We start from the raw sequence: 103,462 nt of genomic DNA, 5'->3' as shown, positions 1-103,462 counted from the left end.
ATGGTGAATCAACTATACTTTAATTAAAATAAATAAATAAATAAGTAGATCTTAGCAGTACCTATACCGCAGAGGTTTATTATAGGGAATAAATGAAACAATGCAAGTGAAGAATTTAAAGCAGTGCTTAGCCCAAATATAACATTCAATAAGTGTTGTTATGATTATGGATAAAACAATGAACAAGGGGTCCTGAATCTGCTATTAATTTGCAATGAACTCAGAAAGTTCCTGAGTTTTCCCCATCTGTGAAATGAGGTTAGACTAAGTCAGTGTTCAAGTTGTGCTGTAGAGGACTGCTAAGGTTTTCCTGAAGGACTGCAGGGGAGAGGATGGAAGACCAGCTGGCAGACATTCAACACTCACCCTCCTTCAACCAAAACTGTTTAGCTTTCATCTTACTTCTTATATTTTTGTTTTAATAAAAGAGTTCTGCTTAAAAAAAATGAATAACTACTTAATGAGATCATCTTTAAGGTTGTTTCAGCTCAAGATTCTATGACTTGGCAACAATCTCATTGTGTTCCCCTGTCATTCTGGTTTCAAAATAAAGACAAGGGTTTTAAAGTTTTGAGGATAAGATCAACATATGACTATAGCACAGAGCCAGGACAGAACTCTAGGTTTCCTGACAGTAAGGAAGAGACATGATAATCTCTTGAGGTTGATGTGAAGGAGATACTCAAATGATTAATGCTCAGTAATGGTTATGGACATTCTTGTATCTTGCTTATGGGGAAACAAACTCTTCATTTTTCCTTCTTAGTTTCTTCTTGAATTGTTCAAGGGATACATATTCTTTTGAACAGTGCTGATGACTATCTACTCTATGATTACCACATTTATTACCCAATCCTTTTCTGGACAACTAAAGATTCAAGTTTGCTGAATTAAACTTTACTGAAGGGCTTCCCTGGTGGCACGGTGGTTAAAAATCCACCTGCCAATGTAAGGGACACGGGTTCGAGCCCTGGTCCAGGAAGATCGCACATGCCACGGAGCAACTAAGCCCGTGCACCACAACTGCTGAGCCTGCGCTCTAGAACCTGTGTGCCACAACTACTGAGCCCGTGTGCCACAACTTCTGAGCCCACATGCCACAACTACTGAAGCTCGAGCACCTAGAGCCTGTGCTCTGCAACAAGAGAAGCCACTGCAATGAGAAGCCCATGCGCCGCAACTAGAGAAAGCCAGCATGCAGCAATGAAGACCCAACGCAGTCAAAAATAAATAAAATAAATTTAAAAAAATTAAAAACTTTACTGAAAAAGAGAAACTTAAGGAGAGATTTCACTATCACTTTTTTTATTTTAAATTTTTATTGGGGTATAGTTTATTTACAATGTTATGTTAGTTTCAGGTGTACAGCAAAGTGACTCTGCTATACATATACGTATATCCACTCTTTTTTAGATTCTTTTCCCATACAGGCCATTACAGAGTGTTAAGTAGAGCTCCCTGTGCTATACAGTACGTTCTTATTAGTTATCTATTTTATATATAGTGGTGTGTATTCACCATCACTTCTATTCAGATTTATTTTTTTTAAAGCTTATTGAGTAGTTATTGCTGTACTATTGAAACATCCAGGTGAGGATTTATACATTTCAGTTGCAATTCTCTGATAGAGTTCTAACTTTCAAAGACCCTCACCCCAATTTCAAAGGTCTAAGCAAAAAAGAGGTTGTAGGTGTATCAAAATATTAAATAAATGAAATTTGTTGGTGTACAATAAGCTTATGATATATTTTCTATTGGATTAACTATTACAATAGTCTTGTTTTCAGACTTTTTCCGGATAAAAAGTGTTTAGATTTACATATACTGACTGTATCAGATTCCAGTATAAAAATTCCATACTGTTCTTTCTATTTTGCCTTTTCAAGGGTCTTTGAACTAATGTTTCCATTGTATAAAAAAGTTCAAGGGCATTGATTTTCATCAGATGAGAAATGTAACTCCACCCCAATGTTCATAGCAGCACTATTTACAATAATTGAGTGCCCATCAACCCAACTGCCCATCAATAGATTATTGGCTTAAGAAGATGTGGTATATATATATATATATATATAATGGAATATTAGTCATAAAAGAGTGAAATATTGCCATGTACAGCAACATGGACCTAGAGAATATTATGCTTAGTGAAATAAGTCAGACAGAGAAAGATAAATATTATATGATATCACTTAAATGTGGAATCTAAAAAATAATACGAATGAATTTATTTACAAAACAGAAACAGGGGCTTCCCTGGTGGCGTAGTGGTTAAGAATCCGCCTGCCAATGCAGGGGACATGGGTTCGAGCCATGGTCCGGGAAGATCCCACATGCCGCGGAGCAACTAAGTCACAACTACTGAGCCTGAACTCCAGAGCCTGCGAGCCACAACTCCTGAAGCCCGGGCGCCTAGAGCCCATGCTCCACAACAAGAGAAGCCACCGCAATGAGAAGCCTGCACACGGCAACAAAGAGTAGCCCCTGCTCACCGCAACTAGAGAAAGCCTGCGTGCAGCAACAAAGACCCAATGCAGCCAAAAATTTAAAAATTAAATAAATTAAAGAAGAAAAACAAACGGAAACAGACCCACAGACGCGGAAAACAAATTTATGGTTACCAAAGGGGAGGGGGGCAGATAAATTAGGAGTATGGGATTAACAGATACACACCACTATATATAAAATAGATAAACAATAGAACCTACTGTGTAGCACAGGGAACTATATTCAATATCTTGGAATAACCTTTAATGGAAAAAAATCTGAAAAAAAGTATAACTGAATCACTTTGCTGTATACGTGAATCTAACACAATACTGTAAATTAACTATACTTCAATTGAAAAAAAAAGAGAGAGAGAAAGAAATGTAACTCTAAAAGATATGCAGTTTTCTACTGTGTAATTTTTTTTAAATTTTTAATTAATTTATTTATTATTTTTTGGCTGCATGTGCGGCATGTGGGGATCTTAGTTCCCTGACCAGGGATCAAACCCGCATTCTCTGCATTGGAAGTGTGGAGTCTCAACCACTGAACCACCAGGGAAGTTCCTCTACTGTGTAATTTTTTTTTTTTTTTTTTTTTTGCGGTACGCGGGCCTCTCACTGTTGTGGCCTCTCCCGTTGCGGAGCACAGGCTCCGGATGCGCAGGCTCAGCGGCCATGGCTCATGGGCCTAGCCTCTCCGCAGCATGTGGGATCTTCCCGGACCAGGGCACGAACCCGCATCCCCTGCATCGGCAGGCGGACTCTCAACCACTGAGCCACCAGGGAAGCCCTCTACTGTGTAATTTTAATTCTCATGTAGAACACACCGAGTTCAGACTCTGTTACAAGGCATTGCAGTCAACACAACAGATCTGAATGTAAATGAAATAACATGCTTCTGAATTTTCATGAAGATTTTATTAAAGCCTAAATTTCATACCAATATTCTTACATATGCATTATTTTCATATGATGGAAAGTACTGTATATACAATGAAAAGGAAATCTTTTGCCTAGCCCTGACTCCTGTCTCTGGGTTCCCCTACCCAGGGATGACAATTAGTCCCAGTTTCTTATCTATACTTTCAGAGATATTTAATGCATTTTTCTGCTATAAGAAAGCAAAACTTCAATACACATTATTTTATTTGATCCTTACAAAAATTCTGTAAGGTAGACAGAAGAGGTTTTCTTCCCGATCACAGAAATGAAAATGCAGGCTCAGAGAAGTAAATCAATTATTATAACTCTGTTCTACAGCTAATAATTTGATCACATAGTCAGGTCTTTATTAGGCACCTCTTGAATCCAGGCACTGGGCTGAGGGATAGAGATAGGATGCCACGTTCAAATGCATTATACCTCAATGTTGTTTCTATTACTTGGAGTGGTTCTTGAATGCTTCAGTGCAAAAGACTGAACGTTTTAAAATTTGGGGGAGGTTTTCATACAATGTAAGCATGATTAATAGAGAAATCTTAATTCATGAGTATAATATACCCAGCACTATTCTGCAAGAGCTGAGGCCAGAGGAAAGAGAAAAGTAAATGCTGGCTTTTCTAACTATAGTATTTGCCTGCCTAGGCATCTGGGTTTTCATTTTAAAGATCTCTTAGGAAACCCCAACTGTTACAAGGAAGTGTTGCTTTTGGTTTAATGTTTATCCTGCTAGCGCACTCCACCCTTAAATGATCTTAGTGACTAATAGGACTGGAACCGGTTCTCATTTACCAGATGCAAATTCCACTTACCAGCTTGTTTTTTGTGCCTTCTGCTGATTTGCGGTCATAGGCAAAACTAGACTAAAGAACTTCTTAAGATAAATGAGAATGGGCAACGATGCAGTTGGTCTTTAATTTTGAAATTGGCCTGGCACAGTGGCCTCACCTAAAAGTCATAGGGTCAGTCGGTCTGTCGGTTGGTCTTCTGTTCCCTGACAGTTAGAGGGTCCTCCCTGGCCACCCGCAGTGACTCAGAAGGCAGCTGCAGAGAACAGGAAGGCCTGAGATTCATGTGACAAACCATCGGCCTTCACCAGGGCCAACAAAGCAGGTGGGTGTCGTCTACCCCACCCCCTGCCCCCCTCCCCTGCCCCTCAGCTTTATGTTGCATTTCTGGATTTTTTTTTTTTTCTGTCTCAAACAGCTCTGAATTTTCTCCTTGACCTAGTTTCATCTGTGGAAAAATTCTGTCCGAAAGGGACTGCTGAGATGTTGTCTGGGCCTGCATCCCTGAAGAAGGCCGACAATCTGTTTGCACACAAAGAATGGAAAAAATGTTTCCATGCTTTAAAGATTACTGAACACACTCTTTCCAAAATGAATCAATTCCTTCCAGCAGGGATCATTTTCACTAATCGGGAAAACAAAGCTGTCCATATTCAGTAGCCAACCTCTTGATTTCAAAAGAGACCACATGTCCTGATAGTTTTTTGCAGTTTTTCTTGGCCAGGTTTAAGTCATTGTTTCCCAAAGTGTGGCCTGAGGGCCACCTACATTAGAATCACGAAGGTTAAGGAATCATTATCACTAGAGAAGGATCCAGTAATCTATCATTTTTTAACAAGCACTGCAACTCATTTTTATGCATGAAATTAACTCAGCTAAATCAGAGTTCACAAGCCTTCACTGGTAACATCAAATGAGACAGTCCTGGGGAAGAGGGTTGTTAATACCTCCCCTGTTCTTACCTCTCTATTTCCCCCTATCCCTGCCAAAATGTCATTTCTGATAATATTGCATGGTCACTATAGAAGGAAATAGAGGAACGAAGAGCTAAGGAACCAGCAGTATTCTCACTCGATTGTGCTGGTGTAGGAATATTTCTGTCGACTTAAGAAAAACCTCATAATCTAAAAGTTGTGAGTTAAGTTTTATTCCAGGACCTTACTGAAGACTATAGCCTGGGAGACAACCTCTCAGATAGCTCTCAGGAATTGCTCTGAAGCGGTAAGAGAGGAGCCAGGATATTTAGGAGGTTTTTTTGCTGGGAAAAAAAAACCATGTAGTTGAACATCAAAAGATTACTGCTAATCACAAAGAACAGACATCTCAAGTTAATGATTTTAGTGCTTTTCTATGAGTCTATGTATGGGAAGATGCAAGCATCTGGGTTCATTGAAATTATTTCTTAGATATGCATCTTAACTAAGTCCAGTATCCAAAGCACAGAATGCTTCCTGTTTTTCTCTATCCTGAATTCCCCTCAGGGCGCACTGTCCTTGGTAGGTGGCTGAAGTGGCTGATGGCTTGATCCTTGTAGAACTGGGATGGTAAGCAACATTTTGTGTTTACTGGAATGGTAGACAACATTCCCTGTCCACAGTTCCCTGGCCTGCGCTGGGAATGTGAGAGGTCAGATTCCCAAGGTGGCCAAACAGGAGAAAAAGAAGACAAGCAGTACATCCAGCACTTTGTCTATGTTGTGCCCACCTTTGGCAAGAAGAAGGGCTCCAATGCCAGTTCAAGTCCTTTGTAATCCTGGTGTTCTCTAATAAAGCCCCTTAGTCCAGTCAAAGAAAATGAATGATTTCACAAATGCCTTAAAAATAGGCATTTTTAAAAGGACTAATTTTAGAAAGCAAAGGCTTGATCTGGGGGCACATTAGGATATCCCTTGTTTAATTTCCTGGAGCAAAAATAGACAGGAAAAGAAAGACATTTGCAGTGTCCACAGGAGATTTCATAGCTAGAACAGCAGTTTTCAAAGTGTGGTCTCAGACCCATGGAGTCTCTGAGAATTTTCAGGAAGTTTGAAAGATCAAAAATGTTTTTATAATAATACAAAGATTTTATTTGCCTTTTTCCTGTGTTGACTTTTGCACCCAGTGTCCAAAATCAATGTTGGGTAAAACTGATGGCCTAGGTAACCTAGTGAATTTACTGATAGAAAACATAGGAAGAATAGCCTAAGGGGAAGGGAAGACTTTGATGTTGGATGTATTGATTTTGAGGTGCCTATTGGACATCCAGATGGAGATGGTCTGTAGGCGTTTATGGATCTGGAGCTCAGCAGAGAGTTCTGAACTGGACATATATGCAATGGATAGTAATTACTCTTTACATACACCCTAAGTCTCCTGACTAGGTTAAATCTCCATGACATTCTCTTTTTGTCCAAGGATACACAGCCAGGGATACACTTATCTGTCTATGTAACCTTGGGCAAGTTAAAAAAAACTCTCTGTTTCTCAATTTTCTCATCTATAAAATGAGGATAAAGAACTTGTATTATAGGATTGCTGTGAGGATTAAAGAACTTAATAGTGTTAAATGCTAAGAATAGTGCATGGTACGCTTGAAAATAAAATACTGAAAATGCAGGCTGCTTTTTTCTATTTGACCATTAGATGTCGCTCAATATCCATGAAAGGTAAGAAACCAGCTGTGCATTATTAACTTCCTTCTTGGTCCTCCAGGGTCTGCCCCGTCTCACTGTCTGAATCTGCAGTTTGCTTAGTCATGTACTGGTGTCTGTGCGTCAGTTGTCTTGCTGTATATAGCCAGAAATCCCCTCAACCATCCAGAAAATGTGTTATGCAAATGTCCAATTTTGCCAATTAGGTCAGCATACAGTAGTTGAGCCTTTGGTTTATGACATACCAGGATGAAAGCACTCCGTGGCAGAATTCCCACTCATCTTTCAAGGTCCTGCTCAAATGCCACCTCCTCTGTGGAGCCTTATCTGACCCTCTTCCTTAACCCAGAGCACTGCAGGAAAATCTCTGTCACGATACTTTTGTATTGTGTTTGTTCACAAATGTCTCCCCAAATTCTAGAAAAGATTCCAAATCTCCTTCTTAATAAAAGAAGTGCACACTAAAACTACAAAGAAAAAGCCATTTTCACGTAGGAGATTGGCAGATATCCACAAATTTGATAATATATTTGGTTTAGGGTAACAGGCAATCCCATACATTCTTAGTGGAAGTGTACACTTGTTTATACTTTCTGGAAGACAATTTGGCAATCTGTCAAAATTTTAAACACAGCAATTCTTTTTCTAGACGTTTTTACTAAAGGTGTATAGTACTTGCACACATGCACAAATATCAGTGTAAGGAGATATTCACTGCACGATTGTTTGTGGTAGCAAAAGGCTAGAGGTGACCTAAATGTCCATCAACAGGCACTGGTTAACGTGTACATCTTACAGTGAATTACCAAGCAGCTGTTAAAAGAAGGGAGTATGTTTATAGGAACTGATACAAAATCATCTGCAAGATATATTATTAGAAAATTGCTAGGTGGGGAAAAGTGAAGAAGTTGTAACAGTTAACGTTTATCGAGCACTTTATTTGATTTTTTTTTTGGCCATGCAGCATGCAGGATCTTAGTTCCCTGACCAGGGATCAAACCCGTGCCCCCTGCACTGGGAGTGCAGAGTCTTAACCACTGGACCGCCAAGGAAATCCCTGTTGAGCACTTCAAAATGGAGTTTCTCATTTAATCTTCATAGAAACCCTCAGAGGTTGGAACTTATCACCACGTTACAGATGAGGAAACAGAGCGAAGTTAAATCATGTGTCCAAATCTGGCTATTGCTTGGAAGAATTGTTACTTAAACCCCAGTAGCCTGGATTTCAGGGCCCTTGCTCTTAATCAGTGTACCACATTTATGTGCAGGGGATATATATAGGTGCCATGTTTTCTAAAGGCAGGGTGTGTGTATGTGCCACGTGGATTCACAACAGCCTGTTGTGACTGCATCCGGCAGGAGAACTGAGTGCCAATGGATCAAGAGTGGAAGGGAGAGTTTTTTCCCATTCTACACAAGTGGTTCTCAGCCTTGGTTGCATATTAAAATCACCTGGAGAACTTTTAAAACTACTGTTCCCTTTGCCCACTTTAGGTCAATTAAGTGAGAAACTGGAAGAAGGGCCCTGTCACTGGCATTGTTTTCAAAGCTTCCCAGGAGATTCTAATGTGAAGTTGGCATTAAGAACCACTTTCTAAACCCTCTTGTACCATTTGAATTTTTTGTTAACAATCTTAATTGTTACTTTAAAAAGAATCTCAGGGCTTCCCGGTGGTGCAGTGGTTAAGAATCCGCCTGCCAATGCAGGGACACGGGTTCGAGCCCTGGTCCGGGAAGATCCCACATGCCGCAGAGCAACTAAGCCCGTGCGCCACAACTACTGAGTCTGTGCTCTAGAGCCCGTGAGCCACAACTACCGAAGCCCGCGCTCCTAGAGCCCGTGCTCCGCAACAAGAGAAGTCACCGCAATGAGAAGCCCAGGCACCGCAACGATGAGTAGTCCCTGCACGCCGCAACTAATGAAAGTGTGCGCACAGCAACAATAGAGCCAACATAGCCAAAAATAAATAAATAAATTTATAAAAAGAATCTCACAAGGGAGCATTGTGTCTTATGACACAGGTCTCAGGAGAACAGATCTCAGGTTGACACATTTCTATATTGTGCTAAAAATTCTCTCTCTAAAAGATGACATATGAGACTGGTTAATTTAGCAAAAACAAAACATAGTTTTTGGGAGTTCCCTAGCAGCCTAGTGGTTAGGATTCTGGGGTTTCACTGCTGTGGCCTGGATTCAATCCCTGGTCAGGGAACTGAGATCCCACAACCTATGTGACACAACCAAAAAAAAAATATATATATATATATATATAGTTTTTACCAAAATCCTTAATATGTATACTTCAGTTGACAGATTAGCTATGACCTGATATAATCTTTGAGTGTATTCTGTTTCCTTATAATAATATGAAAAGCTTTCTGGCCTCATATGACCTTAATACATTGTAGATTTGTCAGCTATATCTGTTTCTTGCTAAAAGAGTGGCCAATGAAATTATTTAAATATATTTCATTTTTATGTTCCTGACATTTTCATTCCTCCCTCCTTCATCATATCACTTCTCCGTGAAAGCATCTTTGTGACGTCATCGTGCAAAAGAGCTGATATTCCATAACTCTGAGAAGTTAGCAATTTTCACATAAAACACTTTCAGAAATGAGTTAAGTTCATCACTAACAATTGCGGTCTCTGTTTTATTGACATACAACAGCTAAAGATGGGCTTTCCAGAAAACTCCAGTGAAAGCTTTGCTAGGGGTAGAGTAGAACACACACCCTGATACCCAGGAGAAGAAAAGTTCATGCCTGGCCAATGATTAATAGGTCGTGGGTTAATAAACTGATAAGGCTTGGGATGAGGCGGAGTAACAGTGGCATATGATGCATTTTGGGCTGACTTGAGAAGGGGAAGGGAAACGTTGGCCTGAGGGAGGAGGGGTGGAGCTGAGTATGACAGCTGGCAGGTAGGTGATCAAAGGCCCACTTACACTGCCCCAGACGCGTGGGTGTTTCCCCCCAAACCGCACAGCAGGTGACTTCTTGAGCATTATATAGGCATCCTCTGTCATATTTCTTTCTCCCCTTGGGAAAAAAAAGTCCCGGCATTCACCAGCCCCTGTTCCCATCTTTCTTGAGAAGTGCTTTATTTTCTTTTTTGGCTTCGTAGCGCAGGTTTCGGGGATCTTAGTTCCCCACTAGGGATTGAACCTGGCCCCGGCAGCGAAAGCTGCGGAGTCCTAACCACCAGACCGCCAGGGAATTCCCAAGAAGTGCTTTAAAATCACTTTTCATTGGTTGTGTATTTCACAACCTGCGCAGGGGAACTGAGGCACAGTTAAGAGACTTTCCCACGCCGTAAGTGTTCTGGCTTAGCACCACAGTTCAGTATAGAACGTTGAGTGTAATCCTGGTTTCATAGTGAACTTTGGTTTCATCAGATGAAGACTGAATTTTATTTAGCCACAAGTGGATTACTTGACCCACTTAATATTTGTTCTCATTTTTACATATTAAAAAAGCCCTTTGGTGAAAGGCTCTCATTTGCCTCTCACATGGTCATTGCCGGAAAATGAGAAATTCAATTACATCCTGAAATTCCTTGCTGACTCAACAATAGACCTAAAACAATAGCACGCTAAAATAAAAATAGAATTATGAAAAAAATGCTATGTGAATTTAGCACAGAATACTTATAACCAATTTATTTGTATACATTGCCAGAGCGGCTAGACATTTATTTAAGAAACAGTTATTGAATACCTGGCCTTTCCTTTTTTTTGGCCACCCCTGGAGGCTTGCGGGATCTTAGTTCCCTGACCACCAGGGATCGAAGCCATGCTTCCTGCAGCGGAAGCGCAGACCTCCAGGGAATTCCCTCCTTTAATTTTCCTCTTGATTTATAGTTAATAAATATACTTGGATCCTATGCAACCTTTGCGCCAGGCACTGTTGTAGGCACTTATACATCACCCCATTTAAGCTTTCATTTAAGTGGCTTCCCACTCGGATTCCCCTCCTCCTGACTGCCTTTTTCCTTCTTGTAGCCCATGTTTTGCCTTTTCTCTATTATTTACTCTGCTGCCATTATTCTTCTCTCTGTTATCACACTCTGTCCTTGGAAAACCTGCTATTTTTTTCTGTGGCACTCCGATCTTTTTCCTTTTTGCCTGTCTTTCGTATATGTTGCTCATTGTGAAGAACATGCAGTGGGAACACACAAATAGGTTTCCTTAAAATACTTTAAAGTTCTAATTACCACTAACAACGTATGGATTTTTGGTGCTTCACATCCTCACCATTAGCTGTTCTGGTAGGTATGTGGTGGTATAACATTTGATTTGAGGTTGTATTTCCCTGATCACTAATGACGTTGAGCATCTTTTCCTGTGCTACTGGCCACTCACTTACCTTCTTTGGTGAAGTGTCCATTCAACTCTTTTGCCCATTATTTTTCAGAGAGTTGGGTTTTTGTTGTTGTTATTATTCCGTTGTAGGAATTCCTTATATACCCTAGATACCTGACCTTTATCTGATATATATTTTGTTAATATTTTCCCCCAGTGTGTGGCTTACCTCTTCATTTCCTTAAGGGTGACGTTTGACGACCAGAAGTTTTTAATATTGAGGAAGTCTACTTTATAAGTTTTTCTTTTGTGGTCATTGCTTTTTGTGTTTAATCTAAGAAATTTTGCCTAATCCCAAGTCATGAAGACATTTTCATGTTTTCCTCTAAAAGCTTTATGATTTTAGCTTTTACATTTAGGCTTGTGATCCATCTTAAGTTTTGCGTATGCTGCGACCTAAGGGTTAGGATTCATTTTTTTCCTTATGAATATTCAGTTATTTCAGCATAATATATTGAAATAACTTTACTTCTTGGATTGCTTTGGTGCCTTTCTTGAAAATCAAAGGCCATATAAGGATGGGTGACTTGTATTTTTAAGTTATCTTTTTGTTATTGATTTTTCATTTTATCATACTGTGATTTTTAAAATTAATTTATTTTATTTTATTTATTTTTGGTTGCATTGGGTCTTCATTGCTGTGTGGGCTTTCTCTAGTTGCGGTGAGCGGGGCTACTCTTCGTTGCGGTGCACGGGCTTCTCATTGTGGTGGCTTCTCTTGTTGCAGAGCACGGGCTCTAAGCATGCAAGCTTCAGTAGTTGTGGCACACAGGCTCAGTAGTTGTGGCTCTTGGGCTCTAAAGCGCAGGCTCAGTAGTTGCGGTGCACGGGCTTAGTTGCTCCATGGCATGTGGGATCTTTCCAGACCAGGGCTTGGACCCATGTCCCCTGCATTGGCAGGTGGATTCTTAACCACTGCACCACCAGGGAAGCCCTTATATTGTGATTTGAGGATCTGGTTTATATAATATAGTAAGTCCCCTACATATGAACAAGTTCCATTCTGAGAGTGCATTTGTAAGTCCAACAAAGTTAGCCTAGGTATCCACCTAACACAATTGGCTATATAGTACTGAACTGTAATAGGTTTATAATACTTTTCACACAAATAATACATTAAAACCAAACACAAAAAAATATAGAAAACATTTTTAATCTTACAGTACAGTACCTTGAAAAGTACAGTAGTACCAGCTATATCACCATTGCTTTTATGCTTGCTTCTGGACATCCTGGGCTTGAAATAAAGATACTGTACTCCTGTACTCTATACAGTACTGTACAGTAAAGTACACAAAAGCACAACCATTTGTAGAGGATGCAGGCAGGTGACAATGTACGCCAGACATGTGAAGTAACTTACATTATTGGACATGCGAACACATGTTCGCATCTTCGAAAGCTCTAAACTTGAAGGCTCATATGTAGAGGACTTACTGTATTGATTTTTTATTTTTGGACACTATCTTTGGCTTAGTACATTGTCAGTTTTATTAAATGATCCTCCTGTGCTTAAAACATACAATTTTTCTCTCATTGTTGGTTGCAGAGTTCTATATCAATCATTTGAATAAGTGTTTTTTGTTGTACAAATTTCATACTCTTGTGGGATGGCAAGAAGGCCAGTGTGTGGTTCAAACGGTAAGAAGAGTAGGAGTTAAGATCAAAGAAGCAGCAGGGCCAGATCATGTCTTAAAGTCTTGGGATTTTATTACAAGCGAGTTGAGTCTTTGAAGGGTTGTGAGCAGAGGATCACATTGATGCTGTAATGAGAATAGCCTAGGAGGGTGTGGAGATGGGGCTTCCATAAGGGACAGGTTAAGAGACTATTGTAGAAGGCCGGGCAAGATAAGCTGATGGCTTGGACCAGGGTAGTATGGAAGAAAGAGGTGACAAGGGTCTGGATTCTGGAAATATTTTGAAGATAATGCCAACAGATTTTGTTAATAGTTTAAATGTGGATTGTGAGAAAAAGAGAGGATACAAAGATGACTCCAAGGGGACTTCCCTGATGGTCCAGTGGTTAACACTCCATGCTTCCAATGCAGGGAGCCAAGATGTGATCCCTGGTCAGGGAAGTAGGTCCCACATGCTGCAACTAGGAGCCCACATACTGCAGCTAAAAGATCCCACATGCGGCAACGAAGATCCCTTGTACCACAACTAAGACCAAGTGCAGCTAAATAAATAAATAAATATTAAAAAAAAAAAGGATGACTGCAAGACTTTTGGCCTGAACTGTTGGAAAAATGGAGTTACTCGGGGGGGTAGTATGTATATATATATATATATATATTTTTTTTTTTGAGCTCCTTACAGGCATAGCCAGAGTCTTCTGTTTCTTTGCCATCTCTCAATAGTGACTTCATAAGCAGAGTCCCAACAAATATAATGTTAATAGCTAATATATACCTAGTACTTATGTGCCAGGCATGGTACCACTAAATGTAAATTTAATCATTTGATATACATTTATAATTAACCATTTAATCCTTATACAAACCTAGGTGATAGGATCTATTGTTATCCCCACTTATACACAGGGACATTGAGCTCTACAGAAGTTAAATAACTTGTTCAAGGTTGTATAACTAGTAAAAAGGAAAACTGGGATTCTTTTTTTCCTTTTTGTAAGTTTTCTCCAAATATATATAGTGCCTTACTCTTTGTATACAAACCATTGTTTTAATTTTTGAACATGTGACAGAATCACATAGTTTACAATTGAAAGAACAAGTTTCTCTTTCGACCTTTTTCTCAGCCATCCACTTGCCCTCCCATAGGCAATCAGTCTTATTACTTTCTTGAACATTCTTCCAGAGACATTTTACTTCATAAACAAACAGATATAAAGTAGGAAGTATTTTCCTTCTTTTAGTTTTTTCACAAAGGGTGCATACTTTATACACTGCTAAAATTTATATATTTTTCCATTTGGATAACTTTCTACATGGTTATTACCATAATTTATTTAATTAGTCTCCCAGTAGTGGACACTTAGTATATTTCTAGTCATTTGTTGTTATAAAGTGCTGAAATGAATTGCCAGGTTCATAGGCCATTTGCAGAGGAAGAAATTGACACTATAACTGAGGTCTGTCTGACTTTAAAACTACTTCTACATTGATCTGCCTCCCCATGCCATTGATTTGAGAAGATGATTCTCATTAAGCCCTCTCAATTTTATGAGAATACTTTAGGCCTTTGCCTCTGTGACTCCTGGCTCACAGCTCCAGGTGTAGCCACTCTTAACCTCTTAAGTTCATAAACACTCAATCTCCTCAGGGGATCTTCGCGGAGAACCTCATCTATACTCATATGACCCTGATTACAGACTCTAGAAAAAGGGAATAATAAACTCAGAGCACTTGAGACATTTTTTTTCTTTGCTTGTTGGTTTAAGGTAAATGTACTTTGGAAAGAACCCAGAAGGTAAAAGTGTCTAGGGCAAATGGAAAACTTTTCTAAAGTGAGAGGATGATCTGACTCTTGCAAAGACTGATTGCATAGAGTATCTTGAGCAGTGTATCAGCACATCCTGCGTGACACTTAACACTCATCATTTTTGCCTTGCACAACTTTTCATTGGGTACAGGATGAACTTTGCTCTAGATGTGAATAATTTCCTGTTGAGCGTCCACTTTGTGGTGCTAAAAGGTTCACTGGTAGCAGGATAAGATGAATGAAAACCTTAGCAACTCTAGCTCTGAACTTTGGCCTAGTTTGTGTTGCAATAACACATATTCTTCCGTGAACTTTCACCTAGATATGTGATTCCCTGAAACTATTAATAGTATTGCAGTGAGCCTAATAAATTTTTAATGTATTGATTTTTGAGATCTCTAAATACATCAGAAATATTAGCACATACATTTAAAGTTAAAACCGCTCTTCCATCTCAGCCATAGAAAACAGCACTTGCCTATCTTTTTCATCCTGTGGTAATAATGATAATTAATATGTATTTAACCCTTACTACATGTTAGGTATTATTGTCAGCCCTTTAGGGTTACTCACAAGAGGTGGGTTCTATTATGATTATCTCCATTTTATAAAAGCAAGAAAACTGAAGCACGGAGAGGTTAAGTAATTTGCTTAAGGTAATACTGGAGGGCTGTTTAATAGGAAAACTGGGATTTAGACCTCCTGCAGCCTGGCTTTGGAGCCCATACCGTTAACCACTATGCCATGAACTTGTTAGAACACAAAGCCCTCCATCTACAGTAAGTCCCCTACATATGAACATTCAAGTTGTGAGCTTTGAAAGATGCGAACGTGCATTCCATCAACGTCAGGCGTGAGTGAAATTGCAGCCTGCCCTCCGTCTCCTATTGCTGACGACCCTTCAGGTCTACCATCTCCCACCTCCTCTCCGTCCTCCAGTCAGCAGCTCTTCTTGCCTGTTCACTCGATGTGCCCCTGTATGCCAGCTGTTGTACCATAGTACTGTACTTTTCAAGGCACTGTACTGTAAGTTTAAAAATATTTTCTTTAGTTCTTGTTTGTTTTTTATGTATGATTTGTGTGAAAAGTATTATAAGCCTATTACAGTACAGTACTATATAGCCGACTGTGTTAGTCGGGTACCTAGGCTAACGTTGTTGGATTTACGAACAAATTGGACTTAAGAATGCGCTCTTGGAACGGAACTCGTTCCTATGTAGGGGACTTACCGTATCTTATTGCTACTGCCATTTCCTACCTGCCCTTCTCGTCTTTCTGTCCTACTTATCACCATCCCTACCCTCCACTGTCTTAGCCAAACACTGGCAAAGCTGAGTTGGAGAACCAGCTGTTAGAACACAGTAACCCAATTTAATGACTGTTGGGCTGCACCCCACAGGCCTACAAGGCCTGTGCTTGCCCAGCTTCAAGACTGAAGAAAGAGCCGGGAGTCAGCAACAGAGACATCAGTGGTTTAATGGTTGAGGGAGCTTACACGTCTGAAACAAGGTCCTGGAGTGACACCCCACCATGGGAGGCGCTGGGCAGGCAGGACATGGTGGCATGGTCTTCGCTGGGGGTGCGGGATGGGGAATTACCAGTTAAAGGGGAATTGACATCAGGTGGGCTCATTAGTTACCAGGGAAACCAGTAGAGGGGCACGCCCCTCACCGCCCCTCTGATAAGCTATCACCAGCTGGGGCCAGGGACAAGTACGTAGGAAGGTGGGTCATGTGAGTAGGTGTGGGTGAAGCGGGCACTGGTCAGGCAGGCGACGTACAGGGAGCAAGAGAGCAGCCATCTTGACCGCACACTCTACCCCTACATACCCTGCACAACCCTTACATCTTGGTCCTCCCCTCTTCTGCGGGGTCAGGTATGCAGGGGGCACTGCAACCAGATACCACAAATTCAGTACAGACAGCAGCAGTCAGAGTATCAAGAATAAGATACCTAGTATGTTCAGGACAGTCATTTGCCCGGATATGGGCAAATTTTGGAGCTTACCGAGTCAATGGAACGGGAGTCAACAGCAGCAGTGCCCTGTCCACTTATAAGGAAGGTAAGGCCACCTCTGTTTCTCACAAACCCATATCCACCCCCATGAGGAGGGGAAGGCCTGGCTTTGAAAGAAATATTCTGGTGGCCTAGCCACCAGACAGACTGTGTTGGTCACAGTACAGATCTGTCACCCCATGTAATGTGGAGTGCCATTAGGGGTGGACCCATTGCGGTACGCGGGCCTCTCACTGCTGTGGCCTCTCCCGTTGCGGAGCACAGGCTCCGGACGCGCAGGCTCAGTGGCCATGGCTCACGGGCCCAGCTGCTCTGCGGCATGTGGGATCTTCCTGGACCGGGGCACGAACCCGCGTCCCCTGCATCGGCAGGCGGACTGTCAACCACTGCGCCACCAGGGAAGCCCAGGGGTGGACCCATTAGGTCTTTCCAAACAAAACCCGGTTAATCCCACTAGTTGGACTTGTGTGTCCAGAAGCCAGCCTATTCCATTCCACACAGCATAGTCTGGGGGGACTCAAGGGCAGTCAGTTGTACAGTAACGTTTACCAGTGGGGGTCCTTCTGATGTACTGGCTTGTGGGACAGGAAGATGGTGAGAATCTTTCTCCCCCATGGTCAGTAGTCCCCACAGTCACAGTAGCCGGGTCAGTTTCTCGTGGAAGTCCAGAGGAGGACAGCAATGGCATCTCGCTGTAGACCCAGCAATTAGACTCATTCCACAGTGAGGCCCGTGTTGCTGCTCCGTCCTTGAATAGATTTCCTCCCTCAGGCTAGGGAGGGAATGTAAGACATATAACAGGCACAGCACAGGGAAAATTATGACAATTAAGCAACATACAAGCAGTAACCACATTCTGAGATAATACCACACCCACCTATGGTTTTTGTCCTCCTCTGCAATACAGTTCAGAAAACTCAAGTTTTCAGTAATACAGGAATGTGCCCCAAATCATGTACACAATGGCCACCTAGTTTTATCTTGGATGTCTGAACCACAGCTACTCCATTTTGACTTTCAAATCCATCCCCTTCCTCAATGGCCAAAGCAGATGTACAATGCATGTCTGAAAGGCCACAAAACAGGCTGCTCTGATCAGTAAAATTCAAGTTAAACCATGTATAAACCTTCTGACTTCCTCAGACCTCAACATGTGTAGATTTTTCCATCATTTCCCCCTTTTTTTTTTTTTTTTTTTTTTTTGTGATACGCGGGCCTCTCACTGTTGTGGCCTCTCCCATTGTGGAGCACAGGCTCCGGACGCGCAGGCTCAGCGGCCATGGCTCACGGGCCCAGCCGCTCCGCGGCATGTGGGGTCTTCCCGGACTGGGGCACGAACCCATGTCCCATGCATCGGCAGGCGGACTCTCAACCACTGTGCCACCAGGGAAGCCCTCATTTCCCCTTTTGACTGCAAATCTTTCAATAGAAAGCATTGATGATCAAAATATCCATCCCTCCGTGCTGATTCCTACCTCAGTGCTGATTCCTACCCTCGGTTCAGATCATGCCCCTCCACGCTAGGCCTCCTTTATATTTGCCTAGTCATTCACTTTGGGGGAAGACTAACCAGATCTCATGAACAGGCTCAGAGGTATGTTAATGGGGAAACACTTTATGGGCTATACATTTTATCACTTATACCTCATTGTGACGCAAGCATTGTACACGTGCTTTTAGCAGCAGACTTAAAACAAGCAGTGTCACAGTTCATGAGTAGTTATACTCTGTGACAATTTCACTAGATAATTTTTTTTCCATCCGGAGCATCAGGGCAAAAGTTTGGATAACATAATAACTTTCATAAATACAGACCTCAATGAACAGAACTAGAATTTAACATCCACTGAAAGAAACATAATATTGTTCTCTCTAAAATTACCCTCATCTCCACCAAATACAGCCAAATCAAGACTAATTTGTTTGCAGAACAAGTCTGGTCGGTTGATCATATAGGCTCCTCCAAACTGGCTGAGGTAGAACTCCCCAGGAGTCTCAGACTGAATTCCCAACAGGCTTCTCAAGGCCAGGAAAGTCAAGCCCAAGGCCTGACATCAGGCTCTGCCTCAGTGGATTTCTCAGTCCCCCAAATATTGAGATTCTTGCACATGCCAGAAAGACATGCCAGTCCTTCCCATTCACCTGATTAGGCTGCTCAGAACTGGAGTTCCCAATTTCTGGAGGGACCAGGCAAAGAGAAAAGAAAAACGTTTTAATTCTACCCACAAGAGTAATTTACCAAATTGCTATAAATCACAACCAACTTGAGGTGAAGGGCTTCCCTCTATCTGGAAAACACAGATAAAAACCAGTAACATTCCAGACAAAACCCATAAAAATTATAACCATATTTACCAGTCCACTCAATAACTAATCCTTTTGTTATCTCTTTATGAAGCCATAAGATTTTCTGTTAGGTTGCTTTAATTTCTTACCCTGTTCAGCGGTATAATCTGACATTTATCAGGGACGTGTTATTGTCAAAAGGTTCTTCCTATGGATCTTCTTGAAGATGAAGCACTTCTGCAAAAGCATCAGAATACAACAATAACTGTCTATAGATGACAAGACTTAAAAGGCACGGTTAAGCACCTGATTACAATGTAATCAATAAAGAACCTTGGTTACAATAACTAGAATTCTGACTGATAATAATCATAGCCCTTCAAAACCTTAATCTCTGGCAAAAACCAAGGAGCAAGTAACTGTGCATTTCCTAATTGGAAACTTATGCTTTAGTCTTCCTCTCCTAAGAAGGCGAGGGTAGGTAAACTCAGACCCGCCCAGCAATTAATGTTCCAGTATTTTATCCTATTTGAATTGACCCAGATAGTCGAATTCTCATTTAACTTTGTTTAGTTTCAAGTTACCAAAATCTGGAGAGACTGTTTTACATAGACATTCCCCAAACATAATTTATTTCTGTAGAGTTTACCTAAAAGCTCTCTTTTCTCCTTTACTCTTAGAGATCACATAAGATTAAAGTTCCAGGGACTTCCCTGGTGGCACAGTGGTTACGAATCCGCCTGCCAATGCAGGGGACATGGGTTCGAGCCCTGGTCTGGGAAGATCCCACATGCCGCAGAGCAACTAAGCCCGTGCGCCACAACTACTGAGCCTGTGCTCTAGAGCCCACGAGCCACAACTACGGAGCCCACGTGCCACAACTACTGAAGCTCCCATGCCTAGAGACCGTGCTCCACAACAAGAGAAGCCACCGCAATGAGAAGCCCGGGCACTGCATCGAAGAGTAGCCCCCACACTCGCCACAACTAGAGAAAGCCTGCGCACAGCAACGAAGACCCAACACAGCCTAAAATAAATACACTTAAATCTTAGAAAAAAAAGATGATTTGTCTTCTACCATTCTCCATCTCCACTATTCATTGCCCTTATTAACACTCTGGGGTTTATTTTACGCTGGCCAGCCTAGAGATTCTCGGAATTTACACAGGCCAGAAGAACTACCTACCATTTGCAGGATGCCCTTATGGTTTGGCAGGGAATATAATAAAACCACAGATGCTAGTCTAAAGGGGAAGCTGTTTAAGTCTGTGGAAATGGTGTCACCAGGAGAATGGCGACATTGTAAGCTGTGAGCAGGAGCCCATTTAACATGGGGGGTGGGTGAGGAGGCAGAGGAACCAGCAGGCGCTTACTTGGTTCTTCCTGGAGTTGGCTGGCAGCAAGCTGGCTGGCTGTTCGCACAGGTTTCCAGGACGCCATCAAGAGTTTATTCTGAATGCACAGAAAGTTTTGTCAGAATAATCAGGGCTTCCTTCAGTGTGTGCTTGACTGGGAAAGAAAGCAGGAACCCCTTAGTGGCCAATATTCTGGGAGTGGTTGACCCTGGAGTGATGCATAGAAGAAGGGCTACAAAGTAAGGATGATGGAGAGGAATTTGAAGCAACTCGAAAGAATAGAGTCTTGTGGAAGAAACCCCCAGAGGCAGCAGACTGGAACATTGTAATGCTCACCTGCTCACGTGGCCCTATGGAGACAGGAAGGGTGGCTGGAGAGTCGGAGGAGAGCCAAAGCCAGAAAGGCCAAAAGAAAGTGAGAACTCGAGCAGCAGTACTTGATTTGGTGAAGAAATGAAGAATGTTGTTAAGGAACTGTGTATGTATGTGAGCAGACTGGTGATTAGCAGGAATCAGTACCTTATGTGTGCAAGTGCGTGCACAGAGAGAGAGAGAGAATGAGAGAGAAGGAACGACGTTACCTTGCCTCTTTCCAATAGTCAGAATCCTCAGATTTTAACTATATTTAGGTCTCTTCGAGAGTAGGAGGCACGAATTTTCCTTCTGTTGCGTCTGTTACATGGCAGGGCCTCCTTGAATTCAGCGTATTGTACTTTGGGCATCATGGAAAATGGGTTCTTGGCTTCCTGGCAGTATGCACTGCTAAGAGCACCCAGAGCTCTTAGCACAAGAGCACGAAAGTTCCTCACCTCACTTCCAGCATGCTTCACCCACACATTTTGAGAGCTCTACCTAACAGTCCAGTTCTAACACATGTCTTTGACTAAGCATGAAGTTTGTTGTTGCCAAGAGTCCATTTAGATGAAACCCCTATGACCATTAGCCATTTTCTGAGTAGCCTGGGGAATCAAATGTAAACAAAAGGTGGGGGATGAAGAGTGGGGTGCGAGGACCTAAAGGGAAACTGCCCGTTCTGACAGGTGAAGACAGTGCCTGCAGACTCAAGAGAAGGAGTCACAGGAAGAGGAAGCCCAGGGGGCTTCTACTCTTTCCAAGATTTATATCTGCACAATTTCCTACCTAATCAGATGATTGGTAAGAAGCTGCCAGATCTTCTCACGGACTCCCACAGCTGCTTGGAGATTATATTAGGGCTTCTCAGTGACAGGCAGGACTGTCACAAGAAAGCATGAAGCTAGTGATGGTAATGTGTGATCCATCACTAAGGGATGTGCTGCTGCTTTTTGTATATTAGCCTTGTATCTTGCAATAATCTCAGCTATAATCACTTATTCGTTCCAGGAATTCTTTTAGATTTTCTACATAGACTATCATGTCATCTGTGAATAAAGATGGTTTTATTTCTTCCTTCCCAATCTGTATACCTTTTATCGTTTTACTGCATTGGTTAAAACTTCCAATACAAGTTGAGAAGGATTGGTGAGAGGGGACATCTTTGTCTTGTACCTGATCTTAGTGGGAAAGCTCAAGTTTCTCACACTACGTACGATGCTTTTTGTTTTTAAATTGTCTCTTATGCTTTCTGCTTACAAAGTTGGAACTACAGCTCATTAAACATTTTCAAATGTTGTAGTAAATATATATGAAAATAGAAGTTTTTTACAATCTCTGCATGCCTACCCCAAATTGCCATTGCCAATTATTTGATATGTCTCTCTCAAGATGATGTATTTTGTGATTTTGAAGTAGATCGTGTCTTTTATTTTTTCTTTTTCTATGTTCTAGTTTCTGTAACAGTTCTTTTTTTCTTTTTCATTCAATAATTCATTTTTCATTTTTTTATTGAAGTATAGTTGATGTACAATATTATATAAGTTACAGGTGTACAGTATAGTGATTCACAATTTTTAAAGGTTATACACCACTTACAGTTATTATAAAATATTGACTATATTCCTTGTGTTGTACAATATACCCTTAGAGTTTATTTTATTCATAATATAGTTTGTACCTCTTAATCCCCTACCCCTATATTGCTTCTCCCCTCTTCTCTCTCCCCACTAGTAATCACTAATTTGTTCTCTATATCTGTGAGTCTGTTTCTCTTTTCTTACATTCATTAGTCTGTTGTATTTTTTAGGTTCCACATATAAGTGATACCATACAGAATTTATCTTTCTCTGAAAGATTGTGCCTTAATATACAGTATCTCTGACCAAAAAAAAAAAAAATTGCACCCACTTCAAACTGACATTCCTTGACAGTTTGGGGTATACATAACCAGGCTGTGTGTATGTATGTAAAAGAGAGAGATGGCCAGCCAGAATGTGATGAAATTGCCCCTGCTCCATTTCTGGGAAATGCTCCTGATTTTTATCTTTTATAGGAAACAGTGTTATGAATTAGGTAGCCACATCATTTATTTAACGTGAATATGTTAAAATTTAGTTCAGTCACAGAATGCCCTAATCAGAATTAACCCAATGAATAAATGAATGAATGAATAAATGGAATGGTTATGAGCTATGAGCTCACCTGTTGGAGAGCTGTCAAGAACCTGGTGGCCTAGATGTGATTTCCACCCACGGATTCCTGAAGTTCTTATGAGCATGTGAGGGAAGGGGCCATGTCTTAGATCCCTAGCAAGGATATCCTGGAGTGATGGCTTGAGGAGAAGTCCTTTTGTAAATGGTTGTTTGGGAACCCACAGTTTTTTTGTTTGTTTGTTTGTTTGTTTGTTTTGCGGTACGCGGGCCTCTCACTGTTGCGGCCTCTCCCATTGCGGAGCACAGGCTCCGGACGCGCAGGCTCAGCAGCCATGGCTCACGGGCCCAGCCGCTCCGCGGCATGTGGGATCTTCCCAGACCGGGGCACGAACCCACGTCCCCTGCATCGGCAGGCGGACTCTCAACCACTGCGCCACCAGGGAAGCCCGGGAACCCACAGTTTTAACTAAGACACCCTCATGGACCTGAAACCATGGGCCTTTAGGGATGCACCACCCACCAAGCAGTTCCAGAGATTGGTGCTGGACAGTTGGGGATATATGTTGCTTGGAAAAGGTAGGTGTAGAGGCCTAAGAGTCCTCTAGGAATGGGTCCTGTGATACTGCGGCTGCCTCTGCTCAGTCTATGCTCCCACATCCACACCCACACTTTTCTAGAACATTTGAGAGAATATGTCTTAGTTTATGAATTAGACTTGTAATTTTGAAACTCCCTAACTGGCCATCTCCAAGGAGCTGTGGGAGTTCCTGACTCAGCTATGTGTGTAAATGCTCACAGTTGGATTTTCTAGAACAAGTAAGCCGTACTCAGTTACTGGCTTTCTGTAATCAAGTTGCTAGCTAAAATTTAGCAATCATTGGTGACTCCTCTGGCTAATCGTTTTGTTTTTGAGCATTAAGTATAACCTAATAAAAAACTTATTTATGAAAAGACCTTTTCTACCACAAATAATAGATATTCATTTTAGAGAATAGAGGTAAACACTAAAAAAACAATGAGCAGTAATCCTCCTACAAATGGTAACTATAACATTTTGGCATATTTTCTTCGAAAATCTTCTTGCTTTAATAAGCTTTCAATAAATAGATGTTATATAGTTGTATGAGAAAATTTTCCTTTCTCCTTTTATTTCAACTTAGGGATAACTATGATGTTTTTCTTTTTTCTTCACAGAAATGCTTTATCATCTGTATTTTTCAAAAACATTTGACCATGAATTATTTTTTTTCAATCCTGGTGGCAAGCTTGAGGGTTTTAGATATCTGTAATCCTTATCTTCTGTAGAAAGACACATAGAGCTGTGATGTTTCTTTATGAAGATATGAAAATACATTCTGTTAATACAGATTGTGAAGGAGATAATAAATTAGTTTGCTTTGCTTATTTAAATACACATTCTGTCAAATGGCATTCTTTTTTACTTACATTTTTTGAGGAAATTTGTTTTTTAAAAAGACCTTTATATTGATCCACAGAGCAAAGTCCTTGGACCTTGATTAGCACTGCTTTAGTTTGATCCTCAAATGGGCTACGACATTTCTAGCCTCCGAATTTCAAACCAAGTTGTTTCTGTATTTCCTCCTTGAGTGTTTGTAAGTATTTTGTCTTCAGAGATATATCCAATCTAAGTCATGTTGCTTAGATTGGAGTCATGTGGGTGACTGGGTCAACAGCCACCCTGTACACACAGTTGTAGAATATCTATTTATTTATTTTAGGCCGCGCAGTATGTGGGATCTTAGTTCCCTGACAAGGGATTGAACCCATGCCCCCTGCAGTGGAAGCGCAGAAGAGTCTTAACCACTGGACTGCCAGGGAAGTCCCCAGTTTCAGAATATTTAATGTTCGTGATATATTTAGTGAAAAAAGTAAGCTACAGAATAATATTAGTAATATAAACCCACTTTTATGAAAATGAAAGTTAGATAAATATACCTACATAGAAAAAATACAGATCTGTTAAAGTAATATCAGGACTACTCCTATCAGTATGGTCTTAAATTTTAGAAGATCAATTCTGAATGCTTGATGAATTTTATAACGTTTATAGTAGTGTGGCTGTGCATGCCTGCTGAACTTTGGATCCTGATATAACCCTGTCTTTACTTAGTGAAGCTTTTTGGATTTTTCTTTAATGAAACATTAAATCAAATGTGGCACTTTGGTTAATAGGCTCAGAAAAAAGGAATGACTCATACTTGGATGACAAAATGTATCCTGACCTTGAGGGTTTCATTCTGCAGCTCAGAGAGTGGGAGGATTCTCGAAATGGCAGTGACCTTTGTGGGTAAAGTCATGTTTCCCGCAATTTCCTCCTCAGTTTTTTGTTGAGTCATTGAGGACTGCTAGTATTGGCTCTGTCAGAAGCCAACCTAGAAAAAGCATCTTTGCCAAATCTAATTCCAGAGCTAGAATGTGGAGGTTGACAGTGAATATAATAGCTGTCATTCCCAAAACTTTTGGCTCAGTCATCTTTCCAAAATTAGCATACTTAAGCAAGAAACAAAAATCACTCCTCTCCTACCCCTACTTCTCACCTTGCCCTCGACCAGTAGAGAGCTCAGAGAAATGGAGGGATCAGGCATCTTTTCAAAGATGAAGCCAGGCCCAAAGGACCACTTTCCAAGGGTAGCTGGCCCACAGCTTTTGCCTCCAAGAAAACTGCTGAAGAAGCCATCCCAGGAGAAGGTGCTTGTTTGAAGATCTGTGCCCCAAACAATTTTCATCCACGAAGATGAACATAAAGACCCACTGGATTAGATAATCGGTAGAATCTCTTCCTGCTCTAAAATTCTAGGGTTATCATCTGGGCTTGGTGGCCCAAAGTTAAAATGACCTATGATACTTAATTCCTGAGAAAGAACAAAAAAGAAATAAACATTTTATCCACAGGCCTGATGTCTTTTGGGAACTGATCAAGCCTGGGGAATGACACATAGGTAGTGTATGGAAGGCAGTGTGCGCCTGTGTGTCTGTTTGGGGCAGGCTTGCGTAATTTCACAAAGCCTTCTTCCCCATCTACCAAGAACAATTCCTTTCTAGTCCCCTGAGGAAATGCCCCTGATCTTTTTTTTTTTTATCCTCTTCCTTTCTTACTACCTCATTCCCTCTTGCTCTTTATTTGAATATTCATTCAACAAACACTTACTGGGGACCTTTGACGTTTATTCTTCAGAGATAGCATGATATAGCTGAAAGGTTGTAGACAGGATCTGACTTAACTTTACTGCTTACAAACCTAATAAGTGGTTTGGACAAGTGACTTTGAGTCAGAGCACAGAATAGGCATAGCATATCCTTCCTACCTCACATGTGAATATATTTCATAAATTGTTAAAAAAAATAGATTTTTAGGGGCTTTTTAGTCTTGGGGCTGGCCAGTAAGCTCAGTTTAGAGTTTAAATCAATAAACATATGTTATAAAGGGCAATTCTTCATGCCAAGATGATTTCATAAAACGGTCTTATTGTTGAGTTGTATTTTTGTGTACATGGCGGAAAGGTTATGGAGTCGGACACCTCACCCGCTGCGGTGCCTTAGGCAGATCCCCCAGCCTCTTGGTCTCTCAGAAGAGTGTGGTTTGAATGCAGTTTTCTTTTTTAAAAAATTTATTTTATTGAAGTATAGCTGATGTACAATGTTGTGTTCATATTTATTGTACTTCAAAGTGATTCATTTATATATATATATATAGTCTTTTTCATATTCTTTTCCATTATGGTTTATCACAGGATACTGAATGTAGCTCCCTGTGCTATACAGTAGGATCTTGTTGTTTATCCCTTCTATATATAATACTGTAATTGAATGCAATTTTCTTTTTCTTTCTCTCTCTCTCTTTTTTTTTTTATTGGCCGCACGGAGAGGCATGCAGGATCTTAGTTCCCCGACCAGGGGTCAAACCCATGCACCTGCAGTGGAAGCACAGAGTCTTAACCACTGGACCACCAAGGAAGTCCCAAATGCAGTTTTCTTAAAGTATAGTTCTTGGATTACCTGCATCAGAATGACCCAGGCTACTTTTTAAACATTTCTGGACTATTTCCTGAATGAGGTGAATCAGAATCTCTGGGTATGAAACCGAGTTCCCCTCCCGAGTTTATGATGAACCTCTCTATCCAAAACTGTATTCCATTCCCTTCCTTGTCCTGCCTCTGTTCCCCTCAGGATTGAGGAGAATCAAAGAAGAGGGGGGATTGAAACGGAGCAGGACCCTGTGGGGCCCTCCCAGGTACTAAAGCCCCTCCCTTTCCCCCCGTTTCTTGTTGGTAACAAAAAAAAGGCTTTAGTCTCCTAGGCCTTCCGTGAGTTCCAGAGAGCAGGCAAAGCAGTTGCTAATTAGGGAAATGAGAGAATACAGAAACAAAGAAAAAGCAGCTAAGCAAGAAAAGTAATGACAATAGTTCAGCAATAAAACAGAGTCCTAGCTCCTCCTCAAGGGATACGACTAACCAGATTAAGATTCCTGGGCTTCCCTGGTGGCTCCGCCTGCCATTGCAGGGGACACGGGTTCGAGCCCTGGTCCAGGAAGATCCCACATGCTATGGAGCAACTAAGCCCATGCTCCACAACTACTGAGCCTGTGCTCTAGAGCCCTCGAGCCACAACTACTGAGCCTGTGCGCCACAGCTACTGAAGCCCGCCTGCCTAGAACACATGCTTCGTAACAAGTGAAGCCACCGCAATGAGAAGCCCGCACACCACAACGAAGAGTAGACCCTGCTCGCCGCAACTAGAGAAAGTCTGCGCAGAGCAACAAAGACCCAGTGCAGCCAAAAATAAATTTTTTAAAAAAAAGGACATTGTAAAGCTATACACAAGGTAAGGTATTGTTAATTTTTTGGGTTAACATAATACAGCTGGAAGGAACCCTAGATATCATCTAACTCCTTCATCTTACAGGCACTGAGGGTCAAGTGTATTTACTGCCTAAGAGCACACACCAAGTAATAATAAACAGTGTAGACTCTAGAGTCAAACATACCTGGTTGCAGGCCCAGTCCTACTACTCACTAGTGATCTGGGAGCCGAGGGCCTCACAGAAGTGGAGAGCTGAGTAGTACAGAGTGAGTAGAGTTTGCCAATTGGGCAGGCACTCCAGGCAGAGGCAACAAGGGTTTGTCCAGAGAGAGAGGTCTGTGAGGGAGTGAGCACTGCATGGAGGCAGGGATACAGAAGGATGTAGCTGGTGCATACAGTGCTCTTGTGGAAGGGAAGAAAAAAGGATAAGGGCTGGGGAAGGAGGCAATTGCCCTACCTCTGGAAGAGGAAACTTCAAGTCAGATTTCCTTTTTCTTGCTATTTTACTATTACTTTGTATCAATAATACACCCAGGTTGAGTTGCTACGAACTCTAAGAAATGTGTCTCTGTCAACAGAGTCTCTCATACTTTGTAGTCCAGGAAGGAAGATCAGGTGGGACCTGGGATATGGCCCGTTCCCTGGAGCCGCTTCTGCTTCCCCTGTGAGCAAGGCTCTCTTGGGCAAAAAGGCTCTGGGTGTGGTTAGAAAACATTAATAATAGCTACCATTTCCTTGGGTCATTTGTAGAGACGTGGATGGACCTAGAGACTGTCATACAGAGTGAAGTAAGTCAGAAAGAGAAAAACAAATATCGTTTATTAACGCATATATGTGGAACCTAGAAAAATGGTACAGATGAACCGGTTTGCAGGGCAGAAATAGAGACACAGATGTAGAGAACAAACGTTTGGACACCACAGGGGGAAAGTGGCGGGGTGGTGGTGGTGGTGGTGGGATGAATTGGGAGATTGGGATTGACATGTATACACTGATGTGTATAAAATAGATAACTAATAAGAACCTGCTGTATAAAAAATAAATAAAATAAAATTCAAAAGTTCAAAAAAACCCACGAATAATAGGTACCATTTCCATGTGCCTGGCATTATTCTGTTGAATGTATTGATTCATTTACTCCTCACAAAAACCTTATGAAGTAAGCACCGCTATTTTTTTCTCTTCTCAACTTTTCAAAACTTTTAAAAAGAGAAGTATAGCATGCATGTAAAAAATAAAGTGTACAGTTTAATGAACTTTCACAAGAAGAGCAGACACATGTAACTAGCACCCAGAATAAGAAAATTACTCGCACACAAAAGGCCCCTTGTGGCCCCAACCAGTTACTAGCCCTCCCCTCCCTCAAAAGCAACTACCAAGCCTTACTTCTGACAACAGAGCTTAGTTTGCTTGTTTTGTCCTGTACTATTTGTAGGCGGCTTCTTTCACTTACATGGCACGTAGTTATAGGTCTGTTCATTCTCTCTCATTGTTGGGTAGTATCCTCAACCTTTTATTATGAAACATTTAAAGCCCCAGAAAAGTTGAAAAACTAGTACATGCAATGAATAACCATATACCCTTTACCTAGAAGATAAAGGGCTGTCATTATTTCCAGTTTTTAAATGAAGGAACTAAGGCAAAGAGCAACTAGGTAACTAGCTCAGGTTATGTCCCCAGGATCTAGTCTCACCTAGCTTGCTACTTAGTCAGTCATGACTGTGGGCAGAATCACCTAATGCCTCTGAGACTGTTTCTCATTATTAAAATGGAAGTGATAATCCCTATTGCACTGAGTTCCCAGATTGTTGGGAGGCTCAAACAATGAGGAACATGTGAAAGTGCTTTGTGAAGAGTAAAGTGGTGTTACTAAAGAAAGTATTTTTAAAATTGTAGGCTCCTGGGCCTTACCCCCTGTAGCTCCTAACTCAGTAGGGCTTGGGTAGGAGACAGAATGTTTAACAAGCACCCTAGGTGATTCTGATGCACTGGTCCCAAGACCAACTACGAAAAATCACCTCTGTAAAACAAAGGTTCTCACACGTTAGAGACCAACAGAATCACCTGGAGGACTTGGGTGTTATTGTTGCCACTAGCTCCATGTTGCCCCAGACTCACGAAGATGAAAGAAAAGCAGGTGCAGAATATGGTGTGCTTTATCCTCTGGGGACTTGGAAAGTCTAGACCCCAACATTAGTCTCTGGAGCCCTCTCCTTCTCAGGTATAGAAAAACAGAAGGAAGCTTGCTTATCCTTAAAGAGGGCAAGTGACTCACAGGTTTAAAACAAGTAAAAGCATGGAGGCATTTACAGGTGAAAGGGCAAGAGCCTTCTGTTGCAAAATAAGAGGCCAGAACAGTGAGAAGTTTAAAAAAAACCCAAAAACCCTCACCATCATCACTCAAATTCCTGTCGTTTTAGATTAGGGTGGTGACATTAACAAGAGGCACACTAAACATCTGCTTAGAGCACCAACAAAGACAGAAGAGCAAAAAGAAGAGAAAAAAATAATTTGATTGCTTAAAGCATTGAAGATGTCAACATAGGAGAAAAAAACCCGTACATTTTTGGACTTCCTAACAGTTATTTTATGGAAGTACTGCATTTTGTTTTGAATGACCTGGTGTGTGTAGGCGGGGCGGGAAGACGCAATATTTGGTTTTTCTTGCTGGGGGCCTCCAGATGTCTTCCGTCGTGTATAAAGGATACATTTTTTAATGGGTCGGTTTGGAGCTCTAAATATGCACAGGATCTCTGTGCATGCAACACTAGTTACGTAATTAAGGTAAATGCCTTTGAGGGTTTCCCACAGTTCAAACTCTGTAGCTTGACAAAGCCCGCCGCCAGGTTCCTGCGTCCTCCCTGCCTCCGCTTGCTCCCAATTCCGGAGGCCGAGGACCCGGCGCCAGTTCCCCCTCGCACCTCCCGCCCGTGCTTTCTTGTTTACCTTCCCTGAGAGGGAGCAGGGAGGCCGAGGCCCTCGGCGATATCATCAGATCCCAGGCCACTCACTCAGGGAGCGGTCCACAGAGCTCCTACCCGGGATGGGGCAGTTGCACAATTTGTTTGCTCACATAATCTGGTTCAAATCCTGAATTTTACACAAGAAGAAACTGGGACTCAGACGTTGATTTGTTTCTTAAAAAAAAAAAATGCCATCTTGCATAGTAATCATAGGCAGCTATCATCCCGGAGTGATTTGGGTTTAAGTCTCGATGAAACAAACCAACAAACAAAACCAACAAACGGTATTCTCAAAAAAAATTCCCTGTTTTGGAAATTCCGATTCAACTTTAAATCAGACCGATGTTTGAGGAACTGACTTTAAAGTCAAAAGAACAGCAAAACAGCCATCTCTACACGTCCGTCATCATTTAGAATTTCACAAAACTTAAGAAGTTATTATAAATAACAGTCCAGACGTCACTGCTTCCATTTCTAAAGACAATTCTATTCTGAGGACTGGTGGAAATCAACAGGTTAGTTACTGTTCGTCTGTCCGCGCGACTCCTCCACTGCCTTTTGCAAAACTACAAATCCAGCGTGGGCGCCGGCCGCATTTTTGTCGGGGGAACCCCAGCACCCCTGACCCAGGCAGGGCCCCCCCCCGCCACGCCCACCCCGAAAGGGGCCCCCACCCTTGGAGGCGGCCCTGCAGTTGGGGGAGGTGGCGGGACTCGGCCCGGCTTCTGGGGGTCGGGTGTCAGGGAGCCGCCAGTCACGTGGCGCGGGGGCGGGGGCGGGGGCGGGGGCGGGGGGGGCGGGGTATATAGCCCGGCCCCGCGGGCCGGGCCTTGTGAACGCCACGCGGACTCGCTGGATCCTGGACTCTGGGCTGCTGCTAGCCGGTGGGTACGCGTCACCTCTGCGGTCCCGGTCCATCGCGGCTCGGCCCCCCGCGGGCTCCAGGCTGGACGCTGGCGGCCTCGTGGCGGTTTCCGGGCCCCGGCTGGGAAGGGGCTGTCTCCTGGGCCTGCGCTTTGCAACCTCGCTTTTGTTCCTTGATTCAGGCTGCTTTTCTGCCCGCTGCCTTAGTGCGGTTGTAGCTTCTTGGCTTGGTTGCGGGTAACAGTTTCCAGTCGTCCCCAAAGGACGTTATTTAAAAGGAAACGCGTGAGAAAATCGTCTTGAAACAGAATTTTGTGGGGGTACGCAGTGACAGACGGGCTATTGGTGCTGGCGTCTGATTTCCGCCTTTAGCGTGGTTTTCATTTCTTGTAAAAGTGGGACCCTTGGCCGGAGGGTGAACTGATTGGCTCCGAAGTGGTGGGTTCTTAACTTTCCAGCTATGCTGCTTAGCAGTGAGGCTGTTTTGTGTGGCTGTGGGTCGTTGGGGACACTAAATTGACATTTTAAAGCGTCCGGAAAAGTTTCTCACTTCCGCGGAGCACCTCCTTTCTCGTGTGTTTAGTGTCCCCTGAACTAGTTTAAGTTCTTTGACAAAGAAGGAGTAACCACCGCCCCCCACCAAAGTGCTCCGTCTTGATCGTCCTGACTGTACAAGATGTCTTCTACTTGGAATATCTCTTTAGTTTTACCATGGGTTTTAAGTTGATTAGCATTTTTGTGGACAGATATTTATCTTCAAAAGGCATCTCTAATGTTCTGGTGGGGAAAACGAATTGAACATTTTAAGTGGGTGACTTGTACACGTGAGCTTTAAAAACCTTCTTTCAGTTTGCCCAGAGGAGAGCTCTGAGAGCCAGAGGGTGGGAAGAAATGCAGACTAAACTTGAATTTTGCTCTACTTGAAATTAGCATTTGCTTCGGTTGGAGAATGAATCTGGGAGTCTTATTACAGTGTCCTGAACCAAGTTTCTCTTCTGCAGATTTCTTTCTCCAGAAGAAAAATGGCATCTGTTGCAGTTGAACCACAGCCGGTATGATTTATAAATAGCAGTTTCTTGATTCCTTTCCCTCCCCAGTGTGTTTTGGAAGTTAAGCTCTCCCTCCTCCTTGGTTGCAGAGTGTGGTGACAAGGGTGGCCAACCTACCCTTGGTGAGCTCCACATATGACCTCGTTGCCTCGGCTTACATCAATACGAAGGATCAGTATCCCTACTTGAAGTCTGTGTGTGAGATGGCAGAGAAGGGCGTGAAGACCATCACCTCGGTGGCCGTGACGAGTGCTCTGCCAATCATCCAAAAGCTAGAGCCACAAAGTGAGTTTTGATTTCCCCCTCAAAATTTAGTCCTATGTACTCATCAGGAGTGAGCCCGGAAGCTGGCTTGAATATGGTGAATGCCAGTGTTATGCCTTAAGCACGCATCAGGAATCCTCAGCCTTTCCTGAGACACATGCTGCCTTTCCCGAGAAACTGCCAGGTGACCCTCAATGTTATAGAAGGCCTGCTTCATAACAGTGGCAGATGTTATGATATTACAAAAAAAAAATCCCCCGGAGTTGCTTCTGTGTTGGCAAGTGAGGTCATACGGGGAAAGAGTGAGTGAACTGAAATAGCTGACTTCCTTGAGACTACACAGTATATGTGAACTGCTTTAAGAAAAATAAATAAATAACATCAGCGTACAATTCAGTGGCTTTTAATATATTCACAGAGTTGTGTAGGCATCACCATAATCAATTTTAGAACATTTTCATCACCCCAGAAAGAAACCTCATACCACTTTCTGTTTGGGGTGATGAAAAAGTCCTGAAAATGATAGTGGTAATGGTTGCACAATATTGTGAATGAACAGTATTGTGAATGCCTGTGAATTGTACACTTATACTCATTCACAGTCACTCCCCATCCCCCTCCCCCCACCTTAGGCAACTAGTAATCTACTTTCTGTCTTCATAGATTTGCACATCCTGGACGTGTAATGTAAATTGAATCATAAAATACGTGGTCTTTTGTGACTGGCTAGTTTTCACTTAGCATAATGTTTCCAAGGTTCATCCAAATTGTAGCGTCATATCAGTATTTCATTCCTTTTTAATATGGAATAATTTAATATTTTATTGCATGGATATATCATATTTTATTCATCAGTTGATGTTTGGGTTGCTTCTACTTTATGCCTATTATGAATAATGAATGCTACTGTGAACACTTGTGCCCACGTTTTTGTGTGCACATATGTTCTGAATTCTCTCGGGTATATACCTAGGAGTGGAATCTTCAGTTTCTCCATATTATGAACTACTTTTGAATAAGGGTTTAAATCATTCCCCCAAGTGGTTATGTCGTGGACTTTTAGGATTATAAGAAACCTTTTAGAGATCAGTTTTCCAACTCTGCTACTTCCCAAATGAGTATAGTAGTAGTTCTAGGCTTGGTCATTGCTGGGGGGTGGGGGGAGCTTGGACTAAAATCCAGGTCTTTTTAGGGAGATCCAGGGTGCTGTTAGCATACTGTTTCCTGGTGATAACCCAAAGTACACTGCCACCTACTGAATTAAGTGTAGGTGAGGATTAAACTAGCATGGAGATGCTAATTTTGAGAGTTTTCATATACCTCGTTCCCTGAATGAGGGTTCAGGTGAAGCCTGGCTTCTCCTGGCATTAACCTTAGGGGACAGTTGATGAGTAAGAGGCTTCTTGGCCAGCATCCTACTTGGCCTGTCACTGCCTCTGCTTGCTGCTCCCCCCACCCTTCCCACACCCATATCCTTATTTCCCTGTCAGTAGAAGGAAGTTGCCAGAAACCTGGCAAGAATCTTCTTTCTGAACTAGAGAAACCAGGCAAAGTATTGCATGGTAAATTAAAATGAACATTTTTGCTGTTTTTTTGTAGTAAGAATGAAGGCTCAAGATATATATTCACTCTTACCCAGACCGTTAACATTTTCATTGTTTGTGATTCTTCTAGTTGCCGTTGCCAATACCTATGCCTGTAAGGGGCTAGACAGGATTGAGGAGAAACTGCCTATTCTGAATCAGCCGACAAACCAGGTGAGCTTGGGACAAGCGTGCTGGGACTTGCCACCTGCCATTTTTAAGTTTTATCTGTTTAACACAGGCTGTGCAGACCATAAACAGGTAATACTTGTTTGTCCCCTCAACCTTGGATATATTTTTGAAAGAGTAATGATCACTCCGTTACCTCCTGAACTGTTGTCAGGTTGCCTTAAGAAGCAGAGATGAGCTATCCACCTTTGGGCTAGAATACCTGTAGTCTGATCTCTATTAAATTTGTGGCTTCATCTCTGTAGGTGAAATGGCTTTCTCAAATCACTGATTCCCATGTGGTACTGGATAAATGCAGAGGTGATAAATAGAGCCTCTTCTCACTTGGTACCTGAGAGCACATCTAGTAGGATGGAGAACTGACACCTCTACCTGTGTTTTGGCTTGGGGCTGTGCGCATAGGGCCAGGTGTGCATGATACCTATATCTATACTTATAGGCATGGATGAGGGGCTCAGTATAAGCATGTCAGTGTGGAAAATGCCATTTTCTCTAGAGTACTCCTTGTGCCTTAATTACTATAGGTTCATCTAGTGTAAAACAAAAACCAAAAAAACCTTGGGCTTCCCTGGTGGCACAGTGGTTAAGAATCCACCTGCCAATGCAGGGGACATGGGTTCAAGCCCTCGTCCGGGAAGATTCCACATGCTGTGGACCAACTAAGCCCGTGCGCCACAACTACTGAGCTCGTGCGCCACAACTACTGAAGCCCATGTGGCTAGAGCCCGTGCTCTGCAACAAGAGAAGCCACCGCAGTGAGAAGCCCGTGCACTGCAACGAAGAGTAGCCCCCATTTGCCGCAACTAGAGAAAGCCCGCGTGCAGCAACGAAGACCCAACGCAGCCAAAAATAAAATAAATTTTAAAAATAAATAAATAAATTAAGAAAAAAAACTTGACAAATTGACAGATTTTTTATCTGTTTCCCTCATTTGGTCCTCCAACAACCCTTGAGTGGTGGCAAGTAGGGTACTTATACCTGATAAGGAAATTGAGGCTCATCAACTCTCAGTGACTTGTCTAAGACCTACAACTAGAAAGTAAAAGGACCAGATTCATTCTTTAACTCTTCAACTATGCTATCTTAGTTAAGAACTTAACTAGGTTTTTATGCTTCTCACCAGCCAAATGATCTGCCTTTTTCCCTGTAGGTTGTGGCCAATGCCAAAGGAGCTATGACTGGGGCAAAAGATGCTGTGACGACTACTATGACTGGGGCCAAGGATTCTGTGGCCAACACAATCACTGGGGTGGTGGACAAGACCAAAGGAACAGTGACTGGCAGTGTGGAGAAGACCAAGTCCGTGGTCAGTGGCGGCATTAACATAGTCCTAGGAAGTCGGATGATGCAGCTGGTGAGCAGTGGAGTAGAAAATGCACTCACCAAATCAGAGCTGCTGGTAGACCAGTACCTCCCTCTCACCAAGGATGAACTAGGTAATTGGATTTTTTTCTTGAAATGTTTTATTTATTTATTTTTTTTTTGGTCTGTGCCATGCAGCTTGTGGGATCTCTGTTCCCCGACCAGGGATTGAGCCCGGGCCATGGCAGTGGAAGCCCAGAATCCTAACCACTAGGCCACCAGGGAACTCCCAATGTTTTATATCTTAAAGCAATCTTTCTAAACAGCTTTATTGAGATATACTTTTATATACCAAAAAAATTCACCTTTTTTTCATTCTAAATTTACAGTTACATAACCATCATCATCCAGTTATACAATTTCTATCACCCCCCAAAGATAAAAGATCCTTCATGCCTGTTGGCAGTCAGTCTCCATCCCCCCACCACCCCCACTGTCTGAGCAACCACTAATCTTTCTGTCCCCATAGTTTTCCTTCTTAAGGCACTCTTAAGTTTCACACTGAGTTGTACGTAGTAAGTCTTGAAACTTCGGGAGAAATTAGCCTAGAGAAATACTTTCTATAAATGGATTGTCCTTAATGGGCTGCTGTATAGAATCATTAAAGATTTAGTGCTCACTCTGTGCCAGGTAAGAAGCTCTAGTGGGAAGAGACCTGTGTAGGTGACATGTGTCACATATAGGGATGTGTTCTGGGCTGCTAAGCCCAGCAGCAGACATGAGGCATCTTGGGAAGAGGGGTGCATGATTGCTAGATGGGTGAGTGGAATCAACAAAGTCAAGATCCAGGTTAGATTCCAGGCCTTGTCACTTAGAGCTGTGATCCTGGACTCTTTTTTTTTTTTTTTTGGTGACTTCTATGTAACTTCAGAAAAAGAAGCCAAAAAAGTGGAAGGATTTGATCCTGTTCAGAAGCCAAGTTATTATATCAGACTGGGATCCCTGTCCACCAAGCTCCGCTCATGGGCCTACCAGCAGGCCCTCAGCAGGGTGAAAGAAGCTAAGCAGAAAAGCCAAGAGACCATTTCTCAGCTCCATGCCACTGTCAACCTGGTGAGTACAACTTCCTTTAAAGGCATCTGAAGTGAGTTCATTTATCTCGACGATTGGGAGTAGACATATCACGAAATGCAAGAATTTTAATCTTACCATATGAACAATCCAATAGAAAAATGGGCAAAGAGTATCCAGAAAACTCGCAGAAAAAAGAAAGTATAAATAGCTGAAATATCAATATATGAAGTGGCGTTAATCTTACTCTGAGGGGTCAAATGACTGATTCCGGTTTTGTCCGATGGCACTGGCAAAGTTAGACGCTGTGGGCGATGGTGTAGAGAAAGAGCAGTACTTGTGTTCTTGTACTTCCAGAGGATTCAAGGGGCTCTTATAGGAAAGTTACAGACACACCTATGCCTGGAGCAGCTTTCCTTCTAGAAACCTATCTCACAGATAAGTATATTTGTTCAGAATTGCAAAAGAGTATAAACAGTGCACATCAACTAATAGGGGACTGATTACATTGATACATCACAAAAGACTACTGTGTAGCCCTTAAGGATTGCCAAGTTACAGAACAGTATGTATTGTATGGCCATTAGAAACCAGTTTATTCTTGGAAGGGGAAGTAGGTGGCTGGCAACAGGGAAGAGGAAGTTCGAGTTCCTTTCTCTTTTGTAATTTTATATTTTACACGTATTAAATTTCAGTTGCCTTGCCTATGTTAAACTGGAGGTAAATTGGAGACAGTGGTTTAATAATTAAATAAGAGGCAATAAGTACTACGACTGCTTGGTTGACTTACACATATTGATAACAAATAACAATGCTATCAGGGATAGGTCTCCTTAAAAACCAAGAATTGCTGTAAGAGCTGATGTTGGCTGATTTACATCATGGATCTGAGAACAGGCTAACAAGAAGATCTGACTAGTTTGTTCCTTTGTCTTCTTTCAACGTGTTCTAGATTGAATTTGCCAGGAAGAATGTGCATAATGCCAACCAGAAAATTCAGGGTGCTCAGGATAAGCTCTATCTGTCCTGGCTGGAGTGGAAGAGAAGCATCGGCTATGATGATACAGATGAGTCCCACTGTGCTGAGGTGAGACAACTGGGACAGAGTCATCCACTACAGCTTCTGAAGACGTTCTTACTATTAAAACTTCTTACTAGAAACTTACTAATAAGTTTCTTATTATTCCTCTTAGAATACTCTATCAAAAGTTTGAACAATACAGTATACATAGGTTGCCTGTTATGTGACCAAAAAGCAAAAATGTGCAACTTTATCTAACAATTTAGAGATAGGCATGTTGTCCCTATCAGGATACAACTAATTGAGAAACACGAGCATTGCCCTTACAATGGCTATAGACTAAGTGAATATAGGCATCTTTACGGTCATAGTGGTTTTTTGATAGCATAAATATAGTTACTATGAGAATACTACATAGGAAGGGTACTAACTCAACCTGGGAGTGAGGATGGGTGAGTCAGATGGTTTGCTGGAAGAGATGAGTGGTAAGCTGAGACCTAAGGGGTGAATAAACTAGGTGAAAAGGCAATAAGGGGACGAATGTTCCAGACAGAAGAAATAGCATATTGTAGCCCTAGAACGTGGTCCTTTGCATTCCGAAAGCTAGTATGCATTTGCCCTTGAAATCAATATTAACTGTTTGTTCATATCATATCTCACTTGAGGAGAGAATATCTAAGTTGCCCTACTAATATGGAGTGTATTTTCCTTCTGTCCGGTCTCCCCTGTTAGGTTTCTTCAGCTTAAGACGATGAACTTTGAAGACTCAGGCACTAGTTCAAATCCACACTCCAGCTGTTAACTGGGGCATGTTATTTCAACTCTAAGCTTATGTTCATGTTTATGAAATGTGAAATAATACTGCTTCACTCAGGGTTGTTATGAGGATTTTAAAAAGTTAAAGAATCCACATGTGTGGTGGATGTATAACCAGCTGACTGTAAGTGAACTAATTCATACATAGGACTGTTGGATCCACTGCTAATTCTTAAACTTGTCTTATTTGCAGCACATAGAGTCACGTACTCTTGCTATTGCCCGAAACCTGACTCAGCAGCTCCAGACCACATGCCACACCCTCCTGTCCAACATCCAAGGGTTACCACAGAACATCCAAGATCAGGCCAACCACTTGGGGGTGATGGCTGGTGACATCTACTCAGTGTTTCGCAACGTTGCCTCCTTTAAGGAAGTGTCTGACGGCCTCCTCACTTCCAGCAAGGGGCAGCTGCAGAAAATGAAGGAGTCTTTAGATGATGTGATGGATTATCTTGTTAACAACACACCCCTCAACTGGCTGGTAGGTCCCTTTTATCCTCAGGTGGCTGAGTCTCAGCGTGCTCAGGCCCAAGGTACAGCCAGGAGGCCCGGCAGCCTGAGCGCAACACACATTACACCTGTCCCTGTCAGCAATGCACAGGGCAGCGAGCCAGATGAACCCTCCTCTTACGTTGAAACCTGCTAGACAACTCTGAAGTGGGGAAGCAGCTATCGAGAAAAAAAGGTCCTCTATTGTAGTCATTGCCAACTGGATTAAGAGCTTTAAAGTTTCTACTTTAACGGATGAGTTCTGTTGTTTACTTGGCTGGAAAGAAAAGAATGATAGACTGTTCAGAGCCTGTCCAGAACTCACAAAATGTCCCAGTGCATTTATGGCCTCATTCTGTTGCCACTGTTGCTGTCTGTTTGTATTGAATAAAAACACCTTCATGTGGGCTGTTGTATGAACTGGTGTCTGCTCTGGTTTGCTCTGAGCAGGCCTCGGCACTGGTTTGTCTCACAATGCATGCTTGTGCACCCTGAGTTTTTTATTTTTCATAAAGGAATGCCCCCTTTGAATTCAATAAAATTCACTGCAGAATAGATCACTTTTATGCTGTGTGTTACATGTGCTTTTAGTGTGGCTTTCTTGGAACTGCTTTGCCTGCATGACAGGGTTATTAATACACACGAATTCAAATGGGCTGTTGGGGAATTTGTAATAACATTGGAAGACTAATGTTAAAAATGGAATGTTTGATAACAGGTTTTAAACAAATTAAAAGCTAATGTTCCTATAAGAATTTTATTAGGTGGTGGTGGTTCCTTTCATTTGCCCATTTACTGGACCCCTGAGAACAGGTTTTTAAACTAGCAGCAGGAGCCACTTATGACTGACTGCCTTGCTGAAAAGAAATCAGAGCTGAGAGGAAGCAGTGACTCTGCAGCAGTCTCACGTAAAGATAGCAGTATTTCTTGCCAAGGGGCCATCTAACGTGTAAGGAATGAGATTGTTCAGTGTCCAGTCTCAGCTGGACTTAAGGTACCATGTTGTCACATTGGGAGAAATCACTAACCTCAGCTGTGGGGGAAATGCCTTTAGAAGACTACATGAGAATAATTAGAAAAAAAAGACTTTGGACCCCCTGTAGAAAAGGGTTCTTCCTACCTCCTACCTAGGGTGTCCAGACTTCTAATCCCCTTAATGTGGGTTAATTATTTAGGAAATATGGATCTCCTCATGACAAAGCTGCAGTATGCCAAACCTTTTCAAAAAAGCCAGTCTTAGAACTCGTGAAATAGAGCTGCCTGCTTCTACGTGTCCTGCCCTTCAGCAGAACTGAAGTCTAAGTCAAATTTGTCTCCTCTTTCTACCCTGCTTCACCCCTGTCTCCCCATGAAAACGAGGAAGCAGCGTATAACTTTACACGGACTTGTGTGAATAAACTTATCAAAGCTTACTAAGTTAGAGAAATGAATTTTTTCCCCTTGAGGTAGCTCCAGGAATCAGTAAACATGTGAGCTCAGTTGGAGGGACTCCCTGAGATACTTGAAGCTAAGGAACCTCTGGTTTCTGGGATGGTGGACTGTCAATGATTTATGGGCTTCCAGGGTGGAACCAATCCATGCACTGGCCTGCCCATCCCTAGTGACTGGTTTTTCTAGAGACTCTGCCTCTTAAAAAAATTTTTTTTTTAATTAGTCCTAATTGGATGTGATCCTGCTGTCATTTGCCTCAAAACTTCAAGGCTGGTATTTTGTGGTTGATTCTAAATGGTTGGAAAGTTTATATACTACAGCTGTACACAGACTTTCTTATACTGAACATAAACCTTTGTGTTTCCCCTTCATAAGAGTTGTAGTACCTACTGAATTGCTTAGGAAAAAGAGACTGTTCTCAAAGCTGTTCTTCATGAGCAAGACAGAATATAAAGAGACCTTAGTTTCTAGAAGAATACCACTGCCCTTGGTTTTGTCTGTCTGACTCTGTGTCTCAAGTTTGTGCCTACACGCATTTCATTTTGTTGTCAACATGTCTCAGAATTTGTGGTGTCCTCGTTTTATTGTTGCATAAACTGGCAGTTTTAGTTTAACAAACTTTCCCAAAGAGGACAATTATTTTGAGGGGAAAAAAGCTGACTAAGCCTAGCACAGTCTATAATTATGGCAGGTTCTTGAATATTTGGCTACATGAAGCCTGGCATAGTGTGCCTGAGTGTACAAACCTACTTCTTTCCTTTGCATGTAATTATAATGTGAACTTTCTAATTAGTTCTGGGCAAAAAAGGGAACATGGTATATTAGCCATTAATGTCTTAGCCTTAGTTTTATCATCTGTAAAGTAAAATTAGTGATGTTTTTCAACAGATGGAAGTGAAGTGTTTGAGGATGGGGTGTCTTTCTATTTTGCACTAGTCATGAGGATACCTTCTGTGGGACAGTGACACATAGTGTCTTTAACTGGCCAGTTCCAGAGTGAGTAGTGAGTATGTAATATCAGATCATGATTGGGAAAATATATCCACTTTGATAAGGCATGATAGATATTGAAGGAATAATGAAGTGAAACAGGAAAAACTGAAATTTGGTTTACCTGAGATATCCCTTTTAGAGTATCATTTAGCTCATGGAGATGACTGGTGAGGGAAGGAGGAATAAGGAGAAGGATAGATATTTGTGCACAGATCTAAGAAATGGCATCTAAATGATGCCTGGGGGAGCAGGTGGGGGATGGAAAGGAGGGCTCTTGCCAGCCTGACCTTCCTGGGCTCTCGTGGACTTGAGACTGGGCCAGCTGGGCCTCAGTCCTGATCCAGCTCCAGGAGTGACGTAGCACAGAGGCCTGCATGGGTGATGGTCTTGTGAGATGTCCCTGCCTTATAAACCAAGGTATTTGTTGCTTGTATCTCAAAGGGCAATACCTTCATGCTGTAAGTGTCCACCTTCCCCAAAGATATCCTATAATGTAGGATATCCTATCATATTTTCACAGTTGCTATTTAGTAAGGAAAAGATGCTGGATAATTCCACTGTTGGATGTCTAATTTCCCAGGCTATCCTGTAGCAGCCTACTTCATCTGAAAGATGGAGAAACTGGAAAGGAAATAGTATCGGACTATTCGCAGAGAAGGAGAAGAATAAGAAGTCATATCAGGCTTGAGGTCAACTTAGACCAAAGAAAGATGTTTTATGGTATCTTTCCTGTTCCCCTTGCTTACCTTTTGAGATTCTGATGCCATACCCTCATGTTTGAGAAGCTACCAATTGCTAGAAGAAATTGTGTCAACTGGACCCTTACTGGGATAGGTTCAGGTCATATTTTTAGGGCTGGTTGGGGTTGAGGCCTTCTTGTTCACTATCCAGGGGTTGCTGAGCAGAGGCTGGGTGCTCAAGTGGAAAAGGCAGACTAGGAATATCACACCCTCAATTGATGATAAGGTAGTAAGAGGCAGGCAGCCCATGGCCCTGTTGAATTTGACAGGTGAGATTGCTGATTAACACAACGCATCTTTAGTTGTTAAGATTGTCAGGAAGATGGCTAAGTGGAATGATAGGGTGGCAGTGTGAAAGCACAGTGTTTGGGGGAGGGGAGACAATTGCCTGGGATTTCTCCTCCATGCTTAACTTGGTTAAACTGGGCCTACAGATTAGAGAGAAATGGGATATAATATAATGAAAGGTTTTAAGTCTCACAGAGGAGCCTCGTCTTGTTGTAGAATAGACCTAGGTTGTTTAGTTTGGTACAGATTTTATGAAAGTGCTGTTTGAGAGAGCCATATTAACGACATGAGAGCCATATCATAATATCTATGTTTTTGGCTAACACTGAAAAAAATGTTTTCTAGAATTTAAGAAAGTGAGGAAGGTAGTAGATAGTGTTGTTAATTGATATTTTACAGGAGTAATGAATAGTTTAAATGGTGCTTTTGTGTAAACGTCAGTGATGAAGAAATGGTTACCATGTAAATTATTTTTTCATTTCTCTTGGGTATATACCTAGGAGTAGAATTACTAGTGGGTCATATGGTCACTCTATGTTTAATTGTTTGAGGAACTGCCAGACTGTTTTCCGAAGTGGCTGCACCATCTTACTTTCCCACCAGTAGTACATGAGGGTTTTGATTTCTCCATATCCTCGCCTATACCTGTTATCTGACTTTTTGATTCTAGCCGACCATTTTTTTTCTTTATTTTTTTTCTTTATTTTTTTCTAGCCAACCAGTTAAATTATAACTTAGCATTAATAGGAGTAGATGTTGAATAGTATGAATCAAGCACTTTTCCCTTTTCGTTGTCTACTCAGGTTAGAGCACAGGACAACTCAGTAAGGAGGTAGCTAATGTATCTATCAGACTGACTCCCTTGTATGAAATGGCCCTAGTGAGCTCTCAGCATGGATAAAACCATGCCGTCTGTCAGTGAGCATTCCTCTGCCCTCTTTATCTATGCCAGGGATTATCAACTGGGGACACTGATGAAATGCAGATTCCTGGGTTCCACCCCTACAGAATCTGGTTAGTAGGTCTGGAGGTAGTACCAGGCATCTGCACTTTAAAAAAGCATCGCTTAAAAAAAAAGAAAAAAAAGACATCCTAGGTGATTCTAATGCAGGTGGTCCAACGATCATACTTTCAGAAATGAAGGAAACAGGAAACAAATGATTTTAATCTGAAACAAAGATAGGGCTAGGGTTACCAACAGTCCTACTCTTTCCAAACAAGAAATCTGGTGTGGGCTCCATAAAATGTCTTACTTTAAAAAGAGCTGCACGACTTCCCTGGTGGCACAGTGGTTAAGACTCTGCACTCCCAAGGCAGGGGGCCTGGGTTTGATCCCTGGCCAGGGAACTAGATCCCACATGCATGGTGCAACTTGCATGCCACAACTAAGGATCCCACATGCTGCAACTAAGGAGCCCACGTGCTGCAACTAAGGAGCCCGCCTGCCACAACTAAGACCTGACGCAACCAAAATAAATAAATTAATTAATAAATTAAAAAAAAAGAGCTACTCTTAATTTACTTTAGTTAACAAGACCCTTGGGAATTCCCTGGTGGTCCAGTGGTTAGGACTCTGCACTTTCACTGCTGAGCCTGGTCGGGGAGCTAAGATCCCACAAGCCACGCAATGTGGCCCAAAAAAAATAATAATAAAAACAAAATTTAACAAGACCCTTGGTGTAGACTCCATAAAATGTCATTTTAGAAAGACCTACTCTAATTTACCTTAATTTTAAAAATTTTGTATTGAAGTATAGTTTACAATATTAGTTTCAGGTGTACAACATAGTGATTCGAAGTTTTTGTACATTACACACCATACAAAGTTATTATAAAACATTGACTATATTCCCTGTGATGTACATTATATCCCTGTGACTTATTTATTTTATAACTGCTAGTTTGTACCTCTTAATCCCCTTCATCCCTCTCCCCTCTGGCAACCACTGGTTTGTTCTCTTTATCTGTTTCTGTTTTGTTACATTTGTTCATTTATTTTATAGATTCTACATATAAGTGATATCATGCAGTATTTGTCTTTCTCTGTCTGACTTACTTCACTTAGCATAACACCCTCCAGGTCTATCCATGTTGTTGCAGATGGCAAGATTTCATACTTTTTTTTTATGGCTAATATTCCATTGTGTGTGTGTGTGTGTCTATCCATTCATCTGTTGATGGGCACTTAGGTCGCTTCCATATCTTGGCTATTGTAAATAATGCTGCTATGAACATTGGGATGCATATATATTTTCATTTTATTCAGATAAATACCCAGAGGTGGAATTTCAGGATGTATGGTAGTTCAATTGTTAATTAAAAAAAAAAATTTATTTATTTGGCCACGTTGGGTCTTAGTTGCGGCAGGCAGGATCTTCCTTGCAGCATGTGGGATCTTTTTAGTTGTGGCATGTAGGATCTAGTTCCCTGACTAGGGATCGAACCCAGGCCCCTGCATTGGGAGCAAGGAGTCTTAACCACTGGACCATGAGGAGAGTCCCTAATTGTTAATTTTTTGAGTAATCTCCATACTGTTTTCCATAGTGGCTGCACCAGTTTACATTCTCTTCAACAGGGCATGAGGGGTCCCTTTTCTTCACATCTTTGCCAACACTTGTTATTTTTTGTCTTTTTGATGATAACTATTCTGACAGGTGTGAAGTGATACCTCATTGTGGTTTTTCTTTTTAATAAATTTATTTCTTTTTAATTTATTTTATTTTTGGCTGCACTGGGCCTTCGTTGCTGCCAGCAGCCTTTCTCTAATTGCAGCGAGCAGGGGCTACTCTTCCCCTTGCGGTGTGCAGGCTTCTCATTGTGGTGGCTTCTCTTGTTGCAGAGCACAGGCTCCAGGCGTGCGGGCTTCAGTAGTTGTGGCATGCTGGCTCAGTAGTTGTGGCTCGTGGGCTCTAGAGCACAGGCTCAGTAGTTGTGGCGCACGGGCTTAGTTGCTCTGCGGCATGTGGGATCTTCCCAGACCAGGGCTCAAAGCCGTGTCCCCTGCATTGACAGGCAGATTCTTAACCACTGCGCCAGCAGGGAAGCTCTCTCATTGTGGTTTTGATTTGCATTTCTCTGATGGTTAATGATGTTGAGCACTTTTTCCTATACCTGTTGGCCATCTGTATGTCTTTGGGAAAATGCCAATTCAGGGCCTCTGCCCATTTCTTAATTGGATTTTTGGCTTTTTGATATTGAGTTACTGTCTGAGTTTTTCCTGTATTTTGGATATTAACCCCTATGGGACATATCATTTGTAAGTATCTTCTCCCATTCAGCAGGTTGCCTTTTCATTTTGTTGAAGGTTTCCTTCACTGTGCAGAAGCTTTTTAGTTTGATTTGGTCCCATTTGTTTATTTTTGCTTTTGTTGTCCTTGCCTGAGGAGACAGATAAAAATATATATATATTACTGAGACTAATGTCAAGGAGTGTGTATTGCCTATGTTTTCTTCTGGGAGTTTTATGCAAATTAGAAAATGGCACCTTATCCTCAACACTTGTAGTGCCACCTTCTGGAAAATTGTCATAATAAATACAGGAATCAGTGAAGTTTATGAATGAGTGGTGCCCCCTTATGGTTGTATGGTGAACAACCTGCAAAAATTATGCAACTCCCTGGAACCCTGGCATGGTCACTTGGTTTTCTTGAAAAGAGTGTCCTTGCAGGGAGGGACTATGGTTATTTCAGCAAGCATGTGATTCTGAGTTTGGCCTCAGAATGCCTGATGGGCATTCTCAGCAAGAGACTCCTTACACTCTTTCTTTGATGGTCCAAACTATTGTTGTTTATGTCAATGGAAAAGGAATTTATCTTACAAATCTGTGAAGTGATTTCTCTTGTGCCACATTTCTAAAAACCCTATGAAGATGGTCAGGCACAACCACTACATTTTAAATTAAACTCACCACGGAAACTTGATAGACTGTGGCTACTTCTTAGCTGCTCCACCCTCCCCTATTTCCTTCCCAGCCCCCCAAATAGGTTTTGGTGATGGTCCTGAATAATGAAAATTATATACTCTGATTCATTCTGGATATATGGAAGATGAATTATCCATATGGCTCTCCTAAATCATCTCAAGGACTAGAGCTACTGTTTTTGATGGTTGGTGAGGCTTTTTTCCTAAATCCTAAGTGTGGAATCTCCAATCTTCTGCAAAGAACTCTACTGTAGGCCAGTAGTTACCTGATCTATAGGCGATTTTGGAGGTTTGTGTGTGTAAGAGGGTGGTATTTAAGAAACTGAAGAGAATGAAATTTATTGAGCACCTTTTACAAGCTAGGCGTATACTATCTTTACTCCTCATTTGCAATGCAATCAATTTGGTATTTTCCTCACTTGACAGGTGAGGAAACGGAGGTTGAAAAGAGTTAAGTAGAAGAGTGGGGATTTAGTCCAATGTCTTACTGATGTCAAAGTGCTTATTTTTTCCATTCTAGCCACTGATAGGAGACAACTGCTGCTTGCTTCCTTATCTGGGATCCAGAAAATCCCTCTCTCTATATCTTCTTGTGTTATAGCTTCCTGTTCTATTTTACATTTATTAAAAACAGAGTGATAATGGATGTTAAAATATACATTTAATAGAAATAGATCCGAACAGAGAGCTAAGCAAGGTACATCTTTTAACTTAAAAAGGCTAAAATTGCAATAGTTGACTTGCCTGGGTAATGCCCTGAATCAATTTATATAAGCAGTGTTGGCTTTTGTGGATGTCAGATTGGGTATAATCTTTGAAAAGTGAACATTCATGAAGATCTAGAATGTAGGTTGATCTCCCCAAATAGAAAGCTCAGGAATAAATAGTGGAAGTGTTTACCTCAGACCAGACAGTCCTCTGAGCTCCTGAGTTCTTACGGAAAAGTGCAATAACGGCCACAAACAGCCAGGTAAGGGGCCCAAGAAAAAGCAAGATTCTCGCTTCGTGTTTTGTTTTGTTTTTTAACTGTTTTTAAAAATTGTGGTCAAATATACATACCATCAAGGGTACCATTTTAGCCATCTTCTTAAGCGTACATTTGTAGTGTTGTGCAGCCATCACCACTATCCATTTCCAGAACTTTATTAGCATCCCAAGCATAAACCCATTAGACAATAATTCCTCATTTTCCCTTCTGTCTATTTTTCGATGGATATTTTTTGTTGTTGTTACTGTTAGTTTTTTTGCCTCTATCAGGTAATCAGCTAATTTTTTCCTCTGCTATCAAGATTTAGCCTTCAGTAACTTGTTATACCTTACTAATTTTCTGCTTCTAATCTTCTGTTGGTTAAGAAATATTACTTGGCTTATCAAAATGGTATGCAAAGTAACGGTTAATAGAACTTCTTATCCCTAAAAGCCTTTCCTATGCAGAGAAGAGCTAGGGCTTTGTGATGGCTCTTTCAACTATTCAAAGACCTTTTTGCTTCCTTAGTTCCTAGACACTTCCCAAAGGGTTTATAGGATGGAAAATCAAACTTATGGAAAAGAGGAGTATTATTGGTTTTAAGAGAATAATAGATAAATAGACAGATGAATAACCAGAAATGCTTTATAGCTTGTAGTTTCAAAAGCTTTCATTTAATTCCTTCTACCACTAGTTGGTTTCCTTTTAAAGAGAAGTTTCCTTAGTGCTTTTATAATATGAGTGAATTGTGGAAATAAGACTATAAACATATCGAAGACAGCATAGTTATGGACAAAGTAAGGTTCATGCACATGCAGTAATTTATGTTTCTAAGAGCTCACCTGGACTTGACAACTCACTTCATTAGTGTTTGTTTTAATATCCGAGATTCTTCTTTTACAGGTACTAGATTTCAGTGTCACAGACTTGACATCTGAGGCTGACGAAATTCCAGATATTATAGCTTTGGAAGAGGAGGATGGACCAAGTCATTCACATGCCAATTGCCCTCAGCCTTCTCAGGGCAAAATGTTGAATAACTAATAAGAAAAATCTCCTTTTGCTGAATACACAGTTTGTGTCACATTAAATTTCATGTTTGCTCATGTGTTTATTCCTGTGGCTTTGGGGATTAATCTATTGGGAGTTAATCTGTTTTTTGGCTACTTGGTCTTAATTGGTAATGAAACTCTGATTGACCCAAACTTCTGTAAAAGAGTCTCGTTCTGCATCATATATTATTTTATATAATTCTTCAAAGTTTAATCTTTGAAATGCCTATAATAAAAATGGGCTTATAATCTTGAATCAGAGTTTTTTTTTTAAACACTGATATAGTGGACTTCTTTTTTCCTCCCAGGATTCATTCTTGTTTCTTCTGGTAACAGCACCTTTATGTTTTTTTGGGGGATGTGGTCTCAGTGCCTCTGCTAGTCAAGGTCTTTTTGCTTTCCCCTGGCCTAGGGGGTAGGCATATGACTAAAAAACAGGTCACTTGGGAGGAAGCATATCATGATGGGTAAAGGCTCAGACTCTGGATTCCAATCTTGGCTCTTCTACTTTCTAGTTATGTTACTTTAAACAAATAACTTAGTTTCTCTGTACCTCAATTTCCTCATCTGTAAAATAAGGATAATAGTAGGTTTGTTATGAAGAATAAATAAACATTTATAAAATCTTAGAGCCATGCCTGGCACAGAACAACATTAAATAAGTATTAGTTAAATAAATTGTAGAAACAATGGCCAAACCAGTATTGAGGAGCACCCCCAGTGTCCAGATTGTAATTCTTTTTCATTTGTCAGAAAGAGGTATTGTAATACCTTTTCCCACTAAAAGAAATCAGTGCTTCTTGGAGAAATGGCTGATTCCAGGTGTGAGGCAGGAAATGTACAAAATGAGCCTTGAACTTCTTGCTATTTCAGATAGAAAAGAAGCTGATTTATTGGGAGAGGTTCCATTAATTGGTTCCATTAATTGGAAGAGGTTCCAATTAACTAAGGATGGGACAATCTGAACTTCAATAGGGATAATAATTGCAATAGATTGAACCCCATCAAATATGAACCCCATCAAAATCTAAATATATCTCTATCTATCTATCTATATAAACAACCTAATTGGTCACTTTCAGGGGATGATAGCAAACCAATTATTATCTTGAAAACTGGTAAATAAAATGAAAGAATCGGGACTTCCCTGGTGGTGCAGTGGTTGAGACTCCGCACTCCCAATGCAGGGGGCCCGTGTTCATTCCTTGGTCCAGGAACTAGATCCCACATGCATGCCACAACTAAGAGTTTGCATGCTGCAACTAAGGGTTCGCATGCCACAACTAAGGGGCCCTCGAGCTGCAACTAAGGAGTCCACCTGCTGCAACTAAGACCTGATGCAACCAAATAAATAAATAAATAAATAAACAAATATATAAAAAAAGAAAAGATTAGGGCTGGAGGTACAGTTTAAAAAAAAATAAAATGAAAGAATCAAGAATTTATCCTTTTTGGGAATTCCCTGGCAGTCCAGTGGTTAGGACTCTGTACTTCCACTGCAGGGGGTGCAGGTTCCAGGAACTAGGATCCTGCAAGCCGCACATGGTGTGGCAAAAAAAATTAAAAAAGAATTTATCCTTCTTTATGTCTTCATCACTAGGTAAACAAATAGTAAATGAGGAAAAATCTCTCTCATAAAAGTATTCCTTCTGACAAATGAAAAAGACATGATATCTTAGTCAGTTAGGACTGCTATAACCAATTACCTTAGACTGAGTGGTTTAAACAACAAACATTTATTTCTCACAGTTCTGGAGGCTGGAAGTCTGAGATCAAGGTGCCGGCAGAGTCAGGATTTGGTGAGGGCCCCCTTCTGGGTTGCAGAGAGTTGACTTCTCTTTGTATCATCACATAGTGAAAAGAGCAGAGAGAGGAAGCAAACCCTCTTGTGACTCTTATAGTTCTATGCATGAGGGCTTCACCCTTATGACTGCATCTAATCCTAATTACCTCCCAAAGACCCAACCTTCTAATACCATCACACTGAGCAATAGGGTTTCAACATATGAATTTGGCGGGGGGGGGGGACACAAACATTCAGCCCATAACAAATGACAAATGAGAATTTCAACATTTTGCAATCACCTGTGAATAATGGATCTAAGCACTTAGCATTATTGCTTGCCAATGGCATAAACAGAGATATTACATATTTCCTGATGAAAAAGCATATACCAACCATCATCTAATCTTGCCAAAGTGATCATACATGAGTCCAATCAATCCTCTGGATCCAGGTGCCAATTTGAACAAAGTACAGAGGACAGGGACAGTGGAACATGTTGAACTGTACCATGAGGATGCAATCAGTGAAACCCAGACTAGGGGATATTATTCAGGTCAAATAGCCCTGGTTCTTCAACAGATTAATTGTAAGAAAAAGGGGAGGGGGAATGAGAAAAATGTGTAATTAAATTATATTATTAAAAACAAACAAAAAGATACATGCACTCCAATGTTTATTGCAACACTATTTACAGTAGCCAGGACATGGAAGCAACCTAAATGTCCATCAACAGAGGAATGGATAAAGAAAATATGGTACTTGGGGCTTCCCTGGTGGCGCAGTGGTTGGGAGTCCGCCTGCCAATGCAAGGGACACGGGTTCGAGCCCTGGTCTGGGAGGATCCCACATGCTGCAGAGCGGCTGGGCCTATGTGCCACGTCTACTGAGCCTGTGCTCTAGAGCCTGCGTGCCCCAACTGCTGAGGCCCACGCACCTGGAGCCTGTGCTCCACAATGGGAGAAGCCACCGCAGTGAGAAGCCCGCACACTGCAACAGAGAGTAGCCCCCGCTCATCACAACTAAAGAATAGACCACGTGCAGGAATTAGGACCCAAAATAACCAAAAATAAATAAATAAATTTTTTTAAAAAATAAGATATGGTACATATATACAATGGAATATTACTCAGCCATAAAAAAGAACAAAATAATGCCTTTTGCAGCAACATGGATGGACCTAGAGATTGTCATACTGAGTGAAGTAAGTCAGACACAGAAAGACAAATATCATATGATATCGCTTATATGTGGTATCTAAAAAGAAGGGTACAAATGCACTTATTTACAAAACAGAAGTAGAATCACGGATGTAGAAAACTTATGGTTACCAGGGGTCGTGGGGAGGGCTAAATTGGGGGATTGGGATTGACATATAGACACTACTATATATAAAATAGATAACTAATAAGAACCTGTTGTACAGCACAGGGAACCCTATTCAATACTCTGTAATGGACTAAATGAGAAAAGAGTTTAAAAAAAAGTGGCTACATGTATGTGTATAACGGAATCATTTTGCTGTACACCTGAAACTAACACAACATTGTAAATCAACTATACCCCAATAAAAACTTAAAACAAACAAACAAACCCAGGAAAGACTAAAAAAAAAAAAAGAGGCAAGACCAAAAAAAAAAAAAAAAGCAAGACTAAACTATAGTGTCTAGGGAAGCATACTTGGGTGGTCAAACTACAAGACAATGCAAGGAAGTTGTTATTATTATCTTTTAAATATAAATTTATTTATTTATTTATTTATTTTTGGCTGTGTTGGGTCTTCATTGCTGTGCATGGGCTTTCTCTAGCTGCAGTGAGTAAGGGCTACACTTCATTGCAGTGTGCGGGCTTCTCATTGCGGTGACTTCATTTGTTGCGGAGCATGAGCTCTAGGCGCATGGGCTTCAGTAGTTGTGGCACGTGGGCTCAGTAGTTGTGGCTTGCGGGCTCTAGAGCTCAGGCTCAGTAGTTGTGGCGCACGGGCTTCGTTGCTCTGCGGCATGTGGGATCTTCCTGGACAAGGGATCAAACCCGTGTTCCCTTCATTGACAGGCAGATTCTTAACCACTGTGCCACCAGGGAAGTCCCGGAAGTTATTATTATAAAAGTGAGGATGGTGGTTATCTTTCGGGAAAAGAGAGGTTTCTGGAATGGATGGAGAACTTTTATTTCTTGTTCTGGGTGATAGTTATGATGATGTTCATTTATAATGATACATTAAGCTATTTTTAAAAAGTAAATTGGAGTGCCTGGGGTATAAATCTTGAGTCGAGTGGCACATGGGCCTGCTGTTTCCTGAGCCTTATTATCTGGCCTTTCCGTTCTTTATTGATGCTATTCAGGACCATCCGATAAAACTCCTTCAGAGTCAGTTTTGCTGCTTGCAATCAAAGAATGCTAATTGATTCAAGTGGCTTTGGAAAGTTACCACTAGCAGTAAGGTGGATATAGACAACTTTTTGGAGAAGTTTTGCTATGAAGAGAAATGGACTGATAGCTAGAAAGGCATTGGGGTCAAAGGATTTTTTTTTTAATGATGGAAGATATTACATCATGTTTATATACTGATGGTAAGAACTGATGATGCTGCAGGAGAGAGTAGAGGACAAATGCTGGAGCAAACTCCTTGTGTGTGAGAAAGGGAATACAGTCCATCGAATGTGTGAGAGGACTGGTCTTAGGTAGGCACACCCTGATTCACCCCGATTAACGAAAGACAAGGAAGACTATATGGGCAAAGATATAGGCAGGTTGGTAAACTGTTGGTGGAGGTTCTTTTTTGGAAGCATCTATCAATTAAGAACAAAGGACATCATTGAGAGTGAGGAGGAAGAAGTGGGTATTGGAAGTTTAAAGGAGGGAAGAATATACATGTAATTGTAAGGAGAGTGAGATTTGGGGGAAATAGTAGGGTGGAGAGGGCAGGCCTAAGAGTCTACTTCAGTTGTCATGAATTTTGGGTAATGCCAGGCATCATAATTGCATTTAGCTGCTAAGCTGCAGGTACGGAGTAGGCAGAGAATTGATATAATAGCCATTTGGATTCTGCCAGATAAATCTGGCAAAGACAGAAAGCGGCCAGGGTGCTGAGAAGAGTTCGAGGAACTGAGAGGCCAGGGCATTGGAAAGATTACCTACATGGATACTGAAATCATCAAAAATTATTCCAGGAGTAATGTTGGGAGAGACAGAGAATTAAGGGCTAAATCTCAGAATGAGGTCCAGCAACCTGGAGATCTTACACTTGACCTCCACAAGGAAGACTTGTGGGTGATAGCATACTTATCAAATGAGCTGGTGGTTTTAGTGTGGCAATAATTGCGTAAAGTGTTAATGAGAAATAAGTAGGCTATCCACCCCATTTCCAGGTTCTGCTGTATATGGCATGTGGAGGAGAAAGTAGTCATCAATTGACAGGGTTGCAGGGGAAAGGTGTATGCGTAGGGGAGAGCCAGATTTCTTAGAGCAAGGAGATGAAAGGAACATTCATCACTTGAGGGCAAACAAGATTTTACTAATAATAGATCCCAGGCTCAGAAGTTACGCGACTTGCTCAGGGTTACACATGTAGTGAGAACAGCTGAGGAAATCCAATGCTTTTCTACTACAGTGAACAGCTTATGGTTTTTATCTGACGCAATAGGCATATACGAGAAAAGGAACTACAAAGATAAGAAAAAAAGGATCAGAAAACGCGAAGCCGCAAGACGCCAGCAAAACCCCAAGACGCCAGCAAAACCCAGCAATCACGAGGAACTTCGCCAGCCCCGCAATGCCTTGTGGGTCTTGTATGCTCTCGGCTGGTCTTAACCGGAAAAGACCGAGGCAAGGGTGCATTGCATGGCGGGAGACGGTCCTCTAAAGAAGCCCCTCCTCCTCCGGAAGCCGGGTAGCGCCGGCGCAAACCGTTCTTCTGGAGGCGCGGGACGCTTCTTTTGTGGTGACTTCGCTTAGGCCGCTGTGCCGTACAACCGGTAGAGGCTCTGTTTCCCTGAAACTTTAGAGTCTCAGGCCATTTGAGGCATTTGAGGCCATTTGAGGCGAAATGGTTCCGGACGAGAGAGGATCAGGCGGTGGCAATACAGGGGCCGCCGCCATCTCAGGCTGCCCGTAGGGAAAAAGCCTGAGGGGCCCTCGCAGTCGTTGGAGCCTGCGCTTTCTTCCTTTGCTGGGCCCTGCCTACTGCGAAGATGAGTTCGGCCTGGGTCCCTTCTTTCGAGAAGGAGCATCTCTGGATGTATCTGCAGGCGCTCGGCTTCGAGCCGGGCTCGGCGACCGTAGCCGGTGGAAAGATCGTGTCGCACACGCACCTCGGAGTGTAAGGAGGCCGGGGCCGACGGGGCGGGGGAGTCTGAGCCTGGCCGTGCTGGCGTGACCCGCCTTGTTGCGGACCTCGTAGGTTGATGAATTAAGTAGTCGGTTACTGGGGCCCGGCACTGGCTGCAGAGTTCCTGCTTCCAGTGGCAGCCAGCCTGGTGGCAGGAGACTGTCTGTTATGGGACCTTGCCGGGAGCGCCTTGTAGGGGAGTAGAGTCTGCAGTTGGGGCGAAACTGAAGGGGCGGCTTATTCCTGCTTTGGTAGTGAAGCTGGGTGGTCTGTGAAGTCGAGGGAGAGGTGGCGGTTTGGTAACGGAGGGACTTGGGAACGCCTTCCGTTAGGTGCAAACGCCTTTAGGACTCGAGGGAGACTTTCAAGGTAGTTGATCTTTAGTTTATAATTTTCACTAACTGAAATAGCAGGCTGAAGCCTGCCACAGTTAGCAAAAAACTAGTAGAGAGTGGTATTAAGATGAAAAGTGAAAAAAAGCCCCTTCCTGCTTTGCTACAGATGTTACAGATCTCATCATAAAACTTAATGCTTGGGCTTCCCTGGTGGCGCAGTGGTTGAGAGTCCGCCTGCCGATGCAGGGGATGTGGGTTCGTGCCCCGGTCCGGTCCGGGAAGATCCCACATGCCGCGGAGCGGCTGGGCCCGTGAGCCATGGCCGCTGAGCCTGCGCGTCCGGAGCCTGTGCTCCGCAACGGGAGAGGCCACAACAGTGAGAGGCCCGCGTACCGGAAAAAAACAAAAAACTTAATGCTTTGTTTATATTTCTATGTCTTAATTTATCAACTTTAGACAGTCTCTATTATCTTGGCCACTATAGGCCAAGGAAAATTTGGGATACATAGGCTATCTCCTGTTCTCAATCTTCTTGACTTTTGTAATTACGTTATTTCCGTTTTTCTTGTGGCAGTATTTAAATGATGTGTTTAGACCTCTGTTTCTTGGTGTATCAATCTCAAAAGTATCTCTGGATTCCCCACGATGTAATTTCACAGTGAAGGCTGCTATTTATACGATAATTAGCGCACCTACACTTACCTACCCTCTGCCTTCTCCCTCTTGACTTTTTTCAGCTGTATTAGAACTGTTTTACTGTCAAGGTTTAGAGCTGTAATTAAGTTTTGTTTGGTAACTGTTTGGAAGTTACTACTATTTATATGTAGAAAGGTTTTGTCTAGAAGTCTAGTCTAAAAATTGACAACCAGTGGGTAGCATTTTTCAGGTTATGATTATATATTAATAAATGTGCCACCTATCTCACATGATTTGATGCCCCACCATATGGCAGAAAAACTTAAAGCTTCTCCCAGGCCTCCACTGAGGATGGTTCCCATTGCCACTGCATCCTCTCTATTGTTTTGGCAATCTTAGTTTTCTCTGCTCTGGCTTATTCAATTGCAGTCTTCTTTCTGCCTTTGAAAATTAAATAAAATCTGCCAAGTTCTGGTTCAGTGATGATAGTTTTTTTTTTAAACATTGTTATAGATTCACTGCCCCCCTCCCATGTCTTTAGAGTTGTCTCAGTTGGTTAGTGGGAGGGATATACTAAAACAGATGTCCCCTTTAAAATGCTTTAAGCAAGAATGTGGCATCAAATTTACTTCAAAATTAAAACATTTTTTTGATTCACTTATGTTTACATATGTTAGAATTCATTCTTTTTGGTGTGCAGTTGTATGTGTTTCTAGTTTCTGTGAGCATGTAATTGTGTAGCCACTTTTCTTATAAAGTTAAATGTACATTTAACATATGATCCAGCAATTCCATTCCTAGGCATCTGCCCAAAAGATTTGCATTTTGGAAAAATCCTTCTGGTTGCATTACAGAGAATGGATTAGAGGGGGAATCAGGGCTTTGCAGTTAGGTAGACGTAAACTAAGGAGTCAGTGGGAATGGAAAGGAAAGGTGATTCATTCATTTGTAGGTTTTTTTTTTTTTGCTTGGAAGGTGATTCGCTTTTATTTATTTTGCCAGTGAATGTGTAAGAGCAACATATACATTCTTTTGTCATCTATTTAGGAAAAATTTTGAAAGCTGAAGGATAATGTCGAGCCATATTCACTATGAGATATAAGCCTAAACAAAGTTTCTATTCCAAGGAAGAAGAAAAAATCCAGTTTTCCCAAAGGAAAACTTTGTCTGCTTTCCTTACATTGAAATGCAAGTATTGCTGAAAACCAGTTTTTAATCCTCCACCTGACACACAGCCTGAAGTGTAATGAGCTAAGTTTGCAAGAGGGGGTTATTTTGTTAGGGTCCAAGATGTGTCTTTATCACACATCATTGTGTTTGTTTGTTTATTTATTTATTTTGGCTGCGTTGGGTCTTTGTTGCTGCGCGCAGGCTTTCTCTAGTTGTGGTGTGCGGGTATCTCATTGCAGCGACCTCTCTTGTTGCAGAGCCTGGGCTCTAGGCACGCGGGCTTCAGTAGTTGTGGCACACGGGCTCAGTAGTTGTGGCTCGTGGGCTCTAGAGCGCAGGCTCAGTAGTTGTGATGCACGGGCTTAGTTGCTCTGCGGCATGTGGGATCTTCCTGGACCAGGGCTCGAACCCATGTCCCCTGCATTGGCAGGCGGATTCTTAACCACTGTGCCACCAGGGAAGTCCCGCAATGTGCTTTTTACAAGCAGACTTGTGGACCATGACTAAAGGACATGTACAGATTCCAGTTCAATACATGACAAGGCATTTAAGGGGCTGCCAATAGAGCTGACTTTTTGATTATTCTAGAAAGTAGAGACTCATCAACGAACACAGTAATCCCACTCTGCAAAGCTAGAGGCTGGCTAAAAGGAGCATTCCCACCAGACTTTCTGTGCCATAGCAAAGGAGATGCAGAGTCTGTAGCTGGGTACACTAAGACATTGTTAGACCTACTGTACAACTGTGCACTTCATAAGAGGGTAAAATTGCAGTAGTAAATTGTCTAACATTTTTCTGAGGTTATATTCCATAAGCTTAAAATTCAGATGTACTTATTTAAAGCATTCAAAACATTGGGTTCTAAGAATGTTTATGCATAAGGTTAATATCTGCCCTATAGAGATTTATATATTTCTGCACAAATACCTCCAGTTTATCTGAATGCATCGGTTTTGGACCAGCAGCTCCTGGCATTGGGAGAGCTGGGTTTCCAGAAATCAGCACAGGTACATTTGGTAAAAGTTTGGCAGGGACCAGGCCCATCCCAGGATGAGGTAAGTAGGGATTGAAAGCCATGGCAGGATTAGCTTCCAGGGATGGAGTCACAGGAAAAGAAGTAAGTGATGACATTTGAGCATTTTGGAGCATAAACTGCATCTGCTGGGTGAACATGGCTGCAGCAGTCTTTTGTTGAATCAGATTGTTCCGTCCATTAATTTCCAGCTGCATTTTTAAATGTGGAGGAGGGTGAAGGTACTTGCAGTTCTCTCTAGCACACCGACCCTTAAGGTCATAAGCAGCCCCTTCCATGGAATCAGCCCAGGCTCTACTAGGCCTTCAGTTGCCCGAAGCAAAGCAGAAGGCACTCTCAGCCCCCCATTCATTTGTTTATTCAACAGATATTAATTGAACACAGTATTGGACCTGGGTATACAGTGGTGAACAGAGCAAACGTGAACTTTTCCCTTATAAAATTTCAGTCCAGTGGGTGAGCAAACCTTTAACAAATATCTTTTTAAAAATTAGAAGTGTTGAAGAGAACAGGATACTCTATGAAAAAAATAGCAGGTTTGAGAGATGATAAGGAGGTAGGAACTTCATTTGTATTTGTTGAGGAATAGAAACATTCCAAGGATAAAACAGTTGTTTGACAAAAGGATAAGCATGGGAATTTTAATGTTAACTCTTTTTTCCAACTCAAAGCTTATTTCAGGAAAATAGCTTTATGTGTTCACGGGAGTACTCAGATCTATTTGTCATGTCATCTGTATTATGCAGATAATCCAACTGCTTTCTAATGTTGTTGGGATTAGATAAAATACTTCATGTTAAAGCTGCAAGCACAGCTATTAACTTCATATGATTGCAGTGAAGATTAGATGAGTTGCTGCTTGTAAAAGGCTTAATTAAAATAATATCTGATAAATAATAAACTCAATAAATATTTAGCTGTTTTTATTGTCAGAAAATGTTGGTGGGTATCATCATTTTCACCATATTTTAGACCATGGTTTTCTCTCTACCTAATTAGTCTTTCCTTTTCTTTTTGTAGAATGTTTTCATTGCAGTAAAGCCAATTCTTCTAGTTTTCTTCTAATCGATCTACATTTTCAGAATGAAAACAAAAACTTGTATGTGTTTAATTGAATGAATGAATTAGAAAAATGAATTTGCCTTGACCTCTTGAACAGAATGAAAAATATTAATAGGCCAGACTCTTAAACAGCTTTTGATGATGCTTAGTTTTATTAACCTTTCTCTTTTTTCTTTTTCTTTTTCCTACTTCTATTTCTTTTTAAACCATTAGGAACATGTTTGACAAGTTGAACCGTGATGCCTTTCAGATAGTTTCTTATTTTTTGTTTCAAACGCTTGACCAGTCTCTCACTAAAGAAGTTTTCAAGTGAGTAAAAGTTATTTCATTTTCTTTTTGTAGGGGATTTAAAAAGGGATTAAGACTTTATATAAGCCAGAATTTCAACTTTGGACTTCAACTATTATTTTGAATGGATGTTATAAAAATTAGGCTTGAGTCTTACAAATTTAGTACTTAACCTTTATAAATCTGAGTGATTTTTTTTGTAAAATTATTGTAAATTAAAATAAAAATATAAAAATGTGAATATTCACTAGCCTTGGTTCTAAGTTATTTTGCATGTGATTTGGGTTTCATCTATAAGAAAAAGTGTTCAAATTTGTTTTAATATTTATATTGTGCCCTCATCCTCTTATATAGTAAGTCCATTGTTTAGGGCATTGTTTTTATTTGTGATAATTTATTTTTAATATTTTGCCTTCAGTTAAAGTTATGAGTGACTAGGAGAACAAGTGTATTTGAAACATATTTTCGAAATCCCTATCATTAAGGTATAGGGCTTCCTCTGTTCAAATAAAAATAGATTTTTTGATTTTTTTTTCTAGATTATAAACAAAATACAGCTTACTTTAACCAGTTCAGCAAATACAGAAAACGTTAAAGAAGGAAGTAAAAATTATTCCTAAACCCAACTAGAGAATATCACTGTTGACATTCCAGCTTTTTAGTCTTTTTTTCTTTGCATACTTAATTTTTTTCTATGAATATAGCATGTAAGTTATGCTACAGAAATACAAAAAAAAATGGAGCCCTAATCAAATAATTGCCTCATAATAAAAATTTAGACAAAACATTATAAGGAGAAAGCAATAGGCAAATTTTAAAGTTCATTATTTTTGACTAAAACTGAATTTTTAATAATTTCATATCTTGTTTGTCCACAAAACAGTAGCACCCCTGACTGTAATATAGGTTATCTCTAGGGGTCATGATCTCTTATGCCATTCTTTCTGTGCTTTTCATGTGTAACCATGTGTTTTTCTCTTTTTCCCCAGGCATTAATTATTATCCTAATTTATTTATACCATCTTTATGCATTAGTCCAGTGAATTCATTGAGAGTGTTGTCTTCTTTAGCTGATTTTCAGTAATTTTAATAGTGATTCTCCCTATATTTAACTTATATATTCATTGATAATTTGCACTAAACTGAATTCAACTCTATAGATATTCATAAAGAAAAAGACCTAATTTCTTACAGGTTGGTGTTTCTCTTTAGTTGAAATTTATGAATGTTAGCCTTGATTTAGCATTAATATTTCTAGTATAGGAGATAATTTTGATGTTTTAAAGTTTTGCTGAGTTTGCTTTTTTATTCATAATTCTAATTTTTATTTTTGTTTTAAAGACTTTGTTGGCCTCCATTTGACCAAAAAAGTGATACTGAATTCCGAAAACATTGCTGTGAATGGTTAAAAAAGATTTCTGTAAGTATTTTCTTTCTGAAAGGTGCAAACGTTTAAGAGGTAATTTTTTTTCAGGCTTTATTGAGGTACATTAATTTTTTTAGAGGTGAAATCTTTTTAGTGCTTTTATGCTAACAGTATAAGCAAGAAATACTAATCAGGATAATACTTTCTGGTGGTTTTTGGTTGGGATTCTGTATTTCTGGGAAGCCAGCTTTGTTGGCTAAGTGCATTAGAAATAGGTTTTTGAGTTCCTGGGAATTTATATCACAGTTTTTGTTTAAAGAAAATTTTTTTTTACCATAGATTATTTTAGCTTATGTCCCCAAATAGTATCAATAATTGTGGCTTTAAATTTTAATTGCTTTTTGTGACTGAGTCCACCAAGAGTTTAGAAGGATTCAAAAATTCAACTTGTGGTTCAAATGGAATAATTCTGGTAAACCTGTTATGCTTCAAAACAGTGTGATGTAAATATAAAGGTTGTTGTTGTTAAGGTCTTCAAATCATCTTGTTTCTTTTTTCCATAGGCTGAATGTGGAAGTAGCTTCCCTCAAGTTGTTGGTTCACTATTTCTTTCTCCTGGTGGTCCTAAGTTTATTCATCTGATGTATCACTTTGCAAGATTTGTTGCAATAAATTATATAAAAACCCATTCTAAAAGTAAGTTAAGCTCACAGTAGGAGTTTTTTTTGTTTTGATTCTTAAGTTTTTATTATTTTTTATAATTTGTAAATCATTAAGAGATTTTAATAAAATAAAGTAAGATAAAAATATTACTTTACCTCAAAAGGCAAATGGTTAATATTTTATTGGAACTGTAGTTTGAAATCCTCTTGTAATGAACATAGGTAGCAATACAGATTATTTTCTTATGTTCTAATACAGGGGTTGGGAAACATTTTCTGTGTAAGGCCTGACAGTAAATATTTTATACTTTGTGAACCACATAAGAGTGTCTGTCACATATACCTGTTTGTGAGGGTTGTTAAATTTTTATTTTTTGTAATATAACCCCTTAAAATGTAGAAAGCAGTTCTAGCTTTCTGATCTCAGAAAAACAGCCAGTGGGCCAGGTTAGACCTGCAGGTTATAGTTTGCCTATAATTCATTGTATTAAATGTTGTATTGAATTTGTTAGAGATTTATTTTGGCTACTGGCAATGTGTTGGAATATTTTGGTTCACAATTGCTGTTTTAAAGGGATTTGATCTATTTGCTAAATTATAGAAACAAAATATTGGATTTTTCACCTAAGACTTAAAAGAATGCTATTTGTAGCTTACTAAGTATGCTGCTCAGTTTAATTGAGTTATGCTCATAAAACATGGGAGGTAAAAGCTGGAAAAGTTGATGCAATAATAGCCCATCTTCCAATTTCTAGAGACAACCATTGCTTATATTTTCGTTTGTTTTCTTTTAGGTGTTTTTGTTGTTGTTGTTTTTTTAAATGCACATATTATATGTTTTAATTATTTTGAATAAATGATAGATTCTCATGATTCAAAAATCAGGAAGTGAAAAGTGTGTCTTCCATCTCTAACTACCTAGTTTCCCTTCCCAGAAGCAACCATTGTAATGAATAATACTAGCAAATGTGTATATATTCTGTTTTTTAAACCCTAAATGGTGACATACATCTGGGTTTGAATCTTGTGTTTTTTATGCAGCAGTGTCTATTGGAGATCATCCCATGTCAGTTCATAGATTTTCCTTACTCTGTCTCTCTCTTAAGAACTGCATATTTGAATGGATGTGTCATAGTGTATTTAATCACACATTTGTTCTGAAATCAGCTCTGCTGACAGACAGTTGGCTTTTTTCCTAATCTTTTGCTATAAAAATAATGCTACAGTGACAAACTTTATACATATATCATTTTGTGTATGTACAAGTATATATTGTATGTGTGTGTGTATATACATATATATGCACTCAAACACATACCTTTTTTCCAGTTTATCTTCTGTGCGTGATTTTTTAAAACATGTACATGTGATCTTGCTTTATAAGCATTTACATATTTTATTTATTTATTTTTAAAATTTTTTTATTTATTTATTTTTTGTGGTACGCGGGCCTCTCACTGTTGTGGCCTCTCCCGTTGTGGAGCACAGGCTCTGGACGCGCAGGCTCAGCAGCCATGGCTCATGGGCCCAGCCACTCCGCGGCACGTGGGATCTTCCTGGACCGGGGCACGAACCCGTGTCCCCCGCATCGGCAGGCGGACTCTCAACCACTGCGCCACCAGGGAAGCCCTACGTATTTTAAATTTAATGTAACATAAGCATTTTACCAGCTTTTCTGTTAGATTTATTCCAGTTACATGTAACCCAAACTATTTTATATGAATTATGTGTATTTGGATTTGGCAAGATTTATTGTACATAAGGCTTTTAAGCATGGGTTGTCATATTTCTCATTTAAAGCAGTTTCATTCAACATATTCAGTCTCTAGGTGACTTCTACATCCAGCGAACTCATCCCCTGTTAAATATTTAGGCGTTTTGGTTATTTCTTTGCGGGTAATCTAGGACCTGGATTTACAATGTTAAGTATGGTGTGGGGTCACTCTTTTCCAGAATATCCATCTTTATTGTATTGAGCCATCTTAAAGTAGGATTTATTACATTTTATTACAGGTGAAAACCTGGACTCTCAAGTGTTTAGATGGATTGTTGTCAGGGTCTGCTTTGATCATTAGTAACATAGCCAAGAATTACTTGAGAAATAGAGATTGGTTTTATTTGGTTGTCTTGTCCTGTTGATCTTACTAGGAAGAAAAGTACGCTGATGGCAGCAATGAAGGTGATGTGATCTCACCTCATCTCTTTTAATTGATTTTCTTCCTTTGTTGTTAAAAGATCAGTTGAGAAGTTGCTTATGTGTGATGATGTATTTGTTCATGGATGTATCATGCTGTGATAATAAGAATTACTTGGGGCACATGGACTCTGAGAATTTTTAATTATGTAAAATAACTCAACTTCAGATATCCTTTTTTATTGCCTCATTTAAAAATAGGTCATCCTTGCTTTTGCTGAAATTAGTTGTATCTTTTTGTGTATGTGGCATGCCAGCTCTTAAGGAGTTGTTAGTTAAATGAGGTTGTTAATCTCTCAGTAATCTCACACTTTTATATTTATTAGCTTGTACGTCTAAGTTTTGTGTATTTTATTTGTGTTCTGTGTAGATTCTTCTGTACATTTTACAGAGACATTTAACATAAAGCCACAAGATTTGCACAAGTGCATTGCCAGATGCCACGTAGCACGTAACAGATTTTTACAAATTTTGCAAAGAGAAGATTATGTTACCCGAAAATACCAGGAAAATGCACAGTAAGTAATACTTTGATAGTTAGAAAATGTAAATTCCTTTCTTTATGAACAAATGTCATCAGTATCCTTTCTTTTTTTTAACCCATTGGTGTATGCACTTTATTTTTAATTCTATCAATATTTATTTATTTATTTAATTTATTTTTGGCTGCGTTGGGTCTTCGTTGCTGTGCGCGGGCTTTCTCTAGTTGCGGTGAGTGGGGGCTACTCTTCATTGTGGTGCACGGGCTGTTCATTGCGGTGGCTTCTCTTGTTGTGGAGCATGGGTTCTAGGCGTGCGGGCTTCAGTAGTTGTGGCATGTGGGCTCAGTAGTTGTGGCACATGGGCTTAGTTGCTCCGCAGCATGTGGGATCATCCCGGACCAGGGCTCGAACCCGTGTCCCCTCCACTGGCAGGCAGATTCTTAACTACTGCGCCACCAGGGAAGTCCCTCATCAGTATTCTTTCAATGGCAATAATTCATGTCTACCTCAAAACCCCCTGGCTGTTATCTTTCCTTTTTTTTTTTTTTCCCCCCTCGGTACGCGGGCCTCTCACTGTTGTGGCCTCTCCCGTTGCAGAGCACAGGCTCTGGACGCGCAGGCTCAGCAGCCATGGCTCACGGGCCCAGCTGCTCCGCGGCATGTGGGATCTTCCTAGACCAGGGCATGAACCCGAGTCCCCTGCATCGGTAGGCAGACTCTCAACCACTGTGCTGCCAGGGAAGCCCCTATCTTTCCATTTTAAAGCCTGATAACTTCTGAATAAAGTGTTTTATGACTTTAGGCATACTGTAAATGAAAATTTAGAGAAAAGGAAGATATCATTTTAGTTCAAAAACTCAATTTCTTTAGGTGCTTTTTCTTTTAAACATGGAAATAAATTTTTAAGCTGTAATTATAGTGCTCATTCTATTTTGTATCCTTTTTTCTCTTAATATTTCATTCTATAAATTTTTCCGTACTGCCATAATGTATTACTTTTAATTTCTACTTAGTGTCTTAGTTGAAGAGGTATTCCATAGTTTCTTTAGCCATTTTATACTGTCTTACATTTACATTCATCTATTCAGCACTTTTCTTTCTTGAGTTACTTCTGTGTGCTGGATATTGGTTATACACTAGTCCTACAGCATTAAACAAGACAAGCAAGGTTCTTACTCTCTAGACATAAATTGTGTCCAATTTTTTACAATTATAAACAACTATAGTAAGATAACTTTTTAAATGCTGTTTTCTATTCCCAAAGCTACAGAATCCTTTGACATCTCCTTAAAACTACAATGTTGCCTGTTTTAGGTAACATTTAAAATTATCCCCATGGTATGTGAGATAAGGATAAGAGAGCAGAGTAGTCTTAACTGACTTCCAACATTTTTACTTGAAGTCAGAGAGTATATGAGCCAAGAAGTCCTGGTCCATTTCAATAGCCGCGTATATGTTAGACCACTCCTGTAAGTCTTAAAGGGAGTCTGGAGTCCCTTTATGACTGTCTGCTGGGTATAATTGGAAGAGTAGTCCTCAGAGGCCTTGAGCAAAGATATGAAATGAGGGAAAATATCAAAGCGGGCTATACTAGTTAGTTGTAATAGATTTACAGTTGTCATTTTGTATGTTTTCTTCCAGATTATCAGTTAAACAAATACAGAATTTGAGATCAGAATGTGTAGGACAGCAAAACGAGATAAAAAAGTAAGTGACTTTTAGAGTTGAAAGTTCCTTGAGATACTAGTTTAGCTTCCTGCATGTTACGGGTAAGGAAACTGAGATTAGTTAAAATAACATATCAATAGCTAGTTGATAATAGGATGAGAACATAATTCTGATTCCTAGTCCAGTTCTTCTAATAAGTTATGATAGCTTTGAGCTTGAATTTTATTTTTGCTTTTAATAGGTGGTTGTTAGCAGGTGGGTTTGCAGATTAATTAGCTCTTTGGATGGTAAATTACCATATGGTTTTTTTATTGACTAATGAGATTATTTAATTTTTAACTAGAATGGAACCCTATGATGACCAAAGTAATATACAAGAGAAAATTCAAAAGGTGAGACTTTTGTTTTTGAATTTTATTTTATTTATTTTTTATACAACACGTTCTTATTAGTTATGTATTTTATACATATAGTGTATATATGTCAATCCCTATCTCCCAGTTCATCGCACCCCACCCCCCATTCCCCCCTTGGTGTCCATATGTTTGTTCTCTACATCTGTGTCTCTATTTCTGCCTTGCATACTGGTTCATCTGTACCATTTTTCTAGATTCCACATGTATGTGTTAATGTATATTTGTTTTTCTCTTTCTGGCTTACTTCACTCCGTGTAAGACAGTCTCTACATCCTTCCACGTCTCTACAAATGACCCAGTTTCGTTCCTTTTTATGGCTGAGTAATAATTCATTGTATATATGTACCACATCTTCTTTATCCATTCATCTGTTGATGGGCGTTTAGGTTGCTTCCATGACCTGGCTATTGTAAATAGTGCTGCAGTGAACATTGGGGTGCATGTGTCTTTTTGAATTATGGTTTTCTCTGAGTATATGCCCAGTAGTGGGATTGCTGGGTCATATGGTAATTCTGTTTTTAGTTTTTTAAGGAACCTCCATACTGTTCTCCATAGTGGCTGTATCATTTTACATTCCCACCAACAGTGCAAGAGGGTTCCCTTTTCTCCACACCCTCTCCAGCACTTACTGTTTATAGATTTTCTGATGATGCCCATTCTAACCGGTGTGAAGTGATACTTCATTGTAGTTTTGATTTACATTTCTCTAATAATTAGTGGTGTTGAGCAGCTTTTCATGTGCCTCTTGGCCATCTGTATGTCTTCTTTGGAGAGATGTCTATTTAGGTCTTCTGCCCATTTTTTAATTGGGTTGTTTGTTTTTTTAATATTGAGCTGCATGAGCTGTATATATATTTTGGAGATTATTCCTTTGTCCATTAATTTGTTTGCACATATTTTCTCCCATTCTGAGGGTTGTCTTTTCGTCTTGTTTGTAGTTTCCTTTGCTGTGCAAGAGCTTTCAAGTTTCATTAGGTCCCATTCGTTTATTTTTGTTTTTATTTCCATTACTCTAGGAGGTGGGTCAAAAAAGATCTTGCTGTGGTTTATGTCAGAGTGGTCTTCCTGTTTAAGAGTTTTATAGTGTCTGGTCTCACATTTAGGTCTTTAATCCATTTTGAGTTTATTTTTGTGTATGGTGTTAGGCAGTGTTCTAATTTCATTCTTTTACATGTCCAGTTTTCCCAGCACCCCGTGTTGAAGAGATTGTCTTTTCTCCATTGTATATCCTTGCTTCCTTTGGCATAGATTATCTGACCGTAGGTGAGTGGGTTTATCTGTGGGCTTTCTATCCTGTTCCATTGATTGATATTTCTCTTTTTGTGCCGCTACCATATTGTCTTGATTACTGTAGCTTTGTAGTATAGTCTGAAGTCAGGGAGCCTGATTCCTCCAGGTCCATTTTTCTTTCTCAAGTTTGCTTTGGCTATTTGGAGTCTTTTGTGTTTCCATACAAATTGTAAACTTTTGTTCTAATTCTGTGAGAAGTGCTATTGGTAATTTGATAGGGATTGCATTGAATCTGTCAATTACTTTGGGTAGTATAGTCATTTTCACAATGTTGTTTCTTCCAATCCAAGAATATGGTATATCTCTTCATCTGTTTGTGTCATCTTTAATTTCTTTCATCAGTGTCTTATAGTTCTCTGAGTACAGTTCTTCTACCTTCTTAGGTAGGTTTATTCCTAGGTATTTTATTCGTTTTGTTGCAATGGTGAATGGGATTGTTTCCTTAATTTCTCTTTCTGAGAGACTTTTTTTTTTTTTTTTTTTTTTTGTGGTACGCGGGCCTCTCACTGTTGTGGCCTCTCCTGCCGCGGAGCACAGGCTCCGGACGCGCAGGCTCAGTGGCCATGGCTCACGGGCCCAGCCGCTCCGTGGCATGTGGGATCTTCCTGGACCGGGGAACGAACCCGTGTCCCCTGCATCCACAGGCAGACTCTCAACCACTGCGCCACCAGGGAAGCCCCAAGACAACTTTTGAAGGGAGGAATTTAATCTTTTGTGTTATGCAGTGTTTACTTAATTGAACTCGTATGTCTCTCTTTGTAGCAGTGTTTTTGTTTGTTTTTCTTTTTTTTACTCATTATAAGTGACATATGTATAAAAGTATTAACAGGGTGCCTTTAGAACACTTGAATATAATGGAAAAATTAGCTTATAATCTATCAAACTAAATATATACAAAAGCAGTTTTAAATTAACCAGTTTAAATTTGGTTAATTTAAAATCTTTCATGCCAGCAGGGAAAATTCAGCTTGATTCTAACTTAATCAGTAATATTTATCTAATAAAATACATTACGTGAAGGCAGATGGTAAGTATGGAAGAACGATGAGAAGTCATGTTGAGGCTGACATGGCAGTAGAGAGGAATCTGGCAGATATAAATGATCTGAGGCTTTCAGAGGTTGGCTTTAACAAATGTGGGTAGGAGTGTTTTCTTATACCTTTGTGTTTGGATGAAATGTCTCTCAAGCTCTTTTGATTCCATGGTCACCAAGCTGCCTTGGGGTATTAATTTGGCTTTTTAGGCACTTTGTCACTGGAAAAGGTGAGTGCCCTCCTCAGGTAGTAATTATTCATTAATTCAGTGAATATTTATTGATCAACTGCCATTTGCTAGGCATTCTTCTAGATATTATGGACTAGAGCACTGAAGAAAACAGGCAGAGTCACTTCCTTTATGGAGCTTCCAGTTTAGTGAATATGAATATTCCTATCGCTGAATGTAGTATCTTTGATTGTAGGCTTAATAGGTTAGGTTGGTATGAAACCCGTTAAGAGTTTTCATAGCAGTCTCTCTTGAGTTTGGGTAATGTTCAGTTTTCCCTGAGTCCAGTCAACTTTGAGCCATTGAGAAGGTAAACTTTCTAGATTTGAAAAATCTGAGAACCAGATCCTGGATCTTTGTATGTTCACCAAGGAAATGCCATCCTATGAGATCTTTAGATGGCCAGCCAATGAGTCTTCCTTTGGGGAAACAACTTTACTTTGTACTGTGAGAAGACACAGACACTAACACAAATATAATTAGTGTATTTCCCCTCCTCTTTCCCACTTAAGTAAATTCTTTTGAGGCATAACATACATATAAAGACGTGCAAAAATCGTAAGTGTGGAGCTTGACAAAATTCACAAAGTGGACACATCCGTGTAACCAGCATCCAGTTAAAGAAACAGAATGTTACCGTCACCCTAGGAGCATTGAGCCCCCTTTCTTTCATGACCATTTCCTTCCAAGAGTAAACACTATCCTCACTTCTTTTTTTGTTTGTTTGTTTTTTTAAAATTAATTTATTTTATTTATTTTTGGCTGTATTGGGTCCTCATTGCTGCATGCAGGCTTTCTCTAGTTGTGGCGAGTGGGGGCTACTCTTTGTTGTGATGTGTGGGCGTGGGCTTCTCATTGCGATGGCTTCTCTAGTTGCAGAGCATGGGCTCTAGGCACACAGGCTTCAGTAGTTGTGGCATGTGGGCTCAGTAGTTGTGGCTCGCGGCCTCCAGAGTGCAGGCTCAGTAGTTGTGGCGCACGGGCTTAGTTGCTCTGCAGTATGTGGGATCTTCCTGGACCAGGGATCGAACCCGTGTCCCCTGCATTGGCAGGCAGATTCTTAACCACTGCACCACCAGGGAAGCTCTATCCTCACTTCCTATGCTAAAGATTAATTTTGCCCGTTCTTGAACTTTGTGTAAATGGGGAGTGTATAGAATATATTCTTTTGTGTTCGACTTCTTTCACTCATGCTGTTTTATCCATGCTGTTGTATGTGTTCATTCTCATTGCTGTATAATGTTCTATTTTATGATTAAAGGAAAGTATACTTTTTATTCAAGGTAGTTCTTTGGGTTGATTGCAGTTTTTGAGTATTACAAATAGTGCTGTGAACATTCTTTTATGTGATTTAATAAACATAGGTTAATGCATGGTTTTCAACATTTTAACTTTTTGAAACTTGAATGACTCTTAAAATTGATGTGAGTGTTTTTATTTTCTCCTGAAAATCTTTTATTTTCCCTGATGGCATCTCAGAATACAGGAAATGCTAATTGCATCTCCGTAGTATAAGGTTTCTTAGATATGTTTTGCAAATCATAGTGGGCTAGATTCTCCTGAGAAATTCTTTAAAGTGCCCTTGAAAGTAATATCAGTACTTTTAGACTGTTAAAATAGTTACTTTTCTTACCAGAAGCCATTCCAGGAATACCTAATTTGTTCCTAGGAATGAGCATATATTTGTATTTTACATATCTTTATGTATAGATTATGTATAGACTTTAATAATTCCTTTGTCTCTGTTTTTGAAGGTTCGGTCTTTGTGGGCTTCAGTGAATGAAACACTCATGGTTTTGGAAAAAGAGAGAGAAGTTGTTAGTTCAGTCCTTAGTGTTGTTAACCAATATACTTTAGATGGAACTAATGTTGCTATCAATATTCCAAGGCTCTTACTTGACAAAATTGAGAAACAAATGTGTCAGGTAAGCATTTGATAATTAAGGGAGCTTTGAGAAAACTCCCTTCACAGAATTTTTTTATATGTTGTATATTGTTTTTCTCACAGTGTTTTTCTACTGTTTTCAGAATTTACCTTTGTGAATATATCTGGTAAGAGGGGTACTGTTAAAGGTGTTTATATTCACATCTATTGACCTTTATTCATTGTCCGAACGTTGTACGGCGCTACATCATATAGTGTAGAGAGTAGAAGGTACTTAGTAGGAAGATGATATGGTACTTAGTTTTTTATAAATTCTCAAAGAGAGCACCAATGATCTCCTGAATGCTAAATTTCTTTTAAAAAACTCTTCTCTCGTTTTTCTTTCGTCTTGATGGTATTAAATGTTTTAAAGTGTTTTCTTCCTTTAGCTTTTGTGACCTCAGTGTCGTCGTCTTCCTGTGGTGTTTCAGACTGCTGTCTCCAGTTTTCCACTGGTTCCTTTTTCTCTAACTTTTAAATGAACATGTTCCCCATGGTTCCTTTAATGGCCCCTTTTCTTTCCCACATTATAAATCCATCTGTATTTTCTTACCCAATTCCATGGCTTCATCAGCCTCCTATACAATAATATTACCAGATTGGTATTTCCAGTCTCTCCCCTTCAACTCAAACTACATGAAATTATTTCCACTTGCTTATGGGACATTTCCATCTGAATAGCCTACGTTTATTTTTCTTAGTAAACTTAAAATTTTTTGAGCATCTCCTGTGTGCCAGGTATTATTATAGTGAAGGGGATATAAAGATAAAATATTGTTGTGACCCTGAAGAGTTTTCACTTTAATAGGTAACATGTCAGGCACTTCAAATTCAGAGTACATAAAAATCAGGATCTGTAAACTCAGATTCCTACAGGGGCTAGGCAGGTAATAATATATAGATGAAGTATGCTAATTATGTGTAACAATAGGGGTAAAGTAGGAAATGATGAGATCTTTGGGGTACTAATTTTGTGTGAAATCTGTGATTTTAAAAAATATTAGCAACTAATTCAGATGATTTTAAAACATTGGAACTGTGTAGGCCAAATAAACATGTCTTAAGTTTGGAATCAACGTTTAGGGGTCCTTTAATTTGCAACTTTTGGTACAACATGAATTCATGATCTTTCTCCAAACCTGATCTTTCTCCTCAGTCTTTATTTTGCTTTCCATTTATTTGCATTTCTTTTATTCTAGTTTCAGCTTTTTTGCATGATATACAAGTGTAGCATGGTGTGTTAATTCTTCCACAGTAGTTTTCTTTGGGCCAGAATTATTTACATAGTTTTATTTTTGGGTAGACAGTCGTTCTTTTTTTTCCACTCTTTTTTAAGGTAACCTTTTTATATAATAGTGAAAAATGTAAATATATTTTTGTAGCATTTTACTATGTTAACAATCTATAGTTCACTACTTTTTTTTTTCAGTTGCACATAGGAAATGTTTATGAGGCTGGAAAATTGAATCTCTTAACAGTTATTCAGTTATTAAATGAAGTCTTGAAAGTAATGAAATATGAACATTGTCAGGCTAACCAAGCAAGACTGACAATAGACCTTCACTTCCTTGAAAAAGAGACCAAAGTTCAGAGAGAAAGATTGTCAGATCTGAAGCATATGAGGTACACTAGAAAGATCTTCTGTTATTTCACTGGGGTAGGAGTAGGGTGGTTTTGATAATTTCTCAGCACAACTCTTGTTTAGTTAACAACTCAGTAGCTTTGGCAAACAAGTGTGAAAATTTTACTCGTACTCAAAAACCTTATGTCACCAACTTCTAGAGAGACACATGAAGTAGCAAGGAAAATTAATGTAGTTTTCTTTTGTCTGGAGTATATTATTTGCCCTGAGTGATAATTCTTTATCAAATAATTCTGACTTTTCTCTAGCTTTTCTTTTGTAGGGTCTACTAATAGAACTAGGTTTTAAAAAATTTGTTTATATTGAGCAGGGTGACCGGGAGGTATGGGTTCTCTTTAGAAATGGATAGAGAGTAGGAGTAGAATTTCAACTTGAGTTCAGAACCAGGAAAAAATTGTATGGGATTGGCCAAAAAGTTCGTTTGGGTAACATCTTAGGGAAAAACCCGAACGAACTTTTTGGCCAACCCAATATTTTTAAAGATAAATAGAGTACAGATGTATGATTGCTATTTGGTATTAAAAGGAAACAAGGTATTTTAGATTCTGAACTCTCAATGGGAGAGTTTATGCAATTTAGGTGTGCTGAATTGGTTGAACTTTCAGTTATACTTTCTGCCCTTTCTCTACGAGCTATAATATTCTTACTTCAACACTTTTTCTCAGTGCTTCTTTTTATATATTCATGTTTTGAATGAAGTTCTTTTTTATGCCGTTACAGGTATAAAATAAAAGAAGATGTCTCAACTATAAAACATTCTATTGTTGAAAAACAAGAAGAATGGCATAAAAATTGGAAAGAATTTCTCGGCCTGTCTCCTTTCAGTCTAATAAAAGGTTGGACTCCAGTAAGTAATATTGACTTGACTTTTGGAGAGTAGTTTAATCTCTTGCAAACTCTTGATTTATCGTGGTACAAATGACCTGGAAATGCTATATGTGTGTATGCTTCTCATCTTTGCATCTGAGCCTAAAGTTCAAATATTTCGGTTTCTGTGATTTTTCTAAATACATATTAGAATGTTCATTAAGCTGCTGTTGTGATATAGTTTATATTTTTAGATTCAGTGGATTGTATTAAAAAGAAAATGAGATCGGGGAGAAGCTGGCGCTGAGGCTCAAGTCGCCTGTGGGGGCTGAGCCTGCTGTCTACCTGTGGCCGCTGCCGGTCTACGACAGACCTCACGATGTTGCTCACGAAATCCTCGAGACCATCCGGCTCAAAGATTTGGAAAGAGATAGTTTAGCAGAAAAGGAATGCATGAAGGAGAAGTGGAATCTCTTGCATGAATTTCTGCAGACAGAAATAAAGAATCAGTTATGTGACTTGGAAACCAAATTACATAAAGAAGAATTATCAGAGGAGGGCTACCTGGCACAAGTCAAATACCTTTTTTTTTTTTTTTTTTTTTTTTTTGCGGTACGCGGGCCTCTCACTGTTGTGGCCTCTCCCGTTGCGGAGCACAGGCTCTGGACGCGCACGCTCAGCGGCTGTGGCTCACGGGCCCAGCCGCTCCGCGGCATGTGGGATCTTCCCAGACCGGGGCACAAACCCGCGTTCCCTGTATTGGCAGGCGGACTCTCAACCACTGCACCACCAGGGAAGCCCCAAATCCCTTTTAAATAAAGATTTGTCCTTGGAGAACGGAGCTCATGCTTTCAGTCGGGAAGTGAATGGATGTGTAGAAAACGGGAGCCAGACAAGTGGTGAGGACCACAGAGTGGAAATAGCAGAGAAGAACAAGTCCCCCAGACCTGTTTCCAAACTGCATGCGCAGGAGAAGCAAGTCCGATGGAGAAACAAAATCTGAAGTCTCATGTAGCCCCAGGATTACAAGGCAAACTACCAGGCAGACCACCGTCACATCTCATTTCACAGGGGGCCCTGCCAAACGGAAGCCTGAGGAAGACACTGAAAAAGCAAAATCAGATGATTCTGTCGATGAAGAAGAAAAAGACCAGGAGGAAAAGAGACATAGAGTTACATCCAGAGAACAAGTTGCTGGACCGCTCCCTGCAGAAGAACCGGGAAGAGTAAGACCAGGAACACACGTAGAAGAAGAAGAAAGAGATGATAAAGTAAAGCCTGGTCACCTCCAGGAAGAAAAGAGACTCAGAAGTCAAACCGAAGGACTAACACCTAAACAGAAATCTAAGGAGGAGCCAGACAGAGATGCGAGGCCCAGAGGAGCTCAGGCTGAAATGAATGAAGGAGAAGACAAAGATGAAAAGAGGCACAAAAGTGAACCCAAACATCTAGCTAGCAAACGGAGACCAGAAGTAAAAGAACCTGAAAGAGTAAAACCACAAGTTTCTGATGAGAAAGATGAGGATGAAAAGGTAACAAACGCACATGGTAAACACAGCAGTTCGACATGGTAAAGTTCCCCGTCAGAGCGAAGGGACCTGGACCGTATCCTCTGGGGGTCTGTGCATGCCCGAAGATGCAGAACATGAAGAACACTCAGTCCCCTGTGCAATCTAACAGCTCTAGTCCACATGTCTCACCCCAAACCCAGGACACTAGACCTACTAGAGCAGGAAGCAAAAATATGGTAGGACTCCTTGGAATGGCTGAGCCTTTGACCAAAGACCAAGCCCCACAGTCCCTATGAACACGTTGAGAATTTAGTTTGTTGCAAAGCAGTGCTCTGAGCTTCACAGCTATGGCGGGGGTGGGGGTGGGGGTGAGTCTCCATGGGACACACCCCGGCTAGAAGTCCCGAGTGGCATTTAATAAGTGACTCAAACAAGGACAATGTGCAATCCCCTTTTAATACTTCTGATCTCGGTGAAGAGCAAGTCTCACTTTGTTGCCAGTGCATCTCAAACCTTTCCATGCAGTTGGTTCATCTTTCAACAAAGACAACAGGATTTAGGTCCAGAGTTTTTGGCCAGTAACAGTAAGGATTATAATTTAAAAAAAAAAAAATTGAGACATTCCTCTTTATTTTAGGTACTATTACATTTGAGGCATAGTTGGAGGGCAAAGTAGTCCTCTTGTTCCTAATATCATACTCCTTAGTTTAAAAATAGTTACAGGATAATTTGTATGTTTGCTAATTCTTTCTTCGTTAGGGAAAAAAAAACCCATCCATTCCTAGGTTTGCTTAGTATTGTTACTGTGGTACTGAGTAAAGTGTGTATATTTCAAAATAACAAATTCTGTGTTTTAAGGCTGTGGATCTTTTACCACCTATGTCTCCCCTTTCGTTTGATCCTGCCTCAGAAGAAGCATATGAGAAGAGTATTCTTTTGCAGTACCCTGCTTCACTTCCAGGTTGGTTATTTTTTCTCTTTTAAACTTCAATCTCATTAATATTTCTCACTGTGATAACAGTTCTTTTATAAACTTTCATGTTTTTTTTTTCCCAGTTATTTACTGTGGTGAAATGCACAAAGCATTTCAGTCATATGAGCCTCCGTTAACATAAGGCTTTTTGTGTCTCCTTTCTTTCAGTTGCACAGCTTTTTACTTTGCACAGTGTTTTCAAGGTTTATCCAAGTTGTAGCATGTATCGATACTTCATTACTTTGTTTGAATACATTCTGTTGTATGATTGAATCGAATTTTGTTGATCTGTTTGTCCTTTGATGGACATTTGGGTTATTTCCACCATCTGGCTATTATGAGTAATGCTGCTATAAATGTTCACTTACAAGTTTTGTGTAGAAGCCCACAATTTTTTAACATGAAAGAATAGTACAGTAATTACCTGAATACTTAACTGTTGCTTGTTTCAGCAGTTGAGATTTTTGCTTTAAATGTGTATGTTTGTTTGCTAAACCATGTAAGTCTGAGACCTTAACACTTCACTCTGTTTCAGCATGCATTCCCATGAAAATAAGGACTTTTTCCTCTTTAATTACCACACTAATGTTACACCTAAAATTAATAATTATCTCAGTTTCCTCAAATATCATACCATTATCACACCTAAAAAATTAATTTCTCTACAATATCTAATATCAATTTCATACTCAGTTTCACCAATTGCCTAGTATTTGTGTACAAGAAATTTTTATTGGGTTCAGTAAATGTAGGGTAGATAGGTGGAGGGATAAATGAATAAAAAATGTATGAATTATGTAGCCAGTCTGGAGCAGGTAATAAGTATAGGCTACAGTTGAGTTTAGGCAGGCCATCGGTCATGGCAGCAGTTAGCACAGGACTTAGGAAGAAAAAGGATGAACACAGCTAGGATAGGTGATTGCTTTGGGAGTCAGGTGTATGTGGGGAGGACACTAGTTGGGAAAGATCATAGACCAGAGAGCAAGGGTCAAGGATAGGTGCCAGCAGAAGAGTAGACACAAAAGACTGCATAGTTTGATGAATGAAAAAGATTTTCAGATACAGAGCATTGCTTATGATGATAGAATTACTTTGATAGTTCTTGGCATATTTGGTTGCCATTGTGTTCTCACTTCAGCATGGAAAGGGCCTTTGTACTCTTGGCATACTTAGTTTAGGCCCTGTGAAACCATGAAATTGTCCTCACGTCCATTTGGAGATTTCTATGTCGCCTTCAGAGTGAGGGAATATTTGTGTCTGTTTATGAAGTTTAGTTAGAAGTCCACATTTTAAAAGTGTTTGATAGGCTCTTTGGGGGTAACCCTTTCCTTCACACATTGCACAGTTTGTACTCTTGGGATTCCTTTTTTTTTTTTTCCTCTAGAGCCTTTGTCTGGGCTGGGGAACCTCAACATTATTTTATACTTTTTGTAGTAAACCACTTTACTTTGCTTAAAGTACAACAGCTTTTTCCCTCCTATACCTTACATATTACATCTTGCTGGAAGTGATTTTTCTTCTCAGTAGTTTTAAAAAATTACATTTCAGCATTATTAAGTACAGGAATATTACAAATACCTGTTTACTGAACACTCTTGTCAAATCTTTGCAGTATTTGCTTTAGTTTTTTTAAAAAGTACTAGTGTAGTTAACCCTTGAGTATCCACCCTTCCTTGAGTATTCTTTTTTTTTTAAATTGCAGTGTAGTTGATTTACAATATTTTAGTTTCAGGTGTGCAGAGCATAGTGATTTTGGGTTTTTTTTTTCAGGTTATATTCCATTATAGGCTATTACATGATATTGGCTATAATTCCCTATGCTATACAGTAAATCCTGTTGCTTATCTATTTTATGTATTAAAGTAGTTTGTTATCTGTTAATCTCATACTCCTTTGTCCCTTCCCCCGCTTCCTTCTCCCCTTTGGTAACTGTAAGTTTGCTTTCTGTGTCTGTGAGTCTGTTTCTGTTTCGTATATAAATTCATTTGTATTATTTTTTAGATTTCGCATATAAGTGATATCATATAGTGTTTTTCTCTGACTTATTTCACTAAGCATAATATTCTCTAGGTCCATCCATGTTGCTGCCAGTGGCAATATTTCACTTTTGTATGACTGAGAAATACCCATTGTGTGTGTATGTGTGTATATATATGCCACATCTTCTTAAGCTAATAATCTGTTGATGGCACTTGCGTTGCTTCCATGTCTTGACTATTGTAAATAGTGCTGCTATGAACATTGGAGTGCATGTGTTTTTTCAAATCAGAGTTTTCGTTTTTCCCGCCCATATACCCAGGAGTGGAATTGCTGGATCATATGGTAGTTCTATTTTTAGATTTTTAAGGAACCTCCATACTGTTCTCCATAGTGGCTGCACCAATTTATATTCCCCCCAACAGTGCAGGAGGGTTCCCTTTTCTCCACATCCTCTCCAGCATTTATTATTTGTAGACTTTTTGATGAGGACCGTTCTAACAAGTGTGAGGTTGATACCTCATTGTGGTTTTGATTTGCATTTCTCTAATAATTAGTGATGTTGAGCATCTTTTCATTTGCCTGTTGGCTATCTGTGTGTCTTCTTTGGAGAAATGTCTATTTAGATCTTCTGCCCTTTTTTTTTGTTTGTTTTTGTTTTTGTTTTGTGGTACATGGGCCTCTCACCGCTGTGGCCTCTCCCATTGTGGAGCACAGGCTCCGGACGCGCAGGCTCAGCGGCCATGGCTCACAGGCCTAGCCGCTCCACGGCATGTGGGATCTTCCCCGGATAGGGGCACGAACCCATGTGCCCTGCATTGGCAGGCGGACTCTCAACCACTGCGCCACCAGGGAAGCCCTGCCCCTTTTTAAAAAAATATTTTATTTATTTATTTGGTTGTACCGGGTCTTAGTTGCAGCAGGCAGGCTCCTTAGTTATGGCACATGTGCTCCTTAGTTGTGGCTGGTGGGCTCCTTAGTTGCGGCTGGTGGGCTCCTTAGTTATGGTTTGCGGGCTCCTTAGTTGTGGCATGTGAATTTTTAGTTGCGGCATGCATTGATTGGGTTTGTTTTTGTGATATTCATATGTATGAGCTGTTTGTATATTTTGGATATTAACCCCTTGGCCTTGACTGTTCATTCTGCATTTGCAGAGGTAACCACTATCCTAAATCTTAAGTTTATTCTGATGTATGTTTATAAAAATAATTTTACTTTGACTCTAACCATACGTATACTGTTTTGCTGTTCTTAAGTTTATAAATAAAACTTCTCTTATCCCCCAACATGTTCTTTGTAAATGTTTGTTTTTGAACCAGGATCCAAGGAGGATTCACTCACTGTATATGGTTGTTTTGTCCTCTTACATTTATTCTAGGATAATGCCCTACCCGTTAAAAAAAGAATGACATTGATAGAAATTCTTTTTAACAATCATTGTGTGTGATTTACCAATATATTTACTGATTTTTTTGGTCAATATTACTTTTGTTCTATTCCTTCCTTTTGAGAGGTATACCTCGAAGTATATCTTTCACTTCTTCTAGTGACAGACCCTGAATAGTAAGATCTCTTAGTCTTTCTTTGAAAATATCTTTGTTTTTACTTATGAATGATAGTTTGGATTCAAGATCAACACTTATTTTTCCTTGGGACTTTAATAATATGATCTCATTGCTTTCTGCCTTCTTTTGTTTTCGAAACATTTGCTGTCTCTCTAATTGTCGTTCATTTGTAGGTAATTTTTGATCTCTGGTTGCTTTTAAGACTTATTTATTTTTGTATTATGCAGGTTCATTGAGCTGTGTCTAAATGTAGATTTGTTTTTATTTAGCCTGTTTGGAACTTGTGTGTGCTTATTCAGCATGAAGGCTCATATCTTTCTTCAGTTCTGGAAACTTATTCACTAATATCTCTTGTAATATTACCCCCCTCTCTTATTCTTTTGGTCCTTTTCTTTTATCCCTCATATTATTGGGACTTCTAATTCTGTCCCCCATATCTCATAACTTCTCATTCATATTTATAACCTCTTTGTAACTCTGGACCTGCATTCTGGGTATTTTCTTTGTATCTCCCTATGGTTCACTAATTATCTCTTTATTTATGTTTAATCTCCTTTTTGACCTGTCCATTTAGTATTTAATTTTCATGAATGTATTTTTTATTTGCTTCTTTTTTCAAAACTACCCATTCTTTTTCATGGTGTCATCTTCTTTCATTATGGCCCCTGTTGTTTCTTTTTTGTTGATCATTTTAAATATACTGATTTTTATCTTTATCAATTTTCCCAGTATCTCTTCATTTCAGGTACTTCTCCGGTATGCTCTGCCTGCTGATGTTCTATTGAAATAATAATATTTAAATATTTGAATGAAATCTCAACTTCAGTGGGTTCCCCACCTCTGGAGGAGTCATGTGGGCCCAGGATTGCAGAAGGGTCTCTACAGAGTGGCCAAGAGTCCCAGGGATTTCTTTTGAACTAGAGCAGTTAATGTCTTTGGTTTGGGATTCCTAAAACAAGTAGCCAGTATAATTATGGATTTCACACCTCCTTTTGAGTAGGCTAGGTTTTAGATACCTTTCCTTCCTTCCTTCTATACTTTTTTTTCACCAAGGAGTCCAGGTAGACAGCAGGCTTTCCCTGTCCAGTTGGCAGAATTTTTATAATCCCTTTTTAGAGGCAGAGCAGTCTTTGCAGTGTCTTGTCTTATGGTGGTCTCTCAGATCCCAGCCTGAGAGGCCTGAGATGATGTTTCTTGTTACCATGTAGGCATTTAAATCTCCTGTGTTCAGCCCCTGGAGCCTGCCTCATTGAGCCCTTGTTTCTCAGTTTAAGTTTACCCTGCTTGTTGTGCTTTCCGTCTTTGGTTCTGTCATGTGATGATTTTTATTCTTCTGGGCATTCCTTTTTTCTTACATTTTATTTAGTAGTTGTAGTGTCTTTACAGTAGGAGTCAGTGTCTACTTTAGTTTCGTTTGCTTTGTAGTGGTGAGTTTAGTTTGTTTTAACCTCCTAAATGCACTATTATGACTGTGCCCTCCTTTGCTATCTTTGCATCTTAAGTTTAGTTTTCATCATTTCTTGCATGTGATTGTGTTCTAACTAGGTACTCTGCCTCCAATAGTTTATCTGTTCTGTATTCCAAATGGCTATCAGTGATCTTCCTGTAATGTAAATATGATCCTTTTCATCTCTTGGTGTAATACCCACCAGTGACTTTTGATCACCTATCACCTTTGGAAAAGAGAAAAAGGCTCTAGATGCTTTTTCACTTAGCAGCTTTTACCTTACAGACTTTCTTTCATACCAGAACAAATGTGCATGAACTCTGCCTACCACCACCAGATGGTGTTTAAAGTTATGCATCATCATTTTTATTTTTAAAAAATCTTTAAATTTAAAATATTTAAAAATTAAAGTATAGTTGATTTACAATGTTTCAGGTGTACAGCAAAGTGATTCAGTGATCTGAAATGGAACATATATATATATATATGTATACACACACATACACATACATATTTTTTTTCAGTTCTTTAACATTATAGGTTATAACAAGATGTTGAATATATCATCATCATTTTAGTTAATGGTTGTCTACTAAGCTTGTGGTATAGTTGTATTTGTGCTTACTTTTGGAATGTTTTATAAATAACAGTAACTCCATCATAATTAGTAGGTTCAAAAGCATAGGGTATTGAAAATGTTATGAGGTGGCATTATGATGAATTAAAAGGAAAACTTTACATAGTATACATATTGGCTTCTTATACAGTAACACTTTGGACACATGTATAAATAGTGTTTCAGAAGCTAACATGTTGAAAGAAGAGGAGCTCCTGGAATATCAAATCCTTTGAAATATAGCCATGGCTTTTGTCATCAATTTCATTGCCTATCATGCTTCCACTAGATATACCTTATGCTGTGGCACACGAAACATGCAACTTATTCTCTTAGTACTTTCATGGCTTCTTCATGTTCCCCACTCTGGGCCGGGTGCCTTTCTGCCTCCTTGCATTCTGTGCATACTTGTGTCATAATACTGTAGCAGTATACCATAATTCTGTACTGACTCCTTGAAGACAGGTCTCCATTTTTAATTTCTTTTTCCTATTGTTAGTGCAGTAATGACACATAGTCATTAAATGATATGTTGAAGAATAAATACATAGGTTGACTGATGTCATAGATGCTGGGCTAAAATATGCTAAGTAGTATAACTTTTTGGCTGGTTTATGTGGTAATTGCATTATCTGTGTACTTAAACAAGAAGCATGGCTATATAATACTTGAGAATTATGGATTGTCCCTTTTTGGGAAACTTTGTATGAGCTATCTTTCTAGAAAAGCCTATTGTACATATTCTCCGTCACTGTCATGCATACAACTTTATACTTAATAATTGAATAATTGTCCTTTTCTTTAACATTTATTTTATTTTTCTGTTTTCTTCTGTTTAGAGGTTGTTGTATAACTTCAAGAGATCTCTGAATATTAGAATGTACAAACATAATTAAAGAGTAATTAATTTTTCTATTCCTTTAGATACACGTAAGCAACATACCCAGGAAGATGATTGCAGAAGGGCAAGTGATATACTGGAAACTAAATGTGATCTAGCCAACAGGTAAAAGAAATTTGATTTTCATATTGATTTTTTTTCTCTTAATTAATTTTAGTCCCATCTTCAGCCAGCTTTCAAGCTTCTCCACTGTGAGATAGCTCGTAACTTTCTTCTCTTAACCAGACAGTGTTTTTCTACTGCGGATCCACGTTTTCAGGAAAGATTCAACATTTCTGATGCAAGGGCATTTTTTTCCTCTATTCTCATCTAAATGTTGGGACTCATGGGGATTATGTAATTTTTGAAGAAAAAGACATATGTGAAAATTATTTAATGCAAGTTTAGGAATTTTTGCCTTTTTGTGTCTGTGAACGTCTTTGAAATCACTTGTGGCTGTTCGACTAAATCCAAGAGTTTAGGGACTTCTGAGATGATCTAGTTGGTAGTCTAGTTGGTAGTTTTCAGTCTGTGTTCTGCAGCACCCTCTGGTGCTGTGGATGAATCAAATTTAACCTGTGACTGTTCCAGCGTTTCCCACTTCAACCTAAGCAGCCTTCTGTTTTATCTGTACTATATATTGAGGCTTTATATGCCATTTGATAAAAAGAGTTCTGTACTTAAAAAAAATTTTTTTGGGAAGACTTCTGATTCAATCTAATCCCAAAATTTAGCATATGAAAAAACTGAACCTAGCTAGTTTGTTGTAACTAGGAGTATTCTTACTTTATTTATTGTCTTTTTTCCTCTATTATCCTATTTATCCCTTAAATAAACTGATGCCAGATTATAAAAGCAGAAATCTCTAAACTAAATGTGAATGTGTTTGTCCTTTATTGAAACTAAACATTATTAAGTAGCAGTCAAACACAGATATGCTAAATAGATTCCTTTATTATTTTGCTTTTTCTGATTAACCTTTGATTTAAATAGTCGATTTTCAGTTCAACTTCCCCATGTTAATGAGGCACAGATATGGAAACAAAATATTTAGGATAATTCTAAAAGAAAATTTTAAATGACTTGAGGCCCCCTTCATTCTGTATACTCTTAATAAGTTATTAAGTTGAAATACCGTAACTATTGTCAAAGCTTACATGTGAAATTATGCTATTGGCAGTTTCCTCTGCAAATTTTCTGGTTCATAGGAGGTCAGCACTACTTGTGGGAGAATTTTATTTTTGTTCTTAGATCTGGGTGTGATGTTGATTTTCTGAGTACCTAAAGAAATAGAATGAAATCTGCAGTGAAGACCTTGTAAAGTGAAGAAATTATAAAGTTATTGGGCTTGCTAATTTTACCCCCTTATCACAATTGTTCTTAAAGCATGCCTCTTAGAGGGAAATAGTTGGTGCTTCCCGATCTCAGTTATGTTTTTGGTCTGTCTTTCCTTGAGAGAACAGATTAAATATTTTGATTTAAGGTTTCTTGTTGGACTAAAGATTGATGGAGTTAGTAGATTAATTCACAAATCTGATTTTATTTATGAACTCCATTCAACCTCAAGATTCTTTCTTGAAGTAGAATTTTGTACTAAGATGTACTATCAGAATTCTACAGGAGCCAGATGCTCAGCCCCTAAGAATTTAATTCAAATAGAATTCTCTTAATATAGGAAAAAGTTGAATTAAGTAATTTTTTGTTTGTTTGTTTTTGTTTGTTTGTTTGTTTTTGCGGTACGCGGGCCTCTCACTGCTGTGGCCTCTCCCGTTGCGGAGCACAGGCTCCGGACGCGCAGGCTCAGCGGCCATCGCTCATGGGCCCAGCTGCTCCGCGGCATGTGGGATCTTCCTGGACCGGGGCACGAACCCGTGTCCCCTGCATCGGCAGGCGGACTCTCAACCATTGCACCACCAGGGAAGCCCCTGTATTAAATAATTTTGACTTCCACATTTATTCTTTTCTAAGCTTTTGGATCTTTTAACTGTCTTTTCACTCTTTATTTTACTTATAGGTTGGGATATTGAAAGGAGGTAGAGGAAGGCTTTTGGTGATGAGGGATAAACGCTTAATGGGAAATGAAAGATTATGACTGCCTAATAGGAGAACAGAAGAGAGGTAAAGAGTTGAGTTACTGGGATATGGAAGTAAACATGTTGCTCAGAATTCTTTACTGTAAAAGGTATTTTGTAATAAAATGTTTCATGTGTAACGTGGAGAGACTGCACTTAAAGAAATACCGTTTTTGGCATGTAGTTCAGCTATTATACTAAATATTTTATTTGTAGTGGCATCATCTTACATCAGTATCAGTGTAGTTAATTGGGAAATTCATATGTGGATATGGTTAATATAATTATGCAGTTAAAAAGCATGAGATGAATGTAGTTTTTAGGGTAAGTGTGTTGTTTGCCCTTTCACGTGTGGTTTTCATTCACAAGTACTAAAGTATAAGTAGTCTTCTCCATAGATCTCCTGGCTTGATTTTGATCAGAGTGAGCTCATGGAGGCTGCACCATACTTACAATCAGAATTCAGTGATTGATGATGCCTTTGCTGTACACTGTGGGTACTACCTTTCTTTGCAGTGGTTTCTGGAAAGGAGGGTTCCATGATATTTCTAGTGGTGGTGATGCAGTTCTTCTAGACCTTTAACCTCTACGGTTTCTCCTTTACTACATTTCAGAGATAGGGCAGTATGATCTTGCATGCATTCCAAACAAACATCCTTAGTCTTAGAAATTGAATTCTAATCTCATTTTGTTATTTCCTTTCTCTTTTTTTTATTTCTCTGTTAATTGTAGACATATTATAACAACAACAAATGAAAATAAAAAATAATTAGCTAAAATTTCCAATTTCCAATAAATCATTTGTCAGATTCTTTCCGAAGTTCTTTTTTAGACTTTATTTCCAATTCCAAAGTCTTGTATTCTAAAATACAAAATTTTCTCAACATTAACATAGCATAAATGCAGTTTTTTTAAGTGTGTGTGTATATTTACTTAACATTATATTACCACTTAAAATAGCTTTTTAACATTTCATTTATTTTTAGACTTTAGGTTTTCCTCAAAATTTTTGCTGCTATAAAAAGCATGTCTTTTTTCTTTTGGTAGTGCTTTTAGGGTTAATTTCCACAGTGGGATCAATACCCTTTTTATCTGGATTTCATGGGCCTCAGTTTTGGCCTGGCAAGTGGGTAGAGAGTAAGGACTGAGCCAGGGCTGCTTTGAAGTTGACTTGAATTGAGATATTAACAAGGCTAATAGCATGTTGCCAATTCAGAAACGAGAGAGAGGAGGTATAGAATGTGGTTCCATTTTTCTCTATTATGAGACTCTGCAAGAATGATTCAGATAGAAAAATTTGGTGGCATCTATAGAACCTCATCTTCAAGTGACATTTATTCATTGATCCATCGTGTGGCACTGCCAAGCGCCAGGTACTGTGTTAGGACTTGGGAATAGCCTTTGGTAAGACATAGTCATCATCCTCAAGGAGCTCACCAGTCTTTTGGTGGCATCTTAATGGCATTGGTCCATAGCTTGCTGGCCCTGCTTCAGAGGGCTTTCTGATCATTTTAACGTCAATTTTGGGGAAGAATGTGGATAAAATCACACTAGATAGTAATCACTAATCTTTTGCCTTAGATATCTAGATTATATCCTGTCGAAGCGAATTTGAAACTTGAGCGATTTCAGTGATTTTGAATTATGTTTGGAAGGTAGATTTCAAGAAGGGCATATTTGAAAAAGTTTGAAAGGCATATTTGCTATTATATAAAATATTTGCAAAGTTGTTAATTTTGTACTTTTCTGTCTGTGAACGGAAAGAAAAACACTGGCATGCTTGATGTTGAAGGTGGTTTCTGTGGTAATCCTGCCTCCATTTTACCTAGAGTAGAAAAGCTTTTGGTCAGTGAGCAGACCCAATCCATGATTGAATTTGAAGGCACTTTCAAGATGAAGATAAATAAAGTTATCATTACTTTGAAGGCTTAAAAAATTTAATAACTTACTTTGTAATTATAGTGAAAAGATGCATAAGGTTTTCACGTTAACCAAAAGGGGCAAGAGAATCTAAGAGATTAAGGAACACTATGTGTGGAATGCTGCAAATTCAAATTGAATAACCTCATGGCTTTACTGTAAGTGTAATGTATTTGCTATGGAAAATTCAGCATAAGAGAAATTGATTTTGGACCTGAAATATGAAAAGAATCTTAGTCTCTGCTACAGTGCTTCTGTGGTCTGAAGCCTGAGGACATTGTAATAATGTGATTCTAGTTAATTGAATTTTTTTCTTTAATTTATTTATTTTTATTTGTTTATTTTTGGCTGCATTGGGTCTTCGTTGCTGCGCATGGGCTTTCTCTAGTTGCGGCGAGCGGGGGCTACTCTTTGTTGCGGTGCGCGGGCTTATTGCGGCAGCTTCTCTTGCTGCAGAGCATGGGCTCTAGGTGCAGGGGCTTCAGTAGTTGTGGCACTCGGGCTCAGTAGTTGTGGCGCACGGGCTTGGTTGCTCTGCGGCATGTGGGATCTTCCCGAACCAGGGATCAAACCCATGTCCCCTGCATTGGCAGACAGATTCTTAACCCCTGCGCCACCAGGGAAGTCCCTAATTGAATTTGTTTTTACCTTGTACTCAAGTTTTTGAGTGTTCATCAAGTCATCCAACCCTTGTAAAAAATGCTGTTGACTTAAAATACATACTGGGTAAGGAAAATGTTCATTAGTTTGGGAGGCTGATACACAAATTGGGCTGAAGTACTGCTCTAATTGTCACTATACTTCCCTAGAATAATAAACTGCCTTTTGATGACCGGGACGAATTGAGTGAAATCGTAACGGACAGATACGGGGCAGACAGTTTCCTTAGAATATTCAAATACATCAAGTGAATGGAATTCTTTCTTACTCATAACTTGGATTTATTAATTTTTTTTCCTTTTAGCCCTGCTTCTTTCCTGTTGCAGCCCATTTCACCATCAGATAGAAACAGTGTTACACTACTTGAAAAGGTACATTTTAAAACAATTTAAAATTAATTCTGACCATACTCACTTATGATAAAAATATTCTTTACTTTTGTTGATATCCCAATTAAATTTCTATTTTCACATTTCCTAGTGTGTGCACATTATCTACCATTCCTGTTTACACATTAGTTATTACTTCTAAATGGGAATACTGGAATTTTTAAACTGTGCCAGTGAACATTTAATTTTACAATAATGTTAACCTTTTATAGATTAACATTAATGAAGATCAGGTACAATGAAGATCAGGTACAATTATTAACGTTTTAACATTACATGTCTATCTTATTCAGGACACGAACTTGATGACTCCTAGAGAGAAAAATGAAACAGTTTCTAAGAAAACATCAGAATTTGAAGCGGAAGACTCTTCATCATCAAATATTGCAAAGAGTAGTGCATTTGGAGGGTCTCTGCCAGCTAAAAAATGTGATCCATTCCAAAAAGAGCAAGATCATCTGGTAGAAGAGGTTAGAAAGAGATTGTAATAAGTATACTGAAATGTCATTTTCTAAATGGTGTTGGGATTATAAGTGAAGTACAGTTAATTATTGATTAGGTGTAATTTGGGAAGGAGGTCACAGACGATAAAAATCATGGTTAAAGCAGAATTGGTCCTCCCCAAAAGTAGAAACAGATATAAAATAAACTTATTTAGTTAAGATTATATCCGTGGTTTAGAACCCATGTCCCATTCTATAACTATCCAAAAGTATAAAAATAATACATGTATAATATTTTTGGAATTAACCATTACATAAATTGTTGGATAAATACACCCAATGATTATACTTATTAAAATACTCTGCGAATGTTATCTGTTGCTTAGCTGAGCTTCCTCTTTTTTTGAATTTTAGAACAAAGACTATACAGTATATTATCACCAAGTGAAGGTTTTGTCCTTCTGCTTTTTAAATATTTCAAAAGTGAATAAATACATGATTGTTTATGATCTTGGTTTTCTTAACCAGCTCTGTTCCTTAATAATTTTCTACTTTTCACTGGCAAGTGACCACATAATACGACTATTGCTGAGTATTACAGAACTCGGTTTATACAAATGAAATGGTCAGGCCATTCTTTAATGTTATTTTTATTACATATTTCCCATTGTTTGAATTTGGATTATCTGCCAGAAACAGAAACAGCCAGAAAATAAATCAGCTGTTTTACATTCCTGAGAGACTGAAAGAAAAGTTTGGTTTAGTGCATATTGATTCAGGTATTGGAGTTCCCTCCTTTATCTTGATCGTGAAAAAAGTTAATAAATATTGTCCAAATAAGAGAGCTGGCTGTCAGTCATTTTTCTTGTTTGCAACTTGAGGAAGTTGGACCAGTTTCATGGTCTCTAAATATTTTTAAATCTCTAAAGTTCTGTTGTTTCTCTGTATTAGTTGATTGACTCTATACTAAAGAAAAGATGATTAGTCATTCTTTTTTTCTTTCCTGATATGGGAGGAAAGGCACATTTTCTGGTTAAAAGAATTTACAGTAGCAGTGGAATGAGATAGGATGGAAGAGGAGAGCCCTAAAATCTCATAAAACTCTGAAAGTAAAGTGAAATTAATTCTCTTTAATAGTGTTTATGACAAGGAATATTTAGTGTTAGAATTCTAAGAAGCCCTGTATTTTTATGGAGGAGGAGTCAGTTTGATTATGGTTGTAGGCAGTTTCTTTTTTTCAGGATTTCAGGGTGCAGAGATTTTAATTTGCTTGTTTTTTGCTTTCTGGTTTTATTAAAATGTTAATACAGAGTGCTATTTCCATATTGTACACTTTCTTTTCTCTATTTTAGAAATGTATCCCTATGTTTTCACTAATTTATGTCTGATGATGAGGTTTCTGGCAAAGAAGTTTGTTGTTAGAATGTACTCTGTTTATTAGTAGAGGTGTTACTGTGCGGTGGATTATAATTAAGAAGAACCTGCATGCTTTAGAACCAGTCATTTTAGCAGATATGGAATTGTGAAGCTCAAGTGTGGCAGATAGTAATTCAGATCACTGCAGTCAGAACTATATCTAAATCTTTCCAAGTGTAAAGATTTCTTATCTTTTCTTTCCTGTGTAACAGGATATCCATTTAAGATAAGGGAGGAAACAGGATTTGGGTTTGATTTCACCTTAATAGGATTGTGCCTGGAGAGTCTATATGGAGTGCCTGGGAGCTACATTGTTGAGTTTATTTTTGTGCTTATTGTTCTTATCAGGGCCTTTGTTGCATTCTACCAGTGGGCTTGGTAATTTTTGCTTTACTTTTTCTTTTCTGTTTTAGGTTGCAAGGGCAGTTTTATCTGATTCACCACAGCCTTCTAAAGGAAAAGAAGTCATATTAGAGGAACTAATTGACTCTCTAGCTTCCAACCCATTCTTAACAAGGAATCAAATTCCCCGAACTCCAGAAAACTTGAGTAAGTTAATAATGTTTTTTGTCACTATTTTCTTTCTTAGACATTACTACTATTAGAACCATGGTCTGACAAATCTTTTGGAAACTCACTTTAAAACTTTTCTTCTGTATCTTTCAATTTAGTGGCATTGGCTCTATTTGTTTTCATGTGGGGGACTTTTATTGAAATATCAACTGTGGGCACTGTCACCTATATGGCAGTCCTTCAGCAGTATTATTTTGCCCTGGAACTGTACAGTTTTGTTTTTGTTGTTTTACTTGGCTTTTTCGTGGAAAATATTTTAGTTGATCACTTCAGAAATATCCTCTGCCTCCACACCTGATCTGTGATCAACATTTATAGAGTATGGAGGCTGTATTCTTCCAGTCAACAACCAGCAGCATCAGCCAAAAACTCTGTACAGAGATCTTACCTACCTCTCCCAAGCTAATCAGACTCCCCAGTACTTTCTTCTTACAACCTGTATTGTGTGGGCAAAGTTCGGATATTCTTGTCCTCATGTAGGCACATCATGCTGGGTAAGTGATTAGATATATAATTTCCATTTTGCTACTAGAAATGACATATCCAAAGTTAAATGGATTCAGTTCAGGTTGAACCTAGCCACTGTATAGATTGGTGGTTGGCAAACTACATCTTGCAAACCAAATCTGGCCCACCCTATGTGTTTTTGTACATAAAGTTGCATTGAACACAACCTTGTTCATTTGTCAGCATATCGTTTATGGCTACTTTCACATTACAGTGGCTGAGTAGTTACCACAGATAAGATGGCCTGCAATACCTGAAGTATTACTATCTGGCCCTTTATAGAAAAAGTGTGTGTTGTGTGTGTGTGTGTGTGTGTGTATACTGTATATATATAAGTATATAAATAAATATATATATATATGCATGCCAAACCCTGGCCTAGATGGGCAAGAAAATATCTTTTTTTCCATTTATTTGTTTGTTTATTTATTTATAAATAACATCTTTATTGGAGTATAATTGCTTTACAATGGTGTGTTAGTTTCTGCTATATAACAAAGTGAATCAGCTATACATATACATATATCCCCATATCTCCTCCCTCTTGCGTCTCCCTCCCACCCTCCCTATCCCACCCCTCTAGGTGGTCACAAAGCACCGAGCTGATCTCCCTGTGCTACGTGGCTGCTTCCCACTAGCTATCTATTTTACATTTGATAGTATATATAAGTCCATGCCACTCTCTCATTTCGTCCCAGCTTACTCTTCCCCCTCCCTGTGTCCTCAAGTCCATTCTCTACGTCTGCATCTTTATTCCTGTCCTGCCCCTAGGTTCCTCAGAACCATTTTTTTTTTTTTAAGATTCCATATATGTGTGTTAGCATACGGTATTTGATTTTCTCTTTCTGACTTACTTCACTGTGTATGACAGACTCTAGGTCCATCCACCTCACTACAGATAACACGATTTCATTTCTTTCTTTTTTTTTTTTTTTTGCGGGACCCGCACCTCCCACCTCCATTTCTTTTTATGGCTGAGTAATATTCCATTGTATATATGTGCCACATCTTCTTTATGCATTCATCTGTCGATGGACACTTAGGTTGCTTCCATGTCCTGGCTATTGTAAACAGAGCTGCAATGAATATTGTGGTACATGACTCTTTGAATTATGGTTAAGAAAATATCTCTTTAATACATGTGATTTGTATGTGCTGTGTGAAAGTATATGCACATTTCAGGAACACGTTTCATTTTTTGTGTGTGGTCAGTTGGAGATGGAATTCTTTGATGTTGTTGGGCTTTGGTGTATTGTGGAGCCTTGTCATCCAACTGGCATATTTATGAACATGTACTGAGTCAGAAGTTTTATCTTAAGCACTAGAAATGAAATGTTTAATTGCATGTTCTATTTGGGAATTTATTAATAACTTGTGTTATTTCCCCCTTCATTTAATCAGTAAGTGAAATTAGGAGCTCATGGAGAAAAGCTGTTAAAATAGAAGATAACAGAAGTGCAGAACCAATTCAGATGGATACTGAACATAGAGAAGTATTGCCAGAATCCTTACCTGTGGTGCATAATCAAAAAGAGCTTAACGTGGACAGTTTTTTCTCAGCAACCACTGTGTCCGATTCTAGCCATTCTCATTTGCCTGAAGAGAAAGTTGTTTCAGATTGCCTCAAGTGTGTGCTTCAGAAACCTGTGGTAACCAGTTGCATAGGTGAACCAACAACACAGAATGTGTCAGATTTGTTAAATAAGGACATAATTTGTAAGCAAGATTTGGAATGTACAGCTTTACAGAACAAGTTTTTAGAAACTAGCCAAATAGAGACATCCTCCCCTGCTGTAGGCAATAGGAGAGATGTGATAGGTAGCAGTGAAGAAGAGTATATTAAAATATCAGACCACTCGAAAGCTTCTTACAAAGATCTTTCCATGCATAAAAGTATGTTATGGAACTCTTTTCAGATATCAAGTGGAATTAGTTCCAGTTTTAAAGATAGTGATTTTGGCATATTACATGAAACTCTTCCAGAAGAAGTTGGTCACTTAAGTCTTAATAGCTCCAGTAGTACAGAGGCCAATTTTAAACTGGAACCAAATAGCCCTATGCACAGTGGCATTTTCCCAGAAGGTGCTGTGGGAGGAAGACAGAATACTCCAGAATCAAACTTTAATTTACAGGCTACTTGGAGTGGATATGAGGCTCTGAAGAAATCTGTGCCCAAGCAAAGGGAAGAAATTTGCCTCTCTAATCCTGAAACACTTGAAAGACACAAACCAGAATTGAGCCTTACTTCCCAATACATGCAAACTGATGATATGCTTAACTTTTGGGGCACTCATGATATGCACATTGACTGTACAAAACCATCTTCACGCATGTCCCTTGGTGAAAGAAAACGGTCTCTTTCACCACTAATTAAGTTTTCTCCAGTGGAACAAAGATTGAGGACCACAATACCATGTAGTCTTGGAGAACGTCTACCTAATTTAACAGGTAAGATTTAACTAGATAATGTGCATATTAACCTGAAGTTTTCTCTCACCTTCTCCTAAAAATAGCATGCAGTGAATGTTACATGATCTTTATTGTTAATATGACAAAATATGCTCCTTATTCCTTCAGCTAGGATGAGAAGAGTAAACCCATCATTTTTATGGGTACTTTCAGAATGTCTAGTGATTTTTTTTTTTTTTTTTTTTTTGGCGGTACACGGGCCTCTCACTGTTGTGGCCTCTCCCGTTGCGGAGCACGGGCTCCGGATGCGCAGGCTCAGTGGCCATGGCTCACAGGCCCAGCCGCTCTGTGGCATCTTCCCGGACCGGGGCACGAACCCGTGTCCCCTGCATCGGCAGACGGACTCTCAACCACTGCGCCAACAGGGAAGCCCTTCTAGTGATTTAGCTTACAATTGGTATGGGACAGGGGTGGAAAACAAAACCAAAAACCTGAAACCTATTGCTTTTGTAATAGAAACTACTGAAAGTAAACCTTGTCAAAATCTTTTTGGCTAATGGAAGGTGGTTCTAAAGTTGAGAAACGCTATGTTAAATATCATTATAATATAGTGGGACTTCCCTGGTAGCGCAGTGGTTGAGAATCTGCCTGCCAATGCAGGAGACACAGGTTCGTTCCCTGGCCAGGAATATTCCACATGCCGCAGAGTAACTAAGCCCATGCACCACAACTACAGAGCCTGTGCTCTAGAGCCCACGAGCCACAGCTACTGAGCCCATGTGCCACAACTACTGAAGGCCATGCACCTAGAGCCCGTGCTCTGCAACAAGAGAAGCCACGGCAGTGAGAAGCCCACACACAGCGATAAGAGTAGCCCCTGCTCGACACAACTAGAAAAAGCCTGTGCGCAGCAACGAAGACCCAACACAGCCAAAAAATAAATAAATTTGAATTAAAAAATAATATAGTATCTGTGGTTTCGTTTGAAATAATTTGATGGGGGTGCAGTGACAAAACAAGGTAGGTCATTGTATTACTTTCCTAGGGCTGCCGTAATGACGTACCACAAACTGGGTGGCTGAAGACAACAGAAATTTTTTGTCTCTGGAGAAAACAAGTTCTGGAGGCTAGGATTGAGAATCAAGGTGTTGGCATGGCCGTGTTCCCTCTGAAGCCACTAGAGCAGCGGTCTCCAGCCTTTTTGGCACTGGGGACCAGTTTCGTGGAAGGCAATTTTTCCATGGTGGGGGGTGGGGAGGTTCAGGTGGTAATGCGAGGGATGGGGAGTGGCAGATGAAGCTTTGCTCGCTCGCCTGTCACTCACCTGCTGTGCGGCCTGATTCCTAATAGGCTGCGGACGGTTAGTGGTCCACGGCCCGGGGGTTGGGTACCTCTGCACTAGAGGATGATCCTTCTTGATTCTTCTAGCTTCTGATAACCCCCAGGTGTTCTTTGGCTTGTGGCAGCATAACACATTTCTGCCTCCATCTTCACATGGCATTCTCCCCTTGTGTTCCGTGTACCTTCTTATAAGGACATCAGTCCTGTAGATTAAGGGCCCATCCTACTCCCATCTTACCTTTTTTTTTTTTAATTCTTTTTGGCTGAGTTGGGTCTTTGTTGCTGCGCGCGGGCTTTCTCTAGTTGCGGCGAGTGGGGGCTACTTTTTGTTGCGGTGCTCGGGCTTCTCATTGTGGTGGCTTCTCATTGCGGAGCACGGGCTCTATGCGTGCGGGCTTCAGTAGCTGTGGCTCGTGGGCTCTAGAGCGCAGGCTCAGTAGTTGTGGTGCACGGGCTTAGTTGCTCTGTGGCATGTGGGATATTCCCGGACCAGGGCACGAACCTGTGTCCCCTGCATTGGCAGGCAGATTCTTAACCACTGTGCCACCAGGGAAGTCCCAGAATAATGGTAATTTTATTGCAGTTACATATTTGCATGTGATCTTTTTACTGAAATTTGCTACTACTTGGAATTTGTCCTATTTTTTCTTTATAATGTTTGCTTATCCTTTTTTCTCTTTTTGAAGTCAATTTTGCAGAAGAAGAAATCTTGAATAAGAGCCTTGATGCCAAAGAATCTCCATCCGACTTGAAAGATGAAGTAGTAGCCCAGTCAACTTAACTATGATGAACTTAAGTTGAAGCAATGTCACAGGATAAAAACATTTGTAATTTAAATACACATTGGAAGTGTAACTTTTTCAGGGTCTAAAAAAGTCCTAAATAATGCTTTTTAGCCTTCTCTACTGATTTTAAGTAAGGAGAGTATGTTTGGATTTTCTCTCTCTGTATGGATATGGGGTTGAAATGTGAAGTATTTGGAAAGCAAACAAGTTATGAGAAGCCATTTTGGTTTCTTGGATAATCTTGTGGGCATGAAATGGCATAGTATTAGGTTTACTAATTCATTATGTTCTAATTTCAGTTAATTAACATAAGGATGAGTAGTTTTTAATGTGTTTTATTAAGTGGTTAACTTAATAGCCATTGGATATACTGATCTTTCTTTTTAGGGAAATATACAACTTTTATTGTTTCTTTTTACAACATTCTGGTACTAAACAAAAAAAGTGAGGAAAGTAATGCTTTGGGGTGTATAATCAAAATGACAAAGTTTAAGTTTGGGAAAGCTCTAAAGAGGCTTAATGATTATTCAGGTAGGTTGATCCTGGAAAATGATGTTTGATGGAATAAAGTGCATGTGATGATAGTGAAGACTGGAGCAGAATGAATTTAGAAAAAAGGAAAAAGGCAGAAGATGACTAGATACTTTTGAGGGACATTATAAATCCATTCAGTGGGTTGTATAGCAGTTTTATATTTAGTCTAATTTAGACTTTGAGAATTTAACTCTAGTTTTTTATTTTAACAGAAAAAGTGTAAATTAAAAAATTAGTCTGGTTTTTTTTTGGAGGGGCACTGTTTTTGGGGAAGGGAGCTAATTTTTTTTTCAATTTTTAAAAAATTTTTTTATTGGAGTATAATTGCTTTACAATGTTGTGTTAGTTTCTGCTGCACAGTGAAGTGAATCAGCTATACTCATACACACATCCCCTCCCTCTTGGACCTCCCTCCCCCTCACCCCCCATCCCACCCAACTAGGCCATCACAGGGCACCAAGCTGAGCTCCCTGTGCTATACAGCAGGTTAAGGGAGCTAATTTTGATTGTTACTTTCCTCCTCAAAAACCATCAGTTCCTCACTGCCTACAGAATAGCTTCAGATTAACGAGAAAATTGAATTTGCGGTTAAATAACTTGTTCAGTGTTACACAGCTAAGTCAGTGGTGAAGCTAGGATTTGACCTTATTTTCCTTCCTTAATATACCAACAAGACCTCCTAGAAGTAACTAAAAGGCCAGGATTTAGGATATGGCTGCAGGAGTGGGCCTTCTGGACTCTAAATGGGAGTCAGATGTGAGGCCTCTTGTACAATGTCCTGCCTCATGTAGTTAGACCCCCTGGCCAAGAAAACGGCTTGTCTTTAGCATCCAAGTGATGAATACATGCCATTGCCCTCTGCGAACCAGGTTGTTAAGCACACACTGGAAGGGTGGTAGCACCTACAGCACCCGTGTCTAGCCTCAACTCTTAACCATCACAGCCTTGTCCAGTTTGCCAAGAAACTGGCAAGAAGAGGAGAAAAGTTGAAGAGTTCTGGAAGTGGATGGGCTTAATACTTCATCTTTCTTCACTCATTTTGGCTTACTTTCTGTGTTGCTTGTTTGATCCAAGTTTGAAGGCCAGTCTTTTTTTGTGAGAAAAGACAGAAGAAAAGCACAAATAACTGCCTTCTTTGCAGTGGAAAAGAAAGAGGAAGAGAAAAGCTTCTCCTAAGGTGCCATATCCTTTTATTAGTTAACAGAACAAATAGGGACTCTCTAAGTCTACTGGGAAACTGTCCTCTAGTCTTAAGAAACCTAATATTGGTAAATCCAAAATTAACATGCTAAGGAGAAGGTATTAGCATCTACAAAGGGCCAGAGCTATTCCTGGATACTTAATATATCATTTAAGTCTTATACTTCTGTAAGATAGTGATATTGTACCTATTTTACAGGTAATGATACCGAAGCTAGGGAGCTTAAATGACTTGTCTAAGATGGACTTGAGGAATTACCTGGAATACATCTTAAAAAAACATATATTCTGTAGGTCTAAAGTGAGGATTAGAAATCTGCATTTTAAATAGCTGCCCTGGTAATTCTTAGGCTCAATAAATAGCTTGAGAGCCACTGCTAGTGGATAGAGATTCACATTTAGCCCTGGGGTATCTTAAAGAAGCTAGGTACACTATTACATTCTGCTTTAGAGATATGAGCTCTCTGATAAGGAAGCTGAAGTTCATCAATAAGTGTGGGCCCTGAATTAATGGGAATCACAAGACCAAAATATCTTTGGATATTAATAGATTTACAAAAACCACATCGTTGTTGAGTCACACCTGTGAAAGGCTGAGAGTTTTTGGCATTCTTCCCTGTCCTTTGTATGCCAGTAGTATAAACAAAAGTATATTAAATCTGTCACTTTCTCCTAAACCATTTTGATTATGACTCCTCTTCCTTATCCAATATTGCCTGCATTACCTGCCTTTTGACCTTAAGGGACTGCTTTGACCATATCACTTCTTTGTTTAAAATTCCATTAATGGTTCATTGTTAATTCCAGAAGTGAGTTCAAATTTAAAGGCATATAAGGTCTCCTCCATAGATTCCTCTTTTCCCTCTTCCACTATGATCTCCCCCCCACCTTTTTTTTAACTGAAATGCTTTGGTGGGCATGTGTCTTTAAAAATCTTAATGCACAGTTCTGAAGCTGGAATATCCTACCTTCATCTCCCAGCCTTTCAGTTATAGTTTGTCCTTTAGGGTTCAGAACAAATCTCACTTTCACCTTGAAGTCTTAATCTCTTATCCCTGGGACTGTCCCTTCTCTGAAATCTCCTATGGCTTATGTTAACTTTTATTCACTTAGTATTTTTCATTTATTGCTTTTATTGTATTTTTTCATGGTTGTGATTTCTCCAGTTGTATTGATTAAATACATACAGACATATACTTACGTAGATATGTGTGTGGGGTGTGTCCACACATACATATACTCCAAGGGCCATAGATCATCCTTAGCAGATACTGAAGTATTGGAATTGTTTTCTTTGCCTCTGTGTGATGGAATTAAAGTAATGGTAAAGACGGAGGGCTACTTTATTGCTGTAAGAGTACTTTTTCTCATTACATTCACAGCAGAATATACCTTGTTTTATTCACTATTCATAAGATGGTGTGTAAACTGACTTCTCTATCAGTTTGAAACTTTAGACAATGCCCTTATGTTCTAATTGTTTTAAATGTTTAAAGACAACAAGCATATAATGTTGCTTAACATGAAAAATGTTATCAAGTGGAATAAAGACTATTGGTTGTTAAAATCAATTTGGGGGAATTTAATTGAAAACAAAAATACAAGTATTTTGAAAGCATTCTTTACCATGTGTTTCTTAACCATGATCTATGGAGTCAATTTGATTTAAATTCTTGAGACCTGTATAAAAGGAAATCCTGTTTTTCCCCTACTCTGAGTATACTAAAATTAAAGAAGATAGGTTTAAGGACATTTTCCTTAATGTAAAGAAAGTATTTGCTAAAGTAAAGCTCTCTTTCACGTTAAGTTGCACATACATAGTTGATATACCTTTTGCGTTATGCACTGTGAATGTTGAATTTAAAATATTTGTGAGTCCTCCATGGGACTATCTGTAAATGTTTTACATACTAGTCTTGAATAAATGTTCAGTATTATACCACCTAGCTCTAGATTTATTAAATGTATTTTAAAATGATTTTTAAAAGTACATATATACCCTCAGAGTTCATTTGGAGTCTATACTAGCTTATTGCCAAAGGCCCTAATTAGACTAGTTTAATAACATATCTGAACAGCTTCTTGCTCTTCATGGGTAGGGATCTTGTCATCCACAGGTGCTGCTATAAAGGATTTAATAAATGTTAAATAACTTTATAAAGGTTTGGAAATTCCCTATCACTTATATTTAATGTCTGTAAATAGAGATAATGCCTCATTTGTAAAATGAGGTGAGAGGAGTTGATCAGAGGTGTTTTGGCTCTAAGATACTAGATTTCATTTAAAACAATCTATGAGGCGGCTGTAACGGGGCACTTTAGGTCTGTTTTTTGATTTCACTATACCACACTGCCAATTCAAAATAGGAACCTTAGAATTCTTCCCCCAAAGTATGTAATCTAAGAATCTGATTCAAAATTATCCAATTTCCAGACAAATACAGATGGGAAAGTGATCTTGCCCAAAGCAAAACACTATTCTTTGAGAAGTCATTTAACTTCCTGGCTTCAGTTTACTCAATCTATAAAATTGGGGAATTTATATGAAGGAATAATGTACAGCTAAAAAGCTAGGATTTTTATGATGAAGAGTTAGGAGAGGATCTGCAATTACACTGCCTAGGTTCAGCTGTATAACCTTAATAAGGTCATACCAGTTTTCTCATCTATTAACAGATAAAAGTAATCTACCTCACAGGTTGTGAGGATTAAGTAAGAAAATGCACATCAAGTATTTAAGAATACCTGGGATTTAGTAAGGGCTTAAATACTTAGCTAGGCTTCACATCCAGTAATTTGGGAGCGGGGAGGAAGAATGGCTCAGTGGGTGGTATTGACAGCTGACACATTACTGAGTCTGTGCCAGGTACCATTCTAAATGTTTTCCATGTTGCTTTAGTTTAATCTTAATCCAATAAAGTAGTGCTCTCCTTATCCATATTTTACAAATGAGGAAAGAAGCACAGTAAAATTAAGTACCTTGCCCAGTTCACAGAGCTAGTAAGTGAAGGGACTAGAATACTAACTCAGCTCAGGTGGTCTAGCTCCAGAGACCGTTCTCTTAACCACACTGCTACCGTTGCTATGAAACATCGTTAAGGTGATGGGAGCCAAGATCACAAAATCAAACTTACCAGTTAAGCAATACTTGTGGGCAATCAGAATCTATAGCTTTAATATTAACCACCTTCAAATTATTTCAAATAAGACCATATTTTAAATTGCTAACAGCAAATGTTTATTCATGGTTGAAGCCAAAAAGAATTTATAAATGCATTTTAATACCTTGCTGATAAAATAACATTCCACCTTTGCAACCTTGTAAGGAATACCGGAAGATATTGTAAAGGCTTTGATGTGTATATCTATTATAACCAGGTAATCAGAACACACACACACATACACCACCACCTACTTTAGTGTTAACACCATACCAACTTTTCAGAAAGGCCATCTTGAAGCTCTACTGGATAGCTGAGTAAATAGCGTCCAAGGCTTGAAGACTGGGGAGAAGGGAAGAAAGGGATGGAAGAAGTAAGCAGCACACATTTCAAAGCCCACTTTTAAGCACACGACATTATGAATATTAAAAGAAAACGGGGGGAAGGCAATTCAGCATTTTCAGAGAGCGCATTTTGGCAATATTCAACGCATAAGAAGGCTGTGCTTGGGACCATCCACTCTCTCCAGCTTCTCAAAGTGTTTCCTGGCATTGCGAATGTTGATCAGAGTAGCTGCAGAAGGGATCGACGGATCTGACATAACCACCATCACGTACGTGTTTGATGTGAAGATGTCGATGAACGCAGCGAAGTTAGAATTCCTAACCTCCATGCTCTGGAAAGAAGCGGCCAATTTACTGCAGCTCAGCTTGAACTGCTTAATAATGTTGCTGATCTTCTCGAATCGGTGGACGTCACGCTGCTCTTTGCACTGGTAGTGGGAAATGACCAAGAACGTCGCCCTCTCAAACAGCAGAACTTCATCGGCCTCAATAATCTGGGCAAAATTCCTGAGGTTCATCTCCAGCTGCTGAACATTGGGAATCAGCTGATAGACAATACTGGACCAGGCTTTGTAGAGCGTTTCATCCCAGATGGATGTTCGAAAACAGGCACACTCCAGCGGGCGAGACAAACGCCTCAGGTCTTCCTCTCGCTCTTTAAAAATCAGGTCACGCTGATCCTCCTGAACCAGATCCATTTTGTGCACCAGGCAGAAGATTTTGGCATCAGGAGAGTTCTGGAGGATGGCTTCCAGACACGACTGGTAATAATGCATGTCCTTTTCCAGTTCGCGGCTCTCCACGTCGAACACGTAAATCAGAACCTCGACATTACGGAAGATGTTGTCTCGCTGGCTGGTGAAGTAATTTTCCATGAAGGTGTCCTGACCGCCACAGTCCCACAGATTCAGCACCAGGTTGCCCAGAAATCGGACGTGGGAGTGCTCCACATCAATGGTGGCACCCAGGCGCCGGGTGTCACGAGCGATGTAATTGGCAAAGATAATGGACCTCATGCTGGTCTTCCCCGACCCGCTCTTCCCCATCAACAGCACCTTTTTCTTCATGGCTGTATTTGGCATCACCCGCCGGAGCTGCCGCGGACTGGGCCTCAGGGCGCGGCCTAACTGCAGCGAGTCGGAGGGAGGGAGGGGCCGAGGCTTGCGGGGGCTCCGACGGCCAGGCCGTGCAGCTGTGCAGCCGGAGAAGCCGAAGGTGCGAGCTCGGGGCTGGGAAGGCGGCGACCGGTGAGCTCTTTCTCGGGGCAGAGCGCCGTGGGGTAAACCGCTGCAACCGCTACGGAGAAACGCTCGCCTTCCGGAGAGGAGAGTCTCTGCGTCTCCGCTGCCACCCACTTCCGGCGGCGATCTCGCGAGAACCCGCGGTCTCGGCCTTCGCTGCACAACGAGCTTTGATAAGCCGCTCTTTTAACGAAACGCAGCAGGGCCCACCCGAAAGAGAAAATGGAAGGTGAACCCAGGAATCTGGTGTTCTGTTCTGCTATTTAAACGGGGCCTACGGTTGCAAATTGTACGTGTGTGGGCAGTTGGGAGAATGCTGCCATCTCGTGGCCGAAAAAACCCCAGCACACCACTACGCGCTTTAAGAGCGCGGTGTGCTGTTGCGTGGTTTTAGGCCTGAGCAGCAGACAGGGAAAAGCCGAAGAAGGCTTAACTTCTCCGTCCAGTTAGGCCTCCTCAGATTCCCTGGTTTACTCAGTACAAGGACAGGGGAGATAAAAACTGTACAGATGTTCAGAAGTAAGTGATTGCCCATTGCTACACAGCTGAATGGTGGTGAATCCCTCCCGGGAGATATCCTAACTCCCAGTTAGTGCTTTTTCCACTTGGAAGCAAGTTCCTTTCTTACACCTGCTTTCTCGGTAGTCTCAGACTTTGGGATTTATAATCAGAATTCCAAAGCTTGAGGAAATTCTAATATAGAACATTACTTACTACTCACAATAACCCTATGAATAAATAACCTCATTTTCAAGTCAGTAAATGGAAGCTTACAGGGGTTAGGTAACTCTACCAAGTTACACGTCTATTACATAATGAAGTGCAATTTATTTTTAAAATATAAGGTGTCCATCATACACAGTGAATACACAGTCCATACACAGTGAAATGATTACAGTCAAGCTAACCTATCTTGTATAGTTACCAGTTTTGTGTGTGTATGTGGTGAGAGCACTTGAAATCTACTCTCAGTAAATTTCCAGTATTCAATACAGTGTTAACTATAGTCATCATGTTGTAGGTTAGATCCCTAGACTTACTTATCCTGAATAACTGCAACTTTTTATCCTTTGACCATTATCTCTCCATTACCCTCACTTCCCCCTACCTGGTAATAACTATTCTCTCTGCTACTATGTATTTGACTTTTTTTAGATTCTACAGATAAGTGAGATCATGCAAGGTTTTTCCTTTCTGTGTCTGGCTTATTTCACTTAGCCTGATGACTTCCAGTTTCATCCTTGTTGTTGCAAATGGTAGGATCCCCCTTTTAAAGGCTGAATAATATTTCATTGTATATATAAACCTCCATTTCTACTTTTTTTAATGTAAAAAGATTTCTTTTGATTTTTTTGTTCAAAACTTAACACATCTTCAGTTTTCTGAGCCAGTAAGAATGTTCTCTAACACCATATTCTACAAGTGGATATTGACATAAATTTTAGCTAAAATATATCAACAGAAGAATTCCTGCTATTCTTAGAGAAGTTGAACATTTTTGGTTTTTAGCATTCAGTTTATTTAAATTCTTCTAGTACTTATATTGGATTATGATGATTTTTCCCCCTTTTCCCCAGTGTTATTGAGATATACTTGACATATGATATTGTATTAGTTTTAGGTGTACAATGTAATAATTTGATATATGTATATATTGCCAAATGATTACCACAATAAGCTTAGTTAACACCCATCCCCTCACGTAGTTACAATTTTTTTCTTGTGATAATAACTTTTAAGATCTACTCTCTTAGCAAGTTTCAAATATACAATACCGTATTGTTAACTATAGTCACCGTGCTGTACATTACGTGTCCAGAACTTATTTATCTTATGACTGGAAGTTTGTACCTTTTGACCACTTTCACCCATTTTTCCAACCTCTTCAAACCCCACCTCTGGCAACCACCAATATGCATCTATGAGTTTGGTTTTTTAGATTCCACATATAGATGAGATCATATAGGATTTGTCTTTCTGTGTCTGACTTATTTCACTTAGCATAATGCCTTCAAGGTCCATCCTTGTCGTTGCAAAAGGCAGGATTTCTTTCATTTTTATGGCTGAATTCCCTCTCCTGTCTCTCTGATATTTATTGATATATTAATATCAATCACATTTTCTTTATCCATTCATCCATCAGTGGACACTTGGGTTGATTCCACATCTTGGCTATTGTAAGGAATCCTGCAATGAACATGAGGGTGCAGATATCTTTTTGAGATAGTGACCTTTCCTTTGAATACATACCTAGTAGTCGGATCGCTGGGTCATATGGCAATTCTATTTTCAATTTTTTTGAGGAAACTCCATACTGTTTTCCATAGTGGCTGCACCTACATTCCCATCAACAGTGTACAAGTGTTCCCTTTTCTCCACATCCTCACCAACATTTGGTATTTGTGGGGGTTTTTTAAAATTTTTATTGGAGTATAGTTGCTTTACAATGTTGTATTAGTTTCTACTGTACAGCAAAGTGAATCAGCTATATGTATACATATATCCCC

The 103,462-nt window shown here is 39.8% G+C and overlaps 3 protein-coding genes and 1 non-coding gene across 6 annotated transcripts; 3 read left to right on the top strand and 1 right to left on the bottom strand.

The window, feature by feature from the left end:
* Positions 1-26,863: 26,863 nt before the first annotated feature.
* PLIN2 (perilipin 2) lies at positions 26,864-48,817 on the top strand. Of its 3 annotated transcripts, XM_070045633.1 has the most exons (9): positions 31,406-31,485; positions 32,467-32,517; positions 32,604-32,799; positions 34,453-34,535; positions 35,701-35,986; positions 36,784-36,965; positions 37,876-38,010; positions 38,954-39,244; positions 48,496-48,817. In XM_070045633.1, exons 2-9 carry the CDS (start codon positions 32,488-32,490, stop codon positions 48,634-48,636), a joined length of 1,344 nt encoding a protein of 447 aa, XP_069901734.1. In that variant the 5' UTR covers positions 31,406-31,485; positions 32,467-32,487; the 3' UTR covers positions 48,637-48,817. The 3 variants fall into 3 exon arrangements, with proteins under 3 accessions (XP_060155978.1, XP_069901734.1, XP_030696511.2); XM_060299995.2 differs by lacking the exons at positions 31,406-31,485; positions 48,496-48,817 and adding an exon at positions 26,864-27,659 and having other exon boundaries at positions 38,954-39,809; XM_030840651.2 differs by lacking the exon at positions 48,496-48,817 and having other exon boundaries at positions 38,954-39,809.
* Positions 48,818-54,317: 5,500 nt separating this feature from the next.
* On the top strand, positions 54,318-98,358 carry HAUS6 (HAUS augmin like complex subunit 6). The gene is made up of 17 exons (XM_030840626.3): positions 54,318-54,745; positions 59,204-59,299; positions 60,620-60,698; positions 61,208-61,340; positions 63,871-64,018; positions 65,624-65,689; positions 65,994-66,042; positions 70,374-70,544; positions 71,973-72,166; positions 72,906-73,032; positions 75,362-75,464; positions 82,006-82,087; positions 86,918-86,984; positions 87,296-87,472; positions 89,275-89,410; positions 91,343-92,389; positions 94,378-98,358. The coding sequence occupies exons 1-17, from the start codon at positions 54,618-54,620 to the stop codon at positions 94,470-94,472; spliced, it is 2,898 nt and encodes a 965-aa protein (XP_030696486.2). The 5' UTR covers positions 54,318-54,617; the 3' UTR covers positions 94,473-98,358.
* LOC115844036 (small Cajal body-specific RNA 8) lies at positions 86,702-86,835 on the top strand. Its single transcript, XR_004035951.2, has one exon. It is a non-coding gene; the product is annotated as a small Cajal body-specific RNA 8 (non-coding RNA).
* Positions 98,359-99,423: 1,065 nt separating the features above from the next.
* RRAGA (Ras related GTP binding A) lies at positions 99,424-101,197 on the bottom strand. Its single transcript, XM_030840628.3, has one exon. It carries the CDS (start codon positions 100,794-100,796, stop codon positions 99,855-99,857), a length of 942 nt encoding a protein of 313 aa, XP_030696488.1. The 5' UTR covers positions 100,797-101,197; the 3' UTR covers positions 99,424-99,854.
* Positions 101,198-103,462: the final 2,265 nt, after the last annotated feature.

The sequence above is a fragment of the Globicephala melas genome, chromosome 6 (assembly GCF_963455315.2).
Source record: "Globicephala melas chromosome 6, mGloMel1.2, whole genome shotgun sequence".
Taxonomy (NCBI): Eukaryota; Metazoa; Chordata; class Mammalia; order Artiodactyla; family Delphinidae; genus Globicephala; species Globicephala melas.
This window is presented reverse-complemented; position numbering and strand designations above follow the sequence as displayed.

Coding starts and splice junctions, on each gene's coding strand:
- PLIN2 (XM_060299995.2), top strand. CDS start 32,488: ATGGCATCTGTTGCAGTTGAACCACAGCCG. Junction 32,518..32,603: donor TTGCAGTTGAACCACAGCCG/GTATGATTTATA, acceptor CCTTGGTTGCAG/AGTGTGGTGACAAGGGTGGC. Junction 36,966..37,875: donor TCCATGCCACTGTCAACCTG/GTGAGTACAACT, acceptor AACGTGTTCTAG/ATTGAATTTGCCAGGAAGAA.
- HAUS6 (XM_030840626.3), top strand. CDS start 54,618: ATGAGTTCGGCCTGGGTCCCTTCTTTCGAGAAGGAGCATCTCTGGATG. Junction 70,545..71,972: donor TTGAGAAACAAATGTGTCAG/GTAAGCATTTGA, acceptor TTTTTTTTTCAG/TTGCACATAGGAAATGTTTA. Junction 86,985..87,295: donor GTGTTACACTACTTGAAAAG/GTACATTTTAAA, acceptor TATCTTATTCAG/GACACGAACTTGATGACTCC.
- RRAGA (XM_030840628.3), bottom strand. CDS start 100,796: ATGCCAAATACAGCCATGAAGAAAAAGGTGCTGTTGATGGGGAAGAGC.